The sequence below is a fragment of the Stegodyphus dumicola genome, chromosome 5, assembly GCF_044657685.1.
Source record: "Stegodyphus dumicola isolate Sdum_Otavi_A_Nest chromosome 5, ASM4465768v1".
Taxonomy (NCBI): Eukaryota; Metazoa; Arthropoda; class Arachnida; order Araneae; family Eresidae; genus Stegodyphus; species Stegodyphus dumicola.
The window spans coordinates 121,299,121-121,443,299 of NC_140772.1; the positions used below are offsets into that span (position 1 = coordinate 121,299,121).

A 144,179-nucleotide genomic window follows, 5' to 3' on the forward strand; every position below is an offset into this window, starting at 1 on the left:
CTGCTTATATATAACATGTGTTAACTTTTTTCATTGTTTAAAAGGTGTATATTTTTAGAACAATTATATAAATATATAAAATAATAATCTATTTTAAACTAATTCTAGATGACTGTATGTCCGATTTTTCCACTGACACAGACACATTTCCAAATCCAATCCTAGGCTTGATTTTTTAGCTAGGTGTTTTGTCTCATATTTAAAGCCTAACCTGAGTCTGCATCCCTATTTATCCGAAAAACAGTATACTGCTTTGTAGAAACGTAGTTAGGTAGTGACTATTCGTAATATTCTATAGGGTATTTTAAGGTAGGTACTGCATTTTATTATTATTTGTATCATATTCTTATTACGAGTATATCCTATATATTATATTACTATATGTTTTTCGGGAACACGAAAAAAGGTATCGTGCCCCAAGCGCCAGTTAGACTCGCTGCGCCACTGCGGGTTATCCAAGCTACTGTGTATTATGCTCTGAGTTTAACGCAATGTTTATTAGAAAGACAACAGTTTTAACCACACATTTTTTCTTTTAATTACATATTTATTTAAAACAAAAGCATCCTTTATCTATCTGCTTGTCAGTATTATTTGCCTGTATATGAGCTGAACGAATAGCAATGTACGATATATTTTTATAGGTTCCTAAAAAAATAGTATTTTAAAATTTGAGGTAGATTTATGACTTGTAAAATGAATTTCTACAAGTTTTTATCTCTACGTAAAGTTAAAAAACCGCAAGCCAAACTAAAGTTAATTGGGTACTGTTTTCTAACAATTACTTCTAATTTTGGTTACTTCTTATAACAATTTTTGTTTTGCTTATTCTTTATAAACTTTAATATTTATTTTACTAAAGCAAGTTTTATGTATCTAAAATAAAACTGGTTAAGTTTTAAAAAGTTTTAAGTAAGCTTTCAATGTCTTAAGAACTTTTTGTTTATTAAAGACGCCAATTTCAAGTAATTTTTAATTTATCACTTAGCATATTCATTTCATTCGAACAGAATGAAAATAAAGACTGATGCTCATCTTAAATCTTTTATGAAAGTGGCAAAGGAAAATTATAAAAGTAATAAATAACAACAAAATAATAATAATAAAAATTTGACTGGGTGATTCCCGGAGATTGCTTGTTAAAAGGTGTTTCTGCTATTCGGTGTTATGCGCAGTGACTGGGAAAAAGTCGGCTTTTCCTGCGCCGTACGGTCACAGACAGGTATCTGACTGCGCATGTGCCGCCCACACACACGCCGATCTTTCAAAATCGATCGACTGCTAGTGTCAAGAGCCAAAATCTTTCCGACTAATATTAAGCCGGCAGTTAAGTTTTTCTGCATACTGAAAAAATTCATCGGACAAGAACTACAGCAATCATGACTTGGTGCAAAACGGTAAGTTTAATAACCAAATTCTGTATAATTTTCAAAGCTAAGCATAGATTTCAGTTCTGCGCACAATTTTCTGAAGAAATAAATCACACTGTGCATGTCCTTCTTACGACCCGGCATCAGAAGTTGTTTCCACTTGCATTGTTTCATTTATTGCACATGCTCGTATGACTTTAATCATTAACAATTTCGTTTTCCCGAAATTTCATTAACACTTAGTTATCCATTAGTCAGTTCGCAGCTTATCCCTTTCATTGCCACATTTGAAAATATTAATAATATTATATTTTTTCATTATATTGCACGTCATCTTTCATAACTTGCGCAGTTTTGAGGTTATTAAATTAGTTTGCAAAATGTAAAACCGGTAGTTTAGTTGTTTTTCTCTATGTTTTTATAATTTAAATATTGTTTTCAGCTTTTGATTAATGTTTTTTAAATATAAAATGATTAAATTTGCGATTTAATCATTTTATATTTAGTTTTATTATCAGTTTCGGTGATGCGATATAGTTTCACAATTATTCATTTCATAAACTATTTAGTTCTAAATGCAACAAAATGTGCAAGTCAAAAAAAACTGAACTATGGTATGCAGTCGTTCATTTATTTACAAAAAAACTATTTTAAATGATAATTCGATAATGTTTGTGTAAAAAGATGTATTTGGAATAGCAAATTTGAATTATCAAGTTCTTTATCCCTTTCTTATTCGAGTTATTTCTAAATTATTATTGACTGATATTAATTCAGAAAAAAATATTCTTTTAACTTTACAGTAATTTGAAATTCTTTGCAACTTCCTGTTATATTTAAAGGGCGTTAAAAGTTTTCAAATAATATAAGCGATTAAAATTACTCTTATACCTGATACAGATGCTCTTTAGATTATTTTATGGAGTCAGTTCCAAATGAATGGAATAAAGAGCGGCGTAACGCTGCGTTCCAGTTAAAGAGCTATTCCTTTTATTCGAAGGGTGGTATTAAAAATAGAAGAGAGTTAGTTTGACATTTTCTAAGGCTATAAAGATTTATTAAAATAAAATTAATAGAAAATGCTTTCACTTTCATTTTTTTGCACCGAAACGAGATAACCTTTACAAATATATGTTTGTTCCTATAAATTCATTTATTTTGCTCTTTTTAAAGTAATAAAGCATTTACTTTGAAAAAATGTTGGAGCACTTAATTCATGCAATTTGAAAGCTTTAAGTTATATAATAAGTATACACTTTAACATAAGCTGTAGAAATTAGCGGAAGTAACAGAGATATTATGTTCTCTTGTTGTTAACTCTTTCTGATTAATAACATTGAAAGCCCAAATAATGCAGTTTTTAATGATTTAAATATAATTTTCATTTTTTGAAGCTATAAGGACAATTGCTGTAATATTTGTTAGATATCACTTATTACATCTTGTTTGGGTCTTCACAAAGTGGTAAAAGTCCTCGCAAATACAGTAAATTCTTGATTATTCTAGCTGATTGGGACTATACTGTTTTCGGATTATCGATTTTCAATTTCTTTTTTAAAATGATTGTTTTGTGTAAACAACTTATTCTTGAACATCGCACTTTATTTAGTTTAAATAAATGTAATTTATATTCAAGCATTATGCAGTTCACTTACGCATTGTATTATGTTGCTCAGGGAAGTGAATAAAAAAATTCATAATATCCATAACACATACACATAACTACTATTCTTTTACTATTTCGCCTTATTTTAACTATTACACAACTTTTTTCTAGCAGATGGGGTGCATGAACATTTTAAAACACTCAATTTCATTAACATTTAAATAAAATGAGTCTTAAATTATGATGAAAGCTTAGGCTACAAAATGTATCCTTTAACAACTAACGAAAAAAGAAACAGTAGTATTTTATGAATTTGAAGCAAACTCCAAGGACTAGAAGTAACACACTTAAAGAAATTAAGGCAAAAGAGGCAGCGAGTAATATGCGTTATAATAATGAAATAGGAAGAGCTAGATTTATTTCCCATGGAGTGCAATAAAACTCCCGATGAATCTCCATTTTTCCCCTCCCTCTCCTCTTATTATTATACCAAAATTCTTTTCTAATTTCATCTTTCAGACAATATATACATACTCTTAAGCTTATCAGTAGTATCTATTGATGTTTGAGATAAAAAAGTAATATGTTACGAAAGCAAATGTGGAAAAAAAACAGGTATGCTTCACATTTTTAACGATTAAAAAGCATAAAAACTTGATTTCAGAACTTAATCTTTATACAAATTTCGGTTAACATTCAATTAAGTTGAACATACGAAATACTAAAAGCTTACTTATATGACATATTTGATATGAAACGAAATAAAATCCATCTGAAAAATAGGCTAGATTATGCATTCTACGAATAAACTGAAAATATTTAGTTTATGATGTGCATTCGAAATGACTATTTTCATTTCATTTACTTCATTAATTTATGTAAAAATTGACTTCGAATTTCAAGGGAGGGTAAATTTTAAATTTTTTTATAAAAAGCAACTTTAATAAACTTCGAAGAAAGACTCCGTGGTCAAAAACAAAAAGTATTTTTCTCATGATAAACAAGGTTATCGTCATTAGTAAAGAGTCAAATAATTTTTTTAATTAAAGCTACGAGTAAATAAATGTTTCTATTTTACGAAAGCTGGTGTTAGTCTCTTGACATGATTTCTTTTTTATTTTACGTTTGTAATTTGGTAACATGTCGAGAGGAAACGTGGCTAGGAAGTATCCACTAGACTTCTTCTCATCCATTTGATATTTTAAACCATCTTTATTGCCGTATTTTTACTTTAGTAAACTTCTTAAAAATCGAGGGAAAAAAATTATGCCATGAATAATCATTTTTGAGGGAAGGTGATAATGAAAGAACATGACAAATTAAAATGCCGGTATGTGCTAATACTATTATGTTCTACATTTCGAAGAAGTGTGTTAAAATTATTACTTCCATTATTACCTTTTTCCTTACATTTTATTCATTGTTATTCGTCCATACTTAACATGTGAGTATCATAAATCATAAATTTTGGTTTGGTTTGGTATATGTAATTACGTCAAAGCTTCGTGAGGTATCTGCCTAATTAGAGGGATACCTTCGTGGAGGACTTTCTAAGGGAAACAAGCTCGTATACACGTTACACATGAGGAAAACCACGAAAACGCCCATGCAGCCAGCCAGTTCGTGGGATTCGAACCTCGGACCGAACTAACAGTGTTCAGTAACTTTTCTGCTTGGCCGCTGGTGGACACAGAAATATTGGAGAAAGTTAGCTGTTAAATTGCTAGATGATGACATTAGAGAAAGCTAGATGTAAAACCGTAAAAGAGAAAAATATGTCTATAGATAAGTCTTCTATTTAAAAGGTGCAGTTTTGAAAAAAATCAGTTTAATGTTGCATATAAATACTAAAGGCTTTTTCAAATGAATTTTTACATTACCAGTGTAGGATCATTTGTTTCCTGATTAGGATATATATATATACATTTTTAAGCAGCAGTGGTAGATTATTAAAAACATGACTTGAATGATAACCATTTTTGGATACGTTTAGAGTGCACAAATTGAGTAGAATACAAGTAGAAGATTTTATTTTATGTAACCAACGATATTTTAACGCAAATAGATACAAGAAACGTAAGATATATAATCAGTTTTAAAAATATTTATTTTTAAATTTTAGCAAGTTTGGCATACATATTACCCTTAATGTTGCGATATTTTTAACAACAATTCTCAGTGACTATTCATTTGAAGAAAGTCAAGAATTAATCGATCTCGGGGAGAGGAATCCTAAAAGAGGAAGAGAAAATCAAACAATTCTCACAAATACTATCATTTATGAAAAGACTAGTTCTTGTGTATAGTAACTATGTTAATTCATTTTGAAGGTATAGTCTACCATTTTTGATCCATTATACCCTTACAAATAATACAGGCATGGTTAGAAGTGAAATCAATAAGATATAGTGAGAAAGTGAAGTTAAAAAATTGAGATTTTTATGATGATAATATCCTGGTAATCAGTTCAACACTACAAAGAAAAATGAAGACCTTTTGATGTTATTGCAACCGAAGATTAATGAGATATCTGCTGATTCTTTCCTAAAATGCTCTGAAGCTTTAAAAAAAATTGTGCACACTATACTATCTTCGCAACACGTTTTAAAATATCTCAGAATAATACAAAAGTATACTGAGAGATCCATAAGTTACGGTGAATATTTTTATACATTATTTATGCTCTTTATTAAATCAGTAAATATTGCGAAAGAAATTATTTTACTTTTTTATCACAAAGATTTCACCGTAACTTATTACTAGAAAAGGTAATCATGCTTAAAGGAATTATTCCGTTTCATAAAAAAGTACAGGCATTTAGCTCTAATTTAAAATCTTAATATCAGCTTTACTCAGTCTAATGGCTTAGATAAAGTTGTCAAGGCAAATACCGTCAGCACAAGAACAAAATTTACAGAAGACTTAACGAGTAATAATTCAACTTTTATCCTTGCTGTCATTCGTAAATAAAAATTAATTATATCACTAACTTAAGATTCGATAGCTTGCATAAAATTACAATAGCTGTCGACTATATCACTGAAACTGTTTAGTCAGCTAAACAGCTTAACTTAACTACAAAAATTCTGTTTCATCATTCGTTTACCAAAACAGTGGTCACTAACTAATCTATAGAAGCCTATTTTATTTATATTTGTAGTTGCACAGAATAAGCCAAAGGCTTTAAGTCAATTGCACGTTTTTTAGAAATTGGACAGAAATATTTCTCATAATCTATTGTAGAGACTTTTTTTTTGGAAGCAGGAATGGATGAAAAATAGCAAACACCTTCGCCGGGAATCGAACCACGGACCTCTGAAATACCGGCTCAGTGTGCTGACCACTACACCACGAAGGCACGCTAGGATGCGAAGAAATACCTTATACTATAAATAAAAGTTTCTATTCCTTTTTGTAAAATATTATTGACATTTGAAATAAATTATTCCCATATTAAGCTCTGAATAACTTTTAATCAAATAAAACATCGACCTGTAGCTGAAGACGTACACTTAAAAAAAGTAAGTCATAGTATGTATTCTAGTCCCAAAAACAAAAAAATATAAGTATTAGATCTTTCAAAAGTTTATTAGACTGCAAATGAGTGGGAATTATTTCACTTTAACAGTTTTGTTTTCATAAATTTTCAAAAGTTCATTGAAGTGCAAATGAGGAGTTATTTTACGTTAACAGTTTTGCTTTCATAAATTTTAAAACGTTTGTTGGATTGCAAATGAGTGGGAGTTATTTCACGTTAATAGTTTTGTTTTCATAAATTTTCGAAAGTTTACTGGAATGCAAATGAATGGGAGTCATTTCAAATTAACAGTTTTGGTTTAATAAATTTAAGAAGGTACTTTAAAATTTATCCATGACATCTTAAGCAGCAACCTAGCCTCATTCTTATTATTTACGTAAGCCTGATTCTTTTAGCCTCATTCTTATTATTTACGAACTTATTCAGAGAACTTTGCATCCGTTTAAAATTGGAAAAATTAATTTAAAAGGTTTAGAAGTAACCACAGTTGTGTTAATAACAAATGGGGAATGAAGAATTTCAAAACATTCCTGAGAACGATCCAGCTTAAATAATGGATGACTCGTAAAAGTAGTGTATATGTTCTTTTCCCTTGCTGTAAAATACTATACGTATCTAAAAATCAAACTTTTGCAAGTTTTTAATAGGCATGATGTAGTACATTTATATCCACAAATCGAGAATACGTAAATGTGCTGTATATTTTCCATCTGGCTTCGGCATTATTTTCTTTGCAACAGCTAAGTGTAGACACGTTAAGTATTCTTTAATCAAGATGTTAAAATAGATGAAATTGACACATCCATTCGTCACCATGAAATCCGGACAATATCTCGCTTCATTTCGTCATTTGGAATCATGTGTAAGCATCAACTTCTGGGAAAGTTTCAGAACATTTCCATCTGAAGGTAAGGAATTGCAACAGCATTGGTAAATGTTAATCTCTTTCGTGCTTGCAGTAATTTTCACTGAACAGAGTACTAATGTGAAGCATGATGATGTTTATAGCGTAGGCATAAAACTATTTTAATGCTTTTCAGTACCTATGTTAGTTATTAATTGCAGTACAAATATTTCATAATATATTGAGTAGTTTTACACTCATGTCCATAAATTAAGGATAATTCGGAGTCACTCGGAAATCGAACTATAAAATAAATATATCACCTGTAAAATCACTACACACATCTTCAAGAATCATATACAAATTTCGGGAAATACCCAGATGACACCGATGGTACGTCACAATGACGAGAGTGTAAGAGAGTGATATATAAAGAGTACAGACAAAGAAGTAAAATTTTTCGCAGGCGCTTTATAAGCATTTCAGTGCAATAACCGAATAGTTATGACACAAAGGACGCATTTGGATGATTTTTTACGTGGTAGAATTATCGGCCGTCTGGAATGTGGGCGTACCCAACTGGACGTATCAGACGAACTTGGAATTGCCCAGAGTGTCATCGCCAGGCTTGGGCAACGATTCCAAGATGATGGTAATGTGAATAGACGTTACAGCACAGTTCGCCCCAGAGTTACAACGCCGAATGAGGGCCGGTATTTGGCAGTTACTGCCAAATGAAACAGGCGGAGCACAGCCTCAGACCTGTCTCGTCAGTTCTCTTCAGCCACTGGAACGACAATTTCAAGGCAGACCGTCTACAGACGCTTAGGGCAGATTGGTCTATATGCTCGTAGACCTGTCAGATGCGTTCCACTTACTGAAACTCACTGTCGCTTGTGGTTAGCCTGGAGTAGAGAGCTTGCATTGTGGACACCGCAACAGTGGGCTTGTGTGATGTTTTCCGACGAGTCCAGGTTTAGCTTGCAGTCTGATTCTCGCCGGACTTTCATACGGACTCCAGGGACCCGTTACCACCAAGGAAACATCATTGAACGACACCGTTACGGTGTTGCAGGAATGCTCGTTTGGGATGGAATTATTCTGGGTTCCAGAACTGACCTGCATGTTCAAATTGGAACCATGACAAGCCAAATCTATCGGCACGTCATTCTAGAACAACATGTACGTATGTTTCGGGGCGCCATGGGCGCGCAATTTGTGTTTATGGATGACAACGCCCGTCTTTACCGTGCAAACATCGTAAGCGAATGCCTTCAATCGGAGAATATCACCCGTATGGACTGGCCAGCATTCTCACCGGACTTGAATCCAGTAGAGCACGTGTGGGACATGCTTGGCCCACGAGTTGCAGCCCGTCAACCTCCTCCAACATGTCTACCGGAACTTCGGAGAGCAATGCTTTTTGAGTGGTGTAATATCCCCCAAGATCAGATCGATAATTTGATACTCAGCATGCCTAGGCGTTGTACGGACTGTATTGCATCGTTTGGGAGACATACAATGTATTAACAATCATACCAACCATGTAATATTGGTTTTTTGTAAATAGGTGTTTTTTTTTTTTTTTTTTTTTAATTTGCACCAGGGAGAAAAAATTGCTCTAATTTTTTTAATAATATCAACAAATAGCATCTTTTTTTGCTCTATACCTATTGTTTAATAAATAAGCTTTACAAATAAGTCAAATTTGTTTTGCTTCTAACTCTTCCTTTGCCTGATTTTGCATTATCCTTAATTTATGGACATGAGTGTATTTGCAAGTCAGGTTATTGTAACATTAATTCATCAATATCGAACTCCATTGTTATTTTTCGGTCAACTGCTTTTATGAATATAGAATTTTCTACATATTTATATAGGTAGACTGTTTTGAAATACCCAAGTTAAACGTGTACAGCAGTATAAGTTTTAAAGACAATTTAATAATACAGAATTAACTTCAGAATGTTGCAAATGCAGGTGAGAATGCAGGGGAATTTATCATCTTAAGTATAAAATATACTCACACTGATGAGGAGGCCACACAAAATCAAGAAACTTTTGGTATCCTTTCGCGGAAGTAAATGAATATAATTTTATGAAAATTAACACATGCTGTTTTAAAACTACAGTACTGATGCTTGGGCCCAGGTTCGAATTCCAGAGCGGGCATGAATATTTGTAAGAGCACAGTAGCTTTGCAGCAAGAAAATGCTTAAAATATTATCGAGTCAAAAGCCCTCGCGAGAGATTGATGCTCGGGAAAAAGGAGTAACAGATCGGATTCGTCCTCCCGGGGAAATCACCTTCTAAACTGAGACAATGCTGGGAAAATTCATACTTCTTCTGCAAAGGGCCTTAGATCTACGTTAAAGACAAGTGTAACTTTCTTAGCCACGATATAATTCGTAGATTGTCTTATTGTCAGACAAGTGAGATAAATTGGAATTTTTATTTTCTCTCGTTCAAAATTATGTACTACCATTTGATAGATAACCACATCGCATCTTTTAAAGAAAATTAGAATCAAATTTGTGTTAAGGATGACTAATTAGTTATTCACATAAATATTCAAATTCTTTCAAATTTAGTGATAGCAAGAGAAAAATTCGCAGTTATTAAGAATGCAATCAAGAAAAATAAAATGTTTGGAGGCTTGTTGATCAAATTTTACATAATAATATATATTTTCTGTAAGAGAAATGAATTTCGTTTCTATGTTTTTCTTTCTAAAAAATTACGTATTTTATTCATGATAGTAATATAACAGAAAAATATGCAAGTACCCTTAAGCTAGCCATTTTAAAGATCTTAAAAGAAAGGAAAAAAATCAGATGATTATCAGATTATTTATCGGCATTTTATACATAAAATACATGATAGTATCCCAAAAACCATAGATAAAAAAGGTCAAATGCAAAACTGGCTGATTGACACATTTGACCGTTCGTCGTTGGTCTTCTTCAGCTGGAATTTGAACTCAGGAGCTTATGTAAGTAGGTTCTTATTTTTGCAGGACTTCTAGCTAATAAGGACTTCTGGTTGGTATCTTTTTTTTTTCGGGGGGGGGCAAGACTCAGCAGCTTGGATCCTGATGATACCAAATTAGTTATGTTGCTGGTTTTAACGGCATAATCTGACGAGGTGAGTTCTTTCTTTATAAAGCGTTTCCCAGCTACGTGCGATGGTGAAAAGGGTCCTCTACGTATCCAAAGATTTGTTTTCACTTTTGGTGCGATTGCGCAGACCTAGTTTCGATAAGAATTTTAATGTAAGATATCCTCTCTGCATGGGTAAGTGACTATAAACAGAGCAACAAACAGCTTAAAAATTAACTCTGAAGATATTTTATGCGATGACATGACAAAGCGAACAATAATATCTTCTAATTACGTAATCTGACGAGTAAGGCTTTCTCGAACTAAATGGAACACAAAATACTATTATGTTTATTTTTATTCGTAGTCTTGTTGCCAATTAGCGTTCTCTTCGAATAAACTAGCTTGATAGAAACATTTCGGAGAAATAATCGTGAAAACAAACAGATTAAAGAGTATGAGAAGCTAAAGTTTCTTTACATTGTATCATTTTCCTTTTGATCAAAAGGTTTCGAATAATAACATTTTACCTGCCATTTTAATTTATCCTATATTTACTTGCTTTTATTTATATATTATTTACTTGCTTATACGTTTTCGTTTTCATTTACTTTCTCTTAATTTTTATTTAATTATATTTTTCAGTATATTGTAAGGTACTCCGTATTTATTCTAGTATTATCTGGAACAAAAATCTTTGCAAATGTACTCTACAAAATGTGAAGGTTAAGTGTCATCGAGACCTTTCTTTACGTCTCCATGGAGATTACTAGTTCTTTCATCTTTTATTACCATGTTCGTGAAAGCCCAGTTTACGTAAGGAATATATACTTTCCTTTCCAATTCGTACTTACACTCAGAAGAAAGAAAATTAGTTTTCTTCTTCTTTTTTTACCGTTTTGTTCACAATAGGAGACTGTGCGTGATAGACAGTTTGAAAACCCTCAATTCCACTGCCGATCTGGGAAAAAAAAGGATGATAGCTATTGGTAGGACAATTTTTTTTTAGAGAATATGTAGTTTTCAGATCAATGTCTCGTATAAAACACCTAAATATTCAAAAAGGCACAAAGAAAATTTTGAAGTACTAAATAAGTATTTATTCTCACGAACTTTTCTGAATCTCTCATTTACGCATATTATTCAAAGAATAGGACTTTCACTTCCAGCATTGGTAGGAAAAGGCTGAACAGGCAAGCCTTTTTATACCGACTATTCCTAAAAGGACTTTAGTGCTCCTATATGTGTGGATAGTTTCAAGATCCATGACGAATCATACCTAACACTGCAATAATACTATTTTCATACAATGTATGTAAATATCGTAAAATTTAATTGGCAAATCACTCACAGTTAGACATATGCAACGTAAATATATATAATAATACATTATTATATTTTACAGATACACTTGTAATGTTTACTCTTTTATTATCATACGTATAAAAGCGAACGGTTTTGACACTTTATTCTAATCGAGAAAAGATAAGCTAAGGGCAGATAAAGAAGTATTGTATATATATGTACAATACCATGTGCGAATGCAAAGCGTTATAGAATTGTAAAAATCATCTTTTCCATCAAAACATTGCATAAAAAAGGAAATATCAGTCAAATCGTGACTACGATCGGGATTAGAACCACCGTGGACAGATAGTATTGAACATGTTAAGTTTATTATTTTTTCATATTCGTTTGAGCTCAACTTGTTACAACCTGCTATGCCATCGCGCACGTTTCGCACATATGCAAAAATGCATAAATTATTTATTCCTGTCATTTTAGCAATAATAATAATAATAATCAATGATAATAATTGAAATCTCGGATATAAATCAACAAAACAAGACATGACTTTAATTATAACCTCTAAGAAATTGCAAATAATGGTCGTTAATTGGATTGCTACGAGTAAACTATCTAGTGTGGACACCACATGACTTTCTTGCACGGCCTTTTAAATTATAACACATTTTTTACTGCATTTAAACTTATTTCCTCGATTTTCATTACAGATATATTTCTAATTTAAACAGATCAGGTTTCACGTCACAGCTATGCAAAAATGTAATCTTCATTAAAAAGTGTAAAATACAGAAAAACCTAAAACATCAAATAAAATTAAAACAGTTAAAAAATTACAGTTAAAATTAGAGGTTTTATGTAAAAACAAAAGGTCAGCGACAAGAACACAAAACTTTCAGAGCATAAAATTGAAAGCTAACTTTGGTCATACTGGGCGAAAACCACTGAATATGGTGCGCACCAACTGACTTAATTCACTATTCTACTAAGAGTTTCTAATGCAAATAAATTTCGGCCTCGTTAGTTCTTAGCACCACTTAAGCATTTTAAATTACTGATAGTTCTGCAGCCATTGCATGCAGGTTAACTAAAGCTATAAAAACTTTAACCGGAATATAAGAAAACGTAATTCAGTCACTTTTAAAGCAAAAGATTCACAATTTACGAACATATAGAAATAAAAATTGAGCTCACCGAGCAGTAACAGAAGAGGAATATATATATATATGTGTGTGTGTGTGTGTGTGTGTGGTATCCGTTTAGTTCAACACAGCCACCTATTTGCATCACCTATGCATGCACCTATGCGCGTGCAGCGAGAGCGAGGCGAAAAGACGATGAAAATAGATGTTGTTTCTAGGCGAAGGTGGTAACAAACGAACTCTGTTAAAATAGCAAACGCGAGTAGGCGCTGTGTAGCTATTTTAAATACTTAAAGTCGTGCAGAACTGTATTTGTTTCTAACAAGCGCGAGAATGCACAACGGTACTGTTATTTTAATTCAAATCTGTAGTTATTCTATTATCAATTATTATTTCATTAAATATCTGTGGTGTGGAAGTGTTCATCTTCAACTTCCCAGCCGCAGAAAATCTGGGGGCTCTAGTCCGTGATCCGACCAAGAAACAAGCAAGGTAAAGTAGAATTTCATACCAATTTGCTATAATCATCATAAGTGTAATAAATAATATCAGAAAACAATACTTGAAAATAATCGTAGAAGACTATGTTCAAGAAAGATTTAACCCCTAACGTGGCGAGATGGGAGTTATTTCTAGAAGAATTTGACTATGAAATTGTTCACAGATCTGGGCAGCAAATGAAGCATGTGGATTCGTTAAGCCGAAACGCTGTCATGATTGTCACCTATTCTCAGGGAGAAATCACAGCCAAAATTGCAGCTGCACAAAAAAAGTGATGAGCGACTCCAGTTGCTAAAATCCTTAGTCGAACAAGGACTAAAGAAAGATTTCCTAGTGAAGAATGGTGTATTATACAAGTTCGACAGTGGTCGCGAGTTACTTGGGGGACTCAAAGCACTGGAGCTAGAAATCATACGTAGTATCCACAACAAGGGACACTTCGCAGTGTCTAAAACGGAAAATCTGCTGAAAATGGACTTTTACATTCCTAACCTCAGAAAACGAATTAAACAAGTTATCTTAAATTGTGTAGAGTGTATTTTGTACGACAGAAAACGAGGTAAGGGCGAAGGGTTACTGAATCCCGTACCAAAAGATAGTATCCCTTTGAGCACTTTTCATGTCGATTTTATAGGACCATTACCTTCGACAAATAAGAACTACAATCATATCTTGACCGTGGTAGCCGCATTTACAAAGTTCATGTGACTCTATCCAGTAAAGTCTACATCAGCTCAAGAGGCATTGCAGAAGCTGAAACTGCAGCAATAAACTTTCGGTAATCCTTTGAGAATAATAAGCGACAAAGGTACGGCTTTTACCTCTAAAGACTTTGAAGATTACTGTAGTCAAGAGAAGATCCAGCACATATTTACAACTACAGGCGTTCTTAGAAGAAATGGACAAGTGGAAAGAATTCATCTCAAAGATCGGTGCCGGGTGGAAAAAGTAAAACACCATGAAGGTCCAGGCTGTACAACCACAGCAGCTGATCACATGAAGTCTTGGACTGTTCCTGTTTAGGACTGTGTGGGGTTCTTCCGCACTTCTATCTTTTTGTTTTTTTCTTTCCTTTTTTTTCTAAATTTATTTTTAGGTGCTGTCTTGATGTACCAGTGTCGCTGATCCGTGTTTTCGAGGGCGAAAACAGAATCAAGATCGCCGAGCTGTGGTATCCGTTAGTTCAACACAGCTACCAGAGGGCATCATCTATGCGCCTGCAGCGAGAGCGAGGCGAAAGACGATGAAGATAGATGCTGTTTCCACGCGAAGGTGGTAAAAACAAACTCTGTTAAAATAGCAAGCGCTAGTAGGCGCTGTGTAGCTATTTTAAATACTTAAAGTCATGCAGAACTGTATTTGTATCTAAGAAGCGCGAGAACGCGCAACGGTACTGTTATTTAATTCAAATCTGTAGCTATTCTATTATCAATTATTATTTCAGTAAATGTCTGTAGTGTGGAAGTGTTATTTACTTAAGGATATCATCTTCAATTCCCCACCGGTTGCGTGGTTAGAGCGGACGTGGTCTGAGCGGACAGTGGCTACAGCAGACACGTGAGGGTTTGATCCTTATGAAGTGTGTATGTCGTTTTATAGCCTCGAAAATATTTGTGATGGAACCGGTAGCCATTTCAACAAAATTACTCTCTACAAAAAAAAGGAAAAGAATGTTTAGTTGTAGATGATTATCCCCACCGCTTACACCGAAAAAATAAATTAGGAATGAGTTGGGTATGTAAGACAGATCGTTGTAAAGGAAATGTAAAGAAAGTACTGAAGAAAACTGGACATTCCTGCGTGCCCAACATTGCTGAGATGGAAGTTAAAAGGAAGTTCGAGATTTGCAGAAGAGTTCGAGAAGAAACATCAGTTCCCGTTCCCCAGATATTTCAAGAACTTTCAGAATTATATCAAAAAGGATATGATTTCGTTACTAAAATACCGAGATACCCCAGTGCCAAGAGTAATTCCAGTGCCTTGTAATTCGATAATCGAGTGCAAAAACAGAAAATTGGAGGGGGGAAGTTATCCCACTTGAAAGAGATTTGTCACTTAAAATACTGTTTTAAATTATATTTATGATTTTTAGAAGTATTTATTTACTTATTTATATGCCGCCTGTTCTAAAATGGGGGAAAAATGTGTCCGCTATAAGCACGATGAGTTTCGAAGTGTCCGCTCTAACCACGAAATCGTATGTATCCACTCTGACCACGTTTCCTGCAGCCACACCGCCTCCCCACCCATTAATATGTGTGTGTTTGGCGCGGCCGATTGTAACGAAAAGGCAGGTGCACAGCTACATGATATAGCACTCCCATACGCAAAATTTTAATGTTCTGTATCTACTCTTTTTGAGTTATGCGAGATACATACGTACGTCCGTACAGAAGTTATGAAAAAAATCTCTTTTGAGTCAATTTTAAATTAATTTTACAATCTGTTTTAGAAAAAAAGGGTCCTATAAGTAAAGGTGTTTTGTCCGCACGTACAGCTGTCACACAAAAATATGGTTTGAATGGATTCGATAGCCATCAAAACGCATATTTCTGTTGAAATATGATACCCTTTTCTTTCGCGATTACAATACTTCCTTTACTTCGTACAAGGTATTAAAAATTGCTGAAAAAGAGCATAACCAGAAAATTTGCTGCATTCTGTTTTTAGTGATGATGGTGTAAATTATTACTGCGAAATCAGAAAGTACACTGCCCAAAAAAAAAAATGGGACAGTCCTATATCTCCCGATCTACTGGGCCGATTGACAAAATTCAAATTGCGTTCTTCATGTCTCGAAAGCGCGACTTAGGATATATATTAGATTTATATATAGCACTATTCTAACATAGGTATTTTGACACAAAATCGGACTTTTTCTGAAATAACATACCAATTTTTTTACATATTTCGATTCTACGACTCAAATTACGCCTAAATATGAAATTTTGTAAAATTTGGAGCGAAATTTACGGAGAAATTCACAAATTTATGTTGGCACTTTTTTGTCAGTTTGCGCCAAGAATACTTCACTTGGCTAATTTCTTAATATATGGCAACCCAGTTTCCTTAGGAAAAAAAGTCACCATCGTTCCTTTTTTCCAAATAATATTCTTTATATTATATTTTTAATTATAACTTATTTTTTTAAGTAATTTTTTTCTTTTTCGAATTTCATATTAATTGTTTAAGTTGCACTTTTTTTTTTTTTCGAATAACTGTTTTAAAAATTTCTATTTACCTATTCGAACTGCGTAAATAAAGGTGCAGCGTTTATTTATTTTTTTTTTCAAATAGTTTTCTTTATATATATTTTTCGTCATAGCTATTATTTTAGGTCATTTTTAAATTTTTATACTTTTATTTTAATTGTTTGTGTTGCATTGTCTCTTCAGATAATTGTTTTAAAATTTTCTATTTATTCCTTCGAACTGAGCATTTTAAATGTATTTATTAATATCAATTTTCCAGAATTTGATTTTATTTATTTGAACTACGTTTTTTTCGGAAGAATACTTTGTAACCCAGACTACGATGCGTTTGAAAACTGCATACGATATTAAAAGAGAAAATACAGTAAAGCACAGTTTTACACGCCTTTCAATGTTCCGTTCAGAAAAAATATATATAAATAAGAGAGATGTATAACCGATATTTTAACTTGGGATGACTTGCATACACTGCTTTAAACAGTTTTATCATTGTGCTCATTGCTTTACACAATTTTATCCTACATTTGGTTTCTTAAAATGTTATTCATATTTTAGTCAAATATTTTATTTTTGAAATCGCAAGAATCAAATATCATAAGATTGAAAAGTTTTAAATTAAAAAAAATACGAATACTAAATTTTACGAAAATATTTATTTTTCTTCTCTGTTTCTTTAAGCATTCTGAAAGTATATTGAAAAGTATCCAACTTTTCGAAACATTTTGGTATTTCTGACAATCATTTTAAATAAAGTTATCGCCTTCCATTTCATAAACGCCCACAAACGGCCGAGCGGTAAAGTTGCTGAACACTGGTAGTTCACTCCGGGGTTCGAACCCCGGTAAACGGGCTGGTTGCATGGGCGTTTTCGTGGATTTTCTCATGTGTAACGCGTATGACAGCTGGTTTCCCTTAGAAAGTTCTTCACGAAGTATTTCGTCAGAGCCTTTATCAGTCTTTAGAGGCTAAACATTTTGAAGCTATGAGATGAAAGAAAAGACTGGTTTCATCAAAAGGTTTTGGTTTATTTTATTATGAAAAAGCACACTACGGCTATCTGCCTAAGGGGAGGGATGCCTTCCTGGAGGACTTTCTAAGGGAAACTGGCTCGCATACATGTTACACATAAGGAAAACCACGAAAACGCCCATGCAGCCAGCCCGTTCGCGGGATTTGAACCTCGGACCGAACTACCAGTGTTCAGCGACTTTACCGCTCGGCCGCTGTTTCATCAGGAAGGGAAAAAAAACATCTTTAGGTGACATCCACATACATCACTGGATAAAATCCTGAATCTTCAAATAATTCGACTGAGTAAATCATGGGATTCACCATTTATGATACGATATGATGTTCTATAATGTAATTTACACAACCATATAGTTTAAAACCAGTCGCTCTTCACTTTAATCTGCAATGATATCGTTTTGTCTTTTCTGTTAACACAAGCTCAATTGATGGTATTTGCTGGTGTACTCGTCCAAGTGTTTTCTCTTTGAACACTTAAATTCTTTGAAGTATCCTGAAAGTATATTCGAAAGCGTCCAACTTTTTGAACATCTTGGTACGTCTGACAGCCAAATTTCCCTGCAAATTTTTGCTTACTTTTCTCCCTAATTTTCTTCTTTCCTTCTACAGTTATTTTCAGTGCTCACACAAGAAAATTAAGATTTTTCGACTGCTAGACTTCCATACATTTTGCATTCTTGTCAATTTTTTAAATTATCAATTATATGAATTGCGTTTCAGCTAAAGACAGCTTTTCATTTTCTAGTCATTTTAGCTATAAATAAAGTTTAAAGCGAAGTCCAAAGTATAAATGTTTTAATTAAAAGATTTTTGCTAAATGACAAAGAAATAAAACAGTCCAGCAGGGTTTATTCTGTACCACAGAGTGACCCGATTCTTATATCGGCTGAAACAATCTAAATCATATTAAAGATCATGTTTTTTTATACAATCTATAACGCGAGAGAAAAATTAGCTTCTTAAAACATGCTTTCTAAGAGAATTAATATAAAAATTTATATTTTTATATATATTTTTTAAATTTGGGACTTGAACCAAACTGTCAGACTTTTAAAGCTTATTTTACATGGTGGTTATTATTAAAGTTCCACTTTGAAATGGTCATAAAAGGAAAACTACCGGACCAAATGTTATCAAACTTGGGAATCGTGTAAAGGAGGTTATGAGAATTTATTTTCGGCGGAAAAAAAGAGTTCAAAAACTCACCATCAGGGGAAAAATGGCGCTGTATACAATATTGTTAAATGAAATAAGACACGAAAACATCTGTTTAAAATGTGTTTAATATTTTCCGAAACGTCTTACAAAGCATGTTCAATGTAGCGTCTAGCATTTTCCGAAAGCAAGTTAAATCATGTTACTGCATTCTCAACAGCAGCTCTTAGCATATCAGGTTTGGTTTTGGTTTGGTTTATTAGATTACGGCAAAGCACTCGAGGGCTATCTGCCTCAAGGAAGGGATGCCTTCGTGGAGGACTTTTTAAGGGAAACTGGCTCGTATACACTTTACACATAGCATATCAGGAGGAATGTTACAGTGTATCACATTTTTCATTTCTGCCAAATTGTTTAGATTATCACCATAAACAGTGCTTTTGAGACAAAAGTCACAGAGGTTGATGTCTGGTGGGAAGAGGGGAAGTGTTGGCCTATAAGACGTTCATTCGTGAAATGTTGCCTAAGTAACTATGTGACTCTCTTCAGGTGGTGCCCAGCCCTGCATAAAAATCGTAGTATCTAAAATGCCACGTTACTGCAGTTCATGTATCACGAAACATTTTAATATTGGCTCTAAGTGAGCTGCAATCGCAGTGGTCCAGCTGTCGACTGCTCTTCAGAAAAAATGGTTCAGTTATAAAACTAGCTGTCATTAAACAGTAAACGGTGTGAAATGACTGTTATGCAATCGAATGCAATAGGAGAATGCAATGGAACTAGATAGATAACATGAGAAATTTTTTTGGCCCAAATCGATTAAAAGCGTTTTGAATCAGTATCTTCATGTTTTAGTACCGAATTCAGGCTTAAAAAATTACAAATTGGCGATCTGTAAGAAAACGATTTCCAGATTGTACGCACTTGTGAGAGTGATTTGCGATCTCACATTTTCTAATCGCTAATTCGTGGTTTTCACGGACGAAATTCTCACTTACAGGGATGGCGCACTCGACATTTATCGAATTTAACGTCTTTAAATGGTAATTTGCCTACTTCAAAGTTTCTTAAGGGTATACAACATATTAAACCCGTTTAACAAAAGGTTAAGTTAGATTCCGACCCATATTTCTATTAACAATATTGCATACAGCGCCATTTCCCCCCTGGTGGTGAGGTTTCGAACTTCCTTTTTTTCGCGGAAAATAAATTCCCATGACCTCCTTTACACGATTTCCAAGTTTGATAACATTTGATCCAGTAGTTTTCCTTTTATGACCGTTTCAATGTGGAACTTTAATTATAACCACTCTGAATATTATTAAATTTTAATTTGAAGCTATGCGTTATATGTATACCATGCGTAAAATTTTCGCTTTTATGGAAAAATAAAAAATCGAAGCAAATATACTTAGTATAATGGACCAAAACTGAAAACATTTCCCCTCCCTCCGAAAATAAAATATTGAAATTTCGAACTTGAATTTACTGGGTTATCGAAATATTCAATTTGACTTATCTTCTAAGTCCTAGTTCCGACAACAATTCCGTCAAAAATTCCGAATTACTTAAGCTAAAGTAAAAGATTTAGTATATATTCACTGTATGTTAATAAAGTAATCAGAGTGTAATAAAAATAGATTATAGAATTTACGCTGATGTAACTTTTTGTCTGACTGCACAGCATGTAATGGAAGAGAGGGTTTGTAGAGATCTGTTTTTGACATGCCTCTAAAAGTAGATGTCATATTAATTTTGTCTCTTCAATGTCAAAAAACTTTCCTTTGAGAGGCAACTTTAGTTTTTGAGAAAGAAAAAAAAATCACAAGAAGACAAATTTGAAGAACATGCAGGACGATTGAATATACATACTTATTTTCCGAACACAAGCGGTTCTCCGACTGGTTATTGAATAATGAAAAGATGCATTGTCATGCAATACAAAACATTTGGAATACATTTTCTGGCTGAATATTGTAAGATTAAAAGTCATCTGCTTAATTCACATCCATTTACAAGTCAACTACTCGGGCAATTGCAGAATCGTTTTGATCCTGAGCTTGTAAGACAAACCTAATATCACTGGATTTAAACACTTCTTTAATCTTCCGAGAATGTTCCTTCTTTAGCTCATATTCCAAGAATATTAAGTGAATACAATTATTGCCAAAGAAATTGAATATTCATTTGCACTACGGCTTGGTAGTTTACTAACGAGTTAACAAAATTTAAATTCTGCTTTTTGTGTCAAAGAATACAACAATATTTTAAATATTTACAAATAAAATATTAAATTGGAGATTTAATTGGAGCCTCATCCGTCGCCTAGCATTTGAAAAAGAAAAGATTGTTAAATACTAATTGTTTGCTGCTCAGTCTAACCCAGGCTGCATGGTTGGTTTTCGTAGTTTTTTAGGTTCTCTTTACAAAGATTCTCTATGAAAGCATCTTAATCAAATAGCTCCCATGTTCTTTCTATGTTCAAATAACCAACTAACCTAGTTTAAGCTCGATTTCCAGGTGAAGTTACTAGTAAAATCCGAATACTCATTAAAAATCATATAGCTAGCCAATCAGGAGTAACATGAAAGATACGGAACCAATAATTGAAATGTTGTTACGTTACGCTGTTTCTTAACTTAGATGGTCATTCCTTAATTAAATAGCCCACCAACGGCCGAACGGTAAAGACGCTGAACACTGGTAGTTCAGTTCGAGTTTCGAATCCCGCGAACGGGCTGGCCGCATGGGCGGTTTCGTGGTTTTCCCCATGTGTAACGTGTATACGGGCCAGTTTCTCTTAGAAAGTCCTCCACGAAGGCATCCCTCCCTTTAGGCAGATAGCCCTCGTGTGCTTTGCCATAATTAAATAATCCAATCCAATCCTTAATTAAATATAATTGATTTGTAAATTCTACTAAAACTGACGGTAAGAATTGAAGTGGAAATAAGTAATATGGTGTGCAATCTTGATTAATATAAAATTAAAAATATTTGCATAGAAAAATGTTTGCATTCAGACAGAAAGTTTTTTGTAATATTTGCAATTACTTTATAAGAAGGATTTATTAATAACCGCAATAATTACTTATTATATTACTGATGATTAGGATTCAGTTCTTGACAATTTCATTCTAAATTAGAATTTTAAGATATAATGAATATACTGGATATAATGAAAATACGCTACGCACAAAAATACATTTTAGGAAAAAAAATGAGTTGCTTTTTTAGGTTTTAAAACTTCTTAAATTCATTTAGTAAACATCGTATCCTCGTTGTTTATTGAATCCAGAATGTTGGTGTCGTTTATATAATTATTCTTACTTGTCCACAGAATCTGCTGACTTATCCAGCCATTAAGTAGCTGCAGATCATTTCTACATAACCATTGAACTTCCATTAATTCAGTCTCTAGAGGGTTGTATGTTTATATCATAATTTGACTTTTATAAAAAATGATTATTCTAAATATTATGTTTCTATAAAAATATATTGTGCTTTAAAAATATGGATAATAGTATCAGCCGCTCTTTCAGCCACTTCAAAAGCAACAGTTTGTTTAGAAATAAATTATGCAGTTAATGTCATAAAATTCAAATAAATATCAGACGAAAATTCTCAGTTTTAGACAATTCGATTTAAACGAAGTAAAGTAGCAGACGATAAAACGCCGAAGGTAAAAATTTACTCTTTCAAAAACTTACTCTTAAATTTTTTAAAAAAAGAAAAGATATGAGAGAAATTTAAAAAAAAATAGTTAAAAATTTGAATAATATCATCTATAATTTAAAAAAAATAGCCTTTCATATAGTATTAATAAATATTTATTAAGCATCATTGAGGGAAAAAATGTCATATAATTAATTCTCCGTAAAATTTTACTTGAAGTTTAAGGTTAAAAATAGCTGTGGCAATTCAGTGTAACAAAAATCCATAGACCACATTTGGCGTTATTATCGCTCAAAAAAAAGGTGCCAAATTTCAAAACGCGAAATTATGTAAATTCGTGTATATCTTAGAAAATTTTGAATAAAAAAGTCTAATTTTTTGCAGATATGCTTAAAAATACACCTACTTTAAGATGATGGCAAAAATTTTATAGGTTATAATTCAAAATTTTTTTCGAAAAATTTATAAAAATTATTTAAAAATAGAAATTTAAAAAATAAAACGCAAAAAATGGGTAAATTTTATTTGGAATGAACCAAAATTTCGAAATGTGAGAGAAAAAATCAAAAAGGTTTAGTAAAAAAAGAGATATTAATAAATATTTGCCAAATTCAATTAACATTGAAGAGCTAAAATTTTGAGAGCTAATATTTTAAAAACTATTCGTACGATTTTTACAAAACTTGGTATTCTGGCATAATTTGAGTCGTAGAATCGAAATATGTAAAAAAATTGGTATGTTATTTCAGAAAAAGTCCGATTTTTTGTCAAAATACCTATGTTAGAATAGTACTATATATAAATCTAATATATATCCTAAGTCGCGCCTTCGAGACATGAAAAACGTAATTTGAATTTTGTCAATCGGCCCAGTAGAACGGGAGATACAGCACTGTCCCATTTTTTTTTTTTTGAGCAGTGTACATTCTGCAACGAATAAGAAAATTATGGAAACACCAGCATTGAAGGTCCTATAATAGGTCATTTTCTTTTTTCATAAAATGGAGCCACGGATCTACGAGAAACTTTTCAAGACATAATTTAGTTAAACGACCTTTCTGGAATATTTTATATTTAGGCGTTTAATTGCAGGTATACATTACTTGCTCAAAACGTGACAATCAACTAGAAAAAAGTGGAGATTTTATGATCAATTATCAGAGTAAAAAAAGTATGAATCAAAGCTGGCAAGAGAATCGCAAGTTGAAAGCGTTTTTGTAAAGCGTAGACCTTTGATTGAACTTACAATTCTGAGTCTACGAATCTGAATAACTTCTCATTTAGCCTACTAAAAGGTTTCTGGACTTAATTTCTATTGAAAATATATTGCTTACATTGAAGTAAATTTTATTGCAATCACATGCAAAAATCTAGCCAGATACTATATTACCAACTACACGGTGAGAGCGCAGAATGAGGCAGGCGAAAATTCTTCATACATTTCCCCATTTCTAGAACGTCAGCGAGGAGAGCTAGTCGCCAAATCCAGATAGTGACGAATTACCATTCACCACATTTTTAGTGGCCTGTACTTGAAGACACTTTTTAATAACTTTTGGAAGCAGAGAACACGAAAAATCAGCTACCTTCGAGTGGATGAGAATTGTGGATCTTCCATTAGCTAGTCAGAGGTGCTAGTGGTTACACTACGAGAGTGCTTAATGGTTAAGTCGATTTTTTAGTATAAGTTTAACTTAGTCTTATATCCGCTTCAGTTTTTAATAATTTATTCTATGTTAATAGGTGTGTATTCATTATTTTCATTATTAGCAATCTATCATGCCTTTTTTTATAAATCAAAAGTACGAAAAATTAGCTGAAATCATTAAATCAGATAAAGCATAAATGAGTTACGAACTTGCGAGCATTTCGTGCTATACATTTTAAGAGGAACAGCATATGTTTAAAGTACACGTACAATAATATATCATAAAAATTCCAATTGGCCAATTCGAACTGCGTAATATGAGCGGGCGTGTCCTTCCCAAAGTCGTTGATACACAAGGTTTCTGCTCAGGATCTTTATCCTCATTTTAGGCGCCCATTAGCTTTCTCCCTCTCTTGGGAATGTGTATGACGAAACTACTTCTGAATTTTATGGCTGGAATCTCTAGTGAATATCAGGATTGTTCAGAATCTTACTGTAAAATTCTCTGGACTTAGAAAGAGTTCTAATGCTTTTTTTATGATAAAAGCTGCTGCGAATGTTAATTAGAAATACTGCGAAAATTTTGTAATTTTTTGTCTCAAATAAGTAATCTTTATAATCTCTTTCAAGTTTAACTATTCAGCAAATAACGTTTCTTCAGTCTTAACTGTATTGTCTAAGTTAAAATTTATTTTGGTGGGGCGTTATATGGCATCATTAAAAAAAGGTATACACTTGTGGGTAAAATTATAAGAGTTTGAAAATTATTTTTATTTTTACGAAAACTATGAACCGAAGATACTAATTATGCCGCTGAAAAAGTATGCAAATATTCGTTAGGTCAATTACTTAAGCCTATACATGCATGTCTACGGAGCTGTGGCTGTGGAGAGGATAAAGGAGTTCGAAGAGTTTTGGGGAATTTGAATGCCCGTACTTCTTTGACGATATTCGCAATACTTCTCGCAAATTTTAGCAGTTATCAGATAAAATGAGTAGCCACGAGCACATGGATGACTTAATGAAATGGCGAGTTGTCGGCAGATTAGAGGCAGGCCAATCCCAAGTGCACGTAACTACAGAGCTCCCCAGCTTCGTCTGAAATTTGTGGAAAAAGTGTCAGGACATGTCGAGCAGACCTGGACAAGGTCGATCAAGATCCAAAATGACAAATGAGGATCTTTATTTGGCACTTTCAACCCAGCGACGCGAGACAGCTGACTTGTGTCACTCCCAATAGAACCCGAGTTTCACTGTCTACAGTTGCCCGAAGGCTTCATGAGACAGGGCTATATGAAAGAATACCCGCAGTTGGAGTCCCGCTCACTGCAGCACACAAGTGAGTGCCTTTAGCATGGTACAGACAATATACGCCTTGGGCCAGATCTTAGCGGAACACCGTGCTTTTTGCAGATGAGTCGACATTCAGCCTGGAAACGGACAGTATACCTGTAGCTGGAGAAAGGCCGTAACACGATACCATCCCTCCCCACATCAGGAAAAAGATATTTACTGTGATGGAGGTGTAATGGTTTGGGTAGTCATTATGTTGGACGGCCTCATACGTTTGCATGCGTTTGACAAAGGCTTCCTGAGCGCTATGAGGTATAGAGATGAAAGTGTAGTGTCCTATGTTTGAACTTTCAGGGGCGTAGTTTGTCGGGGTTTCCTGTTAATGGACGTCCATAAAGTTCAGCTGGTCGACGATTGCCAAGAAAGTGAGGATATTCGCCGCATGTATTGTAGGCCAGCTCTTCTGACCTTAAAAAGGATGCAAAGCATGTCTGGGACGCTCTTGGCAATTTCATCTCGCCATCCCTCTCCGAAAACCATCCCAGAGTTGAAAATTGCCTTGCTGAGGATTGGGATCGATTGTCACAGGAACACTTCAACTGCCTCCAGTGCAGTATACCGTCACGCGCGACCTGTCTGGCTGTGAGAGGAGATTATACATCATGTTACACTAATTTTCAGTTAGATAAGATGACGTGAATTTTGACATCCCTGCAGTGTGAGCTTTACTGATAATCTTGCGTACATAAAATGATTTCTAAATAGAACATTTCTGAACAGTGTCCTCTCTCTGTTACAAATATATGTTTATATCAAATTTCATTAAAATCTGCCCGTTTTTCAGAAATTCGACATAATGTGCGAATTCTCTGGATTTTTCGAACGAGTGTATAATAGCATTAATCGATTTGCTTGTCATTAGATTAATGTTGGAATACTTTAATGAATAAGAAATACAGTATGGCGTCCAAGGCAATTTTACTCTAAAAGAAATCTTTTGGATTAAAATTAAGAATGTTTATTCGAATCTCAAAATCCCGTAAATATTGAAAACTCGAAGCTTCGCGTCTTTTTTTCCCCCGACATTAAAATTTTTCGAATCCTAATCTGAAAAGAGTTGAAACTTCGAATTTTGGAAAGCTTTTTATTAATACCCAATAGAATACTAATTAAAAACACTAGTATTTAAATAATAAATATTACCCCACGGCGGCTCTAAATGCTATCTTTTTAGTATTTTCTTGCGTCATGCCTTGCATATGAGGTTAGATTAAATAAGGTATAGAGATATTGCATAAACTATAGATCAATAAGGAGATCCATCTCATTGGACACTAATTGGGATATGAAGGCAAATAAAATATCTCACCAAAACTTTTGCAATAATATAAATTGTTTCGGTGTCATATCTAGGTTAATGAGGTAGTAAAACTGTTGCTCTGACCAAAAAAAAAAAAAAGGGGGGGGGGAGCAAAATGCAGGAACTATAGCTTTCAACAACCCTAAAAGCAGTTTTGGAAAGAGTATGCTTTCCTACGCTTCTAAATGATTTACACCGACATCTTTGCCTCTAGCACTAGACATCTCTGGGAGAAATACAACGACAACAACAACAAAAAAAAAAAAAAACCATCTTTTTATTTTTACACCCAAAAATTATTTCAAATGACCTGTTGCAGCTGGCAGCTTTGACGGTAAGAATCGAGGAAATGAACAGCGACACTGAGACTTAGCAACCAAAACTTCTTACCAATTAATGCCGGTAACATATTCACTCAAGAAATCGTTTTTTTAAATTCCTTGCAGTATGGTTGTTTCAAAAACTTCATAATTAATAACGACTTTAGTAGTTCTATTAACACGGGTTTTCTTTCATGCTATGAAAGAGTTCTGCTTAGTAGTAAAATGTTAGTTGACGTTACATTATTAAATCATCACTTTGTATCTCCGTTTAGTAAAATAATTGTGGAAAAGTGATAATGTTTAAGGCTATAATACTTCAATATTCGTAAGGCAAATTCTGGCAGCTCTATGTGTGCTCTTTTCTCCCATAGATGTGAAAAAAAAATGATGGTGTATATCGATTGCAGCGCCACTAATTTGCATACTGAAGTTTTACTCAGCAATCCTTATTTTTACAACATATTCAAATTTTATACGGATTGGCTTATTTATGAAAGAGCTATTTTGTGATTTTTTTCCTTAATTTTTGGTAACGAGCGTAGTTTCAGCACTTGCAGTTAACATTATCGGTGAAAAATCAAAAGTCATCAGTCCTAATGGGAGAATGAAAGTTTATTTAAATCAATACAGTTATGGATCGTGAATAATCATTGCTTCATTTAAAATCAAAATAATTTAACCTATAAGTTTATTGAAATATGTTAAATTTTTTGTAATTTTTGGGCAAACATAATATTGAATGACATAATTAACAAACTTATTGAATATATATCGCATTCCTCTTTCCTAAGCATCACGATTTTATTTTGAAGTTGTTTAGTGTACAGGTATCCAGAACATTTTATAAGTACCATTTTCTAATTTTACATAATTTTAATCTATCATTCAAGTAATTTGTAATTAAATTTTTAACATAGTCCTTAATAAAAAATTCAGTTACGTACTTCTGATATGACGGTTTGAAATCAGCTTAATGTTGAATGTCCTGCTGAGAATATTTCGAATCCGCAAGATGAGCAACATAACTCACACGGACAGATCCCGTGCTTTTTCCATTTTTCAAGACTGTCCATTTTTTATTTGATAGCGCAGATCTGGGAAATCGTTGCTCAGAATGGCCATTAACTGTTTATGGTTATTTATGGCTTTGCTATAAGTTTGATTATTTTTTGAAGAATAAATTTTTCTACATCATTATTCTAAATTATTTACCGAAGACATTTCGCTTTCAACTCTTTTTCATGTTATAATTCAGTATAAAAAAATAGGGAAATAATTATTTGTACAAATTTTAAACAATGTAATTTTAATCAGATACGCTATTTGAGGGAACCAATTGCTACAAATTTTGTGCGCAATCTTTTCTGGGAAATAAATGCATAAATATATCTTTAAAATTTAAATATTTAATTCTTTAAATGAGTACATATATCTAACATGATATTAAATATTATCATAAAGCAGTATTAGCATAATATCAAATTGTCTCATGTCTTGGCTTTGCCAAATGAACAGCTCATTTTAAAACATAAAATTTTATTTTCTGTACCTTTAATTCTTAGGCAGCTATTTCTTATAACTGTTTAGCAGAAATTAGTTTTAGGTGTTAAACAATTTAAATTCCGAGATCACATTGAATTTTTTTGTTATCATATATTTCTTTCTTTTATAAAGCACTTTTTGTTAACTTTTTGAAACTTTAATAGTAAATTTTTTGAGACGTTAAACTATAATTAAAAGTTTTCAGGTAACAATTTGGCATTTAAACTCTGCAAATATAAACGGGACTGATAATCATTATAAAACATTTTTGCCGTAAAATATGCTGATATTTTCGACGAGTATACCAGTTAATTTATAGCTTTCGACTGAAAGTAAATTGCAAGTAAGAAGTTGTTTGCTTGCAAAGCGCTTATTTTTGATTTCTTATATTTTAAGTTTTGTGTAATTAACATGTAATTAGTTACTAACACGTTTTATGGTTATTACTACTTATTTGTTTATCGAGTGAACTTCACATTTTGCGAAGCTAGTAAGTCAGCCATAACACTTGAAAATTGACTTGATTGGCAGCTTTGTTAAGCGACAGACTTTATTGTGAATTCAGAATATAAGAGAATTAGGCGAAAATATTACTGTCAGTGGAACAGCGATCTGATTTAAGAGCTCTTACCTAATAAGCGGCAGGAACACGTTTAAGAGTTAATTTCTAAGCATTTTCAGATCCTTAGTAACTACTAAAAGGGTCACAGTCGAGTATCTTAACAATAATTTCCCCTGGAATTTGAATACCTGAAATTTATTTATATGAAAAGGCCTTTTTTGTAAAACGTGGTTTTCCTCAAGTATAGTTCCTTTCTTTTTCATTCAATATATTAACTAGATTGTTATTTCATCTATTATGAAAAGGATAAATATTAATTTACATGATTTCAGTTTTCTAATTTTTGACTAACGAAATTACCAAAGGGGGGACTTCCCTCGATATTTCCTTGAAAGACCTTTTTTGTGTTTATAGTATAACAATCTGTTAACATGCCGCAAATTGTTTTGAATTACTTTTGTATTTTGTTATATTTTATGTTTTCTTGTTAAAAAGTTAGTTCATTTTCGTACATTTTATGTGCCTTTTAAGTTTTAAATAAAATGCGATTTTTATGCTACTTACATCTAAGTTTTCATTAAATATTTTAGAAGGGGAACGCCAATAATAATTGTCAAAGGTTTTAGCTGTCAGTTTTGACGAATAATCGGTGGTGGTGTGTGTGGTGGTGGTGTATTTAATTATGGCAAAGCACACTAGGGCTATCTGCCTAAGGGGAGGGATGCCTTTCGTGGAGGACTTTCTAAGGGAAATGGCTCGTATATACGTTACACATGGGGAAAACCACGAAAACGCCCATGCAGCCAGCCCGTTCGCGGGACTCGAACCTCGGACCGAACTACCAGTGTTCAGCGATTTTACCGCTCGGCCGCTGGTGGGCTCGACGAATAATCGGCAATTGGAAAATCGGTAAATTTACAATCCCTATCTTCAACTGCTTGTATAATGCTGAATAACATTTCCTCCCTCCTCTCCCTATATGACCCGATTATTCATTATGAATTAGTTGTATGAAAATTTAATGAATTACTATTCATTTTTATTGCACAAAAAGTAATTGTACCTACCCTTGCTTGCACAATTGATTCTCAATAACGTTCATCATCTTAACCCAAATGAACAGATAGCAGCGTATTTCTCATACTATAGGACACATGACAAATCCTACAAAATTTTGATTTTAATTACATTAAAAATCAAAATTATGTCGAATTATACATATTAGATTCGAATGAGGGTTCGACATAATTTTGATTAATGTAATTAAAATAAAAATTTTGAAGGATTTGTTGTGTTTCTTATAGTATGGAACATATGCTGTCTTAGATCTTTCATAATGAATTAGTTGCATGATGATTTAGTGACTATTATTGCTCTTTTTATTGCATAAAAATATAATTTTAAAACACCAAATGATTCATTCATAATTATTTGGAAGATTTTATTAATGTTTTCTATTTTCTATATTTCTACTCGTTTATAAATTAAAATTTCAATTTATTGAACCTATTTGTAAGACGTAAACCTTGTATACCTTTAGTGTTTTCAAATGATATTGGTCAAGAAATTTAATGGATTTTTGTGACCATAAGAACTAAAGAAATCATAATTATTTTTTATTCGGCTCTTATAGTATTAGATATTTATTAGAAGAGGATTTACAAATTATAATTGGTGAAATGTGTTTGGAGTGTAGTAAAACATATACGGAATTTCAGTAACTTACATCAAAATCAGGAATAAATTATTAAAATTGCACCTTTTTGAGTGCAGAATTGACATCTTGAAGCTATTATAACTAAGTTGCGTTTTACAGCAGCTGCATAATGATAGTTTTATACCAGAACAAAATCATACTATTTCAGATTTTATAATTTACAGTGAAATAAAGACTTTCAGCATCGTATGTATAGAGCATTTTGCTTCCAATCAAAGTCAACTGAAGTTGATCTCAAGAACTGCAATTTTAATATGATCTATTACTTTGTAGGTGGTCCTGTTGCTTCTGATCACAGCTGTGGCTGATCTGTGCTCCGGATTGGTGTTGGAACGTTTACCTCGCCATGTCCCGCTTAGCAGCCGATATTCTACGGCTGCTGAAGACGAGGTTACAAGATCATTTGATTCATCTGTAGAAAAGAGAAAAATCACTGAGAGTCCCACTAAATTCATGAATAAAGGTAAGGAAATATTTTTATTTCGGTGCGAATTTCCGCAAAACATTTTGCGAATTTTAAGGCATTTTCTGAGATTTCGCAAATATTGCGAATATTCTCTCCGAATTTCAATATTTTTCCTGTTACTTTGTTAATATCGTAACATCTACCTCATTATTTTTCATATTTAAATTATTTTAGTATTTTTTAATACTTTCATCAAAAAAATCAATTAATAATAGCATATTACCTGAATTTCTTTTGCCTTTTTTTTCTCAGTATTTAATTCTATGTTATCATTAATACGATAATTTTTGTTACTGGCAACATGATTAGTTTTATACTGTTGAATATGTATGAATGACAAGAATATTATATTTTTTATGTTTATTCATTTTGGTACGGAATAGTCTTCCTTAGCCGCAATGTGCTGCAGTCATTGCGGCTAAGAAATTCTAAAACATGAAATATTCTTTAACAGAAAGTTAAAGAATATTTCATGTTTTAGAATGTTTCTTTAACAGAAAGTTAAAGAATATTTTATATTTTAGAATGTGATTTAAGTTTGTCAACGTTCATTCATTTTAATCCAAGGCGATAATTAATTTTATTAGAATGTATACTTAAAGTACATTGTCCAACATACTTATTTCAAAATCCAAAACCAAACCTTTGAACGTTGGATCACAGGACTTTAGCTTCGTGTCATAGGAATAACTTCTATCTATTTCTTGTGAATAACAGAAACAAGCTGGATATCGTTACTGGAAAAAACTAAGCATCGTTATTTGAAAATTAAAAGCATGTCTTAAAAGCCAGCAGCAAATTTTTACAAAGTTGGTAATTGCTGACCAGATTTATTCAATTTTATTTGCTTTCCTATATTTATTGATAAAGATAAATTAGTACATGATTTCATTCACGTAAAACTAACTTAAAAGAATTGAGCATTATGGAAAATTTGTTAGACTTATGAACTACGAAGAATATTAAGCTATGTAAGATCGTCAACTCTAGTACTATCGTACAACAAACAAATACCGATAACGAAAGATCTTTTTTTAAAAAAATTATGTTTTAAGAAAGTAATTTTAAGTATGTTTTAAGAAAATATTGTATTAAAGCATAAACTATGTGAATGCAAAATATCAGTTATCAACGCATCGGTCCACCGATTAAACGGAAATCTTGATGTTTTTCAGAGGCATTAATAGCATTATATTATACTGAAAATCATTAATGTAAGGGTTGTATATTGTATTAATTACGTACTAATTAGTTAAATTACCATTTCGCACATACTAGACATTTATTAGAATGCTATTGTAATTTTTTGATAACGAAACGTTTATGCAGATGTAATCTAAGCTCTAGACCGAGAACGTTTTGAGAATTTTTTCGCTTTATCGAAGTTATTTTGACAAAATTAAATTTCCTACATTTAAGCGAATTTAGCATTGCTTAATAGTTGTTCCATACAGGTAAAATGTTTGAATTGTTATACGCATAAACTGGAATTGCATAATCATCAAGGAATTCCTTATGAGCGTCTGAAAGAGCATCTTTTCTACAAAAAAATTGACATAACTGAGATAGAAGTATAATTCAGCTTAAAAAAATGGTAGAATATTTAAATATGGCACAGCATAAATTTAGAAGATAAACAACAGTTATTAACTTTGGTGTCAAAAGAAAGAAACGAATTGTAAATACATAATTACTTATTACGTGGATTATTATCGTACATGATGCATAATTTTAATTAACCTTTAAAACACTCTTACACCTTTCTATTAGGGTGATTCTTCTTTTCGATATTTGAAAGGTACCTCTTTGTTCTTTAGACACTTGAGATGTCACCTTTTTAAATTAGTGGCACAGTTTCTGTCTTTGAGGTACTTCCTACGATAAAAGTAAAAAATTAAACATTTTTGTAAAAATACGTAAAAATGTTAATATCCAACCTTCAAAACCAGACAGAAAACGAGAGGAAGAAGACCTTGAAATTTTTAATTAAAGAACATGTTTCTTTTAGAAATTAAAATCTAAATAAATATTTACACAAAGCACTGTTACTGTTTCGATTATTTTTTTTTCTGTAGAACTTCTCCAAAAAGTCTCCTTCGACAGCTGAATAACATCCCTTTTGAAATTCTGCCCATTCACTAAATTTTGCCAGATTTAGGTAAAGTGGTCTGTTGTATAACTGTTTAAAAACCTTTCTCTCATACACTTATTTTTGTCTTCCTTCTTATGACTGTTTTTCTAAACACGTCACCAAACTACCTTGAATATTAAAGCTGATTGAGTGCACTAGTGCGTGTCAGTTTGCTGTTGCTATGCGTAAGTAAATGTATGTTGTGGAAGTGATGCCATTTTCTTTTTCAGTTATTAAGTCGTCTACTGAAAATAACGAAAGTTTCAGAAGATGAGAATTAGATGAAAGTGCACGATTTTCATAATACCGAGATTAACAGTTCTTGATGAGGGTCACGTTTACATATTTCTCGCTTTTCTGCATATATTATTTTAAATTTATAGTAACTGGTTATTTTCTGTTTTCGATTCATCTAATATTGTATTATAGTTTACTTGCTTACGCTTATACAATTACGAAATTTTCAAAAATGTTTTGAGGGATATCTTTTAACCACTTTTGGTTAAATCTTCTTTCAAATACGCTAGCAAACTGCGAGGATAAAAGGCATTCACCAAGAGATTTTTGATAACAGATTTTGAGGATAAATTACAAAAAGATTTTAGTTTTTCTTCTTACAAGTATTTGTAAAGAACTAAAATGTAAGGACAGTAATAAATCAGAAATACTTCATATTTCACAATTTTAGAGAGTGTTCACAGTATACTGAGATTGCGAAGATATAATAGTTGATGTGTACTGCTGAACTGTAGACAATAGTGATCATCATTAAGTGACTGAATGCATATAAACGCCAATATTTGTAAGTACCTGATAGTAGTATTTGTTCATTTTATATCCGAGAGTCAATTTGAGGTTCCGAGAACATTGGACTGACTCTTTTATCTATCAGTTCGAACACCATCACAGAAATAAATATTTTAACTGTAGGAATTGCATTAAAGTTCTACACAACTATGACATTAAATTCCTTTGAAGAAATTAAACATTCTTAAATGGAAAGATCAGTTGTTATTTAACGAACATTTTATTCAGCTTTATAAAATTCTAATTTGTATAGCTATTTGTATTTACAGCTTTAATGTTTTAAAATTTAAGATTTATGGATAGCATAAGTGTGGCTTTAAACGCGCGACAAAGAAAACATTATACTTTTTATTTGCGTCGTTCCTGTAGAAACAATGAGTCCTATCGAAATTCATCAAATTTCAGCAGTGAAAGTGGACTTTCATAATTTGTTACAGCATGAGACAGGAAACCAAAGTTCAGTTTTTCTTAAAAAATCAGTGTGTGAAGATCAATTTATTTAAACGAAAGTGTTTATTTTGCTAACACGTTTGCTTATGAATACATTTTGCTCATGTATTCATGAGCTAATACATTTTACTCATGAAATTTAGTATGGAAAATTTAGGGTGTACAGTATAGGGTATTATTATTCTTAAGCTGCTTGAAACTAAATGCAGGATCTTTAAATGAATTATCTGTGAAATGAAATGTAGCAAGAAAAGTTATTCAAATTTATTTCTGTCATTAGTATTTCGGGCGGTGACAGTTTCATTAGTGCCAATAGTTCAATAGTTTTGTACCTAAGTTTATTTTTAATATTGTGAGCTAATTGCTCTTTATTGTGTTTTGCATTTTCGTTAGCGATATTTCTTTTTATGAAATTGATAGACAGGAATCATAATGTACCTTCTGAAAATATTTGTTTTGACGTTATCAAAAATATTTAAGAAGAAGCTTTTCTTCAGATTTGAGGGGAAACGGTATAAAATCAGTAAAATCTTAAATCAGATTTCCGAGATTTTTCTCCCTCAAGGACCTTTCTGATCTCAGGAAATGTTTTGCGACTCGCTCATTTTCAAAGAAACAAATTTTTCAAAAATTCCGAAATATTGTTTACATTGAGATTTATGTAATTTATTTTTAAATAGCGAAACACGAGATAAAATAATAAATTATAACTAGGAAAGTCTAATTCTTTTTTGAAAAACTAGTGAAGATTCTTGAAATATTTTTTAACCACTTCATAACAAGTGCATCATTTTACTTGCTTAGATAAAAACTCTTACCTAATTATTCATAAACAATAAAATTTTAAAATGCACCCTGCTAAATTTTATGTCATCAAAGTGCGGAGCGTAGCTCATAGTTCTTGTTTTGAAAGTTCCTGCTCTTTCTTTTGCACCATTTGGCTTTCGAGGGTTTGTTTCAACAACATTTTATAAGACAGACAGCTGTTTTGTGTTTTGAGTCAGCTTTGCACAGGTGTTGTTTGTACTAGAGTACATTAAAAACTGCTAATGATAAAAGATTAAATATCCATTATCACCAAACATATGTTCTCCAGAAGATATAGAAAGCTGAAATAAAATGTTTTGAGGGATATATCTGTGATTTATAAAAGCTAAAACAAAATTTTTTAAGTGATATGTGGTTTAAAATAAAAAAAGCTCCGAAGAATTGGCAACGGAAATTTGATTCGCAAGGGAAATAACAAACTCTTGATGGAAATGCGACCAGAGGTCAAATGAGAGAAAGTTTACAGCATTAATGTATTTTAAGCTACTTCTAGTTATATCCCAAAATTTAATCATCTGTTTCGCAGCATATGGTCAATATTAGAAACAAGGAACTGTCTATGGAGTTAAATCAGCTGATTGACCCACTTTAAGCATGATTTTTTCATTCACAATCAGACAAATTTACAAGCCCTGTATATATATTTTTTTTCTTTTCAAGAATAGATAACATTGATGTTATTTTTGAAGCGTTTTACAAATGATTCGATAACATGAAATTAATTGTTTTATGAAATTTTTTAACACTGCGGCTTTTTTTCTTTTTTCTTTTTTTTTTTTTTTTCATTTTCTTATCTGAAGCTACTCTTTTTCGATTTTCAGTAGTAACAACATCCAGTAATCTCATGGTCCTACGGCCGTGCAGTGTAGAGGTTATTTTAATGCTGTTCAATCCATTTAAGATAGTGTTACAATTGTAAAATCAGCGACATCTGAAGCAAAAGCATTATTACTTGAGCATATCTAATCTTTTCAACACTACACAAATGGATTTTCGGGATGTGTGCGTAATAATTATTGTTCACTGTCTATCCGTGGACTGGCAGGGTTGATGCTGTAAATGGCATGTTAGAATAGGCTATGCCAGTCATTCGCTTGTTCCTTCTCTGAAGTGCTTCTGTAACTGAAATACTATAGCACGGTTAGGCACATATACCGTAATCTTTCACAGCTTTTCGCATTTTTCTATCACAGTCATCTTCTTCATTATCCATGACAAAGTATACTTGGCGATTCCATTAGATGTGATCAAAGGCCTATTGCCGGCCGCACTTGAGCAATTGAAAATGTAGCCACATCGTTGTATGATCTTCACAAAATTCAATACGGAATAACTACATCTAATATCAGGATAGAGAAATAAAGCTTTTCAATCAGCACTCGTGCATATTATTTCTAGGATTTGATGCTTTTATAATAATTATGGAACGATGAATATTTCCATAAAGACAGTTAGTTAGTGATACATGTTTTATTTCAGCAAAAACTTAATGAAATTTTGCAAACAAGCATTATTTTGAATATGTATTGCATAGTTTTCTAGTACACTATTTTTACAGCATCCATATCTATTTAGGATGGAGAACTTTAGTATTCTTGCTTAGTACATATATAATCATTTAATTAAATGCGTGGATATATGAGTAAAAGTATTTAAATGGTTAATATAAATTCAGAAATACCCCAATACCATGTCACAAATTAAAACACATTTAAATAAAATACTCGTATATTATAATTATTATACATAGTGTTCCTTACAATTGCATTTTTTTATCTAAAAGATCTAATAACCGCATAGGATTATCAGATGACATAAGAACAAGAATTAAATCTTGATCTTAGGTCATCAGATATTGCTGTACGATTATCAAACTCGCCAACTTCTGTTGCGCAACACAAAGTCGGCAAAGAGTTATGTAATTTCACATGCTGTAAGGCCATAGCAATATCACATGACAAAAGGACAAGAACTAGATCTTGTTCTTATGTCATGAGATATTGCTATATGATTAAAGAACTTGCCAACTTCTTTGGCAAGCTTGATAATAGCAACATAATTTGGCAAAGAGTAATGTAATTTTACACGCTGTAAAATTACATAATTATTTGCCAATTTCTATTACTGTTAAATTAAATTATTATTAGCCAATTTCTATTACTGTAAAATTACATTATTATTTGCCAAATTCTATTACTGTAAAATAACATTATTATTTGCCAATTTCTATTACTGTTAAATTACATTATTATTTGCCAATTTCTATTACTGTAAAATTAGATTATTATTTGCCAATTTCTATTATAGTAAAATTACATTTTTATTTGCCAATTTCTATTACTATTAAATTTCATTACTATTTGCCAATTTCTATTACTGTAAAATTACATTATTATTTGCCACTTTTTATTACTATAAAATTACATCAGAATATTTTATTCATTTGCTGACAAGGGAAAAGCTATGAAAGGAATTGCAAAACTGATGTTTGGAGGTAACAATGCATTAGTTGTTGAAATTAAATAACTAACTTGTGAAGTTAATCCTTCAGTTGGTGAAAATAGTTAATGGATGAGTGAAGTATCATTTTTGAATTTGTGTTATAAATAAATGATAAAAGGAATGTAATTCAATATTTAGTGAAATTAATTAATTGACGACTGAAATTAACTCTTAAATTGTTGAAATTAATGGCTTTCATTGATAAATTAAATCCTCTCTTTGTCTTATTTCCTCTCATAAACCTTTAAGGACGAGAATAGCTGAAACCTTGTGCTATCCTTAAAATTCTGGAAGCAAGACTTAATTTATTAATCTGTATTGTTGGAGCAGAGAGGATGGGCAGGCTAAATAAGCTAAATTTGAGTTTTTGCCATGCTAATTTCTTCTTTTAATATAATTTGAGTGGCACAGATTAAATGGGACTTGGTTTACTTAGTGGAAATTTTAAGAGGTATAAAATACTCTTCACTGCTGACTAATTGAGTTGCTTGAATAAATCTATCTGATCTCTATACCATGTATACATAAAATCCAAATGTTTTGATTTTTGAAATTATGTTTAGTTTTATGCTTTTAGTCTAGCATGATGACTACGTGAACATCATCTTCTTTTTTTCCCTGATAGAAGATGCCTTCTTTATCAATGCTGTATGAAGCTACTTTTAGATGAATTGAACAAAGAAGAAGAAAATTTTAGTGTTAGAAATGTAGTATTCAGCTGATTCATTCCTCTTGAGCAATCTTAGATAAATGTTGTAGCGCTGATGGAAAGAAAATGATCAAGAAATAGAAAAAAAGAACGCAACATATGTAAAATCTGGAGTCAAGAATGACTTTCTTTCAGCAGTAGTATTCATGTATTTCGTGCATGCTAATTTTTTTATCAAGTTTTTAATAGCTTTGTGTTTTAGTTAAAAACAAGGCTTTTAAATTTATTGCTTTCATATTTTGTTCATTTAAATTGCAAATTGTGAATAAAATTTTGTTTCGAAAATTTTGGATATTTTGTCATTTTTTTTGCGTTGTATGGGCTGAGATGTTTCCAGAATACCCGTCCTTAAAGGCTTAATGCATATTTGCTCTAAAACTCGTAAATACATGTTTATTTAATATTCAAAATTACCAGGTTTATTGTTATTTTATATTTTAAGGTATGCCATATTCTCATAGTATACCTATGGAAGTGAGTTGTATTTCTCATAACATAAACAAACACTTATTTTGAATATTGCCTTCATGGCAAATTGATTTTTTCTATGTGATATAATTAATTTCGAATAGAAAACTCATAAAAAACGATTTAATCTTAAGCAAAAGTATAAAGGAGGAAGCAGTATAATAAATCTTAAAAGCTTTCATATGCTATTGCTAAATTGAAAATTTATTATTAAAATGTACACAATAAAATTTTCATAAGACGACCACCCACTATCGCATATATTTTAAACCTCGGCGTAAATGGTCATCTGAGGGAGAGGATGTTTAATGCCGATATTAATTTATGTCATAAGAAATTTTGATTATTTTCAGATGTGGTCATCTCGGGAAATAGCCGCACCAAAACAATTAATTTGTTTTTAAAAAATCATAACATTGCGCTAAAAAGGTTGTATGTATGTGTTAACCATACATTGTTTTGTATGCTAATGAGACACACTCAGTCAATAATAATTTTAATCATCGGCTTAAAATTCATGATCTACGCTTGCACAAAATTTAGAGTTATAAATGTTATAACTCTAAATTATATGTTGCGTACTTCTGAATACCTTATATCCATTAACAAAGATGAAGCTGCATGGTAGAAAAAAGAAGAATCGGAAAGGAAATCACAAATATGCTTTTTTTCCTAAGCCATCAATCAATGTAAAATGATATCTTAGGAAAAAACCTAAGATTCTTTTAGGTTTTTTCCTAAGATATCATTTTACATTCTTTTCATAAAACTGCTTTCTTACATTACCATGAAAGTTTCATTGAATGCTGAGTGAACATAGAACATAAGAGTTTATTTGTAGGGTAGGTCTGTTATGGCAGAGTTAACAATAATCTCTCTTGTTAGGGAGTGAGCATTGTTCTGAAGACTATTGACGGAGGATGTGGGCACCGTCAATTTACCACAGGCTAGTCGGTTTTGCCCGACGTCCGGACCTAAAGAGTTTTCTAAGGCTGCAGCATCTTTCACTTTCTTCTAGAGATTTATGTAGAATTTAATATCTATCTCGAAACAATAAGACCATCGGGAAAAATTGGTTTTCTGCGTACTCTTAGATAATGACAAGCGGCGGTGTGTCTTGGAAAAATATTCTTCATAACTGTACATTTGCTGCTATGGAGCAAAGCCGAGTTATCCAGAATATCTGCATGCACCGCACAGTTCTCTGTGTAATTACACCAGACAATGGATATATGCGATATAAGCTGAAAGAATCATTTTAATATAAGCATTACAGTTAACATTGTACATTCCAGTGTTCTGTAGACAGAAACATAAAGCATGAAGCAGTCACCATTGCTCAAGAATCTAATATTTTTAGATGCTTAAATAAATTCTTATAGTTAGGGATAAAAGATGAGTGCTTGCCTGAAGTACTTGAATTCTGTTCCTAAAAGAAATTTTTGATAGAGATCTACTCGTTGATAACCATCTGGAACACCTGTGTTATGGCATGATTGAGCTCGTTTCTCTCTGGCGTGATTAGTTAGCTCCTTTTTCAGCAATCTATAATCTCTAGATTTCTGTTTCTTGGAGTTTTGGGTTTGGCACTGTTTTTACAATATGTAGTGTGTCAAACCATTTAGCCGATTTAAGGCTTTTTCGAACCTGAACGATGCTTTATACACTAGATTCCCAATTAACCGACTAACTATTATTGGACTTTAAACTGGATAAATGGATGGTTGACTAATTTTAAAATCATTAAATAGTTACATAATTATTTAAACAAATTTACAACCCATAAGTTGCAAAACTATTTAAGAAAGTGTACATATATGTTGCAATAAATGCTCATTTAAAATTTGTTTAATTAGAAATTAGCAATTTGATTTCTCTTTTTTATTTCATATGTTATTATGAATTAAAATCATTATAATACGAAAGACGCAGAAAATCTTTACTAACCGAAGCTTACGTCTCAAAGCTATAATTAGTTATATTTCAGTAACTTACCTTTCTATTCTCGACGAAGTGATATTGTTCACTTCCACGCTTATCGAATTAATTTCCACCTTTTCGTTGCCCTGCGTTGGCAATACGCTTTTGAGATTTATCGTTCATATAATTCGGTCGCTAAAAGCGTAGCTGACCTGTAACTGTTGTAATTCTTATTTTAAAGCTTATCTGTATTGTTGAATTATTACTAAAGATTTATGTGTGAATGTTTTATCATTAAATGTATGCAGTTTGGTTTAAATAGACCGAGAGAGTTTGAATTTAAGGATATTTAAAATCGAAACTACTTCATCCATTTCGGCGCCATTCTAATACGAGGAACGTAAGCAGATATTATATTATTTCTAAGCGTATTTTACTTTCTTAAACTTTGTGTTTTTATAAAAACATACGAAAGTAAGACCGTTCAAGCCACGTTATTACTGTACTCATATCTCTTGCTAAACAACTTATAGTAATATGGTTTTTGAAGCTTAGACTTCTATTTCTGTTAGCCATTTAACCAGAGAATATTTCGAACAAGAGACATTTTTTATTACCTCCATACACATTTTTCATATTGAGATCAGCTGCTAAAATCATCAAAGAAGTAATCACAGAAAAAAGTACGGGAACTTCGTAGACTTTTAAATATGGCGCTAAGTTTCTATTCTCACGTCACAGGTTTGAGATGAAACATGTTTCTATCTATATGGTCATATAAGTTATTTTTGCTTCATAGTGTGACATTCTGATTTCGATTTGATTTCAAAAAGTATTTACCGATGCTATTGCATTATTTTATATTTAATATTGCATGATCATAATCAAATAATGATTATCTAATAATTTAACTAAAATTGTTATTTTGTTATGTTTATTATTGTTATTATTTTTGTTCTGCTATTTTTCAGAAACACTCTTTTATATTCTTATATTTTCCATCTGATTTTCAAATGCTACAAGCAATACATAGTATATATGGTGTTTCTAAAAAATGTGACTATTGTCTTTGTTCCCTTAAAATATTAATCTAAGAAATTAGCTCTATTATGAGAATGTAAGGATTATATGGATTATAGCACAGCACGTGAAGGCTATCTGCCTGAGGAAAGAATTTCTTCAGGAGGAAATTTCAATGGAACCTGACTAGTATTCATAATTCGAACAGGAAACAACAATGAAACCCCCATAATGTCATTTCGTTTCGTTAAGAAGATAAATCTGAGTCAGATTAGCTGTCTTACCGCTCGACCACTGGTGGGTTCTGTATTAGAGTTTCTTAAAATAAGGTAGAGAACATTGTGAAGATGTTTTAAGGACAGAAGGCGAAAGAATTCTGTAGATTTAAAAATCTAATATTATATATTATCCTTGTAAAACAAAACATCCCTCTACTAAAATATTCATTATTCTTTAATTAGTTAAATGTTTTATGTCATAATGTACAAAAACTAAAGAAATAATTTATTGATCTAGATTATCTTTCAATACTTACCGCATCTTCTTCCAGATTCACATGAGATTTACATCGAAAGTACAAGTTTAAACTGCTTATTTTGGCGGTGAATACTAGTAGTTTCATATAAGCTAGAACCGTATAAGATATCAACCTTTTTAATTACTTAGAAATTCTTCATTACTGATATCTCCGCGATTTTATGCATAAAGGCATGGAACATTTTGTGTTAAAATTACTTGTAGTAATTTTTAAAGCATAATAAATATCTTGTGAATTAGATTTTTTGCTGTAAGGGAACTATTTAAAAAACTAGACTTTTGTATTTACAGAAAACTCACACCATCAAAGTTTAAACTGTTTTTATAAATTACTTTGTTTTGAGAAATATTGTGAATATATATATATATATATTTCACTTTTAATATTGTAAGATCTTAAAGAAGCCCTACATCTTCTTCCTCAGGATAATCAAAATTTCTAATCCTTTTGAACTTAATCTTGTATATATATATATATATATATATATATACTTATATATACTTGAATTAATAGCTAAGGAAATAAAGAGTGTAACGACCTTTTTAGACCATCTCATATAATTGTTTTACTTTAGAGGACTTGATTTTAAAAATTTGATGATTTATTGACCATTACCGTCATTCATAATTCCAAAAATTCGAGTATATTCTACTATTCATGCAATATATTTTTATATCAAAAGCAAAGTACAGTTATTATAGAATACTTCTCTAATTCTTCGGCATCTGTCGAGTGACCATTATAAGTATTAAATTAATTAAGCCATACAGATAAATACTGGAGAAATTAAGTTGTCTTATGTCCCAGAAATGCGTTTTCTGCATTCACATCTAACCATTTTCCAACAGTTTAGGTGTAACTGGTGATGAACAAGAAGAACCTTTTAATAATGATGCAAAATTGAACATAGAATATTAATATGATTTCTGGAAGTAAGCCATGGTAGGGAACTACTATTAAATGCATGTTAAGGTATTATTGTTGAAATGCAATATTACGAAAAGGGTATGGCAGATAATCTCATATAAAACATTTTTAAACCGTCCAAACAATTCCTTAGCAATGTGCAATGCAAAAAAATGATATATGTTTCTGAAAACATACATAAAAAAAGTTAAACGTTATTAAGGAATGAACCATTTTTAGTACTGTTACTGCATTACGCACTGCTTCTGAAAACATATAGTATGTATGTATCAGTTTTAAAGTAATTAATTTCTTCTTCTACGGCAAGTGCTTTAAGTACAAGATGTGCAATATGTATTAACATTACTTATATAAAAAACGCTTATATAAAATACTTATATAAAAAACGCTTATATAAAATACTTATATAAAAAACGCTATAGTGTATTTCCTTCCGTTTTCCCGCATGCCTTCGTAGTATAACTGGAAGCACACTCAATGCGTATTCGAGAATTCCAGTCTCGAATACATTGAAGAAGTTCGAGGATTCGAGTCCCGGTGAGGGCGTTGCCATTTTTAATGACTCTAGCATAAAAAAAACCCTAATGACTCTTTAAGTGGCGCTCGTAAAAGGTGCTGGGCGATAATTCGTCACCACCAGGATTTGGCAATTTGGTCGCCTAATTCCTAGTCGCCCTTTAAAAGGGGGAGTATATAAGGTATTTTCTCCCTCTTTTCCGTATTCCAGCATGGTGTAACTGGAAGCACACTCGACGCGTATTCGGAAGGTCAGGAGTTTGAATCTCGGCTAGGCATAGCTCATTTTTCACGTCTCCAGCATCAAAAACCGTAATGACTCTACAACGTGATGGTAAAAGGAGCATTTTTCTTACACATCTGCCACGATTGCGCAAGACTGATCTTGCATCGGAGTGTTAATATCTTTAGTTTGCATAGTGTATATACATTATGACTATATATGAAAAATTTAGAGCATTAAGAGAATGGAGTTCAGAAATTTTACCAAATAAAAGAAGAAGGAAACTAATATATGATACTAAAGTAATAATTTTCCGAGTTAAAATACCATATCTTGCCATAATACCCAGAGATTTAGCATTACTATATTTTGTTTTCTTGATACGAAATGCATACAAAATTGTTGGTATAAACGTATTGAATAATTATCCATCACAACATAAATTACTAAAATTCATGCTCATATAAAAGCTTTAACACAACCAAAATGCACACTTCAAATATAAAAATGTATGGACTTAAAAATATGTAAATAAAAATTATGGATGAATTAACGTTTCCCACAGTGTGACGTTTTGGAGCTTTCTAGTAAGAATTTTCAATTTTAGATGCAAATTCAAAGTGTCTTAACCCTATTCATCTAAATTTAAACTTTTGAAAGTGATAATGTGATCGAAAAATGCATTGTTATGCCGAATGTGATTATGAAAGAAAATTAAATACAACTTGGTTTTAAGCAAGATATTCGATCGGAAATTGTTGTGTTTATCTCAAGTAACTGAAATTTATATGAAAGACGTGAAGAAATTAGTATCAAGAAAGATAAGAAAATTTTAAGTATTTTGTTTTCTGAAGGTTTTGACAAAAAGTATTTTTTTCATTTTAAATCGGGGGAAAAATTTATTCTTTCTGAAGGTTCGATATTTTATTAGAAAGGAATATGATAGAAATCTTTAATATCTGGTATATTTGAATATAGTAATAAAAGTAAATTAAAAGTAAGAAAGGTAAACTAATCTTTCCTCTAAGTATAAAGCTCATTATACTCAAAATGCTTCAAGAGGATTACAGAAGCATATAGAATACGTTTGCTAAAAATTCTCTAAAATATTAAATATATCCATGGAACAGCATTTTCCATTCAAAAGATAATTATGTAGTTCTAAAGTGTATACTACCTAAAATATATATTTTAACTATAATTATAATTATCACTTTAACTACATTAATTTTAATAACGTGTTTTTTAAGGTTCGAGAAGTATTTCAAAATGTTTGGAGATAAGATATTCATAAAACCTAAAATATTAATTTTGAGGGTTAAAAGTTCAGTAGTGCACATATTTCTTGGCTCTTTCGTATTTAGCTTCAGAGATATAGGAAATTTTGTTTTTCCCAAAATTTCTGATAAATATTACGTTTGCGACGTTTGAAAACGCGATTTACGATACATATTATATGTAGCATTGTTCTAACATAGGTATTTTGACACAAAATTGTACTTTTACTGAAATGACATACCTATTTTTTACCATACTTTTTGTTCTACGATTCAAATTATATCAAAATGTTAAATTTTGCTTAATTTGGGGAGAACGTTACCGAGAAATTTAAAAATTTCTCTTGGCGCACTTTTTCCAAACTATGACAAGAATAATTCACTAGGCGGATTTCTGAACTTATAGAAACCTGTTTCCCTTTCCCCCCTTTTTTTTATTGTGCACGAGAGAAAAAAAAGTTGCATCATTGATTCTTTCAACTAATTTTAACAAAGTACATAAAACACATTTGGCGTCATTATCGCTTATCACAAATATGCCAAATTTCAAAACACGACAGTGTATAAATCACATACAGCTTTGAAAATTTTGAATTAAAAAAATCTAACTTTTTGCAGGTATGCCAGAAATGCGTCTGATTTGAGGTGATAGTAAAATTTTATAGGTAATAATTCAAAACGTTTTTCCAAAAGTATATTAAGTTATCAAAAAATACGAATTTAGAAAAATAAATAAGAAAATATGTGCTAATATTTGGATTGAACCTAAGTTTCGAATTGTGAAAGAAAGAATCAAGTACGCTTAATGAAAAAAGAAAAGAGATACTGATAAATATATACAAAACTGAATTAACATTGAGAAGCTAAAATTTAGTTTTTTTTTTAAATCTATTCGTGCGATGTTTACGCACTTTGGCGTAATATGGAAATCGAGATATGGAAAAATATAGGTGTGTCATTTTATGTTAAAACAATGCTGTAAATATAATATACATTCTAAGCTGCGCTTTCGACTCATGAAAAACGCAATTTAAATTTCATGAGTGTGCGTGTGTTTTGTGTGTGTACGGTGTACATCTTTTTATAGTACGTCTGATACGCATACTTAGTTCCTTCACTTTTAAGCGAAATATTTACGAAAATTCATTAGTACTTTTGGTACTCTCAATTTCTACCACTGAGGTTTTAAACGTTTTCGTGATCGCAAATTATTGGGAAATTTTTCAGATGTCAAGAACTAATGCAACCTTAACCTATTAATTTCCATGGCTCCTACTATTTGCATATTTTGTTCGATGTGGAATGCCTAAGTAAGTATAGTCTTTTATTAAGCAGTAATTATTATTTTTTCGCTACTGTGTGTCACTTGTGCATTTGGTATTTAGTTTATCGTTGTTAAGTAAGTTAGTTTCTGAGTTACAGCATCCAATCTAAGAGAAGGAAATATATTTTTCATATTTCAAGATCTCCGTGCTTTAAAAATATTCAAGTCATAAATTAAACGAATTAGCGATAATTTCGAAATCCGATCTGTTATTTAATTATCTAATATGTTTTCTATCTGTATCTATCTGTATTTAGTGATGTATTTGCGCTTAGTATTGACTTAATTTTGCCACGGGGGTTACTTGAAGCACATTCCCCTCTTGGAGCTCGTGAGAAATTGAATATTGAAGTAACATTTATCTTCAGTCTTTAGTTGCCCAGAGAAAAAAAATGCAGGTTGCTGGAAGCAATTAGGCAGTCAACAATTTAATTATTCTAGAGAAGGAAAAGATCCCTTTTGCTCTCGAAACTGTAAATTCCAAGTGAGATCACTTCATGACACGAATTTATTCTTTCCTCTTTGTAGGCCAGCTCGCTCCCCTCTTTATGAAACCGACTTGGAAGGCCATTTATCCTTTCACGGAGAAACGTCTTTTCCGCAGCCACAGGAAGAGGGCTGCTTCAGAACACAATAGGGATCAAGAGACAGAGGAGAAAGAGAGAAATGAACTGGTGGACATCTTGAAGGACGAAGAACAAGAGGAGAGGAAGGAAGAAAAGAAGAATGAGAAAAAAGAATCTTCCAGGCACATTAAAACTAAACGCCAGTCTAGCGATGATACAGGGTCTAAGGACGAAATTAAAGGTCTTGCTACAGTTGGAAGTGAAGAACAAGAAGAAGCAGCTCCGAAAGAAGATTTTCAGGTTAGAATTGAAAATAGTTATGGTTACTCTCTCAGGTCTATTTGAATTGGGTATCACCTAGATAGAACTAACGTAGAAAAACCTTCATCAAAACTGAGATTATAAATTAGTCACAAAACTATCACACATAAAACAACTGTGCTTAAGCAAAAGCACTCCTTTGTTTTAATGAGGCAGCACCCGAATTGCATTTGCATTATACAGCTACTAGTTCTGTAATAAATGCAAAATGTTTTCCAATTAATAACTCGAATATTTATGCGATACAGTACATGATACATGAACATTCTGAAAAGTCATACATGAATAGTGCAAAAATAGTATGGTTTCACTTAATACTGTTGAATATATGAGGTAATTATTTAGTTTTTATTCATTCAAAGAAATTTATTGCAGTTAACGTACAAGAAAACATTAATGAACAAATTTAAGAATGTAAACTGAAAAACTAGCGCAAGTAATTCCTATTAAAATTACACATAGAAAGAACACTCTGCACAGAAAAAGAAAAGGACAGTTCTATATCTCCCGTTCTTATAGACGATTGGAGAAATTAAATTTGCATTTTTCATATCTAGAAAGCGCAACTTAGGATATATACAGTATTGTTTAAACATAGGTATTTTAGTACGGAATTGGACATTTTCTGAAAGGACATAGAAAGTTTTCCCATATTTCGATTCTAGGACTAAAATTATGACTAAATATTGAATTTTGAAAAACTGTGTAAGAAACTTGCCGAGAAATTTAAAAATTTATCTTGGCGTGCATTTTTGAATTTGCAACAAGAATAATGTACTTGGCTAAATTCTTTATTTATGGTAACCTATTTTTCCTTTCCCTTTCACTGTGCACGAATGGAAAAAAAAGATGCATCATTCAGTTTTCAAATAATTTTATCAAGTGTAAACTCTATTTGACATTATTATTGCTTATAACAAATATACCAAATTTCGAAACTCGCCGATACATAAATTCGTATATATCTTGGTAAACTGTAATGTTTTTTATGAATGCCTAGAAATACTTTAAGGTGATGGTAAAAATTTTATAGGTTACGATTCAAAATTAGTTTTCAAAAGTTTACGAAAATTACTAAAACATAAAAATTTAAAAAAATAAATCAGAAAATATCTGCGAATTTTATTTGGATTGAACTTAAATTTCGAATTGTGAAGAAAGGAATCAACTAAGTTTAATAAAAAAAAGCAATAGTAATAAATATATATCAAATTCAATTAACATTGAGGAGGTAAAATTTTGAGAGATAACATTTTAAAAACTACTCACGCGATTGATGTAAAAATTGGTCTTTTGGTATAATTTGAATCGTAGAATCAAAATATGGGGGAAAATTGATATGAATTTTCAAAGAGTGTCCTATTTTGTGTTAAAATATGTATGTTAGAACAATATTATTCATAAATCTAATATACATCTTAAGTCGCACATTCGAGACATGAAAAACGCAAGTTAAATTTCGTCAATAGGTTTAGTAGAAGGAGAGACATGGAGTGCCCATTTTTTCTTTTTGTTCTTTTTTTGTGCAGAGTGTACATTTAGTTGCTATTGTAGTTATGTGAAAAACTCATTTTTATTAGAATTTTTTTAAAAAACATTGCAGATACGTTTGATAACTCTTACCAAAAAAAGGGAAGTTCTTGCAGAAGAAGTGAAATAACTTACATATTGCAAGCACTAGCAATAACAACAATAATGCTTTGGCAAAGTTAAACAGAGTTCCAATAAAGCTGCATTCAGCATCATCTTTAGATATTAGTTATTCAAGCTAATTTTAACTGTATTTTTCTTTATCAGTTTATAATCATACCAATTAAGTAACAATTTTAGATAAACGGCCGATGCAAGAAACCTGACTATCAGAAGAAATAAGCCACATAAGAATTTGAAAATAATGTAGAACTTTTTTTTTTTTTTTTTTTTTTTTGAAAAAGTTTGCATAGTTGCAAAATTGTCGTTAAAGACTGTTAAGGAAATAAATAATATGAAGTCTACCCGATTATTTACTGCATCTTTTATTTTGAGTGTCGTATTCACTGAGTGTTTTTTCAAGCTTTCATACAAAGTGTATTTATCCTTTGCATAAGGTTATAACACAGAAACACTGTAAGAAACAAAAGCTATGATTTCTATTATCAATACGGGGATTTTAAATCAATATGGAGTAAATAAAGTATCAAGAATAAAACAGGGATGTATAACGTTTCGCTGCAGGTTTAAAAAATATAAATTTGTACAAATATATCAGTGCACAAAAAATTATATATATATATATATATAATATAAATATAGTTACAAAACAATTCTTTTGAAAACAAAACACAAATATGCCTAGTCATCTTCGCGCATTAAGCTGCAGAAAGATTATCATTAAAGACATAAAGTAAGAAATTTAGAACTAAAATTTTACAAAGACCAGAAATTGAAATTCATAATTAATAAATTTCAAATAAACTCTTATGTCTTTAATAATGTATACAATATATATATATATATATATAAAATTAAACATCCCTGTCTTAGACGTCAACAGTTTGAGCTTATAATGATTACATTTTAGAAGGAGTAAACATGCCTTTAAAATTTCATCATATAATAAAATTAATAGCTTAAAAATTTATTATCTTAAAATAAGTGCGAATTGATTTTTGATGAATGCAAATCTATTTTAAATTAATCCGCAACAATTTAACTTCCCTCTTTTTTCTCAAATCTATTCATCATGCAATATATCATCATATGTTCAAAGCACGCAATAACATAAATTGCTTATTTAAAAGGATTTTAAATGCTATATTGTTTTTAAATGATTAACTACATTAGAATACACTTTAGGCGTATTTATATCCTTTAAATAAATCGACATCTCTTTCTTGCTTGAAAATCTATGGATTCAATTAGGGACTAAGGACGGCAATGTCTAAATTCAAATTCAGTCTGCATTAGCTTGCAGATACGTTGGTAGCAGCAAAACGTAAATAATGTACGTTATGTCACTTATGAATTCGTGTGATACAATTTAATATTCGGATATCTATTAAAGCTTCCTACAACGCATATGAACAGTTTGCATGCTGGCTAAAATAATATTGCTAAAATAAAGTTGCCGCTTTGCCTAAATTAGTGAGGTACCTGAAACGAACAGTGAGAGCTTTGTTTATTTTATACTCAGAAAAGGCATAGGCCATTTAAATTATTATGCCTTATCTATTCTTAATGAAAACACTTAGGATTAATTTTCGGTATTGTCAATAATAAGCCTTCCTTAAAATTTTGTAATATTTAGGAATGGTTGAGACGAGAATACTACAGAAACATGGCAAGATCTTTCGCTTCTATGAGAAGAAAGCGCGATGGATCAAGTTACGAGGAACCAGGCCATTCCAAAACAAAAATTTCATCTTCAAAACGAGAGAAAAAGAGTAAAAAGCCCATCAGCTTTGAAGAAGTGACTGATAATTTACGTGCCATTGAAGATGTCCTCTTCTTAGATGCCCTCCAGACTATAAAAGATGCTGGTGACGATTATGATGATGACGTCCAAAGGCAGAATCGTATCAATAATGACCTTAGTTCTGCGTATGATTTGGAAACTATGAGAAATGCTCTCTTCCGTCTGCGAGACACATTAGGAAACATGGAAAGTGAATCCATGCCTGACGACGATGGGGTTTACATGGCAGCTCGGAAGCGAAGTAAGGCTACACTTTTTTTTCTCATTTTCATTTATTTCACTTATTTTTCAGCATGAAACAGATCGAATAAAATTTATATGCATTTCTGTGTAACCCAGTATTCATCAACTTATTAACGGCTTGCGTTTGGGAATGCATGAAAGTTTTGACATACATTTGGATATTTTAAAAACTAAAAAGAAACACATTACATGAATAATGGAAAATCATTTACACAGTACTTTACTTAGATCAAAAATAGTGAGAAAAGCTTTCTTAAAACAGTAGGATCTATAAAGAAAAGATCTAATTTAAAAAAATTTCGAAGCGTAAAGAAATAAAATTCATTATGAATTATAGAAAATAGAAATTACAGCATATTCTTGATACATATGTATCTTTCATAAAGCTCGACCTTTAAATGTTTAAACTCTCTGATAAAAATTTACAATGTAAATTTAAAAGCGTGAAAACAAACTCTCGTTTTCTACACATTTTGTAACGCTAAATGAAAGAAAATATTCCCATTTGATACTTATCATAATAATAAAAAAAGAAAGTTAATTTTTAATAAAATCTCTTTTTTATTAAAAATAATTTCTATATAAGTACTATGTAAATGTTCTTCAAACGAAATTGTAAAATTGTGTTGTCGCTAAAACTAATAACATTGAACTTACCCGCTAAATATCCAGACCACTCCCTAATATTCGATAAATTACTATGTATGCTTACATAATTGTTTTATGTTCATTATAAATATAATAATGCCTTTTTAAACAGGTGACAAATGCCCTCCTCTTGACCTTCTGACCAGCGACTGCTTTTCCCTTGGTGACATTGTTTCTGACGAAGATCTGAAGCGACTTCTCCTCCATGCCTGTAACTGGCACGAAGTTTGCTATACATGTGTAAGTTGCTGTGAATACTTTGGTTGTTAATATTAGATTTGTGCAAGCTCTTGCCGACTCATCAATAATAATAATAATAATAATAATAATAATAATAATAATAATAATAATAATAATAATAATAATAATAATCCATTCGAACATGGGGCACCTGAAAGCCCGAATTTTGAATTTACAATATAATTTTGACTATAATTTATGTCATATCTCGTAAAACATTAACGTATTTTTGATTAACAAACTCAACAATTTCAAAGCGAGCAGTAGCAACATAGTATATAATAAAACATTTTTATCTCCAGCTCGCGAGACTCTCTATCGGAAATTCTAAAGATATGCTGGTTTTAAATATTTTGTGATTTAGCTGTTAAATCGGATTTCATGTGGCGTAAGTGCCGAGAACGTGATATTTAATAAATAAAGTAAACATGCAAAAATTAATAATAAAGAGACAGAATAAAGTTTTGCAAAGCATGTTAGTAAGAAAATTGAGCATTGATATGATGAACTGAGAAAAGACTGAAAACAGCTGATTAAACATATTGAAAATTTTAAATTCGGGATTCTATGTGCCCATGTTTGGGTGGAGGATTACATTGCATCGGGAATTATAAACATATACTGTTATGCTGCTTTCAAACGTTTTGAAATTTTGCTTTTGAACTGTATATGGTTCAGGTGCTTAAAAAATGATACATAATAAATAAAGCTAAAAAAATAAAAAAAATTGGTTACTGGGAGTGAATGTAACAGCAGACTGGTAGACTGCGAGGTCAACGAGAGCGTAAATACTTTTTGTGCGACCGTTAAAATCTGAAACCTTTCAGTTACTTTTCCTTAATTTTATTTAATTTTAAGAGAGGCATTTAAAATTTAGCTTGTCATTATATTAAAATTCTTTAACAAGAATGTTTTGCGTACGAATTTAAAGCTACTGCAGGTGCATGCACGTTGGATTAGTGAGAAGTGTGAATTATGAGAACATTTTTAAGTGTTAAAAGGTGGAAGAAAGTGATTCGTTGTTTTATAAATGATAATGCTTTTAAATGCCGTCAGTTTGAAACTGCATTGAATCTTTAATACATTTGATGCTCAACCTGCTAAATTTGGAGAAATTTTGTAACCTTTATAATTTAATAGAACTTTGTATAAGAAAGTGAATAATTAGAGTCTAGCACAAAACATTAGAATTTTTTCGCTACAGAGGTGGTACACTGGAGAAGACATTTCTAAAGAAAAAATGGCTCATAATTTAGGTTACATATATAAGTGAATTTTCCGAAATGCCCGTGCAAAATATTAGAAAATAGAATGCTTTTATATTGCATAACTTTTACTGAGCAGTAAATTATTTAATTCTGTGCATTTTTTAGACCATCATGATCTGGTAAAGGCGATTATTTTGACATTAATAAGTACGAAGACTTAGATTACACAGAGATCCACTTAAAATTATATAGCTTGAGTATAAAGTCTGTAAATCTAAAACATTTTATCTACATTTAAAATGACATGATTAATTTTGACTCCTTTTATTAAATGAAAGAGTTTTTTATTTTTACTTCTGTAGAGTAAAATACGAACAAGCACTTATGACATTCACTTTAAACATTAAAACAAAATATTTATCTTACTAAATTCACTTAGTTTATTTTTTATATTACGAACAAAGAGTAAAACTTTAGTGAAATCGATTTACTTAGAGGAATTACAATATTCAGTTGTTGAGAGACATTAAAAACTGCATTATCGTGAGGAATATTTCCTTCAAAACAATCCAAGATAACGTGATTTCGTATTACTCATTTGCTTTGTTTGCACTACTTAATTCAGACAATTTCGAGAAGCAAATCTTTTCAAAACTTTCTTCTAAGATGAAAAATATTTGGAATGAAAAGAGTTTTTTCCCTCTTTTAAAATAAAAATTATAAATATCGTAACAAAATTATGTTAAATTAAATAAAAATTATAAATATCGTAACAAGATTAATTTTCTAAGATTGAAGGATTCTAAAACTAAAGTATTTACTTCGCATTCTTTTCTTTTAATACCAAATTATGTTTCAGTTAAATATTATCGTCTTAAAAATGCTGTTAAAAATTTTTGCTCCTATTCGTTTCGCCATTTTAAAAATAACAACGTTTGCAGTGGTTGTAGTTGTTAGAAGAAAAAAGAATAATTTTCGCCACACATTTTAAACTACGCAAGAAAAAACTGCTTATGAAGATCAAAATTATACCGAATAATCAATTAATCAAACAATAAGAACATTTTGCACAGTTATAATTGTTTGTCATTATTTTGATCAAATACTTCATATTATTTTACCTTAGACAGGAGAAGTGACAGATTCTTCAAAGCGTTTTTGGCGCTAATTTTATCAGGTTCAGTGTTCCTCCTTATTTGCTTGGGGAACATTAAATGACCTGACTCGGAACAGGGAGCTTAAGCTATGTTCAATAAATGTGGGAAGTAGACAAGATACGCAGGAAGGGTATACGAAACCCTTTGTTTTTCTCTCTTTACTCTTCGGAATACAGAGACCAACCACTTGTGGTCTGAACGTAAGAATATAAAAATATTAACTAAATTCTAACTAAACTAACTTTGGATTAATAAACAAGTGTCTAATTGAAGATTGACCGTATATTAACAGAAAGGCCGTATGTAGTACAGATAACTGTTAACACTACGATACGTTTAAAATTATCAAGAGGATTAAACCTCTGGCCTTGAAGGCAACCAGCAACCGAGTAAAACTGCTATGGCAAGCGGCCTGCTCCTAACCACTCCTTCCTCTCTCTTGCTTGGCAAAAAGCCACAACTTAAGTACTTGGCGTTTGCAAGACAAATTTGCATAAATAAGTTAAAGCTTTTAATTCTGGCCGGAAGTAGAAAATAAGAAGTGATAGTAAAGATTTAAAATAAAATAAACGTTAGTAAAACTTAAGATCCTTACATACTTCCCGCTAGAGTTAATTAGTTTGAAACTGAGGTCTAAAACGACCTTGTTGAAAACTTTTAGCTCTAGAATCTAACGCGAGGCCAATCTTTTACAAACATTTCTCACTAGAAACTAGAAATTTAAAAAAAATCGTTTTTTACATTATCAATTCCATGGACAATTACTAATCATCTGTACTGCATCTAAACAGGAGTTGTTAGTTGAAATCTGGTTCCTTCCAGAGATCTAGAAGGAAAACTAGTTTAATGAAATGTTACACAATTAAATGGCAAGTAACATGAATATTTATATTTCTCTTTTAAAATCTTATTTCATTCATGATTTTATTTAATTATCTCTCCCCGTGCTCTCTGACATGTGTTGTAAAACTGCCGCCTGCAATCAAAACACTAACGTGTTAAAATTCGACATAACAAGACCTCATAACACGCCTTATATTCATCTCTAAACCCTGAGGTACTATTCTGAAAGTGGCTAACTCTGAAGTGTAGCGTCAGAGACATTCATTCAACCTTTAACACATATTCACAATAATTTTCTCTTTTTACAGTCATACGAATAAGTTAAAGTTTCTTGGCATTACTTTCACTTTTAACATATCACAGTATTTCTTAACGCTTAAAATAACAGTTCACATTGTATATAAGAACATATTAACATGCCGTTAATTTTACGCATTTTAAGACATACATTAGTAGTACATTGTTAACTTCTATTCTTTTCCAAGCAAGTGCCAATTCTTCTACATTGAAATACTACATTTCAAAAAGTCTTTCAGACTAAAACTTCTTTCTTGCCAGAATGTTTTAAATAAAATTTATACAATAACTTTTACAATATTTAAGTATTTACACATTCCTATTATACATCAACTTTAGTTTTACGCGCGAGTAAAAACATAATACCAAAATCGGTAACAACTCATTTCTCGCCCTTTTGGCGATAAAGGTAGACCTCGCATGAGGTAAAACGTCTTGAATTCTGCCACTTGCAGTAAGAATGAAAGATTAACTTAAGGTTGCATAGTAACATAAAATTTTACTTATCTTTGTGATATTCGGACATTCTTTTTTCTGCCCAGTCCTGGAAGGTAGCGAAGATTAGCGTTTGGTTTATCTTCCTTCTTGTGCGGGCTCGCCCTTCAGTTCCTTCCTCTATGAGCTTTCTTTTCCTTCCAGTTCGGTCACCCTTGAAGACCTTCTTTTTCGCCTCTGCCTGTGGTCTTGGCCGTTTGATGGCAGCTGGACTTGGCGGAACCGGGACACTTCTCTCTCGTTCCTGCTTGGATCTCGTTGCTGGCTGTTCAAATTTTCCTTGTTTTTTTGCCTCCGCAGCTGGTGTTCCTTCCGCAATTCGTCGACATTTGCTGCGTAGACTCCTGTCCGATGGGTAGATCTTCGGTTTGGGAGCCGGGTTATAGTTGCCGTTATTTCTCCTGGCTCTCTTTGCATTCGTCGTACTTCTCCCTTCTTCATTCTGAGGGTGGTCGTGCTCTCTCTTTTCTGGTCGGTGGAACGGCTTCTTTTTCTTGTTACCTTCAATTTTCCAACGGGGAAACTTTCTTTTCAATTTCTCCTGCCTCCTAATGGCTTGCCCTTGTGATTGTCGTTGTTCCACCTCTGAAGCTTGTGCCTGCAGTGCCTGCCCTTCCGGATCCTGCAAAAGATCTTTAAATATTTGCATTTTATTACGGTCATAGAATGGTTTTATCTGGTCAATGTTTGCGGAGCATGTTTCACCATTCCTGGCTTTTAACACCACTACAGCCTGAGTTATTTTTTCTATGACATATGGTCCTTCAAATCGTGGAAAAAATTTGGCGGTTTTATCTTCTGGTGCTGAAGAAAATGAATGCTTAATTTTTAATACTTCATCTCCTACTTTATAAGTTACTCCCCGTCGTTTCATATCGTAATAGAGTTTCTGTTTTCTCTGTGCTACTTACTTCATTGTTCTTTTTTGCTTCTTTAATTAATTTTTCTATATCACCCATTTTAAATTCTGGGGCTCTTTGTTGCACATAAAATAATTTATCTAACGGCGTTATAATCTTTCTGCCTAAAAATAACTCAGCAGGAGTTTTTCCCGTTGTATCATGTTTTGCGGTCCTAAGGGCGAAAGCAAATTCATTGACATAGTTATCCCAGCTTTTATGAAAATTTTTAACATAACTACGGATAATTTTCACTATATTTCTATTGACCCGTTCCTCTATATTTGATTGAGGCCGATACGGGACCATTTTTAAATGACGTATGCCCAGTTTTTCGCACATGTCTTCAAATATATTACTTACAAATTGAGGACCATTATCCGATATAACTTTTAGGGGCGCCCCGTATTTTAAAATATATTTATTTAAAATAAAATCAGTAACTAATTTCGCGGAGGCTCGCTTTAAGGGAACAATTTCGGTCCACTTATTAAAATGATCAACCATAACAAGGAGATACCGACTTTTATTTAACTGACTTTTTGGGAAAGGGCCCAATAAATCGATGCCAATTATTTCATTTGGAAATTCGGATTTAATGCTATTTAGAAATCCGGCCGGGCGGAAATTAATATAATTAACTGCTTGACATGTCGGGCAGGACTGGACATACGCCCTTGTTAACTTTTGCAGTTCATGAAAATACACTGCTTCGCGTACGCGTTGGATAGTTTTTCGAATACCAGCATGAGAAGCTAATTTGCTGTCGTGTAACTCCTGCAGGATATTTAATCTAAGACTAGCTGGGATAACAGGTCGAAATTCGTTGTTGGAATTTGTAGTTTTTGTATAAAATAATAGACCATCTATTAGTTCGTAATGGGCCGCCCTATTTCTTATCGCCACAATATCTTGGTGGCTAAAATTTTCAGGATCCTTTAAATACTCATAAATGTTTCTAAATTCAGGATCCTTACCCAGTTCGGTTATTACAGTTTCTCGGGAATTTATTCTACATGCTGTGAGCATTGCCACCTTTACAGTATTACCTTCTTCATCTATTATTATTCTGGATAGGGCATCTGCTACGATATTTTCCTTTCCGGGGGTGTGCTTGATTACCAGATTATACTCTTGTAACTTGAGTGCCCATCTTATTAAACTTGGGGATAAGGTTTTCCCTGAGTACAATCTAGTTACCGCCGCATGATCAGAATAAGCTGTTATTGGCGCCCTTCCAAAATAGACTCGGAACTTTTGCACTGCTAATAGAACTGCAAGTGCCTCTCTCTCGGTCGCGGAATAATTTCTTTGTGTTTGATTTAAAGTTCGATTAAAAAATGCCACGGGCTGCTGATTTTGCGAAAGTACCGCTCCTACCGCATAATCCGAAGCATCCGCTGAAATTTCTAAATTCTCATCCTTTTCAGGAAATTTCAAAACAGGGGCTTGCGTTAATGCTTGTTTAATTTTTCGAAAGCACTATTGGCTTCGGCCGTCCTCGAGAATCTTGCCTTTCTCCTTTTTAATTTTAACAATGGTTCAGCAATAGCTGCAAAATCTTTTATAAAGGACCTATAATATGAACAAAGTCCTAGAAAAGAAGAGAGCTTCTTCGCCGTATTTGGCGGCGGATACTTTTGCACAGCGATTATTTTTGATTCGTCTGTCTCGATTCCTTTCTGAGATATTTTGTAACCTAAGTATTTTAATTCAGGGGCTGCAAATTTGCACTTTTCGACATTAACTTTTAGACCGGCCTCATTTAATAATGAAAACACCTGTCTTAAATCCTGTACATGTTGGTCGAGATTATCACTAGTAATAATGATATCATCTAAATAGATAAATGTGGACTTTCCAAGAACAGGCCTTAGCACAATGTCCATACATCGCTGAAATGTTGCCGGTGCCCCTGAAAGGCCAAACGGCATACGCAGGAATGCATAAGTGCCAGAATTGGTTATAAAAGCAGTCTTAGGCACATCCTCCGGTCTAACCCCTATTTGAAAATAAAAAGTCGTTAATTCTAAAGTCGTCATGTATTTGGTAGAAGTTATGTTCCTTAGAATTTCTTCAATAATAGGTAACGGATATACCGGATATTTAGTCATGGAGTTTAATTTACGATAGTCAATCGCAAAACGCCACCTTTTTGGATGTGTTACTGGATAGTCATTGTTTTCCTTACATAAAACAACCGGGCTAGCATAACTACTTGAGATGGGCGTTATGATATTTTTACGTAACATATCTCTAATGTGCCACTCTATAATTTTTTCTTTATTCTTATCATATCGGTATGCTTTGTGGCGAACTGGCAGTGAATCTCCGGTGTCGATACTATGGTTAGTAACTTGAGTAAATCCTGGAATATCACTAAATAACGAAGCAAATTCACTTACCACTTGTCGGATTTTTTGTTGCTCTTCCTTAGGCAGGTGGTCAAGGTTTAACATTGGTGGTTCTATTTTTTCTTCTCGAACTGGTTTCATCGTCAGCTTAATTGACGCTTCGTTAAAATCCAGTGTTGCTTCTGCCTCTGAAAGAAAATCTATCCCTAAGATGATATGTGCTTGCAAATTCTTTACTATAAAAAACATAATCTTTACTTGTTCGTTCTTGATACGAACGTCTAGCGGTAATATACCTATGCACTTGCATTTTTCTCCCTGCGCAACTAATACTGTCGTATTATCCGAATTATATATGCGGTATTTACGAAAATACTTCCTAAAAATATCTTCTGCCACACAGGAACACTGCGCACCTATATCCAGGAGTGCGGTGGCTGGGAAGTTATTCACCAACACTTCAATCTTTGAAAGAGTCAAATTTTTCACCATCACTGTATTTAACTTGGAAGAAGAGGGGTTTTCTTGGCCTTCGGATTTCCGCACCCTCCCGTCAGCAGAAATCCGTTTTAGTTTAAATCTTGTTTTTTGCTTTCCATCCTTTCCTTCTTTTTCCACTGGCCTTCAGACTTTTTTCCTGGATTACTATTGAACTGTCGACGTTCGCCGGTTGTTTTTGGATACTCGGGTTTCCTTGCCCACTGATTCGCTTTGCTTCTGTAGCCGTGCTCTTGACATTGCTGTGGTCTTGGCGCACCAAATTGGTTTCGATGCTCATACTGGCGTCTTCTTTCAATGTCCGCCGTTCTTCTACTTTCAAGCTGGATTGCTAGCTCAAATAACTTTTCCAGTGTAGTCGGATTCCTTAATTAAATAAAGTCTTGAACTTGGGGAAGTAACCTCGGCAAAATCACTTGAATTATCTCAGGATCCGGACGGTTTCCATACAATAGTTTGAAGACGTGAATTTTTCTTAAAATAAAGGTGGAAAGATTTTCGATTCGTTGCTGATATATGCTGAAAAGTTCCGTTTCTAATTTTGCACGATCCCTTACGACAGGGAAGGCTTTTACTAAGGCAGTCTTGAAATTTTCGTAAGTATAGGTGGGACTTCCCGCTTGACCCAAGAGGTTTCTGCCTATACATTTGAACCAATTAAGCGCTTGGCCCCTCAAAGCGCTGGTAGCTAAGGTGACTTTCTGGAACTCATGCACGGGATACATCATGAAATGGTCATCCAATTTTTCCAAAAAACTGGTTACCGGTGAGTTTCCATTAAATGTTGCTTCTGGTTTCATCGATGCGCGCATGGTCTGGACGATGTAACCAAATCCTTCCAGGGCGGCAGCTGGCATTTCTGGATTCTGAGCCGCTTCTGCAGGCAGCACAGGTTCTTCTTGAAACTCGGCCATGGTTATTCTTCTTCGTCGGGCGCCACTATCAGGTTCAGTGTTCCTCCTTACTTGCTTGGGGAACATTAAATGACCTGACTCGGAACAGGGAGCTTAAGCTATGTTCAATAAATGTGGGAAGTAGACAAGATACGCAGGAAGGGTATACGAAACCCTTTGTTTTTCTCTCTTTACTCTTCGGAATACAGAGACCAACCACTTGTGGTCTGAACGTAAGAATATAAAAATATTAACTAAATTCTAACTAAACTAACTTTGGATTAATAAACAAGTGTCTAATTGAAGATTGACCGTATATTAACAGAAAGGCCGTATGTAGTACAGATAACTGTTAACACTACGATACGTTTAAAATTATCAAGAGGATTAAACCTCTGGCCTTGAAGGCAACCAGCAACCGAGTAAAACTGCTATGGCAAGCGGCCTGCTCCTAATCACTCCTTCCTCTCTCTTGCTTGGCAAAAAGCCACAACTTAAGTACTTGGCGTTCGCCAGACAAATTTGCATAAATAAGTTAAAGCTTTTAATTCTGGCCGGAAGTAGAAAATAAGAAGTGATAGTAAAGATTTAAAATAAAATAAACGTTAGTAAACTTAAGATCCTTACAATTTAATAATTATGTCTGAAGAATTGCACTTTTTGTCAATTTGAAGCAGTTTATGTGATGTGACAGTAAAACATATATGCGGCGTGTAATTAAAAACTGAACACCTTTTTCTTTTTCTGACTGGTGTTTTTCGTGCACCAGATAGGTTTCAGATTCAAAATGAATGAAAAATCTGCCCTTTCATAACTCACTAACGGCTTGCTGAAAAAAACCGACTAAAATATTTATTATAAAAACGAAGAAAAATGTACAATGATTTTAATGTTAGTGGTAATTTCATGGATCCTTAGTAATAAGAGAGATGAAGATTTGCTTTTATTTTTTAAAACGTTTAGTTTGTCTATCAACAGACAAATTAAATTTGAAAGAAAAATTAAACATCTTAGGCTTTGCAAATGGCAACACATCGAGGCGTGAAAAATTAAAATATTATATTTCGGGCAGTGACAGCACATTTGTTTTAAACTGAGGAATTTGTTGATTAAATTTGACAACAAATTATATTGAACTTTTCCGAATGGCACCAGATTTTTTTAATCATTAATTTTCTGATTAAATATGAAATTTATATATCATACGCTTAGCAGAGTGGCAGCATAAAGCTTTGAAATCATTGATTTTGTTAATCAAAAGTTCATTAATTTCGCAGAAAACGCGAACTAAATAAAACAATTTGATGGTACATCTCTCTTTTAGTTTAAAGAGCAGCTGGTGTTTAATACGTAGGATTACTAACGGAAGTGCGAGGATGTTTTAGAACAAATAAAACCAACAAAAAAATTTACACACAAGTATATTTTATTTTATTTATTTATTATTTATTACATTTATTCATTCAAAATGATCTTATGTAAAACTGGTCGATGATATGAGAAATAAGGTACATAATTTAAGATGTCTGCAGCTATAATTCCTAGTAAATATTAAATCTACGAGTATAAATGAATTGCCAAGTGTACTTGGATAGTTACCTGGCACCATATTGAGATTGAGATTATGTTTCATATCATCAAATGCGTTTTCATTTCGTTTGACTTCTACACTAAAATCTCTCATCATAATAAAAAGAACATTTGTATGTACAGTAAATCATCTCTTCATCGATCAATAAGGTAGCCTCAGAATATTTCATCAATGCACTAAACAAGAACATTTTCAAAATCTTCTGAAGTTACGGATGGTAGAATAAACCTTGACTGTCCATTAACAATTACGTCAACCAAATGCAAATATCGCCTGCCTATGAATCCTGTATTCTCTTGCGCTGCTTAATGGTAAATTCTATTGGTACTCAATCTGTTACACTCGTCAAATTTCTCCAAATCGTGACACCCCTAGCTTGGCGAAATAAAATATAAAAACATAACAGCAAACACTATCCGAACATAATGACTATCTAGGCGAGACAGTCTACCAGACGACCCTGTCACTCATACGCAGTCGCACATGCGCATGGAGCTTCGCGAAAATTTTGCTGTTTTTGACGCCTTACTATGCGTATATTCTTTTTCCAATTAAAAAGAATTTCGTGCGTTTGCTAATGTACTCCTTCATCTATCTAATGGTGTATTTAGATTGATTGTAGCATATTTGTATTTTCGAAGATCTAAGCATTCGCGCGCAGATCAAATAGCCTCTTAATTTTTGTTTTCCCCCATCAGACTGTTATGGAGGAACGTAATGTTACTTTGAAAAACAAATTCGACATTTAAAATTCGGACTTCGAGGTGCACATATCCGGGTTGATGACTATGCGTGTTCAAAATTTGGTAGCTTTAGGAGCTGCCATTTTTCCACAGTGAGAGGAATATACGTTCATATATGCATAATTACAGATTCTCATTAATTAATAATAGAGATTACATGTTGCAATAGAGTGTTGATGCAATAGAAAAACGACAGAATATTCATATACTTCGTTTTTCAAAAATTGAATTATTGCTTTAAAAATGTTCGTAGCCTGGTTTTCCTAACCACATCCCTATCCATCTATTTAGTATGTTGCATGCAGCCTAGAAAATTGCCAGTTTGAGATATGTTACTAGTCCGCGCCTCAAGAGATGTTTGTATAATTTTTTAATTTATCTGTAGAAATATAATGAAATGTCAAGGAATTGTCCACGCTTTACATATGTGGTAATAGCCGAGCTTATAAGTGTAACAAAGTGACAAAGTTAGAAATAGTACAGAGGTTGTTTAACTTACGAACTAGAATAAAGAGCCAAAATGAAGAACTACACCCCTGATTACATAAACCATTGAAAAGGGAAAAAGAACCCAACTTATATATTTTATAAGATATTATACCATCCTTTTCACATGCTTTCTTGGTGTAACTGGAAATGTACTCGACGCTTATTCGAGAGATGCAGGGGTCGAGTCTCGGTGAGGGTATTGCATATTTCTTATGTCTCCTACTTCGAAAAAAATGACTCTACAGTGTAATAAATATATAAAAAAGCTATGCAACCTTTAATTTCAATTTTTTATTCCGTTTCATGTTTATGTATAAGGCAGGGGTATAAAAATGACATTGAGACTGTAGAATTTGAGACTTTTGTGGCACTGATGTGAATTGTATTCCACACCTAATAACAGAAATTCAATAAAAATCAGCAGTTATCTAATAATCAATATATACATTTTACAGTATTTTTTTGCGAGAAATGTTCTTGTTCAATTGAAACACTCACTTCGGTTCATCTGATTTATTTTGTGTTAGACTGCTTTCGATTAAAGCTGTGTTTTTATCGACGCACTATCTGAGAGGCCCAGCGGATGGATGGGTGCCAAATTTGGAAACAAAAATTAGTCGCCAAAATCGTTGCCAGCTTGACGATATATATTAGCAAGATAGCCGTTTACTCAATATAAATAGACTTGCCCCTGTATTCTTACTTTTTTGATAGGCCATCGTATTTCATGTTACGTTATAAGGTATTTCTCTCGCCTTCTTGGCATGCCTTCGTGGTGTGGTGGTCTGCCCGCTGGGCGCGTATTCCATTCCCGGCGAAAGGCGTTGCTAATTTTTCATCGCTTTTGCTTCCAAATAACCTCTCTACAACATTATACCGAAAAATATAAAAATTTCACATATAATTGCACTAAAGTCCTGAGTACAAAATTCTGAACTATATATATAATATCAGTATAATCAAGGCTTAAGTTCAGCCGGATCCTGACTGTGGTACTTTGCAGTTTTTGAGAGAAATTATTTCCAGCTGGAACGCTAAATAAAATGAACTTCAGTGTTTTTATTATTTAATTATTTGTCATTATTTTAAATAAACAAATTACTTTTTTATTTATTTCTTTGCATTTTGTTTCATTTTAATTATTAATCATGTTCTTTTTTCCCCACATTTTCTGATGGCTTTCCATAGCGTTCTGGCATTTCTAATGTTTGAAATTAAACTTTAAATATAATAGTTATTTATATTTCTCAAATGCCTCCATGTAAAAATAAAGGAAAGAAACGAAATTCTGGTTATAATTACAACAACGCTACCGTAAAAGATCATAAAAGCAAGGCCTCCTAGTCATCAGATAAATTTTTTTCAAGATCTTAATTATTGCTACACCCCTGTGACAAAATAGATTAAGACAAGCCTACGAGTATCCGAGTATAAAAGCACCGAAGTAGTTCACTTCAACTTCGTATTTCAGTGATTGGACTGGCTGCATGAGCGTTTTTATGTTTGCCCCATGTGTGAGATATATACCAGCTTTTTTTTCCATAGAACGTCTTTTACAAAGGCTTTCCCGCATTAAGGCAGAGAGCTCTTGTGTGCTTTACGATATCCAAATAATTCAACCTAACATGAAAATATTTCGAAACTTATATTTTATAGTAAAGTTTAAATGTAAGGTAATAAGCTACTAATTTGCACTTTAAAATTTAAAAAATAACTAGTAGTTAGTACAACAGTTTTAAGCTGATAATTTACAGTTTAAATCAGCATAAACATCAGTTTGCTTTAGTGAACTGATATTTGTGCAGATTACTTCATGAAGCTGACATTTATGAATGCTATGACGACATATACTATAATATTTGTGAATGTAGCTTAGGCTATGCCGACCGCTACCTGTTTGAATGTTGGTTAACGGTAAAACGGTGTCTAAGAAAACCAGACGTCCATTTGAAGATGCGTTAGACAACGGCAATGATCTCAAATTCAGATTGCACGGGAGCCGAATACAAGATCTGAAAGCAGCTGACAAGCCTAACATTTTTTGACAAAATTAAATGTTTCTTTTAAAGTAATAAATTAATTTTTTAATTAAAATTCAAATATTATTTATTAAATATTAATCAAAACGTACACGAACAGTAAAAGTTACGACGCAAAAGAGAAACTTCACATTTATATTTATTTTCTGTCTGAAATCTGAAGATTGGTATCTGCAAGAAATTTCTGTTGGTTACATTTTATGATTACAACATACTAGGTATCAAATTTTAGGATTCACATTTATTTCAAATAATTTTAATACACTGTGATAACCACTAAATAAATTACTTAAACTAAAAATAAATAAATTATGAAAACTTCCTAAGTAACACTAAACTTAAGAATGAAAAATGACAATCTAATCTCTGTCGCTTTAAATTAAATTTTCCTTCGACGTCTGCAGAAAAAATACATAAAATAGCTTTTGCCTTATTGTTTTCTTACTACAGCTTAAAGCTAAAACAAACTTATGAAATTTCGATTTCAACAAATTCTTTACCTGGGAGAAAAATTAATAGGAATTTTCTTAATTACAAATTGTAGGTGCTCATCGGTCAATATGGTTCTTTTCTGAGACTTATTAATTTTCAACTGTAGAAAACTATTCCCATATTGTTCACATGATACATTCAAAATAAAGGATTATTCTTTTTGCAAAAAAATGTAACTGAGAGTATTTATTTCTCTTTTGACAAGAACGAATAAAAATTAATAAAATCTGTATTTTCAAATCTTTAAGTAAGATTTGTATTATTATCTAAATTAATTAGTTGCATTTGCAGGTTTCCTGCGTCGTGACTCATGGCGTTTTTCAGTAATGAAAATAATGTAAAACTGTACTTGAAATCATTAAAATCTTAAATCGTTTCTTCGGATTTTTTTTATAATTAATTTCAAAATAATTTTAAGTAATTTTGGGAAAATGCATTCGTGTGGGGCGTAAAATTGTTTTGAAGACTAGCAGTTTGAGATGACTGTTTCAAGGAATAAGGCAATGCAATAGCGTATGATAAAAACTTCAAACATTTGTTCGCAGAGTTATGCATAATATAATTTGAGCATAATATGTATTTTCTTGGGTATAGATTTAGTATCCATACCCTATGATGTTGCCTTTCCTGTTGATAATCAGTTTTCTGTTCAGCAACTTCGATTTAAGAGTTCATATTCTTATTCACACAAATTATTTGTATTTAGTATTATTGCCTTTATACCTCTTTGTTTCATTACTTACAATGAATTTAACTTACTGACTAACGGTCTCACTTGTTCTTAGAACATATGGTTTCTTAAGCCATATGGCTCTTAGGACATATGGCTTCGATTAGATAATTTTTAACTTTTGCAATGACTTTCGTACTTGTTCAGATGTATACATATTCATTTAGTCATGTATTTGACATTGACAGCAAACTTTATGCATTCGCCTAGGACTACTTCTTAATTTCTGCTTTCTAATAATTATTGTATTAATTGTTTCGCACTAAGTTCTTCACTTCATCATCACTTTTTCTCTATGTAACCCTTGCACTTCGTTCTTCCATATTTTCTACTGGCCACTATTAGAGGTTTCATTAGCCTAGTCCAGTAAAAGGTTGCACCTATAACTTAATATAATTTTATTTTGTTTGTTAATGAATCATTCTTTACTTGTTACATTAGTGTAATATATATATATACATCAAGGAATAAAATTATGCTTCCAAAATCAGCGGCCCACGTCTGTCTTCGTGTGTCATTTTTCTAACTACGCAGTTAAGCCTCTCCAATGCCAATCCGTTGCAACTTTCCACCAAGTTATCTTACTACAGTAAAGTATAAAATATCTGTCTTTCAAATAATAAATTAATAATAGCCCTTTAACCTCCGTTTTCATTCTAAAAATAACAGAGCTATAATATTTCTAACTAAACTCCCTTCTGTTCTGATGCGTACTTATCGATAAAATCTGAACCCAACATATGAACATTAATCTGTCATATGATCTGAAATGTAATTCGGTATAGAAGGTAACTGCGTCGCAATTCCCCTTCTTTTCTATTCTGCTTATGTCGCTGCATAGCCTTGCCGTTAGCGACGCGGACTTTACTTTTTTAATTTCGTCCATTGCTTAAGAAATGTAAGCTGCATAAAATTGTGGAATGCATAACGCACCCATAGTGATAATGGGCATTATCAAGTAATAAAATTATGTTTCCACAATAAGTTTCCACAATAAGCACGTCTGTCTTCGAGTGTCAGCTTTCTAATTAAGCCTCTCCATCGCCAAACCGTTACAACTTTTCATTAAGTCATCTTATTACACACGCGCATACATATATATATATGCTCATAGGCCATTTCGCTCTTATGGTTTTTCCATATTAGTAAGCGCAAGCATATGCTGTGTAAAGGTTCTCGATATTTTTAGTCTTACATACATATATATGTAATATTTCTGTTGATACGTAGAATATATATATATATATTTGTTGGTACTTCGATAGAGCTTAATACCCAGAGAAGATGAAATCAATCATTTTTTCAGTCATGACCGAGATGGTTGTACGAGAGATATAGCTTGAAGCTACTGCGTTGTAGGTAAAATGATGGAGTTGCAGCAGATGTACCGAATTCCGCATAATAATTTATTCTTGAAAGAGCTTTTCAATTATATGACATATCCTTGATTTGGACGGCACAACGGGTCCTCCATATTTTATATAAAATGTAACTACATTTTTGAACAGTAGCGAGGACATGGATTATGCAAGCAGCAGCTTCTGAAAAAAGTGATGAGTAGTAAGTAACTGGCAGTATTTAAAGTCTGGATTAATTTATTTGAGTTCTGAATGATGAATGGCTAAACATTCACAGCAAAGCAGATATCTGCAGGATAGTTTGACACAAATGGGGCAGTACAGATGCGTTTAAGGGGTTTGTATTCACACTGAAATCAGAAATTAAAAGGTCTGTTGTCAATTAAGTTACTAATTTTGTTAGTACTTTGTTATACTTTTCACATTTTATATTTTACACACACACACACACACACACACACATATATATATATATCAATAATTAATAATAATTTCAGCGTTAAGATATGTCCAGGAACGATAAGATAGCTTCCGCAAAGCAGGCTTAGAGTTGACAAAAAATGGCAAAGGAAGGCAGCGTTGCCATATTTGGCGAGAAATCTCCCATTTGGCGACAAAATTGGCGATATGCCATAGACGGATGGAGAACCTTCTGGAACGAATTTTCACCGGTTTGGCCCAAAATGTCCTCGATCTCAAGCCAAAAGCTATATAAACCCTGCTGGCACGCGGACAGTCAGTCAGTGTTTCATCTAGCGAGTCGATCGCGAGTAAGTACCGAGTGCCTAGTCGAGTCAGTTACTAATCAGTGAGCGAGTGTCTTGTAGTCTAGTGCCGAGTTGGTCGTCGAGTGCATCGAAAGAGTCTCTTAGTGTATCGCGAGTTAATGCATCGTCGAGTTTCATCTTAGAGTGTGCTGAGCTCCGAGAACCACGGAACCGAGTCGGGAGCTGTACTCTAGTGTTGCATCTCGAGTTGTAGCGTTGAGAGTCTCGAGAGTACGTAGTTTCGAGAACGACCGAGCAGAGTCGTGAGCTGTACTCTGGTGCTTTGGTGTGAAGCTGTCTTCACCGTATAGCCTGATAGTCTGAAGGTTGTGTGCTTATAGTAGTTATTCGACGACTGTAAAGGTGATTTTGGAGCTGTTCTGAGTAATACAGGCTAATAAATTGTGTTTCGATGCTTCATCAAGTGTCGTTGTTATTCACTCCAAATCCACAAACCCGTACGTACCGTACGTAAAGAAAAACGTAACAATATATATATACATACATATATGTGTATGTGTGTGTAAGAAATGTGAAACTCCAAGACAGACGCAGCCGTAAATTCTACACATAGATTTATTGCTGGATAACGATTTCTGAGGACACATATTCTTTTTCAATTCTCATCATCATTATGGGTGCACTTGTACACTCCACACTTTTATACATAAGCCTAGGACAAAAGCTGGCAGAGGCAAAGCTAGCGAAATAGTGTCCTAACGGCAACAGAGACAAAAGCAAACATGAGCAATTATCCAATATGGAGGCTAGCAAAGAAAAGGTTTAGGTTTAGATTGCTTATTAAGAGAAAGGTTTCAATTTGCGTTCGAGTTCCTAATTAGCTACGTCATCAGCATTACGCAAACCATGTGACTTAGACTGATCTAGAAATGACGCAATCCAGAAAAGTTATTACTGATTAAAGGGGATTAAAGACTATTGCTAGTTTAAATTATAGTTTTGAGATTTACATATGTTTTGTTGAGATTTACATATTTTTATATGTAATCTTAATATATTAATCTTACATATCTTTATATGTAAGTGTATTGCTCTTGAACTCACTATTAGTGTGGCTAATCTGGATTCACTCAATATTGTATTGGCTTCCATCTATTTCACACAGATGCAGTTATTTGATCGGATAACAACTAATTCGGATAATAACTCGGAGGACATGTTGGCTGTTCGCTTGCTTTTTTGTGCAGGTAAACTGATGATAACTTTCCATTGATGAATAAAGTTAAACCGAAAGCCAAATGGTCGTTCAATTAGAAGTAGGAACTTGCGAAATACTGGTTATTGATAACTGTCCATTAACAGTTGTAGCTATGAAAAACTACTTTATGTATTTAACTTCATCATTTAATTAGGGAAGGCATTTATATACTATATAAATACAATTTGTATTATAATAAATAATTTTATATTTTTATTACTAGTCTACTATGTATACTCCTCAAATTCGTATGTGCTATGTATAAATAGTGCATATTTAATTCCAACTAGAAAATCTTCAATATAGAAGAATTTTTTTCACATTTAGAATCTTCCTTTATGAGCTACAACAGAAACTACTATTGCTATTCTCAAAACCATCTGCAAATCAATAGGCTATTGGCAATGAACATGTATGAAGGCTAATTCATTGTTGTACGTTCAAGTGGTGCAGTAATACCAGAACAGGGAATTTAGAGAGCTAAATATATCTCACATTGCTCGGTTGCTATGGTTACGCATCAACTCGGTATTTTATTTCACAAAATGCTTTCAGCTTGGATATCAAGTTTCTTGGATATTTTTTTTTTATTTTAAGTCCAAAAATGGGTCTCAAGTAACGGGGAACTCATCATAGTGATTTTCAGTATTTCGGATCCTCTTTCAGAGCATGCGTGATCACTTGACTTTTCGGAATGCGTGGGTGGGCTATTTTACTTGAAAATGCAAAGTAAGCTCTCTTTGAAATACTCAAAGCATAAAAGAACGCATGTACTTGTGAAATGTTTCTGTTTATTAAAGCGTTTCAGATAACAGACTTTCAAAATCTGAAATCGATTAGCACAGCAAAATGAAAGTGTTATCTGTAAAATGTTTACTTTTCAATTAAAGTGATCAGATGTATTCGGTTGAAATAGTGGATACTGCAACTGTCGGGCGAAAAACAGAAATTTAATATTCTTGAAGCATTCGTAATACAACTTTTTAATTCATATATGAACCGAAAATTATACTTTTCAGATTATCTCTTACAAAACGCAATATCCAACATAAAAGCACTAAATAGTGAAAGAAAGGCTTAAAATCATTTCTCATACGATTATGAGGGATCCGATAGATAAAGACGTATAAAGGAGAGCAATATATATTAATCAGAGATTCATATAAATTCTGAAATTATTATATCCATGTACATATAGTAAGAATTACATTTAATCCTAATTACTCCAAAAGAGGTTGTTAGTTTCGAAATAGGATTTTGTGTCGAATCATGATAAATGCATCGTTTCACTTTTCATTCGAGTCTGTTGCCATTCGCCAAAATGTAAGATATTTATCTTTCAAATTGAATCTGTCTGTTAAAGACTGAACAAACTAAGCTATTTGAAATCAATAGATGTAGTGCTGATTGAATTGATAAAAATGCATTTTAATTTATGCTCTGTCTAATTAAAAGTATTGAATATTTTCATAGAATGACATTATGTTTTTATTAACTATTTCGTAGACCTTAAATGAATCTTTGATTAATAAACGGAAAGATTTGAAATCGAGCAACGGCAACGCTATTCGGAATAGAATATTTTTATCTTCAGCGCACGAAACTGTCTATCGGAAATTGTAAAGATATACAGGTTTTAAATATTTTCTGATTTCGCTGTTGAGTCGAATTTTATGTGGCGTAAGAACCAAAAACGTGATAATTAATATATAAAGTAAACACACAAAACTTTAATAATAAAAAGACAAAAATGTTTTGTAAGGCCATGTTAGTAAGAAAACTGAACATTAATATGATAAACTGAGAAAAACTAAAAAAGAAAACATTTATGCCAATGCTCAACACTGCATTGAGAATTCTAAACATATTATGCTATGCAGTTTTTAAAAACTTTCTGATTTTGTTGTTAAGCTGTATGTGGCATAAGTGCGAAGAAAACGATGCTTAATTACATGGCTACAAAGATTAAAAAAAAAAAAAAAAAAAAAACGGCTAGCAGGAGTGAATGCAACAGCAGACTGTTAGACTGCGTTTAGGTTTTTGGTTATGCCATTGAACTTAGTGTCACATTGTTTTATTAAGGCAACACGTTAATTTTCCTAACGCAATAAGCATATTTATAAACCACAGAACAATGTGAATGGAAATTTTATCACTGGCCACTTTTCATGATCACATATTGGTCACTGGCCTCTTCTCTTTCAGGGTCCATTTTGTGTAATATATTTCAACATTCTGTAATTTAGGTGTTAACGAATTTTTATTAACATAGATAAAATCTTAGAAAGTTACTGAATGTTCAGTCTTTTTTATCAATGCTAAATTCTGTATAGGTTCCACTACTTTTTCGTGAAATGCCTTGTCAGTTATTCGAAAACAACACTGCTCTCTTGAAACAACTATAAATCATATATCGCACGCAATTACCATATCCAGTTCGCCATTTGAGGTGTTTTTTTTTTTTACCTCAGGTCGAAGTCAGCATGTGTATTTACATTCTTTATTTCCCGTTGGATAGTAGCGAGGACGCTTCCTGCCGGGTGTGTTTAGCGTAGTGTTTCACAAATAACAGTCGCTAATGCTTAAAAAGCGCAGTTGTAAAAGTGTACGTTGATATATATATATGGAATGGAAATGGAAAGGTGGAATGAAATCATGCAGCAAAAGTATGATTTAAAATATTTGGCGTTTTATTGACCCCAGCGTGGTGAAATATAGATATACATTAAATTATGTTTCCTGGTATGTATCACTTCTGCAAAAGATCTCAAAGCTAAATGTTTCAATTTCAGGGCGGAGTGTATGGCCTAACATCAGAGAACTGCGATGTGGGTTTCATAGAGCAAGGCCAAACGATTTGCAATGGAGATGTTCCCTGTGAAAGCACGACCAGCCTCCTCCTTCTGCCCCTTCGACAAAGGAGAGTCTTCTACAAGAGGAGTAACCCAAGCGTTTGCCTGGTGGACCCTTGCGTGGAGGCCTTCCTCAGACAAGTCTAGACATGCCCGAATATCGTAGTGGGCACGGTTGTCTTCTGGTATTTTATCATTAGCAGCGGTGGCTAAGCTTGTATTTTCATTTTTGGAATGAAATTGTATGAGATAATATATGCCACCGAAGTGCCATGATACCAGTATTGTTGTTTACGTTTCGTGGTGGACGCGTATCTCGTATTACACATTTTTGGTATTAAGAATATCTGTGATTTATTTCATTTAGCTTTTTTTCCTTTCTTTTTTTCCTCTCTCTCATTATAGTGCTTACTTAGATGCGTCATGTTAACATAAATAAAGAGTGCTATTGAAATGAGGCATGTTAAATGTTTAAGTGTTTATTGTTGACTGAATTTAATGGATGTTTCATTGTTCAATAAATGTTTCGAAACGTTCATAATATTCTTTTGTATGTGTACTTTTGTGTTGAATAAAGCTACGTTTAATCACTAATCACGGTTCTTATGATATTTGTATCTTTCTAAAATTAATTAATGTTTCGCTGATGCTTAGTACATTTTAGAGACACAGAAGCTTTATTAATTTTCAGTAATATTTGAGCTCAAATTCTAATTATAAGTTCAAAGGTCTCTTACGGTATTTTTTTTTATCAATTTCTCTCTTTTAAGTTTAATAACATTTTTCAGGTCTAGGAGCAAAGTTATCATAAGCCTATGAAGGATTTTAAAATCCCCTAAAAATAAATTTCATAACCAATACCAAATTTTATTATACTTGAAATAAAGGTAAGTCATTAATCTTTTTTGTACTTTTATGAGGTACTTTTTTCTTTCTTTTCGCATGTTTTCGCGGTGCAATTGGAAGCATACTCGATGCGTATTCGAGAGGTTTAGGGTTCGAGTTCAAAAGTTGCATATTTTCACGTTTCCTGCTTAAAAAAAAAAAAAACTAATGATTACAATGGCGCCCGAACCAAAACGTGGTGGACGATAGTTTGTCATCATCAAGATTTGGTGATTCAGTACGCTTACCCCCAGGCGTCCTTTAAAAAGGGGAGCATATAAGGTATTTTCTACCTCCTTTCCGCGCGTATTCCAGAGGTTAGAGCTCGAGTCGCGGCAAGAGCATTGCACATTTTTCACGTTTTCTGCTTCGAGATGACCTAATTGACCGTACACTAGAAAATGCTCAGTGTTTCCACTTTTTCTGGTACAGAAGACATCTTTAGTGCGCTAGGCGATTTATCTGAGCATATTAGAAAATTGGTCCATAATTGAAAGAAAACGATGATGATTATGTCTGTGAAACAAGACCGTATGATTCAGTATAAAGGATACTTCTTGTGAAAGTAATTTAACCAAAATTTTCCATAAAGAAAGAGACCACCTGAAAAAGGTATCATCAAATCGTGCAGGATGAAGAAAGGTGCGCTAATGTGGCAGCTCTAAGTGTTAGGATTTATATGACTTTCCCTTGTGGAAGTTTGGGAAGGTTTCTGTCTTTGTGCCCCCACACCAGAATAATTTCTAGAATCTTGGCAATTATTTCACCAGTGCTGTGGCTCTCGTCAGTTGCGATATATTGGCATGCATATAGCACGAAATAGATTACTTCATAGATATATACCAAATTAAGAAGATGTGCACACACAGCATTTTCAAAATATGTAAAATAGCTTTTTAGCTTTGTTTCAATATGATAAAATTTGGTACGGTTATGTAGTTTTTTAGTTTTAAAATATTTCACAATATTGTGCTTAAACCTCTAAAAAATAAAATTTAATATAAAAATATGAATCAATAATTTTTCTTATATATGACAATTTTTATTTTATCTTAGCAAAATATTCGTAAAATAACCGCTAAATATATAAAATAAAAGTCCCAATAAAGTTTTTTTTTTTTTTCAGAAAGTGACTAGGGCATAAATTAAAAATAAATAATTTTTCTGATGCTCGAAATTTTTTAGAACAATTTGTATTACAAGACATAAAGAATTTTGAATTTAATTTTATAGTGAATAACGCAAAAATATATTTAAACATTTCCTATTGTAAAGGTTTTACGTTTTTAAAAACGTGCCTTTACATTTTAAAAATTTTACAAGCGTTTTTATACTGAGCATACTCGAATAAATTAGTTCAGATGCTGATTTTGGACTCTAAGTTATCGATTTTACTCGTTTTTCAAAACATCTAAAGGAAAACTAAACTATTTGAAGCAGTCATTTGAAAAATATAGGATGAAAATTCATTTAAATCATGCTTTTTAGGGTTGTAAGGTAATTTAACAACATTAGTGAAAAAATTAATTAGATATTTAAAGACGATACTAAGTACAAAACTGTAATGCCATCATTTCTGATTTGCTATGCATTGAAAATCAGATGGCGATAACTATAAACTATCGATGTTTAAATTGAAAAAAAAAAAAAAAAAAAAACTCGAATACGCTGAAAAAATTCATGAATCTAACTCTAAATGCAAAAATGAATGTTTGTTTGTTTGTCTTCTATACAAATCTGCAGTTTAATTCCGATCTTTATAAAAACTTGCCACACTCGACCTTCAAAACAAGAGGAAGGTCATTGTTTACATTAGATTTCTCCCAAACCAGCCTATGCGGTCGTCATTTATATTTCTTTATATTTATATATATATTATGCTAATTTAAAAAACTTTTGATTACAAACTCAGAGAATTAAAACTTTTGCGTTGCTACTCTGTAAAGCGTAAGATGTATAATTTCAAATTTAATCAGAAAACTCGGCGATATAAAAAAAAAATTGTGTTATCTCTCTAGAAAAGGCAGTTATACGAATTTGTCTCGAATTTAATAACCAAACTCGGCTATTTAAGAGAAATGTGTTGCCCTGCCCTTACTAAAATATTTCAAGGTGCGTTATCATTCAGTAAAGAGCATGTAGGGTTTATATTTATTTTAACTAACATTTATTTTCAGTTTAAACTATCTTTCCTGTCAAGCCTTACTTTCCCCTGGAACTGCCAATGCCAGAATATGTAAATTTGAGTAGAACGCGCAAGGATTCAAATTATCAGCGGAAGTATTCTGATTTAAATAGAAGGAAACGAGTTCGGTGTGATATTCTTACTTAGCGAACGCGGAGGTAGTTAGCGAGAATTGAAGAACCCCTATGTGCTTGGCGGGAAGTAGTGTTAATCGTTCCAGTGAGCTTCAAGTCTGCTGAATTAGCCGCGGTATTGTAAAACGCGGTGAGTTAGTTCTTTTAGAGAACCTCGTAGTTAGAATCTTGTCTTTAGTTTCTTTTCAAGTTATTATTTTTATTTGACTGCCGAGTTGGCACCGTCTGTAAGCGTCAAGAGAACGCAATTGTAATTTATTACGTTGAATAAAAAGGGACTTAAACCCTTCACAAGGCTCTATCTTTTATACAAGTTTTCACAGTCACCTCTTGGTTGCGTGCAAGTTGGAGGCGCGCAACGTTATATTGGCGCCCGAACAATTATCGAACTGAAATGGCCGAAAATTGGATGGAAGCCGCTGGACAACACCAAGAAATGACAACTCAGTTAGAAGGATTTGGATACCTGGTCCAGACTTTGAGAGCATCAATCAAGCCAAACGTCCATTTCGAGGGAAAAAATTCGGTGGCGGTATTTTTAGAAGGTCTAGAAAACCACTTTCAGCTCTACCCTGTGCCTGAAAGACAAAAAGTTGCCATCGGCACATCAGCACTAAGAGGACAGGCCGCGCTATGGTGGAAAAATATAGGCAAATTTCTTCTAGGTGAATTTCGAAGCCCGACGTATACATTTGAAAATTTCAAAAAATCGTTAGTAAAGGCCTTCCCCATAGTGAAAGATCGCGCACGGCTGGAAGCCGAACTATATAGTTTCTATCAACGGGATACAGCACAATTGACGGACTTTATTTTACGAAAAATCAAGCTAACGGATATGCTGTATATAAAAAAACCCGATGCGGAGATAATTGAAATAATATTACCAAGATTGTTACCCGCTGTCCAAGACTACTTTGAAATTAGAAACCCAAGCACATTGCAGGAACTTTTCGAATTGGCGGTGAAGTTTCAAAATCGCAGAATAGCGGAAAGAGCGAGAGGGGAAACATATTCTCAAAGTACCCGAAGGAAGGAGGAAACCAGAAATGGAAATCGCTCGTATGGGGGAAAGAACTATCAAGCTAACGCATCGAAACTCGAAGGTCAAGGCCCAAAAAGAAAATTTGAAAATAAACATCCGCGTACCCAGAAGACACAGATTGAAAGGAAAGCTTTAAACGACTAGAGGAGCCTGTGAAAGGGAGGGTCCAGACCCCGGAAGTTTTAAAAAAACCCTCAAATAGACATTTAAACACGGTCATCGTAAAAAACTCACAGCTACCAATTATACAAGTCCTGGTTGGCGATGTACCAGTAGAAGCCCTCATCGATACAGGAGCAGAAGGAAATTTTATGAGTTAAAAGTTCTTCAAAAAGAATTTTTATAGAATACGACTATTTAAAACCAGAAATACGGAAATTATAGCGGCGCAAGGAAAAACATGTCACTGCATCGGGAAATTATCATTAAACTTACAGGTAAAAGAGGAAAATCTCAAAGTATTAATTTTTGTGGTGAAAGACCTACAACACTCTCTTATTTTAGGTATGGACTTTTTAAGGGCCGCGAGGGCCAAATTAAATTTTCAAGATAGTTCCGTGGTGTTGGAGATGGACCAGAGGGTGGTGGAACCTGTGGAGACACCTGAAGTGGACCTTAGCCATCTGAATGACCATGAAAGTAAAGCAATACAGCAAGTGGTGAGTAATTTTTCTCATTTGTTTTCAGAAAAACCAGGAAACTGCCAGATAGTAACTCACAAGATTCAATTAATTGCCGAAAAACCTTGTAGAACTAAACCGTATCGTTATGATAAACAAAAAGACCTAATCATCGAAGAACATATTCAGGAGATGTTAAAGAATAAAATAATAACGCCCATAAATAGTGAGTACACGAGTCCAGTCGTACTATGTAGGAAAAAGAACGAGTTTCCTCCTTCGGATAAAAGGGCTTGGAGGTTTGCTATTGATTACAGAAAACTAAATAGTATTACTAAATTTCCAGGTATTACTAAATTTGCCGGTTATAGACGAAATCATTAGACAGATCAAATCGACAAGATATATGTCTACTTTGGACTTAACGTCTGGCTACTATCAAATAGCTATGAGACCCGAAGATATACACAAAACAGCGTTTATAACAAAATCGGGCACTTATGCATTTTTACGCATGCCCTTTGGGTTGTGTGGGGCCCCATCAACATTCCAGAGAGCTATGGACATTGTTCTAAAGCCTGTCCTAGGAAAATCAACTTTAATTTATCTAGATGATATAATTATAACGAGTAATACGTTGGAACAACACATTAATGACCTCGAACAAGTTTTTAAATTATTAAAAGAGGCCGGTCTTACAATTAACGCCTCAAAATGCAAGTTCGCAACTAAAGAACTTAAATATCTCGGTTATAAAATTTCGCAAAAGGGTATAGAAACGCAAGATTCAAAAATAAAAGCTATTAAGAATTCCCCACCGCCCAACACCGCCAAGAAACTTTCATCTTTCCTTGGGTTATGTTCTTACTATCGATCTTTCATAAAAGATTTCGCTAATATTGTTGAACCACTCTTAGTAATCAAAAGAAAAAAGAGTAAATTTACGTGGACAGCGGAAGCTAACACGGATTTTGAAAGATTAAAAGAAGCGCTTATTAATGCCCCTGTTTTAAAATTCCCTGAGGGGGACGAAAACCTGGAAATTGCGGCAGATGCATCAGACTATGTGGTGGGTGCGGTTCTTATGCAAAATAACCATCCACTGGCATTTTTTAGTAAAACGTTGAATCAGACACAAAGGAATTATACAGCTACAGAAAGAGAAACATTAGCCGTATGTACACAAATTTCGAGTTTATTTCGGCAAATCGCCAGTAACAGTCTTTTCGGATCATGCGGCTGTTGGTAGACTTTACTCGGGGAAAAATCTAACGCCCAGGTTAATAAGATGGGCTTTAAAACTCCAAGAATATAATATCACAATAAAATATAAACCGGGTAAGGAAAACAATGTAGCTGACGCACTTTCTCGTATAAAACTGGACGATGAAGGAAATGAACTTAAATGCGCTGTGTTGACTTCAAAAATTTTAGATTCTAGAGATACGGTTATTACTGAACTGAAAGCTGATCCTGAATTTGGAAATATCTATGCTTATTTGAAAGACCCCGAAAGCTTTGAGCATACAGATATCGATGCGATAAGAAATAGAGCAAAAAACTATGAAATAATAGATAATTTATTATTCTATACGAAAACAACAAACGAAAATCTTGAGTATAAGCCAGTCATCCCAGCCTCGCTTCGATTAAGCATTTTGAAGGAGTTGCACGAAGATAAAACAGCGGGCCACCTCGGGGTCAGAAAGACTATAAAAAGGGTACGCGAGGCGGTATATTTCCCGCAATTATACAAAATAGTAACGGCGTATGTCAGGTCCTGCAATCAATGTCAGTTAATAAATGATATTAATTACAGCCCGGCCGGGTACTTAAATAGCATTCGCGCTACATTTCCGAATGAAATTTTAGGCATAGATCTCCTTGGTCCCTTCCCCCAGAGCGAGTTAAATAAAAATCGTTTTCTTTTAGTAATAGTAGATCATTTTTCAAAATGGATAGAAATTATTCCACTTAAACGCGCGTCAGCCAAAACAGCCGCAGATGCATTCTTACACAGATACATTTTAAAATACGGTGCACCGATAAAAGTCATTAGCGATAACGGAAAACAAGTCATTAGTCAAATATTTGAAAACATATGCAATGGACTTGGCATACGCCATATCAAAATGGTTCCGTATAGACCACAGGCTAACATAGCAGAAAGAGTTAATAAAAACATAGTAAAAATAATTCGCAGTTACGTGAGCACACATCACAAGCGCTGGGATGGCTACATAAATGAATTAGCTTATGCTTTAAGAACGGCACATCATGATACTACGGGAAAAACTCCAGCAGAATTATTTTTAGGCAGAAAGTTAATTACGCCTTTAGATAAATTATTCTTTGTGCAACAAAGAGAGCAGGAGTTTAAACAAAAAGATGTGCAAAAGTTGATTGATCAGGCGCTTAAAACCTCGGATACGGCAAGAAATAGGCAGAAACTATATTACGATAGAAAACGCCGGGAAGCTGATTTTAAAGTTGGGGATAAAGTATTGAAGCGGAAATTTTCTTTATCAAGTGCCCCAGACAATTTTATGGCAAAGCTAGCTCCAAAGTTTGAAGGCCCCCTATGTAATTCAGGAAATCAAAGGAGTATTCTTATATCTTAAGAACGAGAGAGGGGAAATCTGTAAAGCAAGTCCCGACCAGGTGAAAAAATACTATAATCCAAATGATTTTGAAATCCTTAGAAGTTTCTTGCAGGACTCAAGTCTAAACGAAATAGAAGGGCCAGAGACAACTATTCCACCACCCAAGAAACAGAGAACTGAAGAGAGACCTAGCACTTCTACAACCCGGACGTCGGTATCAAAAAGAAAAAATAATTTTCAAACTCCAGCGTTTAAGAAAAACAAAAATACAGATGAACCGGGTAAAGAAACCGTGGTAAAGAGAAAAACACCACCTACAAAGGTTAGCAGGAGAAATTACACATCAAGGAGAACGCGCACACGGCCACAGAGTCAGGTGCCAGCAAGGCCGCCGTTCCGGAAACTGAAACGCCAACAGGAGGCACAAAAATACGACGAACAGAAGAAATTCAAGAAGGACTCCAGACCGGAGTACGTCAAGACCAGCCGTCCCAGGCAGAAACGGAAAGGCCAGCAACCAGACGATTACTCCGTCAAGAGGCCAGCATGTAGAGGACGCAAAAGAAAAAGCAACGTGGACGACACTCGGAGATCAATAAGGAGAAGATTGACATTCATGAAACCTCTAACTTGGGATCAATTTTCCCAAAAACGGATGACGGAGTTTCAAGCATCGAAAACTCAAAGATAAGTTAAAACCTTCTATAATTTTTTTTTCTCTTTTGTTCCGAAACGTTATGCATAAGTACGAAGTTCTATGTTTTGACGAAAGTCAATATGTCTCGGTTGAGACTTAGTTTTGTTTTACTTTATTTAGCTAAGGCAAAAGTATTATTTTCTTTAAGTGTAAAAGCTAAAAACAAGCATTTTCTGTTGGTCGAAAGACTAATTCTGTTATGTTAAAGCCAAAATTTGGCCGGAGATAAAAATAACTTCGTATTCTTGTACTAATAAGAATTTTAGTTTCAGTGCCGCCAGCTTGGCGATGAATGAGTAAAATAAAAATTTATTTTCTCTTATTCATTTTATGGTAAATTGTAAAGAGCATATGTATTAAAATTTTGTAAAGGTACGTAAATCCTTGAAGGTTATGTAAAAGTAGAATTTAGTCTAGAAGCATAAAATTGTAGATGCTAAAAGTGAATGCTTAAAAGCAATGAAGTCAAAATTTAAGTATTAAACTGTAAAGTCATGCTTTAGAGCGAAAGCCTGCATGTTTAAAGATGAATGAGGGGGAAGTTAGAATGAATGTGTTTTGTAGGGTTCTCCACCTACATTTGAATTTTTAAGAATATTAAAGTAGCTCATTGAGTTGTAGAATGTCGAGTAAGGTGTGTCTATTTGGTTGTTGAATTCGAACAAATCATGGTGGTTAGGGGAAGTGTTGTAAGACTAAAACACGAATATTCCCGTTTGACACCACACACGGTGGAGAGCCAGGGTAAAGTTAAATTAATGCTTGAAAAATTGAATGAATGTGAAGTAAGCAATAACTAAGAAAAACGAATCGTTTAAAAACAACAGAATTTTAGTATACAAATGGTTACATAAGATATTTTTTTTTGTGTAAACGAGGTTCTCGCCAATTAGTTCAGAATTAGAGAAACTTACAACAGGTCGTTTGTAGGACCTGCTTCCAAGTTTTCCAAATTCTGGCAGCGGCAAATGTAGGGTTTATATTTATTTTAACTAACATTTATTTTAAGTTTAAACTATCTTTCCTGTCAAGCCTTACTTTCCCCTGGAACTGCCAATGCCAGAATATGTAAATTTGAGTAGAACGCGCAAGGATTCAAATTATCAGCGGAAGTATTCTGATTTAAATAGAAGGAAACGAGTTCGGTGTGATATTCTTACTTAGCGAGCGCGGAGGTAGTTAGCGAGAATTGAAGAACCCCGCGTTGCGGCCTATGTGCTTGGCGGGAAGTAGTGTTAATCGTTCCAGTGAGCTTCAAGTCTGCTGAATTAGCAGCGGTATTGTAAAACGCGGTGAGTTAGTTCTTTTAGAGAACCTCGTAGTTAGAATCTTGTCTTTAGTTTCTTTTCAGGTTATTATTTTTATTTGACTGCCGAGTTGGCACCGTCTGTAAGCGTCAAGAGAACGCAATTGTAATTTATTACGCTGAATAAAAAGTGACTTAAACCCTTTACAAGGCTCTATCTTTTATACAAGTTTTCACAGTCACCTCTTGGTTGCGTGCAAGTTGGAGGCGCGCAACGTTATAAGCAAAATATTTAATTTCTACACATTAAAATGCGTGCTATCGCATCCCATGCGTTTTCTTTGCTTTTTGAGAGTGAATTTGTAATAGTCGTCACAAAGCATTACTTTCATTGTAAAATGAATTATGCCACCAAACCAAAATTCGATTTCTCGATCTGTACTTCAGTCAAGCACGAAAGAAAAAGGCGTCACGAGCTTCAACGGGAAGAAGACTGGAAAACGTTCGAGTTCATACTGCTTGATCCAGACGAATACTGCACTCTGATTTAATCTTGGTGCATTTCATTACGATTCTAATTATGATTACAGCCTTCAGTGAGGTCAATTCAATCAGCCTTCAGTCAGGTGTGGACACTGGAAGGATGGATTAAATATGCATGTATTACTGAGCCCTCAAACTTAAGAATGAAGCACCAGGAATGTACTGCGTGGGTGGAAAAGTGAAATTGCCAGAATTAAAGTCACCACCCGAACCATTTTCACCCCTGATATCATATGACACAAAACTGAAACCTGCAAAATACTCACAAAGAAAAACATTTCATAACATAATTCAAACACAAAAACTTTCTGTCCTTTAAGTAGCATTGGAACGCATAGAGAGTAAACAGCTAGATTTTACATTTTTGTAATTGACTTCTATAAGAGTACTGTATTGTGTAGAAATCTAACGAAGTAAAGTATAGTTAACTAAAGGACCTTAAGAAAGTAATAATTTATGAAATGTTTTCAGAAAATATTTCTTTTTTATTTTCAGGGTTTCCCTCTCAGCAACCATTAGTTGAATAAGATCCGCCCAAACGTTTATGCAAGTTGAATTGCATATTTTTGAAATGCTGCGATGAACATTTGCATACAAGAGGAATAAGTTGCTATTTTAGAGGAAAGAGCGTTTGAGGAAGGGTGAACAGCTATCTTTTAAAAATTTATATTTCTTTTTAAATTAAATGATCCCGTTAATGTTAAAAATTAGGGAATAAAGTATTCCGTATTTGGGTTCCTGAATTTTATGTAAGATTTTTGACTAAATGTGAAATCAAATATTATAATGTAATTTTCTATGGTATATATGCAGAAACAGAGTTTTCTTTTAGAGCGGAAAAGCCGAATTACCAACTATATCTTCTCCAAAATTAAAACCATGGATCTTTCAACTGGACATGCTACATCAATTACGACAACATGCACGGTAAAATGAACAATTCCTAACAATCTCTCCTATTTAAAAGGCCACTTTGAAAAGACACTAGATCCCAAAGACCAAATCTGTGAACGAATTATCGTTCATAGCATTTCACAGCTTGGACACCGCTGCACAGACATTTTATTTTTTTTTTTTCGAAGCAGGAAATTCGAAAAATCAGATTTACCATCTCTAACATTTGAATCATAGATTTTTTAGTTCCTAGTTGGGTAGGCTACCGCTTACACCTCAAAAACCCTTACGAGTAAGGCCATATTTCCTTATCAGTAAACGTAAAATTTACACAAAGCCCATTCCATAAACATTTAAAATATTTTTTCTTGTATTAAGAAAATGTAATATGAAAGCAAAACTTCCTCAATGTTTCGAAAATGATGATACTATGATGATATTACATTAAATTTACTGATTCACTTCCACTGATCAATGCACCATCACTGAATGAGAGAAGACAAATCTTGGCCAGTTTTTCAACAGCATGCGGATCAGTTTTTTCTAAAATCAATTACAATAAATCAAAACTCAGTTACAATATAAGTTACAATAATATAATCAGTTAAAAATCAGTTGCAGTATATGAAATACTCTGTCACCCTTCCAAAGAGACTTTAAACACATTGACTCGCCACCTATGAAAAATATCCGCCAAACAATATCATCTGGAAAGATATCAGTTATTTTTACATTATAAAAGTGTGAGCTTTCAGCATGATATCAAAACCTATTGCCAATACAAGATGTTCTTTTCAACCTTGAAGCATCTGTGATAACCCGTAACAATAAAGCGAGATGATTTAATGAAAAACCTACACCGGATAAGGCTCGCTTATTATATCAAAGCTTAACAAAACGTAAAATCAAACATTTCACAAACTGCTTACTATCCTGAACTTACATCGTAAAATTTCAGGTTATTTCCAAGAAAAAATGTAGAAGTTGGGTACCCCCCCCCAAGAAAAAATAATTAAAATCTGTAGGATTCATTGAAGCAACTCCTACAAATGCCTTCACTATATGTTTTTAAGGTGAACTAAATGATGATACCGCCGGCATATCATCTAAGAAATCATATTTTCGAGAGAAAGATGACCGCTTTTCTGAGCCTGTATCTTTTAATTTTCCTGTTTTACTCTCATTTTTATGAAACACCCATATTTTATTTGATTTATTATCCAAACTTACCAGTCTTCACCTAAAACGTGCATAGTTATATTCTTCTGGGAGAAAGTTTCATATCTAAAGGAATTATACTGGATACTGTAATATCGGATCTCAGATTATGAAGATGTGATTCTCAATCCGTGCGCCGCGGAGCTCTCATAGCTCTTCGGCTGCTCCAAGAAATTAAAAAAATAACAATAAAAAAACTGAATACAGTTGAAGAATAATAAACAAAAATTATAATCGAAAACAAATTTAGAAATAATATTTTGAAGGCGGAAATTTGCCGAATTGAATTTTGTGCTTTCTCTAGAAGACGTTGCTTGGCCATTACTTCAAACTGCATATTCGAGAAGCGTTTCGCTTCATTCATGATTCTTTGAGAATTCCTCGCATCCGCTCGAAGCTTCTCCAAACTTAGCCCCAGGCAAATATATGTAGCTTATCGATTTGGAGTCGATTTCCAGTGACAGTTCAGCGATAGTTTCTTGATTTCTTATTATCCATGAGTCTTCGATACATTTGGTTTCTGTAGCAGCTTAGCTGTGTACTTAGTAAGTGCTCATTAATGAAGGTGATAATAAAAATAACAAAGCATATAAAACTGCAACCATTTAAAAAGAGACTTCGTATACTAATTAATATGTGAAGAATATAGAAAGCAACCATAAGTCTCTTTTGCTATATACTGAAGTAGGATAGTTATGTCGAGCCGCTGAATGCAAATAATTATAAACTTTTTTATTTGTTACTGCGGCTTGACACTTGATCCCGTTTCGATCCTGGCAAATATTGCAGCCTTGGATAGAAATTACTAGAAATTAATTTTCTTCACGTATTGTAGATACTCATCGGTCAATTGAGTTCTCTTTTCTTCTCAATTTTCAGCTGTGAAAAATAAAGCTGTTCCCGTTAAAATATTTAATTTGCTTTAGTAAGATATACAAAGTCCAGACTCCTAGCAAACTGGTTACGAATTATCGCTGCGTCTGAAGTTAACGATAAAGACTTAAGAAGGTATATACAAACCTTTTTATTAAATCACAACTTTGAACATAAATGCACGACTCGTGCTTACAAATCAGCTGACCACTCGTGGCGATATAACTTAAAGAAATAGTAAACTCAGTTTGCAGAATCTAGTAGGCAAGGCCCACACAAAAAATTTAACACGAAATTGGTCCAAAACTTCTTACAGGCAGAACAATTTAAACATCGGCAACTATAATGCAAACGCGAATAGTAAAATTTTACCTGAGCTAGCAAAACCCTAATAACGGGGTGTCGAGAGGTGAAACGCACTAAACTCCCAAAACCTTCCTTTAAATATTATCTTATTCTACATCATTAACATTTTGGAAGGGATGAATGATGAGAAGTGACAGTAAAGATCCAAAATATAAAATAACTGATTAGTGAAAAATAATCAATAAGCTTACAATATATAAATGTAGTCCCAAACTAAGCACTTATTCTTAGTGCAAAAAGTCATAACTAATTTATTTTGTTGGCAAATACGAATGAAAGTTAATGAAATTTTATCTCGAAATCATTACGTAAGATTTATGTCACATTGTAAATAGATTTTCTGGCTCGTTGTGCACATTCGTTTTTAAGGGAAATGAAAATGATATAAACCCGAAGTTCAAATAACTAAAATCTTGAAATCTTTGTAATGCCGTATTTGCAACGAAAACTTTGTAACCCGCATTTGTAACAAATACATAATTGAAATGTCTCCGGGAGCCGAATTAAATTACTTCGATTGCCGCGTGCGGCCCGCAGACTAACATTTTAACATCACTGTTCTAAAGCGTTCTATTTCCAAAATGTTCGATTTCCCTTGCAGTTCATTAAAGCCTGTATAATAAATACAGGGTGATCAGCGAATAAGCCCTGATTTCAAAATTAAATATCTCTACAACAAAGATCGATAGAATTATGCGGTAAACTGTACGTTCATTAGCAAAACTGTAAAAATGGTGTACAAAAGTTTAGAAAATTTACTTACAAAAATTATTAACAGATGGCGCTCTGCGCTGAAAACTCTTTCCTGAAAGGAGTAAAAAAAAAAAAAATAAAAATAAAGTGATGCAGCCTTTGCAATCACAATACAATTTTTTCAAAATCGTCACCATTCGAAACAATGAGGTGGCGTAAACGAACAATGAAATTTGACATGACGTCTCGCAATGTCTCAACGGAAATGGAGTCACGTGCAACACCAATCAACGATGCAAGCGGTATTGTTTCAATAGACAGTGTCTTTTAATGCGCCTCACAGAAAGAAGTCACAAGGACTCAGATCGGGAGAATATGGAGGCCAAGCTATTCCTTTGTCAGTAAATTGCGAATAATCTAACGCAATTACTCTATTCCCAAAGTATTCATGAAGAAAGCGAAAAACTTTTATCTGTTCGATGTGGTCGAGCCTCGTCTTGCATGAACCAGTCAATACCTGGTCGATACTTCAACGCTAGTTGAGTGCTGACAAATTGTTCCAAAATTGTTACGTAAGGTTCAGTAGTTATCGTTTCTCGTACGAAAAGAGGTCCGATAATGCCTCTGGCGCATACCGCAGCCCATGCAGTAACTTTAGGCGAATGCAGTGCTTTTTCTTAACACAAATGAGGATTTTCGGAACCCCAAAAATCTCCAATTTTTTTTTTTAAACGATTCCATTCAAATGAAAATGTGCCTCATCCGTGAACCAGATGCAGCTCACATGAAATCTGTCTTTGTCGGCCATTGTTGGAATCTAATTCGCAAAGTCAACCCTTTGTTGCACAGCTTTCATGGGTATGGCCCGATGACTTTGGATTTTGTTTGGAAACAGCCGTAAGCTAGTTTTTAATATTTTTTGCGTACTCGTGTACTTCAAACTTATCTAAAATGGACAAACAGTGATCTTCTCTGGCTGTTGTGGCTCTTGCCCAGGCTTTTTCTCAACGAATCCAGTATCCTGGAACTGTTTCCATAGGTAACACACGACGCTGGTCGTTAAATTGAACTCTCTGCATATCTGGACTTGTGACTGCCCTGCTTCTACCCTCCCCATAATTCGTCACCTCATTCCATCATCTAAACGTTGGTGGTTACTCATTTTTACTGTTCCGATGTGAATTTAACCTAATGCTGCAAGATAACACCAAGAAATTCGCCGAGGTGTGCTAGCGAACGCAATTTCGTCTTACCCTCGACGCGCTTATAAAGATTGTTTTTCTGCTGGGTCTGCTACACACACGTGTACGCTTACGTATTTGCCGTACAAGATTTGCATTTTTATCTAGAAGCAGAGGTTTTTCCTTCAGTTCAGTTCCTTTCATGCAATTCGATAAAATATGCAAATTCTCTTAATTTATTTCACCAGTGTACATATGTTATGATTTTAAAATGCTTAGATGAAGACACTGGACCACTCAACAGCTTACGATATTGCGTACATGGCTGAGAAGACTGCAGTGGCTGAAGGTAGGGCTGAGTGGAAAAGGCATGATGACGCATTTAGCACAACTGGAGCTTGAAAAATCACAGTCTTTATTTTTTGCGCATATCCAAACATCCTTTTGGTGTCTAGATATTAATTAATTATAGTAGAATACAAGAAGTTTCATTTTAAAGTGCTATGTCATCTTAGACAAATAAGCAGCAGCATGGAAAAGTAGCGTGTTACCAGCACGAAAGCGTAAGCGAAAGAGAGCGCATTTTCAGAGCATTATATCTAATATTAAAAAAATGTTAGAAATTACTAGCTGTACATATATTATTGCTTATTTCAACACATATTTACTATTTGCTGGTGTTAATTCTTAAATCAACTGACGTAATAAACCTGATACTTTTTAATTATCATTGTATACGTTAGTGATGAAAACTACTCTAAAACTCAAAGTTAATCTAGCCGATTTAGACGGAAAACAATGAAACACTACTCCCGAATATAACAGAATGTTCTAATATTGATTAGCCTTCACGAGGATATTCTCATAAATCGCCATTCAATAGCTTATGATGACTTTGCTTCCATAAACTGTCATGAATAAAACATAGGAGATAGGGTTCCTTTCAGAAAGGAGAACTTTTCCTTCGATAACGTAGCTTAAGCGATCCAAAAGGAAACGTAAAACTTGATAATAATGCATCACATCAAAGGCCCATTAATATACATCCAGAATATTGATCCGCCTATAAATAAGATAAATAAAACAGAGATAAATCCCTAAGTAAATGTATCACCCGACATTTCTTTCTCGATGATTATTTTGCTTTTTCTAATTTTGAAATCATATATCACAGTTATTTATAGTATTTTACGGCATTGAGTTTGGATTTTATTAACAAATTTGGTTTAAGTTACATTTTACATTGCCTTTTATCCACCAAGACAGAGGAGTAGATCGTAATCGTGTATGTAAGAATTTTGACTTTAACGCAGAATACCTACCGTTTAATTTTTCTCTTAGCGATTAATCGTTGCCTTGCCACAGATTGAAAATATGAAAGTAGACTTGCCTGAAAAGGTTTAGAATTTTGAGTCACTAACCTATAGCAGCTCTCAGTGAAACTTGTAGCCGTTATTAGATTAGATTAGATTTTGTAATTAGAAGCATTTTAAGGAGAACGTTTTTTTAACAGCCATGCACAGGCGACTGGTAAATTTATGTTGTGCTATTTTTAATCTGACCATCATAAATGATAAAGTAAATTTAAAGTAAATTTAAAGTGTCTGTGTGCTTGAAAATGTTAGTTATGTTGTGTGCTTGAAAATGTTAGAAAATTCACGCAAGAAATTGATAACATCTAATTAACTTGCGTTTGAGCTAGTAAAGTTTTAGTTAAGCCCTAGACTGGTCTTACAGTTTGAAATGTTAGAAACGGCTGTGACGTGAGTTGTATAAAATGCATATTTGTAGAGTCATTAGATTACGAATTATGAATTTCCGTCATTAGGTATAAGTGTGAAAATGCATTATTGGAGGATCTTTCGTTATGCAAATCTCTAGCAATACATAGTACTGGACTGGATATTTTTGGTCTTTTAAATTTTTTTCAAAGACCATGAGGGGCAAACTTAATAGGGCTTTACTGCTTATTAAGGTTTTATAAAAAAAACTGCCAAAAACTATTCTACCAGCTTTGCAAGATCCACAGGTAGATAATTGCTAAAATTAATCAAATTTATAAATCTGTTCTTGAGGAGGTCGTCTTCATGAAATCCCGGACACTAAACAATCCTTTATTTAAAATTCTATGTGAGGATATGGGAAATGTACATGACTTATGTGTCTTGTTTTGCATAGAGAAGTCAGATGATTGTTTAGAGGAAAGATTCTAATCTGTAATTTTGAGCTAAGATAAGAAATATAACCTTACTTTTCAGAATAAAGTTTCGCATTGAAAAGTCGATTATTTTGATAGAAATTGGGGGCGTAAAATTGCCTACTTTATTTGTTAATTTCAACTCTTCGTGTTCCACAAGGCTTACACAAGTAAGTTATAGTTCTAGTAGAATAAATAAACAGATGTACAATAGCACTGCAGATGGGGAAAAATTATATAAAAATAAATAAAATAAATAAATAAATAAATAAAAGATAAAAATCTGAAAGGTTTCAGATTTTAAATTATGTCCAAAGGGGCGTTTTTTTTAACATTTTGTCTGTTACCTTTATTTATTAAATATCACGTTCTTCGCACTTAAACCATAAAATTCAGTTCAAGAGCAATATCGCAAAATAGTTTTAAATTGAGCATATCTTTAGAAATTCCGATACAGAGTCTCCCGCGCTGGAGATAAAAAAAAATTTTCTGTACAACGTTGCCATTGCTCGCTCTGAAATACTTGAGTTTGTTAATCAAAAATTCGTTGAAGTTTATAAAATATGAAATCGATAATAAAACAAATTCCAAATTTCAAATTTGGGCTTCACATGCACATATTCGCAGTAGGATTACGTCATTTAAAATTCGATGACTCTTACCGTTGTTTTATTACAATGCGAGAAATATGCATACATTTATGCAGATTTTTCATTATTTAATTTCCTCAAATATAATACAGGACTCTAACTTTTGGGGGCAACAGTTTGAAAAGTGAAACTGATATTTATAGTGGACCAACGCAAAATCGCAAAACGAAAATAATAGTCCTTCAGGGACAAAGCCCCTTTATACTAAATAAAATGAAATAAAAAGGTACTAAAAACATATTTTATAAAGATTAATGAAATTAATTTAGCTCTTCAGAGCATACAAGTAAAAGTATCTACTGCTCACAAAATAATTCTTACTTTCTAGGAAATGACAGAATTTTGAACGACAGATTGAACAATATTTGTGCGCTTGCGACGGCTTTGATTGCTTCCCAACAATAAAAGTCTTTTTGGAAGAGGAAGGGATCGGAAGAGAGCAGACATTATTGAAGAAATTATTCAGCATCTAAAAGATTTGTGTTAAGCATTTAATAATTTTTTTCCAAATGAGTAGCAGATTAAACAACAAAATGAAATGTGGATTAAAAATCCATTTTTGTCAATGAACGACCTTCGTTTATCTTGGCAGAACTTTTATTGAAATGGCATATGATTAATCGCTACAAAATAAATTTAAATTAAAGCCTTTAGTGGAATTCTGGTGCAATTTAAAAAATGAATAAACTCAGCTATTACAAAATACCATGTTGACTCTTTTACCTTTTGGAATTACATGCAGATGCGAAACGAGGTTCTCAGCTTATGTATCAACAAAAAATAAATTCCATAACAGACTTGATGCCAAACCTTAAACGAAAATTTAGCTTTCATCCATAAAGCCTATTATTAAGTACATCTGCGTAGTAAAATGCAGTACCACATATATCATTAAAATTTAAATTTAAAAGCAAATGAGTAGCGTTTAAATGCTTTATTTTATGTTATTTTAATATTATTTAATTTTCAAACTACATTTTGAAACAAAAAAATATAATTTAAAATTATTTTCATGTTTACTGCAAATAATCCATTTACAGACCTTTGAAAGAAAATCATACTATTGTAACAAAATAAAACTACGATAAAAGTGGACATTAGAAAGAGCTCCGCTTATTAAAAAAAAAGATTAAAAACGTTGTTCTAATATATCGTCTACCACTTACCTTGCTAACGAATGTTACCATTGAAAAACAACTGCACATTTTGTGCCAGCTGTGAAGAGTCGTGTATTTCTTATTCGACAATTTTTTGTCAGGAATAATTTCACTTTAATTTCTGAATAAAGAAAAAGAATTTAGTTGATCATGAATTGCTTCCACATACTTATGCGTCATCTACAGCATCTGAAATATTACTACATATGATACATTGCACAAAAGAGTATAAAAGTTACATTTCTCGAACTGAGCCAAGGTAATTTTAAAATAGAATAATCATCCAATGAAATACTTTTGCTGATACAAAAAGATTCCTTGAACCATTTTATTCTTTTCTTTAGTAAACAGATATCTTACAAATTAAAAGATATGCATTTAGCTCAATGTACGTTTCTTATTCCTAGAAATTCAAAGAATTATATCAAGAGAAAAAATTTTAGTACTCACATTCTCCAGACATTGCAGAAAGGTTCTACCGTTTAGTTAACAACACTGGTAATATATTATTCTCTTATGCAATTAAGCATATTAAAATGCATTTTATAAGTTCCTTTATTAGAGAGAATTCAAATGTATTTTAAAATGAAGTTTTGAACGTAATTCAGGTACACAAAGCAGAATATTTTTACTGGTTACTAAAGTCTTGATTATAAATTTAATGTTTACCTGTAAGGAAAATTACAGAATTTATGTTGTTATTATGTATTTGTTTAAAACAATATGTCAAAGGAACAATTTGATTTAATAAATGGAATTTTTTTATTGTAATTTCTTTCATAGATTAATATAGATTATGTGATTTAAATTTCCCTTCACGGCTGTTTTACAGAATTCTCACTTGTCCGAGCTGCTTGTTCTGCAGTCTTCATCATTAATCGTAATTTAAAGTTACTTAACTTGCTGCGAATTAATCTCTGAAACAAATTTTCTTTCATCTGAACACTCCTGTTGCAAAATTCAGTCACACTTTAACGCCCTAGTTCGTGATTTTGCACAGCGCTTAAAGCTTAAACTTCCATTTATAGCACTTATGCTGATTTATTTTGACTGTAATACTTTTTTCCCTTCTTCATTGGACAAAGATTGATAAAGAAATGTCTGCGAAAAGTTAGTGTAAAATATATTGCATATCAAGCATGAAGAGACACTTTATCTTAAATGAATATTATTAAAAATTTCGTATATAAGGCAATTATTAACTCTATAATAAAAATAATAAAATTTTAAGTGTTTCAGTATAACTAACAAATATGCAGTATGTGATAGCGGGATTAAATTTTCCACAAGAACATCACTCACTGCCCTGTATACATTCTATAGTTGATTTAAGAAAATGTCCGTTTAAACGAGCTTACGCAATAAAGATTTTAAGCAGGTAATGATATTAATGTTAGAAACGTTTTATAATTAGCCACTCCACTTTTCTCATAATGTTATTCTACGTTTTCACTATAGTGATCTTTCATGTGGCTTAGCTGATAGCCACTTCGAGGAGCTGTTGTCAGTCTCTGTAACCTAAAACCTTTAAGTTCGAAATAATGATATATTTTCAGCAAAAAAGGGACGTTAATCCCGAATAGCATATTAGTCTCGAAACAGCATTTTGTTAAATCACAATACACGGCGTATCACTATTCAAATTGTTGCAAACAAATTATTATCGCCCAGTATTATATTTGAAGAAATTAAATCATAAAGAAACTACATGAATGTACACATATTTCTCGCACTGTAAAAAAACAATGGTACCCAGAGCCATCAAATTTTAAATAACGTAGTCCTTCACCGAACATGGGGAACTGGAAGCCAGAATTTTGAATTTCGAATTTCTTTTATTATCTATTTCATATTTTATAAAACTTTAACGAAATTTCTATTAACAAGCTCAACGATTTCAAACTTAGCACGCGAGATTCTCTAATATTCGCGAGATTCTCTAATTCTAAAGATATATTGTTTCTAAACGCTTTGTGATTTTGCCGTTGAGTCGAATTTAAGGTGGCGTAAGCGCCAAGATATAAATAAAGTAAACACATAAAACGTTAAAAATAAAAAGGAAAAAAAGAAGAGCCATCTTATTAAAGAAACTGAACATCAACGTAATGAAGTGAGAAAACAAACATATAATTAAAAAATGTTATGCCGACTGCATTGGGAATTCTAAACGCATTACTGCGATGCTGGTTTTAAATTTTTTATAATTTTGCATATGGCATCAGTGCGAAGAAAATTATGCTTAACAATAAAGCTAAAAAGACCCTACCCCCCCAAAAAAAACTGAAAGCTTTTGGTATTTTTTGGAAGCCGGAGAGAAGAAAAATTAACAACCGCCTTCGCCGGGAATCGAACCACGGACATCTGAAATACCGGCCCAGCGTGCAGAACCAATACACCACGAAGGACGCTAGAAAAGTGGGAGAAATACCTTATAAGCCCAAAGGGACTTTTTTTTCATTTGCACACACAAACGTTTCAAAAGCATTTAGGCTAATGCCCCTTTGGTCTAAAAATATTTAAAAACGGCATGTCTTCCGATAGACAGTCTCGCGCGTATATATATATTTTATGATTTTATGATGGCTTTTAAACTTTCTTTTACCCATTCATTAATATTATCTGCAGATAATGATTTCTCATCATCCGTAATTTTCTCCAGCATAAGTTCTTTTTCGATGAAGCAATAAAATATTATTTATCTAAGTCTATGGATAAGAGATTGGCGATGATATATTAGATTTGTTGTTTTGTGAAGACAGCCTCTAACAAAAAATACTCACATTTCCTCGAAGTTCTTCAATCGATATCGTAAAGGAGAAAATTTATTATATCGCTATGCAGAGCAGAAATATTTTTTTCGTTCTTCATCCTCTTGCATCATCTTAGAAAATGAATGTCAATATCATCTAGAAAACTATTTAAAACATCTGGAAATCGAGAATGTCAGCTGAGAATTTTACTTTTAACCGCTTATTTTCTAATGAATATGCTTTTATCTTTGTTTATTTATATCTCTATTAACACCTCGAAGAAAACCTTTACGAGATTTTTATTGTTTTCAACTGACCAAAACCTCTTCAGTTTATTGCCTTCAGTTAACGAATTTCTTCAGTTAACGAATTAAAGTTCTGGAAGAATAAAAATGTTGTAGCGTGCATACGGGTTCGTAATAGGTTGAATGCCTACAGAATGGATAAAAATTGATCAAATTTGTTTTACCAATAGTAACACTACACAGTTCTGGAACTTTCCCCAAAAATACTCATACAACTCTTCTCAGAATCACAGAGTACAACCAGTAATTACACTTCAAACTACTAAGAATGTTAAACACAAAGCAATGCAAAGCGCATCTAAAGAAAAAAACTAACACGGAGATATCTCAATACTCCGAGCCACGCTAAACTAAACAACTACAACTGAGTGTAGATGCTCTCGCCGGTCTTAAACAGTTTACACCTAGCCACCGAGAAATAGCTAGTAAATCCCGTTTCTCAAATTACTGGAAGTCATATACGGTTAAAATTACATCTAAGAGCAGAATACAATTACAGTTACTTATAGGATCGATTACAGTTATTCAATTACAACACCCATAACAGTTATACAGAGACCGGACCAAAATATTGCCAAGTTTGGCTACTTTTGGAAAATTCTCGTCAAACTTGGAGAAAAAATTAGTCCCCAAAAACCATCATCAGCTAGGTGAAACCTTCCCAATTTAACGATGTAACCCTTTACTCAAAGTTAAATAGACTTACCTTTTCAGCAAAGCATTGACTCATTAAATTTTAATGTTTCATTTTCGCGTATAATTACACTAAAATTATATAACTAAAATATGTACAAATGTTTACAATATGTTTCACTAAAACTGTGTACAAAATTCGTACAACCCTTGAACCTTGAAACCCTTGAACTCGTTAACCCTTGAAAGAAATATTAGTTTTAAGCCTCATACGTATACTCATATTAAGATATCATAGCTATAGCTTGAATAACTGAATCTTTTTCTTTTTATTGAATAAGTGCGAAAATATCCGTGGGGCGTTAATTTGCGATGAAAATGATTAATTAGCAAACTTATTCTATCATTTGACTTTACCGTTTTGAAAAGCTCATTTAAATATAAGATTCTATTTTTATTATATTATTTATTTCTATTCTATTATTCTATCTGACCCTTAAACTATGCCTGCCATGATAGTATAGCTTAAACATTTTGTGCATTCTGAGTTATAATATGAACGAAATATAATACTGTTAAGTGAAACTAGCGCCAGAGTGTCGCTATGGTAAACAAACAGAGTTAATTTTTAAAGAGTGCATTTATTATACTGTGGTTTATGCGCTGTCGACGAAGTAGATTCAATTCAATCCAATAAGTTTAAATGAAATGCAAGAAAAAATGCGCATAATTTATTTATTATTATTATTATTATTATTATTATTGGTGCTCAAAACTTAAAGTTTACTTTTGGTCCCACTCGGCAAAAAGACATTCAATTTAGGGCTCAAATTACTTAATTCATTATTCTAGTAAAAGTTTTTCAAATGTAAACAAATAGTGGCCTCGTTAGTCTTAGCACCACTTAAACAACTTTTGAATTGTTAATAGCGCTACAACTATTGCATGCAGATTAACCAAATCCATAAAAACCTTAACCGGAAGATAAGAACAACATAATTCAAACATTTTTCAACAAAAAATGGACATTTTTTAAACATACAAGAATAAAAAATTTGACCTCACAGAGTCGGGTAACAGACTCCGTATATATAGATATATATTCGTTTGGTGCTGCCGATTTCAACCAAAAAGGGAGGTACACAACTAGATGTTATAGCAGTCCCATGTACGAAATTTCAACGTTCTGAGTGTACTCGTTTTTGACTTATGCCAAATACGTACGTACTTTACTTTGTACAAGGAAGTAAAAAGTATAAATAAGTGCATTATTTTGGGAATGACCCAATCATACGACACATTTAAATGCACAAACGTTTTAGTCATCCTTTTATATATAATATTTATAATTTTACAAGATATATGCTGAAATAATGCAAAGAGATTTATGATACATAATTTCTTCGAAGTTTAAAATTCTATAATTTTTGAAAACTTTCGTTTAATATTATTTGATTTATTTTAACTGAAAGCTGCAATTGTTTTTGTTTATACATTTGCATTTCGTCCAATTGAATGAATTTGAATATTACCCTTTGCCATCAGATGGCGGTAGTAATCCGATTTTTTTAACTTCCATCATTTTTAATAACTAATTAGCCTGTGAAAATTGAATCTCCGACTGAGGAAAGGAAATAAAAACTGTTTATCTTTGCAAAGTAAGCGTGATAAAGCTGGAGCTTTCGTTACGAGTATTTGTCAGCGAAAAGTATTTTTCTTTATTTCCAATTATTATCTGAAGAATACAACAGTCTTCTGATATACAAAAAGGAAGGAAAGTAATTTGCTGTTCACTGCATTTATATTAAACAAATCGAATTTTCGAATTCCTATTTGGTAAAATCATTTGTTTCTGAAAGAGAGTGCAGGTTCATATTTCGAATTCTTATGTCCAAAATAAATTGCTGCTATTATAATGAAACATCATCTTTTGATTCTCCTAACTACTCTAAATATATCATTTCTTGTTTTCAATAAATAAAAGATTTTGTGCCTAAAAATGTGTTATTAATTTATGTACATTATTTAATTTTCATTCAGATAACTTTATTGAGTTAAACTATCATTAACTACATACTCAACAATTTAAATTTTATTAATTGTTCATAACATAGCTCTAAAAATTGAGCTTCTGCATTCATTAACTGAAGCTAAGCTGTTATGTATTTTTCTAATAATTCTACCATGAATATAGCACTGAGAACATAAAATCCCCTTAAGATTTCTCATACATGAAGCACAATGAATAGTAAGGAAACAATTTAATTGTTGCCATTTTGATGGCAATACGACTCCGGAACCCTGCAGCTAAGAAACGAAGAACTTATGTAAAACACATTTCTATAAACTCTAAAGGACGTAAATACTTGTAGATTTTATTAACTCTTTACGACGTTCTAACTCTATTTAAGTTTAGCGTCTACAATAGGTTTTTAAGGTTAGAATAGTCTACAAACGAATCCTTCCATTTTTCGCATGACATTACATTTATTTCTCCAAGTTATCTTAACATTAAACATCCGTGCGGACTAGTAAGCTACCACTTCTCTTAGCTACTATTAATTTTATTGGAAAGGGTAAAGAAATCAAATCTGATGCGGACATCACATGACTTCCTTGTACGGAATATTAAATCATACGCATTTTTTCCTGAATTTCAAATAAACTTATTTCCTCGAATTTATTAGATATATTTCTCATTCAATTAACTCAGTTCTCACTTTGCGGCAAAGCAAAAATACATAAACCCTCAAAATACCTTCACCAAAAATTGAAAAATATTGAAAAAGATAAAACACCAAATACAGTTAAAACAATTACAAAAGCAATTTTTACAATAAAAATTAGAGTTTCTGCACAAAAGCAAGCAATTTGCCGAGCAGTCAAGAAGACATATTTTTCTGTGCAAAAAACTGAAAGTTTGCTTTTGTTCCCACTCGGCAAAAAGACACTGAAGGTGCAGAAACTGAATTCACTATTCTGCTAAGTTTTAAATCTAAACAAATATGGCTGCTATGGTAAAAATATTAGGCAAACAACTTTTTTGAGTTATACGAGATACGTATACTCGTACATACGTACAGACGTCACGAAAAAAGTCTCTTCTGAATCTATTTTAAATCAATTTTATAATTCGTTTGAAGAAAAAGAGTCTTTTATTCTGTCCATGCAAAAACATCGTTAAATTGTCTTCGATAACTGTCAAAATGGATAATTTCGTTGAAATATGATCCCCGGAATTTTTTATCATTACAATATTTCCTTTACTTCGTACAAGGAAGTTAAAAAAAGAATTAATTTTCCTATAAATTAAAACTTTTAAAATTATTTCTACTCATCTGGTAGAAGATTTTACCTTTCTGATTAGAAAAATATATATAGGATGAAATATAGTCATGAGTATACGTATAGTCATCTTCAGTAATATGAAATACAGTTGCCAATAGTATGAAATATAGTATAAATATAGCCATCGTGAATACTGTGAAATAAAGCCCTCCTCAGTTTTCATGTTATACTGCATGTAGTATGAAAAAACATTTAAACATTTAACCATTTAAAAAGAACATGTGCATTCATCATCTTCATTCATGCTATTTTGCTTTAATGAAAGACCTAGTGAAAGAAATCCTAAGAGAATTTTCGTTTACACACAGGTAGGTAAAAAGCAGAATTACCTCTCAGCATTCGTTTAATTCCATGACTGTAGAAAAGTATGACATAATAACATAATGTTTGAGCTTAATACTGCAGAACATTTTGGTTTCCTACGACAATTGCATCTGCCAGAATACTTGACAAACCTCGACCTTTGACATTAGGTCAGACAGGCATTAAAAATGTAAATGCAATTATTTAACGGATGCAAATGACATTAGGATAATAACAGAGAATACTTCTCACTTATAAAGCATGCCCTGTATTTCTCACTACCGAATCTCGGATAACTCAGCTTAACACTACATCAGTACTTATACCCCTTTGGAAACTTTCGGCATATTTTCTGTCTTTTGAATTTTGGACAACGTAAAAAAATCTTGTAGTACAGTGGTCTCAAACTGGCAACCCAGAGGCATTTCGCTTCGAATCCGCATCTGGTCAAAGAAAGAAATTTATACGGTCCGTAATTACATTTCATTTATGTATTTGTTGTAAGTACGGGGTTTATAGTTTCATAGACATAGAAATATGGATTGAGCTTATGTGCACGACAGCTGTTGAAGGAAAAGGAGATAAAATGAACAGGCTGAAGCTAGCTTTGTCACTTTATATTTGTATGCCAGGTCATGTATTGCGGTAAAGTGATAAAATCAGTAAATTTAGTTCGACAGTTGACAGTTGGAGGTGCTGGAGTATTTCGTGGTCCTGAATTTTTCTATTCAGTTTTCTATTCTAATATACATTTTTTGCAATTAGTTATTAGTTGTTTAGCTGAATGCCCAACTGAGCAGTTCATATTGCTATACAGCTAGAGAGAAATTATTATACGCTTATAAAACCTTATAAACTTGTTTACTGTGTGTTTGTGGGCTTATAAAACCTGTTTATTTGTGCTTGTTGTTAGATCTACCTTATATCAACACCTATCGTTTAGAAATAGTGCCTTTTTGAGTATTGCTTCTGTGTCGCTTGTTCGTTGTAAAATGTAAGTATGTGAGTATGTATGTATATATGTAATTATAAGGTATTTTCTTCCTTTTTTCCGCATGCATTCGTAGTGTTAATTGCAAACATACTCGCCCGCGTATTCGAGAGGTCCAGGTTCAAGTCCCGGCAAGGGGTGGACTCATTGCTCATTTTTCACGTCTCCAGCATCAAAAAACATAATGAATTTACAGTATATATGTATATATAGAGAGAGAGAGAGGAACGGAACTTAAGTTCAGAATTCCTTAATTGTTCGGGTTTTGATTTTCAAATTATTGCTGCTTGTAAGCCGATTGAGGCAGTGAAACTTGAATAATTAAACTACTTCTAGTTTTAAAGCACTTTAAAAATCTGTCTTTGTTTTAAATTTAATTTTACTAATAATTTTACATATGTTTTTTAATTTTTGGTTTTTACCTAGTTTTGTTCAAATTTAATACTTTCTCATGGTTTACAAACTGAATCAATTTAAATTCTTTTAAAATTCTTTTTCAAAACATTTTCCCCCGGATAGTATACTCTTTTTCCATTTTTAAGCTTTATACTTCCTCTCTCTATTTTAAAAACAGGAATAACGTTTTCGGATTGCCTCATTTCTAGAATAATCCATATCGAATGATTTTACATAACGATGATGAGGTAGTTAATTCGGAATTTAAATCGTAATTTTTCTCTTAGAAAGCCCTCATACTGGATAACTACATACTTGTTTTCTGCTCCTCGGTATAGATAGACTGCTGCTTCCTTTTCCGGAAAGGTATCAAAATTGTAAATGGTATGAAATAGGCACGGTTTTAGAAGGCCAAACGAAATGTGGCCGCGAATACCAATTGAAATAAAAATAAATATTTAATTTGCCTTGGCTGGTAAGTTGCTCTTAATTATGGATTAACACCTAGCATTACGGCCAGCGTTACGGCCTCTCAGCGTTACGGACGGAAAATTCCGTATAGAAGGCTGCCTTCTATATTCATTACAAATGAAAATTTCTGCTAGCTTTTAATGTATTTGATTTCGGTTTGGATGTATTTTGGAAGAAAATGAATCAAGGTACAAAATGAGAGATTCATTTTTTAATTTCAAGAAAATGCCACTTATTCATGACATTTTGAGGAACTTTGAAATTTCAGGGCTAAACTCGTAACGCTCGGAGGGTTAAATGCGAAATAAATTTATCTATTTCTTTTTTTTGTTGTTGTTGTTGTTGTTGTTGTTTTTGTTTTTTAGTCATCTCCGCAATCAAATATGTACTCTTCATAATGTAGGTATTTGAAAACAATCACATAGAAAATTTTATTTATTTTATAAGTTCAACGTATATTTTTATTTGTAATTAATAAAAATTTAGCTCTTGTTATTTTGCAGTTTTATTCTATAAGGGCTGACTGTAAAGCTTTGATAATGCTTCTATTTCTCTTTCCCGATATTAAACGAGGCAATCCCATATTAAATTTTGCGAAGGTTTAAATCAGTATTTGGACAGATATGGCCTTCAGTGTTTCATCACGACGAGTGGAAATATACTGTACGTTTTGGAAATGGGTTTAAAGAATTGTCTTTGACTGTATGTCAGAGATGTAATTGAATTTTGTATTAAAATTCAGTGCTGCTTAACGAAGCATTTGAAATATTACAGTACGCAAATATTGATGAATGATACTTTTAGTAATATTTCGATATTTCTGTGATACAGGGACTTAAAAAAAGATAACATAAGGGTGATCGACAAAGATAGTTCTGATAGTTCACCTACTGTAGTCGATATTGCAAATTTTTATTGCCAGACAGTAAACAGTGACCGTTATGTAAACACCTGAAAAACCGTTTGAGCCATGAGAAGATAGGATTTTTTCAGGAAAATGGTTTTATTCCAGAAGAATGTTCAGCTACCTGTTGGTGCTTTACATTCGCAATATCTGAAATTGCCTTGCGAGCACTACACAGATCAGACGATTTCTGGATATTCTCAACATTGGAAAGACAGTGAGTGATGTAGGAAGAGATTTAAGGAGTGTAAAATCCACTCCCGAAGTGCTAAGCAGAATCCCACAAAACAATATATTTCATAATTTTGAACAGTTTATAAAACACTGTAAAAAGTGTAATTCAATATAAAGGACAAAAATTTGAATAAATAAAATCACAGGGCATAAAATAATTCTTTGATTATCAAAATTTTTAATCACCTTATGCATGCTCTCAAATGTTTGAACACTTTCATCGGAAAAATAAAAACGCTTCTAAAACAATCTTTACATGGTTTACGTTAATGTTTCACATAAATTCATGCATTGCTGAAAGAAAAAGAAACAGTACGAAATGTAAACACAGCATTTTATTAACTTTCACTATCACTTTCGTATGCACATACGTCTAGTTTTCTTTCAGAAGGTTAGATTATTTGAACATGGCAAAGCCACAAGGATATCTACTAAGAGGAGAATGCCTTCGTGGACGACTTTCTGTGAAAAGCTAGCTTTTATTGGCTGTACACTTGAGGAAAACCACAAAAAGAAACCATGTAGCCAGCCCGTTTGCCTTGGTTTAAACGTACAACATTTGTTACATATCATAACTAAATTTTATGTTTCGTTTTCACAATAATATCGATGTTTTCTTTAAATACATACCTAAGTACAGATTTTAGATGTTTTAAGCGAAACTTTCAGATTGACTTGAATTTTCCATTGCTCGGAAATATTCCATTCTAATTGTGGCATATGGGAATACGACTTTAATTGTACCATGAAAATAAGTGCAAACTTGTGCTTTTCTTTATTTTCACATAATATGAAAATTTACTAAGGTATGTAAAATAGGTAAAATATTGTATTATGTAAATTAGCCAACATCTTCCATTTTCAACCAAAAATAATAAATTAAGTCTTCATTTTATCAACTTTCTAGCTGTATAAGTTATCATCGGTTGCCCCCTCCCCTTACCGCTAGGAATTCAAGGTTCTGTTGTATGTTTTTAGTAATCTCTTCTTAAGAGCTTAAGAGCGAGTATACTAAATTGTTATTAAGTAAGAGGGAAGAAAGCATTTTATATGAAAAAAACACTATTTATGATGCGTTTAAATAATGTTAAAAGAGAATAGCCATCCCTGTATAATTTTAACATGTTAAAAAGGTGTCAAAATACAAACAAAAACATAACATGCGTCGTATTTTTCACAAATCAGTACAATTGTTCATAAGAAAAACAGTGAAAGTGGAACAGTAAGGTGAGATAAGAAGAGACCTACATTCCCACCATTCCTAAAAAAGGGACAATGTTGAAATTTGAATGAAAACGACTTTTAGCTTATAACTAGTTCACCTACCACCATGCAAGTAAAATGATAAATAATAATAAAGCCGACCTCCTTCCTCGCTGATGACAATTTGTTCGTTATGTTTTCATCCATGTTTATTCAGTATTCCAAATGGCAGCGCCCTCTCGAAGGCCACAGTGGCACGCATTGTGTTTGCTTTAACGCGGGATGGAACAAAATTTGTGTTACATGAATTCGTCTCGTTAATAGCTGCTGTCAGCGAAGATTAATAGTCATTCTATTGCGGCTCAAATAGCCACGTAAGGAAATTACAATAATTTATAAGAAAGATGGTATGTAGAAATGGAAAGTTAATCTCTGCATAATATGCTTCAGTTATTTATATTGCAGGTTATGAATAATATGACTAAATTCTTTATTAAAAAACCTGTATATTTTTTATTTCTCACATCAATAAAAACAAAACAGTATTCTAATATAATTCTTTACTAAATGAAAGTTACTGCAATACGCTGAAGTACATATATAATGGAAGTAACTGATTATTAATGCATTGAATAATGCAATATTATTAAATGCGTTAGTTAACATAAAAAGTATATTGAAGAACAGTGCTCTGATTTGAAAAGTTCCTAAGAGTAAATTTATGATTTTTTGTCTCTGAACACTTAAAAGGACAGCTTGGAATTCCTTACAACATATTTATTAACTTTTTTAATGCACATTCCAATATTTTATTAACATTTATAATAAAATTGTTCAGATTTAGGGGGGGGATAAATAGGAAGTAATTAAGATTAAAAGGTGTAAATATCTTTCAGTGATAATTTTCCGTCGTCCAGGGAGTTTTTGATAAAGACGGACGAAATCTAACAAAATTTAAAAAATCAGAATAATGAAAACTATTTGTTGTTTGTCATATGTAAAGACAATGCCAAGAAAAGTACTTGAAAATGCGTGGAAAATTTTGAAATTGTTATGGCATGGTAATGCTTTTATATCAGTACAATACCAATACGAATAACTACATTGGTAGGGATTTGTAGTTTAGTTCGACGACTTGTACGTATCTTCAAATCTTTAGTTAGCTCTTTGATTTCAGTTAAGTAGAGGAATAGTTTGTTAGCATCGAGTTGACGTATTGTAAATTTTAAAGAGTTAATAAAGGGTACTTTTTAACCCTTCTTCTGTGCAGTTACTATTCATACAGTTTTCACACAGGAGTGAATCAAGTGGGCTCTACAGCTGTTTTACTGTAATTTTTTATAATTATTAACTCCTCACTACTTAATGAAATCACACTTTATATCACTAATATCGAAATGTTAAATACCCCAATGTGAATTTTGGAGCATGAGGAACATGGGAAAAACCTGTTATTTCCTATTACTTATTGTTTGAACAGAAAGCTCATTAAACACAATTTTTTGTAAAAATGGCAAGTTTCGTAACTTTTGAAATTTTATTTTTCGTTTTTAGTAAACAAACGGTGAATATATTCTTAATTCTTAACTTTTGTATTCAAAAGAGTGTTGAAATTTAAACTATTTTATGGGGAGAAATATGATACTTCTCCATGCATTTAGTGACAATATTTATAATGTCCTCGCTACGCGTTTGACCTTTCAGTGGGAATAATTCTAAAAGTATTTTAGGACCCGTAAACGAAATATAAATTGAATTAAAGTGAAACAACTTGCTCTGTGTCATTTATGTCCCAAGATTCGTCAACAACTATTTATAAAGCTGAAACCAATTCAAGATCTTCGATCTTCTGAAAACATTCTGGTTACAATCGAAAGCATTTTGACCGCTTTGTCTTTAACTGCTTTAGCAGACTGGGGCAGCTTTTTAATTCTTTTAGGAATTTCTGCCTAGTTCTTATAATGCCGCAAGAGATCTTCGAATGTATTTGTAAATTAACTTTTAATGTATTCGCTGTCTGAGTACGATCTAGCTCTTTTATCAGTCTTTTGATTAATAACAAAGCTTGCAGTAGCAACATTGTCAAATGTGGCATCTGAAAACTTGTTTCGTTTTATAACAATGAAAGCAGCAACAATATAACAAAAGGGGAGTCATCCCCTTTACGCACTTCCAAACATCGAACTTTACGTTTTTTGCATTTTTAGAAACTGTAGGTATTTCCGAGTCTGTTAAAACAAACGGCGTTAGGATATTCGAATTAGAATCTTAAAAATTATGAAATAAAGAAAACGATTCTGAGGTGAGTATTGCCAGATCGGGCATTTAATTCATCACCTGATGTTTGTTTACATTTGTATTCGCAGCTGCTTACGAACTTGATTCCAGACTCGTAGATTGCTTTTAATTTCAAAAATTCAGAAAAGAATGGGCACTAGATTGCGAAAGCAAGAAATGAAGGGGAAGAAATTTAGTGACGGTAAAACTCTCAGTGGAAAAGGGCGCCTTAAGGATGATATTATAAACCAATTGACAATTTATTATGGAAATGCTATTAGAAAACATTTCAATTCTGTAAAAGATTACAAAAGGCAGTGTGGGCAATATTTTACCACAAATGTTCAACCGACGTCGAACCTACTCACAATCTTTGCTCAACAGTGGAGGATTCGTGGTGTATATATCAAAGAGAGTGCGAGTGGAAATCTGAAATCCTATAAACATAAAAATTTAATTCCACCATCTGTAATGAATGCTATCAAAGATATATTTAAAGACCTTAGCATGCCATTATTACTAAAAAAAGTGTTTAGGAGGACTTACAAAGAATCCAAATGAGTCGTTGAATACTTTGATTTGGAAATTGTCTCCTAAAAATTCCGGGAGTGGCTATAATATTAAGACAGCAGTGAATGAGGCAGTTATTTGATATAACGATAGTCAAGCTGGGGGATTACATACTATGAATGCACACGGATACCGAACTGGTGGTAATGCGGTCAAGTTTACAGCAGACGCTGATCAACGTCGTATTCAGTCAACCGAAATAAAGGCTGAGATGTCTAGGATAGACGCTCGCAGAGCAAGAAAAAGAGGCAAACTTGGTGCAGTAACAGCTGGTTGAAGAACAGGAGGGTATGCAGTATGCAGCTGGGCAGTTTTATATTGTTTTAGTGTTATTTGAGAGAAAATATATTGAAAATTTTCAAACTTTAAAACCATTTTTCTCAAAATGGCGATTTTCAAACTTGCGCGCACTCTTTAAAAAAATCTGTCATAGCTATTGATTTAAAAATTTCAGGGTAAGTACATGATGATATTGCTTAAAAAATGTACCTAACTTTTTCTTTGAAACATTATTTTTTAAGTATTTATATAATTTTACTTAAAAAAATGTTAATGCTTTTTCTGTTTCCTAAGATCTTATTGTAATAGTGTTAATATTCTTTGATATTTTAAAATTTAAATAGGAGGAAAATCACAAAATTGTAAAAATTACTATTGTAACTAAATTTGTATTACTGTCAGTTTGCGCGCAGTGCTTCAGTACAAATTTTAAATTTTCCGAAAATACAGTTTGTTTTTTCTATATGAAACAAATTCTTATGCACTCTAAATAAAATAAATCAAGAATTATAATTATTCATTTATAGAGATAAAGCACTGAAAATTTCATATATCTATGACCATAACAATTTGACTTATTAAAACTCGAAAATCAGCCAAAATTCTCACCTTTTGTGTAGCGTAAAAGTGATGACTCCCCTTAAACTGATACCTAAAATGCCTGTAACATCTGCAGCTATTTGAAAATTACAAATACACTTATGTCCATAAATTAAGGATAATTCGGAGTCACGCGGAAATTGGACTCTAAAATAAATATATCACCTGTAAAATCACTACACACATCTTCAAGAATCATATGCAAATTTCAGGAAGTAACCAGATGACACCGATGGTACGTCACAATGACGAGAATGTAAGAGAGTGTTATATAAGGAATACAGGCAAAGAAGTAAAATTGTTCGCAGGCGCTTTATAAGCATTTCAGTGCAATAACCGAATAGTTATGACACAAAGGACGCATTTGGATGATTTTTTACGTGGTAGAATTATCGGCCGTCTGGAATCTGGGCGTACCCAACTGGACGTATCAGACGAACTTGGAACTGCCGAGAGTGTCATCTCCAGGCTTTGGCAACGATTCCAAGATGATGGTAATGTGAGTAGACGTTACAGCACAGGTCACTCCAGAGTTACAACGCCGAATGAGGACCGGTATTTGGCAGTTACTTCCAAAAGAAACAGGCGGAGCACAGCCTCAGACCTGTCTCGTCAGCTCTCTTCAACCACTGGTACGACAATTTCAACGCAGACCGTCTACAGACGCTTAGGGCAGATTGGTCTATATTCTCGTAGACCTGTCAGATGCGTTCCACTTACTGCAACTCACTGTCGCTTGTGGTTAGCCTGGAGTAGAGAGCATGCATTGTGGACACCGCAACAGTGGGCTTGTGTGATGTTTTCCGACGAGTCAAGGTTTAGCTTGTAGTCTGATTCTCGTCGGACTTTCATATGGTGAGCTCCAGGTACCCGTCACCACCAAGAAAACATCATCGAACGACACCGTTACGGTGGTGTAGGAGTGCTCGTTTGGGGTGGAATTATTCTGGGTTCCAGTGTAGGGTTTATATTTATTTTAACTAACATTTATTTTAAGTTTAAACTATCTTTCCTGTCAAGCCTTACTTTCCCCTGGAACTGCCAATGCCAGAATATGTAAATTTGAGTAGAACGCGCAAGCATTCAAATTATCAGCGAAAGTAGTATGGTTTAAATAGAAGGAAACAAGTTCGGTGAGAGAGTTATTCTTACTTAGCGAGCGCGGAGGTAGAAATCGAGAATTGAAGAACCCCGCGTTGCGGCCTATGTGCTTGGCGGGAAGTAGTTGCAATTGTTCCAGTGAGCTTCAAGTCTGCTGAATTAGCTGCGGTATTTGTAAAACGAGGTGAGTTAGTTATTTTAGAGAGCCTCGTAGTTAGAATATTGTCTTTACTTTCTTTTCAGGTTCTTATTATTTTTATTTGACTGCCTAGTGGGCACAGTCTGTAAGCGTCAAGAGGACGCCATTGTAATTTATTACGTTGAATAAAAAGGGACTTAAACCCTTTATAAGACTCTGTGGTTTATACAAGCTTTCACAGTCACCTCTAGGTTGCGTGCTAGTTAGAGGCGCGCAACGTTATATTGGCGCCCGAACACTTATCGAACTGAAATGGCCGAAAACTGGATGGAAGCCGCTGGACAACACCAAGAAATGACAACGCAGTTAGAAGGATTTGGATACCTGGTCCAGACTTTGAGAGCATCAATTAAGCCAAACGTCTATTTCGACGGAAAAAATTCGGTGTCCGTATTTTTAGAAGGTATAGAAAACCACTTTCAGCTCTACCCTGTGCCTGAAAGACAAAAAGTCGCCATCGCCACATCAGCACTAAGAGGACAGGCCGCGCTATGGTGGAAAAATATAGGCAAATTTCTTCTAGGTGAATTTGGAAGCCCGACGTATACATTTGAAAATTTCAAAAAATCGTTAGTAAAGGCCTTCCCCATAGTGAAAGATCGCGCACGGCTGGAAGCCGAGCTATATAGTTTCTATCAACGGGATACAGCACAATTGACGGACTTTATTTTACGAAAAATCAAGCTAACGGATATGCTGTATATAAAAAAAACCCGATGCGGAGATTATTGAAATAATATTACCAAGATTGTTACCCGCTGTTCAAGACTACTTTGAAATTAGAAACCCAACCACATTGCAGGAACTTTTCGAATTGGCGGTGAAATTTCAAAATCGCAGAATAGCGGAAAGAGCGAGAGGGGAAACATATTCTCAAAGTACCAGAAGGAAGGAGGAAACCAGAAATGGAAATCGCTCATATGGGGGAAAGAACTATCAAGCTAACGCATCGAAACTCGAAGGTCAAGGCCCAAAAAGAAAATTTGAAAATAAGCATCCGCGTACCCAGAAGACACAGATTGAAAGGAAAGCTTTAAACGACTAGAGGGGCCTGTGAAAGGGAGGGTCCAGACCCCGGAAGTTTTAGAAAAACCCTCAAATAGACATCTAAATACAGACATCGTAAAAAACTCACAGCTATCAATTATACAAGTCCTGGTTGGCGATGTACCAGTAGAAGCCCTCATCGATACAGGGGCAGAAGGAAATTTCATGAGTGAAAAGTTCTTCAAAAAGAATTTTTATAGGATACGACTATTCAAAACCAGAAACACGGAAATTATAGCGGCGCAAGGAAAAACATGTCACTGCATCGGGAAAGTATCATTAAACTTACAGATAAAAGAGGAAAATCTCAAAGTATTAATTTTTGTGGTGAAAGACCTCCAACACTCTCTTATTTTTGGTATGGACTTTTTAAGGGCCGCGAGGGCCAAATTAAATTTTCAAGATAGTTCCGTGGTGTTGGAGATGGACCAGAGGGTGGTGGAACCTGTGGAGACACCTGAAGTGGACCTTAGCCATCTGAATGACCAGGAATGTAAAGCAATACAGCAAGTGGTGAGTAATTTTTCTCATTTGTTTTCAGAAAAACCGGGAAACTGTCAGATCGTGACTCACAAGATTCAATTAAATGACGAAAAACCTTGTAGGACTAAACCGTATCGCTATGATAAACAAAAAGACTTAATCATCCAAGAACATATTAAGGAGATGTTAAAGAATAAAATAATAACGCCCATAAATAGTGAGTACGCGAGTCCAGTCGTACTATGTAGGAAAAAGAACGAGTTTCCTCCTTCGGATAAAAGGGCTTGGAGGTTTGCTATCGATTATAGAAAACTAAATAGCATAACTAAATTCCCAGTTTACCCTTTGCCGGTTATAGACGAGATCATTAGACAGATCAAATCGACAAGATATATGTCTACTTTGGACTTAACTGGCTACTATCAAATAGCTATGAGACCCGAAGATATATATAAAACCGCGTTTATAACAAAATCGGACACTTATGCATTTTTACGCATGCCTTTTGGGTTGTGTGGGGCCCCATCAACATTCCAGAGAGCTATGGACATTGTTCTAAAGCCTGTCCTAGGAAAATCAACTTTAATTTATGTAGATGATATAATTATAACGAGTAGTACGTTGGAACAACATATTAATGACCTCGAACACGTTTTTAAATTATTAAAAGAGGCCGGTCTTACAATTAACGCCTCAAAATGCAAGTTCGCAACTAAAGAACTTAAATATCTCGGTTATAAAATTTCGCAAAAGGGTATAGAAACGCAAGATTCAAAAATAAAAGCTATTAAGAATTTCCCACCGCCCAACACCGCCAAGAAACTTTCATCTTTCCTTGGGTTATGTTCTTACTATCGATCTTTCATAAAAGATTTCGCTAATATTGTTGAACCACTCTTAGTAATCAAAAGAAAAAAGAGTAAATTTACGTGGACAGCTGAAGCTAACACAGCTTTTGAAAGATTAAAAGAAGCGCTTATTAATGCCCCTGTTTTAAAATTCCCTGAGGGGGACGAAAACCTGGAAATTGCGGCAGATGCATCAGACTATGCGGTGGGTGCGGTTCTTATGCAAAATAACCATCCGCTGGCATTTTTTAGTAAAACATTGAATCAAACACAAAGGAATTATACAGCTACAGAAAGAGAAACATTAGCCGTATTAATGGCTGTACACAAATTTCGAGTTTATTTCGGCAAATCGCCAGTAACAGTCTTTTCGGATCATGCGGCTGTTGGTAGACTTTACTCGGGAAAAAACCTAACGCCCAGGTTAATAAGATGGGTGATGGGCTTTAAAACTCCAAGAATATAATATCACAATAAAATATAAACCGGGTAAGGAAAACAATGTAGCTGACGCACTTTCTCGTATAAAACTGGACGATGAAGGTAATGAACTTAAATGCGCTGTGTTGACTTCAAAAATTTTAGATTCTAGAGATACGGTTATTACTGAACTGAAAGCTGATCCTGAATTTGGAAATATCTATGCTTATTTGAAAGACCCCGAAAGCTTTGAGCACACAGATATCGATGCGATAAGAAATAGAGCAAAAAACTATGAAATAATAGATAATTTATTATTCTATACGAAAACAACAAACGAAAATCTTGAGTATAAGCCAGTCATCCCAGCCTCGCTTCGATTAAGCGTTTTGAGGGAGTTGCACGAAAAAAAAAAGCGGGCCACCTCGGGGCAGGAAGACTATAAAAAGGGTACGCGAGGCGGTATATTTCCCGCAATTATACAAAATAGTAACGGCGTATGTCAGGTCCTGCAATCAATGTCAGTTAATAAATGATATTAATTACAGCCCGGCCGGGTACTTAAATAGCATTCGCGCTACATTTCCGAATGAAATTTTAGGCATAGATCTCCTTGGTCCCTTCCCCCAGAGCGAGTTAAATAAAAATCGTTTTCTTTCAGTAATAGTAGATCATTTTTCAAAATGGATAGAAATTGTTCCACTTAAACGCGCGTCAGCCAAAACAGTCGCAGATGCATTCTTACACAGATACATTTTAAAATACGGTGCACCGATAAAAGTCATTAGCGATAACGGAAAACAATTCATTAGTCAAATATTTGAAAACATATGCAATGGACTAGGCATACGCCATATCAAAATGGTTCCGTATAGACCACAGGCTAACATAGCAGAAAGAGTTAATAAAAACATTGTAAAAATAATTCGCAGTTACGTTAGCACACATCACAAGCGCTGGGATGGCTACATAAATGAATTAGCTTATGCTTTAAGAACGGCACAGCATGATACTACGGGAAAAATTCTAGCAGAATTATTTTTAGGCAGAAAGTTAATTACGCCTTTAGATAAATTATTCTTTGTGCAACAAAGAGAGCAGGAATTTAGACAAAAGGACGTGCAAAAGCTAATTGATCAGGCGCTTAAAACCTCGGATACGGCAAGAAATAGGCAGAAAATTTATTATGATAGAAAACGCCGTGAAGCAGATTTTAAAGTTGGGGATAAAGTATTGAAACGGAAATTTTCTTTATCAAGTGCCCCAGACAATTTTATGGCAAAGCTAGCTCCAAAGTTTGAAGGCCCCTATGTAATTCAGGAAATCAAAGGAGTAGTCTTATATCTTAAAAACGAGAGAGGGGAAATCTGTAAAGCAAGTCCCGACCAGGTGAAAAAATACTATAATCCAAATGATTTTGAAATCCTTAGAAGTTTCTTGCAGGACTCAAGTCTAAACGAAATAGAAGGGCCAGAGACTGCAACAACTATTCCACCACCCAAGAAACGGAGAACTGAAGAGAGACCTAGCACTTCTACAACCCGGACGTCGGTATCAAAAAGAAAAAAGGATTTTCAAACTCCGGCGTTTAAGAAAAACAAAAATACAGATGAACCGGGTAAAGAAACCGTGGTAAAGACGAAAACACCACCTACAAAAGATGGCAGGAGAAATTACACATCAAGGAGAACGCGCACACGGCCACAGAGTCAGGTGCCAGCAAGGCCGCCGTTCCGGAAACTGAAACGCCAACAGGAGGCACAAAAATACGACGAACAGAAGAAATTCAAGAAGGACTCCAGACCGGAGGACGTCAAGACCGGCCGTCCCAGGCAGAAACGCAAAGGCCAACAACCAGACGATTACTCCGTCAAGAGGCCAGCATGTAGAGGACGCAAAAGAAAGAGCAACGGGGACGACACTCGGAGATCAATAAGGAGAAGATTGACATCCATGACACCTCTAACTTGGGATCAATTTTGTCAAAAACGGATGACGGAGTTTCAAGCATCGAAAACTCAAAGATAAGTTAAAACCTTCTATAAATTTTTTTTCTCTTTTGTTCCGAAATGTTATGCATAAGTACGAAGTTCTATGTTTTGACGAAAGTCAATATGTCTCGGTTGAGACTTAGTTTTGTTTTACTTTATTTAGCTAAGGCAAAAGTATTATTTTCTTTAAGTGTAAAAGCTAAAAACAAGCATTTTCTGTTGGTCGAAAGACTAATTCTGTTATGTTAATGCCAAAATTTGGCCGGAGATAAAATAACTTCGTATTCTTGTACTAATAAGAATTTTAGTTTCAGTGCCGCCAGCTTGGCGATGAATGAGTAAAATAAAAATTTATTTTCTCTTATTCATTTTATGGTAAATTGTAAAGAGCATATGTATTAAACTTTTGTAAATGTATGTAAATACTTGCATGTTATGTAAAAGTAGAATTTAGTCCAGAAGCATAAAAGTGTAGATGCTAAAAGTGAATGCTTAAAAGCAATGAAGTCAAAAATTAAGTATTAAACTGTAAAGTCATGCTTAAGAGCGAAAGCCTGCATGTTTAAAGATGAATGAGGGGGAAGTTAGAATGAATGTGTTTTGTAGGGTTCTCCACCTACATTTGAATTTTTAAGAATATTAAAGTAGCTCATTGAGTTGTAGAATGTCGAGTAAGGTGTGTCTATTTGGTTGTTGAATTCTAACAAATCATGGTGGTTAGGGGAAGTGTTGTAAGACTAAAACACGAATATTCCCGTTTGACACCACACATGGTGGAGAGCCAGGGTAAAGTTAAATTAATGCTTGAAAAATTGAATGAATGTGAAGTAAGCAATAACTAAGAAAAACGAAACGTTAAAAACAAAAATTTATTGTGTCAAGAAAGTGTAAATTATAATGTATGTAGAAAGATACTGATACTTATTCCTTCCAGATGCTGGAAGGAAAGACCAAGATTGATTGATGAAGTCCAGGAAAAGTTGGTGTAAGAAGAAAGCTTTGTAACGAATAACAGAATTTTAATATATAATTGTTACATAAGATTTTTTTTTGTGTAAACGAGGCTTTCGCCAGTTAGTTCAGAATTAGATAAACTTACAACAGGTCGTTTGTAGGACCTGCTTCCAAGTTTTCCAAATTCTGGCAGCGGCAAATGTAGGGTTTATATTTATTTTAACTAACATTTATTTTAAGTTTAAACTATCTTTCCTGTCAAGCCTTACTTTCCCCTGGAACTGCCAATGCCAGAATATGTAAATTTGAGTAGAACGCGCAAGCATTCAAATTATCAGCGGAAGTAGTATGGTTTAAATAGAAGGAAACAAGTTCGGTGAGAGAGTTATTCTTACTTAGCGAGCGCGGATGTAGAAATCGAGAATTGAAGAACCCCGCGTTACGGCCTATGTGCTTGGCGGGAAGTAGTTGCAATTGTTCCAGTGAGCTTCAAGTCTGCTGAATTAGCTGCGGTATTTGTAAAACGAGGTGAGTTAGTTATTTTAGAGAGCCTCGTAGTTAGAATATTGTCTTTACTTTCTTTTCAGGTTCTTATTATTTTTATTTGACTGCCTAGTGGGCACAGTCTGTAAGCGTCAAGAGGACGCCATTGTAATTTATTACGTTGAATAAAAAGGGACTTAAACCCTTTATAAGACTCTGTGGTTTATACAAGCTTTCACAGTCACCTCTAGGTTGCGTGCTAGTTAGAGGCGCGCAACGTTATACCAGAACTGACCTGCATGTTCAAATCGGAACCATGACAAGCCAAATCTATCTGAACGTCATTCTGGAACAACATGTACGTTTGTTTCGGGGCGCCATGGGCGCACAATTTGTGTTTATGGATGACAACGCCCGTCCTCACCGTGCAACCATCGTAAGCGAATGCCTTCAATCGGAGGATATCACCCGTATGGACTGGCCAGCATTGTCACCGGACTTGAATCCAGTAGAGCACGTGTGGGACATGCTTGGCCAACGAGTTGCAGCCCATCAACCTCCTCCTACACGTCTACCGGAATTTCGGAGAGCATTGCTTTTTGAGTGGTGTAATATCCCCCAAGATCAGATCGATAATTTGATACTCAGCATGCCTAGGCGTTGTACGGACTGTATTGCATCGTCTGGGAGACATACATTGTATTAATAATCATACCAACCACGTAATTTTTTTTTTTTTTTTTTTTTTTTTTTTGTAATTTGCTCCAGGGAGAAAATATCGCTAATTTTTTTAATAATATCAAACATATAGCTCTTTACCTTTTGTTTAATAAATAAGCTTTACAAATAAGTCAAATTTGTTTTGCTTCTAACTCTTCCTTTGCCTGATTTTGCATTATCCTTAATTTATGGACATGAGTGTAGCTTAATGCGCCGAATAAGTACTCTCGCCGATTGCGTGAGACTTTTTAGCACGCCTTGCACTGACCTATGTAGTATATACTGATGGACAAGCTGTGATTATTTCGCTTTCGCTTTTTTCCTGAACAGCAATTGCTTTTGTGTGACTAATTTTGAATTACTTTTTCTGCTGTTGTACTGCAGTAGAATTTAAAATCATCTCATACGAATCCCATTTTGTACGCTTATTATTTGTACTTTCGTGTGCTCTCTTCAAACCATAATCTAATCCACGGTCAGAAGTCTTGAAATTGCCATTGTAATTCTAAAAGAAAGCCCACCTTAGGATGAGTCCTTTAGTTAGTTATCAATTCTCCGTCTCTCCGCGAGGAAAATACGCCTCCCAAACAATAACACATGTTCAGGATTATCAAATAACGAAAAACTTGGCAATGAAAATTATTCTCTTAAGTGCAGTTGAAAACTCACATGAATCCATACTACTTCTAAATGTCGTTAGATCATTAGTAATAAATAACACTCAATTTTCACGAGGAAACGTGCATCGTTGTCCTACAACAACCACCTTCATAGCATTCAGGGGCAATTACACAATAAATTAAGAGATCCTGACAAATTCAAAATGACTAAACAATTAGAAACACATTTTGAGAAAAAGTTCAAGGCTCTTTCAATCAGCTTTAAACCTACCGCTCGACCAGCAGAAAGACAGAAAGCAATTGTAATATCATCTCACTTAACTACCAGCAACAGATTCTCCCAGCTAAATCAAGAAATATGCAACATCGATATGGATAAGCAGGAGGAAATCAAAACCTCATCCTGTAGAGACATTAGGTATTTTTTTAAAGCAGGAGAGATGAAAAATTAGCAAGGCCCTCGCGGGAAACGAACCACGGACCTCTTAAATACGCGCCGAGTGTGCTGACCACTACACCACAAAGGCATGCTAAGAAGGCGGAAGAAATACATTACATACTCCCAATTAAAAAAACAATTTTTACAATTAAAATTAGAATTTCTACGTAAAAAAAAGCAATTCGGACAGGAGGCGGGAAGGCAGGTTTTTCGGTGCACAAATTAAAAATTTCCTTTTGGCCCCTCTCGAAAAAATAAGAAATAATAATAATAAAAAAAAAACACTGAAGGTGCAGGAACTTACTCAGTTCACTGTTCTTCTAAGTTTCAAATGTAAACAAACATGGCTGCTAAGGTTAAAAAAAATAGACTTATCCGCATTTAAACAAATTTTAAATTGTTGATAATTCTACACGTATTGCATTAACTAAAGGTATAAAAACCTTAACCGGAAGATAAGAACAACATAATTCTATCATTTTTAAAGTAAAAATGCACAATTTACCAATATATAAGAATACAAAAAAAAAAAAAAAAAAAAAAAAAAAAAAAAAAAAAAAAAAATCTGATGTGTACAGCACATGACTTCCTTGTACGGAATATTAAATTACACTCATTTTTGCTGCATTTTATTTAAATTTATTTCCTCGAATTTCATTAAAGATATATTTCTCATTCAATTAATTCAGTTTTCACTTCGCGGCAAGGCAAAACTACATAGAACCTCAAAATATCTTTATTAAAAATTGAAAAATATAGAAAAAACATAAAACACCAAATGCAGTTAAAAAAATCTGATGTGTATCCCACATGACTTCTTGTACGGAATATTAAATTAATATTCAATTATACGCAATTTTCCTGCATTTTATTTAAACATATTGAATCAACAGTAACGAATTTTGAATTAAATTTAATTCGTCGATAACGCATAAACCACAACAGAATAAATGCACGATTTGCAAACATATAAGAATAAGGAAACTGAGCTTACTGAGCCGAGTAACAAAATGGATATATATATATATATATACATATATTTATAGGCTTTTGCCAATTGCAACGAAAATGGGAGGTGCTCATGTACATGTTATAGCAGTCCTATATACAAAATTTCAACGTTCTGCGGCTACTCTTTTTTGAGTTATGCGAGATACATATATGCATACCTATGAGAACGTACGTACGTACAGACGCCACGAAAAATAACTTCAGAATTCATTTTAAATCAGTTTTATAATTTTTTTATGAAAAAGAGTTCATTATTCTGTCCTTGCCTACATATGTCACGCAAAAACATCTTTAAATTGCACTCAATAGCTGTCAAAATGGATATTTTTGTTGAAATATGATACCCGAAATTTTTCACGATTTGAATACTTCCTTTTTACTTCGTACAAGGAAGTAAAAAACTATTTTTACAATTGTGGGAAATGTTATGTCATGATATTCCCTAATCCCCTACTGTGTGACGTATGCATTGCGTCAGCATGTGTTTCCCGCCTTCGGGAGAAGACGAGGATTAGCTGGTTAGCGGAGCAGACGTCGCTCGATCGCTCGTATACCATTTTCATTAATTGTAATCCTAATGTAATCTATATTTGTAAATAGTAATAAATGTGTGTTATCAACTATGGTCGTTGCCTTTCCCCACATTTTGGGGGCTCGACCGTGCCTTTTGTGCATGCGTTATAATCGAACCCTAGACACCAGCAATCACTAAAGACGTTCAGAAAGCTAACAAAGGCAAGACCCTTTATGACGATTTAATATTCTTCTTCAAGCTAGACGACGTACGTGAATGAAGACGTGCCTTTATGACGATTTAATATTCTTCAAGCTGGACGACATATGTGAATGATGTTACATGCTACTTGTCCATTCTTCTGATTTTGGACGTTAAATCGAAATTCGATTTTGGATTACATTGGATTGGAAAAGATATATATTGGATTATAAGGACTGCCCCGAAGTTAGGTAGGCCCATTTTTCCCTAATTCGTTCATAATTTATTAGTATTACGATTTTAAGCTGTGTTTATACTGTTTAATTCTCATTCATACATACCCTATTTCATATTCATATTGTCCTATTTTACTGTTTAAAGAACTATGGCCCTAAAATTAGGTGATATGCCATTGATAGCGAATTCTCTTAAATATGGCACAACACGAGTTATTAAATTATTTAATACCGTGCTCGGATATTCCGATTTTGATCATTCTTCGCGAAAGAGAATGCGAAATTTTGCCGCGTTCCCGGACAGTTTCGATTTGGCAAAACATAAAGAACTTCTATTAAAAGATTTCTCTTTATCAGATTTTATATCAGTGGCGAATTTATTGCATTTGGAAGCTTCCACTAATAAAGATGTTTTATGTGAAAAAATGTTTCATGCGCTCACTAATCTGACGGATTTTCACAGTTCTCTAGATGTTAGTTTTTTATCCGATGACGATCATTCAATTTCAAACACCGACAGTGGACCGACGCCTGTAGGTCTAAGTTCTTCTGTTCCCCCTTCCCCTCCCTCCACGGCACCAAGCCCAAATCGCGTTGTTTCTTCTGACGCGGAAGTAATAAATTTGAATTCGAGTAGCTCCGGTGTTTATATGACGGCGAACACCGAGATTCGCGAGATGAGTCATGATTTATGGTTTATTTTGAGAGATCTTTCAAACACTTGCAGAAACTTTTCAGGCAATGACTCCTATTCAGTCCGTGCTTTTTTCAACGATATAGAGGATAATTTCCAATTATTCCCAAATCTTACTGACCAGCAAAAATTAGTTTTTGCGAAACGACTTGCTGTGGGTACTGCTAAAACTTTTTTGTTTTCACAACGGAATCTCATTTCATATGACATGTTTAAAACAGTATTACTTAATGAGTTCTTCGATAAAATTGCGTCTATTGAAATTCATAAACAACTCGAAAGAAGAAAATGCGCTCGAATGAAAGCTCTTTGCAATATTTTATCGCAATGCGCGAAATTGCGAATCGTGGTGACGGTGTTATCGACGAGGCTTCTGTCATTCAGTATACCATTCAAGGAATACTAGGTACCCCATCCGATAAAATTATTCTCTACGGTGCAAAATCATATTCTGAATTCAAGGAAAAGCTACGCACTTATGAATCTGTAGTTACGACTAGACATACAAATATCTCTCATCCATCAAATTTTAAAAATACGAATAATGGCCCCAGACGTGGTACTGGACGAAAGAATTCAGACCAACAACACGACACGAAATTTAATAATACTGGTCCATCTAAAACTAAACCACAAACTTGTTTTAACTGCGATGAGGTCGGACACCTCTCACGGTCTTGTCCTAATCTAAGTGTCTAACTTGTGGTCGTTTTGGACATAAATCTATAGATTGCCGCCCCACTACATCAAATGAGACTTCCACTCCACCTGCCGAAGTAAATACAGTACAAACCTCTCACGGTAATATGTGTAAAACTGTCGTTATACTCAATAGCACAGTTTCTGGATTAATTGACACTGGAAGTGAGGTAACATTACTGAACGAAAACACATGGATTCAACTTCGTTCCCCACTACTTTCAAATAATTCTGGAGTGTTAACTGGCTTCGGATTCTCGAAAATTCCTATTATTGGCTGTTTTCAAACCATTATCAACATTGATAACCAGGACTTTCCGGCTAATATTAGAGTTGTTCCAAATCATTCTATGCAATTTTCTCTTATTGTAGGATGTGACGTAATTAAAAATGCTAAATTAACTATTACACCAGACGGTATATATTTTTCACAACCTTCCGAGCAATGCTTTGAAACTGCTCCTGAATCTTTCATTTTTGCAATAAATGACGATGTTCCAGCTTTTGATATTGGTTCAAATGTTTCCAAAGAAACTCGTGCTGCGGCAAAACGTTTGCTGAATTCGTATGTCCCAAATAAAACAAAGACGATAGATATTAAACTTAATATCATTCTATCCTATGATAAACCGATTTTTCACCCTCCTAGACGCCTTCCTTTTGTTGAATGGGAAATTGTTGACAAACAAATAAATGAATGGTTGAAACTTAAAATTATTGAACCTTGTTCATCTCCATATGCCAGTCAAGTTCTCGTGGTGCGTAAAAAAGATGGTACACCCCGTGTTTGCATCGATTATAGGAAACTTAATCGATTTTTAATTAAGGATCATTTTCCTCTTCCTCTTATTGATGACATTTTGGATAAACTTCAAGACGCGCAAATTTTTAGTACTCTTGACCTACGTAACGGCTTTTTTCACGTGCCAGTAGCGGACGAAAGTAAACCATATACAGCTTTTGTAACTCACAACGGACAATTCCAGTTTCTTCGAATGCCAATTGATCTTTCAAATTGCCCTTCAGTATTCCAGCGTTTTATAAATTATGCTTTTCGTGATTTAATTGTCAAAGGTTATGTTTTACCCTACATGGACGATGTAATTATTCCCGCCAAAAATGAAAATGAGGCCATTCATCGTCTCAACCAAGTACTCAAAGTTGCTAGTGAATATGGTCTAGAAGTTAATTTTCGTAAATGTCAATTTCTTCACAAAAAAAATCGAATTTCTTGGACATATCGTTGAAGGTGGTAAACTTTTCCCTTCCCCTTCGAAAACAAACTCTGCAATTAACTACCCCGAACCTAAGAGTACGAAAGACGTCCAACGCTTTCTCGGTCTCACGGGATATTTTAGGAAATTCATCCCCTCATATTCTAGCATTGCAAAACCCCTTAGTGATCTCCTTCGTAAGGACTTTAATTTTATTTAATTAACCCCTTTCAATTTCATGCTGATCAGAAAGCCGCATTTCACAGATTAAAATATTTACTTTCTCAACAACCAGTTTTAAGTATTTTTAATCAAAAGAGTCCTATCGAAATTCATACCGACGCATCCATTGATGGCTTGGGGGCAGTCCTACTACAAAAATCTATGAACGGTAACAGCTTTCACCCTGTCTACTACATGTCAAAGAAAACATCGGACAATGAGCGTAAATACACCAGTTATGAACTCGAAGTCCTTGCAATTGTTGAAGCTTTAAAAAAGTTCCGTATTTACGTCCTTGGTGCACATTTTAAAATGATCACTGACTGCAACGCTTTTGTGCAAACTTTAAATAAAAAGGAACTCAATTCGAGAATAGCCCGATGGGTTTTATATCTCCAAGATTTTGACTACGAAATTGAGCACCGTATCGGCTCAAAGATGGCTCACGTGGATGCCCTCAGTCGCAGTCCATGTTGCATGACTATCCAAGACAGTGTCCTTCTCCAATTTCGCAAAGCACAAGAAACCGACGAGCATATTACGGCTATTAAAGCACTCCTTCAAACGACGCCTTCGTATGATAACTTTCTCGTTAAGAACAATCTCCTGTACAAAAACGTCAACGGCATTGACTTACTTGTGGTTCCTGAGGATATGCAGGCAAATGTCATTAAAACAGCTCACGAACGAGGCCACTTCGCCGTAATCTGCACTCAAGAACTTTTAAACAACGAATATTTTATCCCAAATCTAAAAGAAAAAATTGAGCGGTGTATCCATAACTGCATCCCATGCATCCTCAATAATCGAAAGCGTGGCAAACAAGATGGACTACTGCACCCCATTGAGACAGACGACGCACCATTGCACACGTACCATATTGACCACCTAGGTCCCCTTGCCACCACATCAAAGAAATACAAACATATTTTGGCAGTTATAGACTCGTTTACTAAATTCGTGTGGCTTTATCCGACAAAGTCTACAGACGCAGATGAAGTTATGAGTCGGCTGGAATCTCAAAGATCAGTCTTCGGAAATCCTTCACGGATTATCTCTGATCGAGGCCCTGCATTCAAATCCACTGCATTTGCAAACTATTGTGACACACAAAGAATAAAGCACGTTCTTATTACATTAACATTAACACCAGAGAGACAGCCCCTGCCCTGGAGAGCTTTAAGCTCTCCTTTCAAGGTTTAAATGAGCTGCAACTCCAGAGCCGATCTGGTAGGGCGCCACCCCTCCCGATCGATGCAGAGGGTTAATTTCCCTCACAGTTTGGGTCGTCAGTGCCGGCTCTGGCGGGCGACCATCACGAAGAGATCCACAGGGTCAGTTCCTGCACTGACAAGCTACTCATAGTTAATGTGGAATCCAAAGTTAAAAATTCCCTCAATCGGGGCACCACTCCGTCACGAGGTACTTGCTTCTAAGTTATAGCCAAAATAGAGTTCATACGTCTCTCCACACCGACCAGGAGGAATCATATCTTCCCAGACCAGCAACTATCATCCACTATGTAGCTCCCCACAGCTTTGGTCGCAGACAAGACAATACCAACAGTCCCTGTCAAGCCTGAACGACCATCGAATAATCAATGGCTCTAGTCTTTCGCTGTGAAGAATGTTATTTTACTCTGTAGTTCAGAGCTGTCTAGACACATAAGTCTAATCAGTGATCTGAAAGAACCCCGGGTCTCCTCCCATAAATGGTCGGTTCCGGAAATCCCATTCAGCCGAACCACAGAGATTTTTGTTCAGCATCCGTTAGCCTATACCAACCAGCTTTATAGCCTAAAATTGTCGTAGGACAACCAGCTTTATAGCCTGAGTGTCGGCATAGTTTCCAGCGAGCGCCACGAGGAGGCCAATGCTGAACTGTGGGAGACGAGACTAAGTCTCCATCCCACGACACCAACCCTTCGATCGAAAGCTGGGTCTCCTGCCTTCCACCACTGTTCACGACGATCTCCCGCGCACGACGTTCTTATTACAGCTGGCCTCCCACGATCGAACGGTCAAGTTGAGCGTTTGAACTCCATTATTATTGCTGTCCTTTCTAAACTCTCCATAACCAACCCTGAGCAATGGTACCGCCATGTTCCCGCTGTGCAACAAATTATTAATTCAACTTTTCAACGTAGCATCAATTCCTCTCCCTTTGAACTTCTCTTTGGGACTAAAATGAAATCGCAAAACGACATAAACATCGCTGCTCTAATCGACGAGGAGATCAAATCTGCATTCATTCAGCAACGTGACGATCTCCGTAAGGACGAAAAACAGCAAATCTCTAAAGTGCAAGACGAAAATCGCCGTACTTATAATTTGCGACGAAAACAGGCACAAAACTTTCAACTTCATGACCTCGTGGCTATCAAACCCACTCAGTTTGGCCCTGGTCTAAAACTCAAACAGAAATTTCTTGGACCTTATAAAGTCACCAAACTCAAACAAAATGACACATAAGATGTGGAAAAGTGTGCATTTTTCGACGGACCATCCAAAACATCTACTTGTGCTGAATACATGAAACCCTGGTCCAACAATATTGAACGTATCACTTAATTTTTATTAAACTGTCAGCATTATAGGTCCTCCTGAGTTTGGACAGATGACACCTGAGAACTTTCTAATATTTTTTTTTCCTCATATCAACTTTTTAATTCATTTTGTCATACTAATGTTCTTTTTATTTTTAGTTAACTGCTGTGGTGTGTTTAATCTATTTTTTTGCTTCATTTGTGTAAGTATCCTCAGCTTTGTATCTACAGATTATTTTTTTCATACCTATGTTACTATATTATAATAATTTTTTTTTAATTTGATGATATACTATGTTGCTTCAGGCGAGGTCGCCTGTCCGGTCATGATGGCCGAATGTGGGAAATGTTATGTCATGATATTCCCTAATCCTCTACTGTGTGACGTATGCATTGCGTCAGCATGTGTTTCCCGCCTTCGGGAGAAGACGAGGATTAGCTGGCGAGCGGAGCAGACGTCGCTCGATCGCTCGTATACCATTTTCATTAATTGTAATCCTAATGTAATCTATATTTGTAAATAGTAATAAATGTGTGTTATCAACTATGGTCGTTGCCTTTCGCCACACAATTAAAATTAGAATTTTTACGCAAAAACAAACATCTCAGCCAGCGGACAGGAAGACAGATTTTTCGATGCACAAAACTGAAAGTTATCTTTTAGTCCCACTTGGCAAAATGACATTGACGTTGATGCACAAACTGACTTAATTCACTATTCTGCTAAATTTTAAATTTAAACAAATATGTCTGCTATGTGAAAAAAATTAGGCTTAGCAACTTGAACAAGGTTTAAATTGTTGATAATTCTACAACTATTGCAGACAGATTAAGTAACGGTATAAAAAAGCCTAACCGGAAGATAAGAACAACAAATTCAATCATTTTTAAAACAAAAGAATGCCCAGTTTACCGACATATAAGAATAAAAAAAATTGAGGTCACGGAGCCAAGTAACAGAGGGGGTATATATATCGGTAAGCAATAATTACTTTTCATGCAGCTGATTGCAACTAAAAAGGGAGGCGCACATCTACATGTTCTACGTTATTCTATTCATGTCATTTTACGGCCAAAAATTATTTTCAGAAACATAGCCGAAGTTTTTTAAATTGTAATTTCTCTTGATAAGTTTTAATTTTATTTAAGAATAAAGATTTCAGTTGACGACAGTAGGCATTATTTTTATGTCATTACGATAAAATCCACTTTTAAGCATTAAATTGTACACTGAAGTTTTCTCAATGTAAAATTTTGATTTTAGAAAAAGCCTTCTATGAAGAATATTTTAGTATTTTAGATCGAAACGTCAATCTGCTGCTTCATCTATCATCCAAGCCATCAGCAATGTAGCCATTAGAGGAAATACAAAAATTTTCATTTATCTTCTAAGCAGAATTGTAAAGAATTTTCAAAATGTTGCCATTTAAGCTGATGTCGAATCTGAGCAATTTAAAAACATTAAATACACTTCCTTATGATTTAAATCTTTATTTCACATTTTTTATTGCTAGAAAAACAACTGTTGTAACTTAAAATACATTTAATTTGCAATACATCCGTTTCACGTTTATGAATTATTTTATTTTACTGTTTTCAATGTTTTTACCATTTGAATAAAGAAACATGTTTCTAATGTGATACATGACGTACCTTCGGTAGGGAGTCTTTCTGGATCTTTAAAGGTTAAATTAATAAAAACATTTTCTAACCCTTTTATGAAAAGCAATTCAATTAGAATAAAACAGAAATAGTTTTGTTCTTTTTTTATTACAATAATTTTTTGATAAAATGAGTTTTCTCCAGCAGTGCTTTGTAGTATTTTGTACAAAAGATCGGAAGTAATACAGGCTTTTAAAAGATTTACTTTAAAAGAAATGTAATATCCATTTATTCTTCGATTGTTAAGCTTTTTATATTGTTAAGCTTTTTTTTTATTCGATTGTTAAGCTTTATAGAGATTATGATTTCGTAACCTAACTTTTTAACAGAAAATTTAGAAATCGCCTCTTCTGCTAATAGAAAAGTTTCCTCTAAGTAAAAAGAAGTCTTCAATAGTTTTGCGTCGATCTTCTTGGTAGCACTTTAATTTTGTTTATACATCAGGGTAAGGTTCTTAGGACAGAAAAATGTAATGTACTGCCTTGTTGTATTGGTCTCGGATAAAGCTTCCGCTTTTCAATCCATTAATATTTTCATTCGGATCAATTGATGCAGTTTTGGGCTTAGCTTTTCAATTTAATGTAAGTCAGAGTTTTCAAGAAACGTTTCTTCCTTGATTTTTAACTACGACTCAAAGCGAATATGTCATATATCAATATACTTTAAAGTTTGATAATACGTTTCTTAAGTTTTATTTCCCGATATGCGGGATTTTAATGCATCTATTTTCTATTTTAAAAATTTTCTATTAACTAGGATTTCTCGTTTTATAAAAATTCGCTTTAAGACATTTCGCTTTTAGAAAAGAGTTGCATTAGCACGTTTCCGATTTACGAAAGAAATCCGAAGAGGATGTTCTGTCTTTTTGTTATAGAATTTTGAAGAAAAGTGAAATTTTAATGACGAGAGAGCATCCAGCTTTCTGCTAATTCCGCAGAATATAATAAGCAAAAATAGCTAATTTTTGTTGCAATTTAATAGTAAAAATACCTAATTTTTGCTGAACCGTAGAATTATACAGTGCTGGTATATTTTCACATAATAATTTCCCGCCAACTCTTGATCATCCTTAAAAAGATTGCAGATCAATGAAAGTTTCTCATATGCCAGTTTGGGGAAAATCTCTTGACTTAGAATGAAAAACATGTTATAAATATATTTGCCTATCATCGAAGTCATTATACTTGCACTCAAACAAAATTAATAATTAATTGCTGTTTGAAATTAATTATTTTCGCAGTCATAAAGAGCAAAATCTAAGAAATAGTCTGTATTTTAAAAAAATAATTATCTCTCACAGCACAAAGAAATAACTTCACCTCATCTATCATTGACAAAAATGGGAAGTGAAAAATAATGAGGTGGAACTTCAATAAAAATAATTTTTAAATTTTCGATATTATTTTGTCAGCACAATGTATTAATATTTCTTGAAAAAAGTCATCCTCAAAAATTTAGTATATTTCTGAAACACTTTGGAATAATAGTTATAATTAATTATCTCTTTCCACGTTCTTTCTATAAGAACTTGCAATATTACTTTAATTTGTTTATCTAAATTTGGAAGTGGTTAGTGTTGTAACTATCAAATGCACGGAAAACCAGACCTTGACCCTGAACTACTAATAAAAAACTTAATTTTTGCCCCATTAAACATATTAATTTCTTTATAAGTTATGCAAGCTTATGTCTTCTTCATTTCACATCAAATGCCTTTTTTCCGAGCTTTTATACATATTTAACATAAATGATGGGCGAAGTTCAGCAACTTTTCCAAGGTTTTCCTTCCGCCTGCTATTAAATGAATCAATGAAAGGCTCCCTATTTTTAATGAATGAGTCTTTCAGGAGATCTGTTATCCAAACATTATAGAGTGAATAATAAAGCTAACCTTTAAATGTCTTCTAACCTGTACACTATGGATAAAGCTGAGAAGAAGAAATTTTTAAGAAAGTACAAGGGCAATAGTAAATTTCTGACATGAAATAAAGGACGTAAATCTAAATTTGTAATTTATTATTGCCATATTTATTAAATGCCAGTTTGCCTAGAACTAGTTGAAAAACTTTCGAACGTAAAATTTTGCAGGGGAATTGTAAAGAATTTCAAAGTCGAGTAAAGGTATGTTTATGAAACATAACAAAAGCCATTTTTAAACTCACCAGTGTCATTCATAATTATTCAGTTAGACAATCAAAAGAAAATTCTAGAACTGAAAACAATAGCTGTGCAGCGATTTGTTTTCTAAAATATCGCAGACTTCTCTTGAAGATAATACATTACCTTGCATATGTCTACACATTTTTACATCACAAAACCCTGCATTTATCCAGATTAGTACATTCCTTCGAGAAAGGAATGTAAACAAATAGACATATCTAAAAATGTGGCATAAACTTTAATTACAATGCAACGAAGATCTGTTGCGCAAACAAGTCCCATTTAAATAGAATTAACTTTGCCAGAAACTGAAGATGATTTCAAAAACAGCTGGAGAGGAACAATCGCCTTTATCATCTGTTGTCATCCAGTTTATGCAACATCTAAAAACATCTTTTTCTTTGTCTGCCGATGTAATGCAATTATAGAACAGAATTACAAGCATGTAGTTAGACAGATATATTGCCTAAAGGTTTCTAAATAAATATTTCTTTTTAATAAAGAAATTCAGTCTTGTGTACAAGAATTACAGCCCATCCAAATAAAAATTGAAAGAACTTATCCTAATGCAAATGAGAGAATTTTATTTAATTCTTATTTATTGAGTTTTAATCATTATATATTGTGACACCTGATATAGAAAGGCTTGTTTGTGATAAAGTTCGATCGATTCTACGCAGTAGCTTTTGGTTGGTGCCCTTTCAAATATGGAAAGTGAAAAGCAGCATTTTTGGCATATTTTACATTTTTACAATGGAAAAGGTAAAAATGCTGTTCACGCAAGAAAAAAATTTTCCAATGTGTATGGAGAAGGTGTATTAACAGAAGGCCAGTGGCAAAACTTATTTGCAAAATTTTAATCCGGCAATTTTGATCTTGAAGATGCACCACGTTCTGGAAGGTCAATTGAAGCTGATGCAGAGCGTAAGAATATGAGGAACCCCATATGTCGACCTTTAAATTTAATCTCTCAGCAAATTCACGAGTTGTTTTTCGCCGGTTTTCATCAATTAATGCCTTTATTGTGTCTTCAGATTCAACTGGCCTTCCAGAACATGGTGCATTATTTCTTACTTCTTGTAAATATCTATAGTTAAAACGACTTTTCGTTTTTCATGTTCTTCGTACTTCGCACTTTCGCGTTGACATTTCAAATTCCACCACACACCATGTTACGAAAATTTCTACTTTTGCCATGATTTGTGTCTCCTTGAAGGTGTACCCTATCAATTACTTTTCATTCTGTGTATGAGCCTGCGCAGATTAAGCTCAGTTCGGAAGCAATTAAGGCGAGATTCACAGAGTATTCACAGAGTAGAGTATTTTTCTGAGCTTTCTGTTCGGTGATTATTGCTTTAGGCTTTTCTTAGAGAGAAACTTTTAGCGATATGCTGCGCTCTTCCCATGTTGAGAATTTCACTTTGTGTCTGTTTTGATTTTGGACTATTTACAGCTTTATACACTGATCAAACAATTAGGGGATATTATGATATAAAATACGGATGTTGAAACGTTTAGTTAGCTAATGTAGGATCCATGGGTGATATGAACTATTAGGAAATAAAATTAAGCCCGGAATAAAAAATAATTATATTTCATTCTCATTTTTTTGTCGGAAAACAGGTATATTTGTGCACCTTGCACCTAAAAAAAGGGGGCGGGACAGTTCTATATCTCTTGTTCTAATAGGCCGGTTGACGAAATTTAACTTGCGTTTTTCATGCCTCGAAACTGCGACTTAGGATATATATTAGATTTATATATAGCATAGTTCTAACATAGGTATTTGGACATAAAATTGGACTTTTTCTGACATAGCATATCGATTTTTTTCCATATTTGATTCGACGACTCAAATTATGCCAAAGTGCCTTTTAAAAATCACAGTAGGTTTTAAAAAAATTAGGGTTCAAATGTTCAGCTCCTTAATAATAATTGAATTTGTTATATATTTATTGATATCCTTTTTTATTAAAGTTACTTCAATCCTCCTTTCACATTCAAAATTTAGATTAAATCCAAATACACTTAGCAGACATTTTCTGATTTGTTCTAAAAATTTGTATTTTTTAGTAACTTTTATAAATTCTTCGAAGAAATTTTTGAGTTATAAACTATAAAATTTTTGCCATCATCTTAAAGTAGATGTACTTTTAAGCATATCTGCAAAACATTATTCTATTCAAAATTTCCTAAGATATACATGAATTTATATATTGGCGTGTTTTGAAAATTTACATGTTTGTTATAAGCGATAATAACTCCAAATGTGTTCTGCTTTAGATTACAACTTACCAATAAACGCTTTGTAGCAATTTTACGCAATTTGTTAAAATTATTTGAAAGAATGACTAATGCACCTTCTCTTTCGATAGTGCATAATGAAAGGGTAAGGAAAATAGGTTACAATAAATTAATATTTCGCCAAATAAATTACTCTTGGTGCGAACTGAAAAAATGCGCCAATATGAATTTTTAAATTATTCTGTAAGTTCCTCATCTATTTTACAAAATTTAACATTTAGGCATGCGTTTAGTCATAGAATCGAAATGTGGAAAAATTCGATATCCAGTTTCAGAAAAAGTCCGATTTCGTATCAACTTACCTATGTTAGAACAGTGCTAAGTACTGCTTTCGAGACATAAAAAACGTAAGTTAAATTTCTTCAGTCGTCCCAGTAGAACGGGTGACATAGAACTGCCCCACCCGTTTTTAGGCAGAATGTACATGCTACAAAAAAGAACATAACACATTATTTCTTGGATAAAAATGAGTTTTAATCCGGCGGGAGGGGAGAGACTAACAAGAGGCCAGAGGCTAATACCGAAGATGTTAACGTCTGACCATGGAGCGTTGAATCAATGAAGTTATCGAGGAGGGACTGTGATATTCTCTGCTACTCTTAAAAGAAGAGTGGTTACCAGCTGCTGAACTATTTCTGGACGTGATAAACGATTAGCAAACCTTCTCTCTAGAATGTCCCAAACAATTTCGACGATTCGATTGACGTCTAGGAAACATAGCTTGTAATCCGTTTTAAGGATTCTTTGTCAAAAGGGAGCTTACCACTAATTAAAAGGAAGTATCCACAATGTGGCCTAGTTTCATCATCCATGGGAATAAATCCACGTCTGCTATAATTCAAGGGAGCACAGCGGTCTAAAGATTTATACCTATATCGCTGAGCTGTCAGTAGTTCATTTCTGATGATGTACAGAATGATTTAGCTATTAATCCAGGTACTTCACTTCGCTTTCTCAAATCGGAAAATCAATTACCCAAAAGCAGAATTATCTTGAGTGCCACACTCTTTACAAATGATAAGCCGTTTATTGGCAAGTTGTAATCTAAAGCAGAACTCGTCTGAGAAGAGAAAATTTCTCCCTTCCTTTCGTCTCCATCTGAGCTAGTGAAATGCCGTTTGAAAATTCAAATCTGTTTGTATGGATATAATTTAACTGAAAATCCTAATCTCTTTTAATAAGTAAGGCTCTTTAATTATCAGATTAACGTATTTTGCTAGTTTTCTCCAGTTCATCCTGATTTGAGAAATACAGGGATTGAATAAATGTTTAAGAGAATATAAATGACAATACGAAAATGCATCCAAACGTAGGAATGCGAGAGTTTGTGCTTAGCGATCTTTGCCTCATTGCCTGAGTGGAATTCCACAACAAGCGCGTTATCTAGACTTAAATTTATTTCACTATTAGTGTTCTTTGATTACTAAATATTATAATCAAGCCGTTTGAAACTTACGTAGACATGCTGCTTCATTAAACGCTTCACCATAAATTTTATAATGCAGATGATAGAATGCAGTCTAACATTTGCTTGGAAGTTACAAAAGCTAATAGCATAACGACTAAAAATTTAAGAAGATATTAATTTTTAAGACGGAAAATACAAGTACTTTATTTAAAAATAGTTTCCTTTTGGTCATTTTTTTTGTATTCCTTAACTAAAGCGTCCACCGTTTTATACAGATACCCACATTCTACGGGCAACATGGTAACGCGCTGTTAAAGAAATACAAATCATAGGGCTACTATCATACACACCAATACTATGCAGTCGGTTTCGGACAGCCTGACTTGAAATACAGGTGCCAGTAGCTCTCAGAAAGTGTTATTGCAAAAAGGTCTTATTCATACTGTGGCTTCTTCTTCTCACTGCTATTAAATACCAGGCTTCAACTTATATTGTTGTGCATACCTGGTACTTTTCCTGGTTTTCTTCCAACGTTTTCGAAGTCCCGAAATGACACTACAAAGGCTTCCGCTGCAATGAGTTGCAGTGGAGTTGCTGTTCTAAATGACAGATGGCTCTTCAAGTTATGCATTCAGCTAAATCATGCTGATGAGATATCGTATTAACTGCTACAAAGCATTTAAAGTATACAAATTGTTTCTAGTCTCCTCTTACATGAAGAATGGTAGAGATCCCTTTTCACTTTTTATCGAAAACTCGAAATTCAAAGGTTCACAGTTTATTTGACTCTCATCAACTAAACTGTGACTTTTTGAGGTCACAGACAAAATTTGCATATTCCGAAGCTTGTAAAAATAATAATTTTCTTTTCTATTTTCTTTCATGGTGGTTTAAAGGCTATTCTTTCATATGGTTGTTTCATACCGAACTCATAATATCCCCTCATTTTTAGCAGGTACCTAGTTTGACCGGAAGGAGTTATTTGTTTCTAGAGGAATTTAGTTTCAAGGTCTTCCTGTTTCATTTGCCTCTTATGGAAGAAGACAGCATTAATGTGAGTACAGTTACAGACGATTCATTTTGCAAAGACGAGCTATATGTTTAGCTGTACATTTTGCAAAGACGAGCTATATGTTTAGCTGTACATTATTTGTTTCTAGTGGAATTTAGTTTCAAGGTCTTCCTGTTTCATCTGCCTCTCATGGAAGAAGACAACATTTATGTGAGCACAGTTACAGACGATTCATTTTGCAAAGACGAGCTATATGTTTAGCTGTACATAACATAATTTCAGCTCTCTGTGATTCTTTTAAATTGAATTTCCCTTTTATTAGCTCGCCATATTGCAAGAGTACAGTATCTTAAACTATGTTATATAAAATAAGTGTTTAAAGACGGATTATTGCTCCTGGTAAATTTTTCTTTACACATCTGGCTGTCAGCACTTTCGTTTTGAATTAATTAAAATAAATACATAAATTTTCGGCCATGGAATTTAAAGCTCTTAGATGTCAGTTGTATATTCTAAAGTTATTAAGGATGTTTCGCAGATATCTTAATGCGTTTCGAAATTAGGAATACATTTTTAAAAAAAAGTCTGAGTGTGAAGTCGGAAAAAAGAACTGAGATTTAAGTACTAATTAAACTGAAGTATTATAATAGCTTTGAAGGATTTTTTTTAAATCCAAGCAGAATTAACTTAAATATAAATTCTTCTGAGTCCTGTACTTTACTGCAACAAAGCCTTCCGAGGAAAAGATCATGAAATTTCCGAAAAAATATTGGCTTGAACCACAGAAAAAGATTTAGCAATGAATGAAGGGAAAAAAATTCTAACCACAAAAGGAAGTTCTTCCGTTTAAGGCAGACTATCAGCAATCAAGGACACGTATCCCACCCGCATAATTTCATAATTATCAATGTTAAATTACACAACCTGTCGATTACTAAATGCTGCACGCGATGAAAAATAAATAAACATCCTGCTGAAAGTGATGTCAAGGTTTATGTAAATTTATGAACTGAAAACTGACATTTTCAATGTGTTTTCTTGAACTGTAAACAACGAAAAACCTTCTGCCAGATAATCCTATGTTAAACAAAGGACAAAATTCCTAAAAGTATAATACTAATACTTTTTTAATTCGATTAGAAGAGTATTACAATCTGTAATTTTATGATTACAGCGAGAGTTTGTTTAGTATTAATGTGAGGGAAAATGCAATTCTAGAATAAATATTACATGAGAGAACTATTTACATTAACATATTTTTTAAAATAACAGCAAAACATCATTTATTGGAACTATGCGGCGTAACGTATTCCATGTATGATCTCACCGATCAAAGAAAACAATGAATAGTTGCTTTAAAATTTTAAATTAAACGGATTTGTTAAAAAACGCTGAGGCAGAAATTATGTGCATTTTGCCTACTTGCATTAACTTATATCCTCCGAGAACACGTATTAGATGACGGAAAGTATGTGGATGTGGTATCGTAGCACTAATCTGACTACACAAGACGGGAATATGACTGAAATTTGTACTAACCATTTCTCCTCGACTTCTAGATGGCAGTTTAGAATCAAACTATTATATGTGTTAATTAATGCATATGCAAAATTAACAACATGCAAACCGAAGTTTATAACCCAAGATTGAGACAAACCTATGCACCTCCTTTAATTTGAGTGTTTCCCTTTTCTTTTTTAAAAATAATCTGTGTCATGTGATTCTTGCAGAACGGGAATGAAGCAGGCATTTATGTAAAGGCTTCAGCTAACAATGATTTCAGTGTGAAAACGAAACATTTTACCACTCAATTAAATCACTACGAACTCAAAATTCCTCTTAAACACGTTACATTTTCAATTTCTCGCTTCGGATATTGCCAACTTGTTGCTGCCTACTGCTGGCATTCTCTTCAAATATATTTTTTAAATGCAGAAGGTATCGACATAGATTTTAGCTTAAACCTCCTTAATAGTATTTATTTATTTTAAGGAGTCTGCCTTAAATAACAAATCTGTAAGTTTTTTAAAGCAGTATGATAATCTTGATTTCAGTTAAAATTCAATGACTCCATATAAGAACAGGGAAAGTGGATATAATATAGTGATATATCTTTTTAAAATTTGATTTGGTTAGCTTAGGTTATAAAAACATAACGCAGCTTCATTTTATATAAACTGACTTTTCATTAATTTACTATGCAAGTCGTAGGAAGTATTTCTGTTTATATATAACAAAAGAGTTACCAGAAGTTCTAATTTGCTTAATAATAGTTAGGATCTCCTTCCATCCATGGTCCCCACGTAGACATTACTGTACTGACATTTTTCTCAACATGAACAGAGATCTTACAGACTGAAGGGTGTTCTTCAGTATGTAAGTCTTCAGGCGGTTATTGCGCTTTTCGCTGGCTTAAAAAATGTTTGTCAAAGAGAATAAAGAAATGTTAAAATCGCCCATAATGGCATTTGTTTTATATGCACAAGCTGTCATCATTAACAACTACGCATCTATATACATGCCTTCAATATACCAAATCAGTTGTTTCTTCGCAAATATATTCTTTATATTTCTGTTCACATCTCTTGTCTATTTCTGTGCAAAATATACAATCCTATTGGTATTCAGGACTCATTATTTGCTCGAAATATTTCCTAATTAATATTAAGAGAACAAATACATTGAGCAATGAAACTGAAGATTTTCCTTTTCGGTTCCAAGCAGCATTTCTCAAACTTCGTAAGTTCGAGGACACCTTTCACGCAGTTTCATTTTGCCGAACTCTTAATCATTAAATCAGTACAATATAAGAAGTTTTCAGATGCACAAGTTATTTATATATAATTGCACAAGTTACACTGCTATTTATTGAACCTGCAACACTAAAACACTATTCTTGCCTAGGCAGAATCCATAGTCCTGCTGCTCGTGTCATTGGTTTTTCTCGTATTTTGAGAACATGAAGTCTTAATCCTCACTTATTTTCAATGGCTCTCTTCGTATTTTTCAATTTTTGTATGTCGAGGATCCGATATGTCATTTATTTCTTTTAAAGCCTAGATATTTAGGTTCCTTCACTATTTTAATCAATTTGATATTTAGATATACTCCTTCCGATCGCATATATAGTAAAAGTTTAGAATTTGTTTTTGCCCAAAATTATGATATACATTGACACCTGTGATTAACACTGAGTTAGTCTTAAGTGTACAAATGGACTTCAGTGATGAGGAAACTAACATTTTTCAGGGCCTTTTGTGAACACACTAAAGTAGCTGGTAATTGCTGATCAAAATAAAGAAACTTCCTTAACCTCGGTTAACTGTTAAGAATAATCCTCACATTTCCGTCTTATACATTTACCTTATCCTCACATTACCGTCTACATTCCGTCTACATTACACTTTCCGTCTACATTCAAAAAAAAAATTTTTTTTAAAGGAACATCAACACCAATATAATAACTTCACTGTAGTATTTTTGAGCCATTTCTCAAACTCTAGACACAGTCAAACGTGTTAATCCACCCTCAACGTTTTTTGCAGCGCCATGCTTCATCTGGTGAATTCTGGTCTTCTTTCAACTGCAATAACTTTTGTAATATGCCATTACACTGCTCAATAGTTAATTGTTTTAATTTCGTTTCAGCGCACTTATATTATTACCATGAGTATTTCCTATTTTGTACACAGAGCTTGAATAACAGTAGGAGTAATCAAATATGGTACTCGCACAATTTCATACACCGAGCCGCCGAGATCTGCCCAGGCACAGACTTTTCTGTCTGAATTTTGCGGGAGGTGTCAAAATCAGAATAGATTATCCCTTCCCATGTCACCACCAGCCAAATATATCTCAGTTGTGTGCCAGCGTTTAAATTTTTACATGAGAAAATTTTATTATAATTCTTTATTTACGCTTCATTAATATTTACAGCTTTTTCAAATATATATAACATTTTGGGATAGAGGGAGTTTAAAGAATCACGAGATCGCTACCTCTCATGATTCCTTGTGTTAATTTATTAAATGTCTCCGTTCTGAATTTTGTTGAGAATATGGTTAACAGGAATTATTTGCATAAGTTGTTGAATAATTGGTAAATAGTTAGTTTTACTACGGGAAAAATCTATTTATCTTTTTTATGGAAGAACCTAATCCCTTGAATCTTCATAATCGTTATTCACAATTTTACACTTTGTTTTTCGAAATTTTGCATTTTAAAATTTTACATGGTATATTTTGCATTGAAGATGTTGAAACAATTGTATTATTTATTCAACAGAGTTCAGATCCCGTTTCCTAGAAAGAAAAATAAAAAGGCACTTTTCGCCTAATCCTGTATTATTAAAAGCTTATATAATGTGAAGTAACATAACTTTGAATGATGCAGTGCTATTTAAAGAAAAATACGACTAAGCTTATTTGAAATAGAGCAAGTTCCGGAAAGAACAAAAGCCGTGAGACGAGAAATATTGATCAGAATCTCTTCACGCAGTCCTTTGAGAGATACTTTAAATGCAGATACTTTAAATGCAGAGGATAAAAATACACCACTTTCGATTTTAAAAGATGCTGCATTCAGGTTTTTGTTGCTAAGCATTTTACCGGAGAAAGCTCATAAAACTTACTTCTATTCCTGGATTGGAGAATATAATAAAAATAATAAAACTACATTCTAAAAACCTTTCCTTTTTTAGAAATTTAATTATTTGCGTAGCATAATACTCAATTCGTTTTTGTATTTATATTACAAATAATATTTGCATTATGCATTTATCTAGAATAAAAGCTACCTGTTTGAAATTATAAACTAAGATATCACAGTTTTCACAATTATTCCTTTTTGTCAACATCTTACATTAAATTCGACGTATGTTAAATTAACGTAACTTGATAGTAAATATACACATTACGCAAGATAAAATTCCATATTTAATCTGTATTAGTCCCTTAATAATAAGTAAGTTTGCAAGCCATCTAAGAAAACTGAATATTGATATCATGAACTAAGAAAAGACAGGAAGAGATAGAAAAATGTATGCGAACACTTAACATGCATCAGAAATGTTAAACATATGGTGCTTTGGTACCTTTAAAATGTTTACAGCATTGCAATTTTATTGTTGAACTGTATGTGGCATAAGGCGAAGAAAAATTATGCTTATTAAAGCAAGATAGACAAAAATAAATGAGTTAGCAGGAGTAAGTGCAGCAGCAGCACACTGGTAGACTGCGATTCAGTGAGAGTGTAAAACACCCTTAACAAACTCTTTTGGGCGATCGTTAAAATCTGAATCTTTTCAGATTTTGCTTCTAAAAAATGTTAATTAATAATTTTAGGACAAAACGATATAACTGCCGCCGCTTTTATAGTAGCAAATAATGGGACATAAAAATATGTTTCACTTTGAGAATTTCTGAAACAGTGCTGTAGTACAGAATGCACGATTAATTAAGAGCATAATTTTTGGCTTGGTGCGATATATACGCAGCTGTTAAGACTTTGTAAGTTTTGATAAATTTATTTTTGTGTCATAGAATTACATATTATTTACAATTATGCTAATGATATATTCGTTCGTTAGCTACAATTTATTCTACAAATTTACAATTTCTTATTCTCACGAATATTCTACGTAAAAAAGGCTTTTGAAAATAAATTATTGATTTTTTAAATTAGAAAGCAATATATTGTTTTGAATATGGAGCTATAACACTTGTTTTGCCATGCGTCTTGTTATAACTGTCAAACTATTCATTATTTGCAGAGTAAATCATTAAAAGGATTGTCAGTGTACCTGTTCATTTAATGATTACTTCCACTATGTTAATATTACTTAGGAGATGAAAAAATAAATCACTTTCTGAAGTAATAAAGTACTCCCACGCTTTTAGACATTAAAATTAATTTCATACCACTGAGCATCCGTGCTCCTTAACTAAAAAGGTTTAGATAAAATATATAAAATTCGCTTCATATAATAGCGTACAATGTAATCAATTTATTTTCCATTGTGAATTGCTATTAATAACTCTGAATTTCCAGGAAATGCTTTTCCGTTTTTCCTTTGAGAGTTCCGTAGATTATGTTTTAAAGTAATCTCAATAAACATATATTGATTAAAACTATTGTTGCCTGGAATCATCTCTTTTGGTTTGCTTTATAACAGTCTACCTTCTGAAAGGTTGTAGCCGTTCCTCAATAGACACTAATGCCGGCTAGCTTTAAAAGGATTTATTAACAGAGCACACAGGAACGGTTACAAACAAAAGAAATATACATAAAAATGAAACATAAACGAAATGGAACATCAAACATTGAGAATAACATAACATAGTAAGCTATCATCATGGCGGCTGGAGGTCGACTGACGTTTTTTCATATCGCCACGAGATGGCGTTTAAATAAAATAGTTCGGTTACAGTTCATGAGTTCATGGCGTGAATAAAATAGTTCAATTACACTTAAATAGGTCTGTTACATCCTCCCCCTCTGACTTCGTAGACGTCTCGGCAAGAAGTCAGGAACTGACATTTGTCTACTTTGTGCAGCGAGCGGAGAATCAGATGGACGGGCTCCAGTTTGACAAGGAGTAGATTTTGCGTCACCAGCACCTTGTGCAACAGGTGCAGATTCGGATGGTATTACACGTTTCGGGCGTCCTCTTTTCTTTAAGGGAACCACTGGAATTACACGAGCTGAGTTTTGCTTATTTCGATCTTGATATGGTTTCAAGGCTGAAACATGATACTTGCCGAGAATTTTGTCTGGTTCATGAGGATCGGCAATATCATAAGTGGTTGGAGATCTTGTAGTCACTATCACATAAGGACCATCTCTCTTGGGCATGAATTTAGCAGTTTTCTTCAGTGGACCTTTGCTAATTGGGTGGAGGGTGACCCAAACTTTATCTCCAGGAACGAATTTCGGTGTTTCTCTTCGTTTTTTGTCAGCATATCGTTTCTGCTTATCTTGATGCATTTCGACTCTTTCTCGTACCTGTTGTACATTTCTTGCAAAACGTTTCAAATATGGTGTAATTTCGGGAACAAAATTATCGTTCTCAATTATGGCTTTTATATCATGCTTTACATCATCTAAGGTTCGTAACTCTCGTGCAAATTGAAGAAAAGAAGCAGAATGTCCAGTTGAATCACATTTGGCTGTATTCAAAGCAAACCTTATTAATGGCAGTTTATCCTTCCATGACTGATGGTCGTTACCAACAAGTATTGCTAAACGTGGTTTCAGATCTCTATTCTTCCTTTCAACTGGGTTATATTGTGGGTGATAGACAGGAGTAAGACTTTGATCAATGTTCAAGATATAGCATAGTTGTTGCATAACAGCACTAGTAAACTGGATACCATTATCACTGATTATTTTCCTGGGTAACCCAAATCGAGAGCGACTTCCTCCAAAAGAATAGTGGCACATTCTCTGGCCGTGGCTTCCTTTAAAGCAAATAGTTCTGTCCACTTCGTAGCACAGTCCTGCATAATAAAAATCCATTTTTCACCAGACGGTGTTTCAGGAAGGGGACCGAAAAGATCAATTGACAAGGTCTCGAAACGTTGAGCATAGACTGGAGTTTGAAGTAAGCCAGATGGCTTTTGATTAGTGGCTTTATAACGACAGCATTCGAGACAGCTTTTGACATATTCTGCTATATCCTTTCTCATTCCAACCCAGTAGTATCTTTTTGCTATTCGATAAAATGTTCCTTCAGATCCATAGTGACCGGCCATTGGCGAATCATGATATTCTTTCAAGATTTCTGCTTTTCTTTTTTGAGGTATAACTAGTTGAGCTTCTTCCTCTTCTGAATCAGGGGAATATCGGTACAAAACTCCTCTGTTCATAACGTAGCCTCTTCCAGTCCAAGTTGCACAGTCTGCTTCTTTCTCTGGACTCTCAAAAGTTTCGATGATCTTCCGAAGATCATCATCTTCCAGCTGTGATTGTCTTCATTCTGCAGGGCTAATAGTAGGGATTTCGACAGAGACAGCACATACTTGACAAGTATCTGTACTTGAGTGTTCACAAATAGGACGAGACAATAGATCAGCAATAAAGTTCAATCGTCCAGGAATGTAATTGATAGTCAGATTGTAGGATTTGATTTTTAAGGCCCATCTTGCGAGCCTACCAGTTGGTGACTTTAAAGGCATCAGCCATTTCAATGGTTGGTGGTCAGAGGTGATTGTGATAGACTGGCTTTCAACATATTCTCTAAATTTGTTGAGTGCCCATACTACTGCTGAGGCTTCTTTTTCTATGGTGGAATAGTTTCGTTCTGATGCAGTCAGCAAGCGGCTGGCATATTCTATAGGGTGTTCTTCATTTTTCTCCCCTTGTAGCAACACTGCACCAATGGCTACATTGCTAGCATCTGTGCGAATGATAAAAGTGATAAAAGGCTTCGTTCCATCAGCTTGCTTCAGAATCGGCGGGCTAATTAATTTGGATTTCAGCTCTTGGAAAGCATTTTCTTGTTGTGCTTCCCACTTCCACAGCGCTTTCTTCTTTGTTAAATCCGTTAACGGTTTGGCTATTTGAGAAAAATTTGGAATATATCGACGATACCAGGAACACGTTTGTACGAACGATTGGACTTGCTTAACAGTTTTCGGCGATGGCATGTCTGCAATGGCAGCAGTCTTGTGCGGATCAACAGCTATACCATGCTTAGTAATGTAATGCCCTAAATATTTCACTTTTTCACAACAGAAGTGGCACTTCTCACGATTAGAATTGAGCTTGAATAACGATAGACGTTGGAAAACTTGTTCTAAGTCAGAAAGGTGCTTTCCGAAGCTAGATGACAGCACGATGATATCATCTAAATATGTCAAAGCAAACACATTATTAAGTCCAGAACGGAACCTATCTATCAATCTAGAAAAAGTGGCAGGAGCGTTTCTCAATCCGAAGGGCATTCGGGTAAATTTATATGTACCAAAAGGGCAAACAAAAGCAGTCTTATTTTGATCTTCTTCAGCTACTCTCACCTGACGATAACCGGATCTCAAATCAATAGTTGACATATAAGGTGTCGGTTTTGCTTCACTCAACAAATCATCTATACGTGGCAAAGGATAAGTGTCTGGAACGGTTTGAGCATTTAGGTTACGATAATCAATGCATAACCGTACTTTTCCATTTGCCTTGGGAATCAGAACCACAGGAGAGGCATAGGGGCTTTCACATTCTTTTATGATACCTTGTTTTAGAAGGGAATCAAGTTCCTTTTTCAACAGTTCTTTCTTACTTGGGCTCATCCGATATGGAGGGACTGAAACAGGGGGGCTGTTTCTTGTGTTAATATAGTGTTCAATGAATGGAGTGGCTTCTACCCCTACTTTGAAGACAGTGTGATATTTGTTAAGCAATGCATCAGTTGCAAGCCGTTGGGCTGTAGTTAATTGTCGTCCTTCATTTTCTCGTAGTTGGCAGTTGTTTACAACAACTGGGGTTTCTTCCAGTACTTGGGATTGATGAGGTTTCACGAAGCTATATTTTCTTCGAGGTTCATCAGAAAAGTTCCACCTGTTTTCAGCAATATTTAAAACAATTTTAGCTTTTTGAAGAAAGTCAATTCCTAACAGAGTCGAGTTATTTTTGGCATCAGGCAACACAAGGAGCGGAGTTTTGAACTCTCTACCTTCGAGAAGAATAATTTGTTCGGTGCGAAGTACCTCTTTTTCAGATACCAAACCATCAGCGAAAGACACCTCTAGTGTTGTCTTTTCAAATACTGCATCTTGTTTCTGCAGAATATGATAGAGGGATTCACATGCGATTGAGTGACTAGCACCACTGTCGGCGAAAGCTGTGCCGGAAACACCACCAATACTAATTCGAAATACAGCAGTCCGAGGGGAAAATAAACAGGATCGGATTTGGATAGTGCCAAAATTTGATGAATTTGAAGTCTTTGGGGGGTTACAGTCTTTACATTTAGACTTGATAAAACCAGTTTTTCCGCACCCATAGCATGTTAAAGGAGGTCGCGTTCCTTCTGTTTGTTGCTGACCACGATTTAAAAAGGTTTTATGAGTTCCCTGTATGTCACTTGTTCGATTTTCTACTTTGTGTTTGGATGGATTAGTCGGTTTTTAAGAATAGTTCCGCCTGCCAGGAAGTTCAGTTTTATAGTTCGTATTTTTAACACGTACAGCTTCATAATCATCCAATTTCTGTACTAATTCAGATGAACTCTTTATTTTTTACCAAGTATCAATAAAATGCTCCTTAACGTCACTACTGACTCTTCTTTTAAGCTGATCCGTCAGGACCAAGTCTTTGAGTGATTCAAAGTCTGTAACATCGAGACTATGAAGCCACTCTTCGAGATAATTGTTTAATTCGTAAGCAAAATCTTTCCACAAGGACCCAGGGTGTTTTTGGTGTGTAGTAAGTTTAATTCGAAATGATTCAGCATTTAATTTGAATCTTTGTAGCAGAATCTTCTTGATGTAAGAATAATCTTCTAATTTGTATTTTGGTTCTCTTAAAATAATTTGCGAAATGTCTATAGGCAGAAGAGGTAGGAGATGAGTGATGTAATCTATTTGCTTTATATTAACTTTCTCACATTGTCTTTCAAAAATTTGCAGGTAGGTTGCAATGTCAGAAGTTCCTGTAAATTTAGGGATTAGGTGTTGAATATTTGTTCCAATAGCTGCATTTGAAGCAAAGGCGGCATAGTTAGGGTTTGAGCTAGCAGCTGCCAGGTTTAATTTTAAACGTTCCAATTCTAATAAAAGTTCTTGTTCTTTTCTTTGACGTGTCTCCAGATCGTTGCTTTCACGTTGTTTTTGTTGTCTAGTTTCGATTAAAGTTTCCAGAAGATTCCTGGTAAAAGCCTCATCATAAGTGTCAGAACTGACAATAAGATCTTTAAGATCTATTACTCGCATAGTGTCGTTTACAGTGAAACCCAGTTCTGCAGCGAGAGTTTTTAAATCCTCTTTTCGTGCTTTGGCAAGGTAAGCCATAATTATATGAGAGGTCAGGGGGGAGGGAAAAGATGAAGTTGAATTTGTTGTTATTTCGATTTTATTCACAATACAGTATTTTAGAATTAATAATTATACCTTTAAGTAAAATGTATATACCC

The 144,179-nt window shown here is 33.5% G+C and overlaps 1 protein-coding gene across 1 annotated transcript; it reads left to right on the forward strand.

The window, feature by feature from the left end:
• Positions 1 to 1,238: 1,238 nt before the first annotated feature.
• LOC118188621 (uncharacterized) lies at positions 1,239 to 74,013 on the forward strand. Its single transcript, XM_035359114.2, has 6 exons — positions 1,239 to 1,397; positions 31,191 to 31,380; positions 47,552 to 47,889; positions 51,197 to 51,605; positions 52,368 to 52,495; positions 73,360 to 74,013. Exons 1-6 carry the CDS (start codon positions 1,380 to 1,382, stop codon positions 73,564 to 73,566), a joined length of 1,290 nt encoding a protein of 429 aa, XP_035215005.1. The 5' UTR covers positions 1,239 to 1,379; the 3' UTR covers positions 73,567 to 74,013.
• Positions 74,014 to 144,179: the final 70,166 nt, after the last annotated feature.

Bases quoted from the DNA above. Each gene is read 5' to 3' on its own strand.
- LOC118188621 (XM_035359114.2), top strand. The intron at 47,890-51,196 runs GTTAGAATTGAA...TGTAATATTTAG, and splicing joins CTCCGAAAGAAGATTTTCAG to GAATGGTTGAGACGAGAATA. The intron at 51,606-52,367 runs GTAAGGCTACAC...CTTTTTAAACAG, and splicing joins CATGGCAGCTCGGAAGCGAA to GTGACAAATGCCCTCCTCTT.